This window comes from Calliphora vicina, chromosome 1, assembly GCF_958450345.1.
Source record: "Calliphora vicina chromosome 1, idCalVici1.1, whole genome shotgun sequence".
Classification (NCBI taxonomy): Eukaryota; Metazoa; Arthropoda; class Insecta; order Diptera; family Calliphoridae; genus Calliphora; species Calliphora vicina.
Window position 1 is genome coordinate 167,516,032 of NC_088780.1, and position 144,179 is coordinate 167,660,210.

At 29.7% G+C, this 144,179-nt stretch overlaps 5 protein-coding genes across 10 annotated transcripts; 3 read left to right on the top strand and 2 right to left on the bottom strand.

Annotated features, from left to right (window-relative positions):
- The first annotated feature begins 11,039 nt into the window (after positions 1-11,039).
- On the top strand, positions 11,040-60,640 carry Elovl7 (ELOVL fatty acid elongase 7). The gene is made up of 6 exons (XM_065498103.1): positions 11,040-11,677; positions 49,259-49,396; positions 52,945-53,052; positions 53,139-53,219; positions 58,751-59,209; positions 59,286-60,640. Exons 1-6 carry the CDS (start codon positions 11,675-11,677, stop codon positions 59,490-59,492), a joined length of 996 nt encoding a protein of 331 aa, XP_065354175.1. The 5' UTR covers positions 11,040-11,674; the 3' UTR covers positions 59,493-60,640.
- Positions 60,641-62,902: 2,262 nt separating this feature from the next.
- Rnb (R and B) lies at positions 62,903-67,282 on the top strand. Of its 2 annotated transcripts, none has more exons than XM_065498104.1 (8): positions 62,903-63,247; positions 63,351-64,292; positions 64,347-64,550; positions 64,606-64,741; positions 64,805-65,035; positions 65,106-65,307; positions 65,993-66,068; positions 66,156-67,282. In XM_065498104.1, the coding sequence occupies exons 1-8, from the start codon at positions 62,999-63,001 to the stop codon at positions 67,095-67,097; spliced, it is 2,982 nt and encodes a 993-aa protein (XP_065354176.1). In that variant the 5' UTR covers positions 62,903-62,998; the 3' UTR covers positions 67,098-67,282. The 2 variants fall into 2 exon arrangements, with proteins under 2 accessions (XP_065354176.1, XP_065354177.1); XM_065498105.1 differs by having other exon boundaries at positions 64,615-64,741.
- Positions 67,283-71,458: 4,176 nt separating this feature from the next.
- On the top strand, positions 71,459-76,675 carry FipoQ (F-box/LRR-repeat protein FipoQ). Of its 2 annotated transcripts, none has more exons than XM_065498112.1 (7): positions 71,459-71,771; positions 73,986-74,310; positions 74,372-74,990; positions 75,052-75,219; positions 75,290-75,397; positions 76,193-76,288; positions 76,362-76,675. In XM_065498112.1, exons 1-7 carry the CDS (start codon positions 71,685-71,687, stop codon positions 76,495-76,497), a joined length of 1,539 nt encoding a protein of 512 aa, XP_065354184.1. In that variant the 5' UTR covers positions 71,459-71,684; the 3' UTR covers positions 76,498-76,675. The 2 variants fall into 2 exon arrangements, with proteins under 2 accessions (XP_065354184.1, XP_065354183.1); XM_065498111.1 differs by lacking the exon at positions 71,459-71,771 and adding an exon at positions 72,190-72,367.
- Trc8 (TRC8 ring finger protein) lies at positions 76,555-86,786 on the bottom strand. 4 transcript variants are annotated; one of them, XM_065498108.1, is made up of 8 exons: positions 86,526-86,786; positions 85,560-86,336; positions 81,920-82,490; positions 81,310-81,850; positions 81,066-81,240; positions 78,236-78,432; positions 77,979-78,173; positions 76,555-77,865 (listed from the first exon to the last, which is right to left on the bottom strand). In XM_065498108.1, the coding sequence occupies exons 2-8, from the start codon at positions 85,999-86,001 to the stop codon at positions 77,578-77,580; spliced, it is 2,409 nt and encodes an 802-aa protein (XP_065354180.1). In that variant the 5' UTR covers positions 86,002-86,336; positions 86,526-86,786; the 3' UTR covers positions 76,555-77,577. The 4 variants fall into 4 exon arrangements, with proteins under 4 accessions (XP_065354180.1, XP_065354179.1, XP_065354178.1 ...); XM_065498107.1 differs by having other exon boundaries at positions 86,513-86,786; XM_065498106.1 differs by having other exon boundaries at positions 86,483-86,786.
- Positions 86,787-95,688: 8,902 nt separating this feature from the next.
- On the bottom strand, positions 95,689-97,127 carry LOC135960519 (uncharacterized). The gene is made up of 2 exons (XM_065511827.1): positions 96,867-97,127; positions 95,689-96,806 (listed from the first exon to the last, which is right to left on the bottom strand). Exons 1-2 carry the CDS (start codon positions 97,002-97,004, stop codon positions 95,784-95,786), a joined length of 1,161 nt encoding a protein of 386 aa, XP_065367899.1. The 5' UTR covers positions 97,005-97,127; the 3' UTR covers positions 95,689-95,783.
- Positions 97,128-144,179: the final 47,052 nt, after the last annotated feature.

The window sequence follows — 144,179 nt, forward strand, 5'->3', positions numbered from 1 at the left end:
AGAGAAAATTTAATTCATTTAGTTTTGTATACGATGTTTGGGGGGTGAAAAAGGAAAAATGTTGTATCTTCACTTTGTAGTACTTCCAAAAGACCTGTTTACACACTCGAAAAGATGCAATAATTATTCCACTCTGCACGCAGAGAAAAAATATAGTTGGGCATGGTTACCATTTCAATAAGTTACAAGTTATGATTTACAGTAAACAAATATATGTTTGTGACAACCATTCATATGATGAAAGACTTATCATATTATGTTGCTCTCGGCTTAAGGCTTATCATAATCTGAGAACAACATATTATGATACAATTATTCATCATAAATATGGTTGCCACAAACATATATTTCTTTACAATCATGTGAATCATAAATTAACCATATTATGCTTACCACAATCATGTAAATAATTACTGTGACTATAATATTGTTAAAAATCTTGTAACACTATTTAAATGGTTACAGTAACCATGTCCAATTATATTTTTTCTCTGCGTGTGCCATCTCGTAGAAGATGCACTAGAAGGGCTTTGCTTCTCCTTCTAAAAATTTCATACACATGCAAAATTATACTACAAATTAAGATCTAACTTCAATGTGAAGTATAATTTTACTCTCTTTACTATAAATCGTTACTTGAAAGTATAACATCTTAAATCTTTCTTTAATCTCTAAAAAAGTTGGTCTAATAAAAGCGAGCATGTTAGGCCTTGCCTCCCAATGACGCCCTATATAATGAAAACAATTTTGCAATGCGACTGGATGTCCTTGTGTCTGCAAAATAAGGCCTCCTTACTGCATTTTTTCCAGCTGGAAAATAAAACTTTGTTTTCTGATATATATTTTATATTTTTATACCCTACAAATATGTTACAGCTCCCATCTAATGGCCAGTTTCGATAGTAGCTTGAACGAGTATAAATCTTTTGTTAAATAAATCGTAATATAAGTTCCGAGATGTAATTCAAACTAAACAATTTGTTTATGAACAGAAATCATTCTTAAATATTTTAAGAGGATCGATCCATAATTAACCATAGTTTCCTTAAAAGGCCCACTCTGAGAAGTCAATCAATAGAACATAAATGTACCGTGAATATTGTTATTGATATAAATATAAGTTTGTAGTTTGTAATTTCTACATTTTTCATTTGCGACCCCACAAAGTATATATATTCTGGATCGTTATAGATAGCAAGTCCATCCGTCTGTCCATCTGTATGTTGAAACCAACTTTCTGTAGCCCCCAAATAACTTTGAAACATGATTGATATATCAATATTTCGGGAATTCTTCCGGCTCGGTTGCTATTTAAAATCGAGAAAATCGGCCCACAAATGGCTGAGATATAAGAAAAAACCAGGACAACCTCAATTTTTGGCCTATTTTTGATCTATATCTGGATTACTAAGTCAATATAATATAATAATATATACAATATGGATATCTAATGATAGATATTTCAAAGTTTGCAACAATGTATATAAGGTTATAGTAATTTGAATCTAGAATAGGTCCAAATCGGGAATAATATTTTTTAATCCGAATTTTTTTTTTTTAAACCAAACAATTTTTTTGTCATTTTTTTAATAATAAAATTAATTTTTTTTTTTTTAAAAATGAAAAAAAAATTTGGACTTAAATTAAAAAAAAAACATTTCGAAAAAAAATTAAAAATTTTTTTTTTAAATTTTCAAAAACAATTTTTTTTTAAATTTTGCGTTTTAAAGTATAATTTGGTGAAGGGTATATAAGATTCGGTACAGCCGAATATATCACTCTTACTTGTTTTAATATATATTTTTATTATTCGAATGAGATTACGAGATTTAAAATATCCAGGATTATTCGAACAAATAATGTGTACAAATTATTATTCGGATAATTTAATAAAATATATTTAAAAACAGATAATTTGCTATAATTTGTTTGTTAAAAATAATAAACAAATTATTAAATTTAAATTATACCACTGCTATTAAATATTTATTAAAATCATGATTGTTGATTAACATTTTTATTATTTAAATTTAGTTAATTTTTAACGCGTTCAAGTAGTTAAACGTTCTATTTTGAAAATAGATTATCAATTTTATCTAAATTAATATAATTATTTGCAAAACCATTCTAATTATCCATAGGGGAAGGCAACTAACATAAAAGGTTTAAATCATAAAAGGTTATGAAGGGGACTTCCCGGAATCAGGAAATAAGGAACCCTACACTAATCTCTTAGAACAATGTGTTATTGAAGCGATTCAAATAAAAAGGGACCGCCAATGGCGCATATTTCTCCATAATGCAAAAGATCGCGTTGTGTCTGCCAAATTGGACTTTCTTTTTTTTACTGCTCTCTCAGAAGATCCTCTTATTTGCTTCATATTATTCTTAAACGTCCAAAAATGTGTTCTGCTGACATTACCTTGTCTAGAGCTGTTCCAATTGTAATCAAGCTATTACATATTTCTGACATTGGTAATTGAATGGAAAATCACTACGAAATTAAGGTGAGAAGGGAATAACACCTGTATCTGAACAAGATATAAATGCGGATTATTAAATGGCTGGTGTTGACCTTCGTCAGAGTCATACAAAATTAATAACTTTGTCTTAAGAATACTATTTATCATTTATTAAAGAATTGTTTTATAACAATTTTTTTCAAACTAACTTAGGGTTCTTAATTTCATGGATTCATTCCGTTCACGGGAAATATTAGAAAAATCTCTTCATTCCCAGGAATTTTTTAATACTAAAATAAACCAAACACCAGTCAAATAATCGGTCAATCATTGAAAAATAATTTTAAACCAGTAATTCTTAATAATTACTTATTTCTTTTAAATATACATTTCTCTGTTCTTGATGCACAAAAAAAAATAGAACTTATTGTTAATTAAATGATTTTGTCTAAATGAACAACATTTTTCTGTTGTGGCGGAAAAGTTTTAGTTGGGATGAAAGAAAATTAAGTTATTTAAATCGTAATACTTCTATGTCAACTGATTTTCAGCTGCTAGTATCTAAAACTCTATGGATATAATCGAATTGTTCGAATGGCAACAAATCACAACGTATCTGTTTTATCTGTGCAGAAATAATACTGTAACTTTAAGGAGAAAACATATAAAATAACTAAGAATTCTTTACCGACTAGGAACCCTAATACTAAAGATTTTAACAGATAAAATCTTAAAATAAAATACAAAAATGGTTTACGTGATTTTTGCTAATTTTTGTTCAGTTTATTTTGATCTTTGAGATGAATTTAAAAAAATACAATTCCATTAATTCTAATCCACTTTACTTCCTATATAAAATGAAAACTACATTTCGAGATTTCGCTAAAACGTTTGCATTCAAAACGCAAAATATTAAAATTAGAAGTTTTTGTGTTCAGAATTTCAAATAATGATTGAATTTCTTTCGAGAGTAAGACAAAGATGGTGATAATGATGACGAAGATGAAAATCAAAGCCAACGTTTGGAAAAAAAATAAAAACAAATCTAAAGAGTGAAAGAAACCTGTTTTGAATAAAAACATTTATTTCATCAACTATTAATTCTGTGTCTACGATTTTGCTAAAACAAAACATAAAGAAATACCGCTTTATTTGGGATTCATCATTTTAAAGTTGAAAGAACTTTTTTGCAAAACTCTCGACACACTCAAGGATGACAACATGATTTTGAGATGAAAACAAAACTAGTTAAACAAAACTATAACTCTTCTTTTTTCCTAGCTGCAGTTTCCTGTAAAAAAAAACTAAATATGAAAGGAAAGGAAATTTATAAAAACCCAACTAGCTACTTTTTTAACTGTTTCACCTTTTTTTGCTTTTAATTTATATAAAAAAAATGTTTTAAAAACAGTAATGATCGCATTGCATATTTTTAATTTTAATCGGAAATGAAAATAAAACAACAACAGCAGCAACAGCAACATAAACAAACCGTTTGTTTAGGAAGATGTTGGTTTGTTTGTTTTTTATTTTAGTTTTTGGGTGGGTGTTTTTAGGCCAAGTTTGGTACAACACGTTTTATGACCAGTTACCATTTTGTAAAAAAAGACGTCTTGTTATATTTGGCATTTTTTGTCTGAAGTTGAAGTTCAATGTCGTTTATGTTGACCAGTTGAGAAGAAACTGTAAGAAAACAACTAAAGCTATGCCCGTATGTAGGTATCTAAAATAAGTATTTGGAATTCAATATTTTGTTGATCTTGAATTTAATAATCGTAAAGAACAAAAGAAACTTAAATGTCTTTAAACCATAAAAATAATGTGGTGCATAATTTGTTCAAAAAATAAAAAAAAATATGTCGGGCAGGAAAACAAAAAACTAATAATGGATTATTAATTGTCTTAAATCAAAACTGAGAGTGAACCATTTTTGGCTAGACACAATTTCGTCTATAACATTAATTTTTAATGGTTTTTATTTGCAATATGTTTTTTTGTGTTTGTTAATAAAACATAGTTCTGTAAGAAGGTCACTACTATTGGCCGGTTATTCCCTTTAAAATTTATTATAATGATTCCACATTTTTAAATTTATTTTAATTAGATATTGAGCTTTATTATTATTATGGCTATATATGTTTTGGGAAGTCATTTGTATTAAATGGAATTGTGTGTGAAAATATCATTAACAAGCGTCACATGTTGTTAATTGCCCTAGTACAAATATGTTGAAAATAAATCAGTTTTTTGAATTTGTAAGCAAGATCTCATAAATTTTGATTTTTGATGTGGTGACTACTACATACTGTCTGCATTACTTGGAAGTAGTTTAGTAATGCCATGCTTAAAATCAGATATATATGTATGTAAGTAATTATTTATTAGATTACACCCTGAAAAGTATGAAGTGGATGTTCTTGCATCTCTCGGAAATTTTGATGATTGCACCATCTCCTTTTCGCTCTCGGAACTTCACAATGTTTCACAAACAGCTGCGAAACGTTAAAATTTTATCTACATAAAGGCTCGTTGGGCTGAGCTCAACGATTTCTTTCGGCATTTTAGTTGGAAACTTTCTTCCCTAGACAATAACGTCAATGTCATGGCGAAAATGGTTGAGAAAATAATAACTTTGGGAATGAAGAGCTAAATCTTCGATTAGACTTAAACAAAAATGTTTGTTTAATAAGACGTGCAAAATAGCAATCAGATCCAGAGAGGAAGCATTCAGAACTTGGCACAATAATCAAAACACAGAAACTGATTTGCTATGGAAAAAGCTCTATACGATCAACGTCTTCGTATTAAACTTCTTACTGCTCCCCGGTAGTAAAAGCTTTTGGTCATTCGTTAAAAGTATATTGCTAGTTCCTCAATTCCGACCCTTTTAATGGATAACCAATAGGGTGATCGATTTTTCGACATTTTTTAGAAATCGGTTTTCGGTTTCTTCGAAAAATTGCAATTTAATATAAACCGGTTTCGGTTTTTTAATAATAACCGGTTAACCGGTTTTTTGCAAAATATTAAAACTCCTAGAAATAAGAAGGAAATAAGTTTTATTTTATATTAAAGACCTCATACTTATGATAAATAATATACATTACAAAAAATAAGCCTTTTTAAAACGCTTAAGTACTTTTTAATTCTAATTTTGATTACTTCTTTTAATGTTCACAAGGTCTTCGGATCAAATTCGACCCATTTTGATATAAAAATTTAATTTTTTCTAAAACTGAGTGGTTGATATTTTTGATATTTTATGAGCTTTGGTAGCACTAACATATATCCGTCTCTTTTCATCATAGGACTTATATGTAGATAACAAAGCATTGAGTAAATTTTCAAGCTTTCAAGATCGCTTGTGACATTTTTCTAAATATAAAAAGTCTTCTAAAATAGTTGGAGTAGTTTTTTTAAACAAGTTTTTTGGATTTTTTAAGTTTTTAATACACTATAACTCATAAAAACACACTTTTAGAAAAATCCGGTTATTCGCGGAGAAAAACCCGGTTTCTTCGATATTCGAAATGTGAGCTTTTCAGAAAAACCGAAGCCGACTTAGCCAAAAAAACCGGTTATTAAAAACCGGGCCGATCACCATAATAACCAAACGTTCACTGACCCGATCGATAATACTAACCTTTTAGCTAAATTAATCGCAATTAATTGTTACTTGCCGGAAAGTGATCAACCACTACCCGAACTCGAAAGAGTATTAGTGACTATGCCAAATATATTCTTTCGAGCTCGTGCTGTAAAAAGGGTTTTATCGGATCTCAACGTAAATAAGTCTCCTGGACCAGATGCCAAACCAGCGCTGGTATTGAATCAGTGCTCTTCGACGTTAGCTCGTACATTAGCTAACCGTTTCAGCACATACTGTGTCGATATATTTCCTGTATGTTGGAAAGTTGCTAATGCCACGCCAATTCCTAAAAAGGGAGAGGCTAAAACCTTGAAAATTACCGTCCAATTTGTTCTGCACTTACCAAAGTTATGGGAAGTATTGTAAAGTACCATTTGATTAAATATTTGGAGTCAAACAATTTACTTAACGAGGACGCTTTACGGAAGACTTGCTAGCCTTCCTATCGCAAAAATGGTGTCGTTCCATTCAACATTTTGGAGAAAGTAAAGTGGTGGCTCTAGACATTTCCAAGGCGTTCGATAGAGTGTGGCATGGTGCACTTTTATCAAAACTTATTGGTTTTGGTGTCGGTATTAACTTCTCTCGATTTATATCGAGCTTCCTCAGAGATCGCATTGTTATAGATGGGATCTCATCAAACGAGTTCAAGATAAAAGCTCCGCTCTTTCTCCTACTTTATTTCTTATTTCTCTAAATGACCTTCTACGTTAAACTTCCAACCCTATTTATTCTTTTGCAGTTGACAGCAACATTTGCCATACATATTCATTCAGTTACAGACCAAGCATGTTTGAGATTGGGGCAATGAGGTTAAACAAGAAGATTCCCTTAATCGAGACCTTCTGAAAATCTCTGAATAGGGTTATGCGAAGTGCTGCATGTTGATATAAACACGAACGACAGACGATGTTGCTTCATCTGTATTTATATTGTGGAATAAAATGTGATGTCCGCTGGTCGAAAGAAGCATTCAAGTGTCTCGGATTTCTGAAACGGTTTTGGAATTACTTTACTCCATCTGATCTCCTCACTATTTACACCACCTATATCCGACCGTAAATGGAATACAACTCCTATGTGCTTCAAAGTCTATTTTGGAGCCTCTCGAACGGCGAAGGTTATTATTGGTGACCAACTCTATTGATTAGCTGGAGCACCGTCGTAAAGTGGGCTGCGTTTCACTGTTCGATCGGTACTGCAATGGAATGTGTTCTGATGAAATTAGGTAACTCGTTTCTGATTTACGTAATACACTTTTTTCATCCAGAACACATACCTTTGTGGTCGATTGGCCAGCGGACCTCAAAGGGAAAATTCGTTCTTTAGCCGTACTGTACGTATGTGAAATTTCCCCATAAAGTGTTTCCTGTCATTTTCAATGTAGGAAAGTTCAAATCGAATGTCAACAAACCCTACTCCCTCTTTCCTCCCTCCCATAACCTATTTTTCTAGTTCCAACACAATGCTTTGCATGAGTAGGAGTATCCCCTGAGTGCTGGTACAAAAAGAAAAAAAAATCATGAAGACTAATTCACTTATGAATATTTTACGGATTGGTAGTGCTCTTAAATACGGGAAAGGAGTCGATCGGATAAAAGTGTAGTATTCTAAACAACTAACTGATTCCATATTACACGTCGGGTTATTGTAATTAAACTATCTGTACAAAAATGATTTTCTTTAATAAACTATAAATAATTCCTCAGTTTAGTTGTTACTCATGGTTATTTTTCGAGAAAATCAAGCGTAATTGATTTCTGATGTAATCACTATCACACGTGATACCCTTATGATCCATAGGTGGTGTTATTTAAACCCATCAAATGCATTTCTTATACAGTATATCTTTAAATGAAAACAAACTTAAAGCATTTAAAATTTTCCAGACATTTAATTTGCTTTCCAAATTTGCCTATCAGAAGTTTTCATTATAATAAATTATTGTACAATACAAAACAAAAGCAGTTTTGTTGAATGAATTTTGTATAATTCTGCAAAAATATTTAAAATAATTTGCGAATGTTGTATTTTACGATAATAATTATTAAAAATTGTTTTGTTAAAAGTCAAAAGTCATCAATATCATTGGATTGACGTGAAAAGAAAATAGATTTGAACAATGTTCAAATTATTTGTTAATTATTTCAAGCTTAAAACGTATTAAATATGTAATTTGCTAAATTTAAATACATATAATATAAAAAATGCATATTAAATAATTTATTGTATATGTTTATTAGGTATTATTATTATTAATATTTGTAAATAAGTGATAAACAGGGCTGAGATTTTCATGCATTATAAAAATGTAAATTAACATGCACTAAAATTAGAAAAATATGCTGAAATATGCACTAAACATATTGTTTATGTCCAATTTCATAACGATATTAATTATAATAAGGCAATTAGGAATGTTCAACAAATTTTCTGAGGGGAACCTTGTATGGGGACTAGCAACAAATGTTGATCGATTTTAGTATAATTTTAGAGTACTTAGAACTAATTTGTGCAAAGTTTAATCAGGATTGCCGCATAATCAACATATTTATGACTGCTCAGACAGAATTCCGGGATGATAGAAACTATTTGTGAAAAATTTCAGGGAGCTACTTTCGTTTGGGCATGTAATAAATTTGAACTTCTATTATGAATAACACTGTGGGTAATTTTTTGAGCCATGGAAATATAACCGTATACCAAACGTGATAAAAGACCGAAGTCATGCACTTTTTATGGGCCCCCAACGATTTGGGGCCATTTTTGTGATCATTTTCTCAAACTCATATCTTGCAAACAATTCGGAATTTTGATTTACTCTCTGAGGCGTAGTTGTAGCCCTTGTCATAAAGAACAAAATTGTGAACATATAAAATCAAAAAAATTTCATCTTCAAGATCAAAATCGCAAAAAACTTTAAAAAATTCGAAATCAATTTTTTTAAAGCTGCCTAAAAGTATGCTTTAGTTTATAGGAAGGTGCTAGGAAGTTCATATGTTCTACATAGTTGTTGAGATCTTAGGTACATGTTTGTAGTTGATTGGTTCCTTGAATTTTGAACGGTTTGCTACCTATGGACCTGAACAGTTGAAAAAAGGTAAAAAAAACTGGAATTTTTTTTTGCGATTTTGATCTTGCACTGTATAACGCAATTAGTTTGGGTTTCTCCAACCCATTTGCAAATAAATAAGAACTGGAATTTTTTTTCCCAACGATTTGGGCCCATTTTTGTGATCATTTTCTCAGACTCATATCTTGCAAATAATTCGGAATTTTGATTTCCTCTCTGAGGCAAAGTTGTAGCCCTTGTCATAAAGAACAAAAATTGTGAACATATAAAATCAAAACAACTTTATCTTCAAGATCAAAATCGCAAAAAATTCGAAATAAATTGAGAAATAATTTTTTTAAAGCTGCCTAAAAGTATGCTTTAGTTTATAGTTTTTAAGAATAATACCTAGGAAGTTCATATATTGTAGAAAGTTGTTTATTTAGATCTTAGGCACATTTTTATAGTTGATTGTTTCCTTGAATTTTGAACGGTTTGCTACCTATGGACCTGAACCAGGGAAAAAGGTAAAAAAAATGGAATTTTTTTTGCAATTTTGATCTTGCACTGTATAACGCAATTAGTTTTTATTAAATTATTAGTTGACCACTCCGGCTTCGCCCGGTAGCTATTTACTAATGTTAGTTCTTCAAGTTTCTCCAACTCACATACACCTGCCTGTTCTTATTTATTTGCAAATAAAATATCTAAATGTGCATACTTTAGGGGGCTTTTTTTTATTATAGTTGACTGGGCTCAAAAAAAAATGTCCGAGTTTTTCCCGGAATTTTTGAATTTTTTTTCATTACAAACCATCTCCTGAAAATTTGGATTACTGATTACAAAAATGCATTTGCATACAAATCGCAGCCCTGGTGATAAACAATTTGAAACGTATGTAAATATTTTTTTAAGGTGCATACGAAAGTCAATAATTAGTAAAAGCTAATTATATGTTGACAACAAAAAATCTTAATAATATTAAGTCGATTCTAATTTAATCAATATTTAATTTCCTTTAGATCAACACCAACAACATCTCTATCACTGTAAGTAACAGCAGAAATTCTCAATTGATATTTTCAAGAGAATTTCAGAAAAAGAGTTGAATGAATTAATGTAAGTAAAGTGTTGTAGAGTATTCAACAAAATGGTATTTCAACACTTATTAGCAAAACATAAACTTTCCATTATACACTTAACCAAATCACCACCACCACAACAACAACAAATATAAACTCAACACCTGTTGTTGTAAGATTGACAATAACAACAACAACTTGAAAATCTCTACAAAAGAAAACTGTTATATATGAGTAAATACTAGAGAGATGTTAAGAAGAGATTTCCTTTAAACTCAATTCTTGTAAAACAACAGTAGTGCTATAAATTTTTAATGATTTTTAATTATAATTATAAAAAAAAATACAACAACAATTAAAAAACATGTGTAAATTGACATAAAGAGCCAGAGTTGGGACACCAATGAACTATAAACACAATTTGAAATTAAAATTAGTTTTAAAGTCCTAAAGCTAAACTAAACATAAATAAATAAATAAATTTATATTAGTAAATAAATAAATAAAATATCCACCAACACTACGGCACAGGTGAAACACAACAATTGATCGCGCTCCCCACTAAAAACTACAGCAACAAAACCAACACCAGCAGCATTAACAACAAACACTTTAACTGAAAAAAGAAAAAATAAGAAAAAAAGCGCTCACAAACACTCACAACCACACATACGAACTTGTACTCTCACACATGCCCACAGTCTCCAATAGTTTTGAAAAACACACTCAGAATTTTGAAAAACTTGACTCAAGTTTAAGCTGAGACTTTTGGGGCCGTATAAAAGTAAAGCAACAAAGCAAAATGAAACTTATTACAGTGATTTTGATTTGAACGAAAACGTTGTTGGACGACCACTTCTTCTTCAGAGCCACAAAACAGTTTTTTTTTCAATAATTTTTCTATATTTTATTTAAGTTAAAGCTTTAAAAAATATTATAAAAAACCCCACAAAAAGCGCAAAATTAAATTGATTTAAAAATGTTTTTCAAAAAATTAAAATAAAACAAAAGTGAAAAGAATCAAGCAATAAAAGAATTTTTGAAGAAATAATTTAAGCTGTTCTACAAAATAAAACAAAAATTAATTAAAATTTAAGAAAAACAACCAGCAATTCAAAGTTTAAACAAATTGTGGAATAAAACACAAAATTTTGTTAAAAAAAAAATTTGAATAAAAATAAAACAAACATTCAAACCTAATTTACAAACAAAAAAAAAACAACAAGTGTTTAAAATTTATAAACAAGTGTTTGCAGTTTTCATTGATTTGAAACATTTCGTGTGAAGAGTTTGAACGAATTTATTTCACTTTAAAACAAAGGATTAACAGTTTAGCAAATTATTTTTTGCTAAAAAGGATAATAAATAAAAGAATTAAAATTTTAACAACGTTTTCAACAGATTTGTCTCAAATTAACAAAAAGTCAAAATGGTGAGTTTCCATAATAAAAATAAATGTCCTTTTTGATATGAAACAAGGATAATGAAACAATTTTACAAACTTTAAATTAAAAATTAAATAATTTATAACAATTACTAAGAAAATATATTTTGAAAAAAATTGTTGAAATTAAATAATATTTTATATATGAGAAAAAATATTTGTAATTAAAAATTGTGTGATAATTTAAAAAAATGGAAAATTCCGTAATTAGAACTAAAATGTTTTGTGTTTCCTCCCTCAATTTTTGTTGGCAAATATTTAAATATGTGTTTAAAATAAATTTGTGATTATAAGATTAAGAAAAAAAGAAATAACTTTAAAGTTTCTTTTGTCTAAAGATATTTTAATTCATAAATAGAATTACTACTTCCTTTCATAAGCATAATTATCACTTTTTTTTAAATAATTGTTTTAATTCGCTCTGATAGGATTTCTTTATACATTTTATTTTGTTAGCACGACTAAATTGTGGATAATGACTTTGAGAGCAGCTGAGAGAGTAAATTTTGTCTTGCTCTAAAAAAGCTCTTATTTTTACCAAAATTTTTAATGCTAAAACCAGAAATTCCCAACATAAATATGCATTTTATGGTCTAAGTTTTACAACTTTAATTCTTTTACAAATTCATTTTTTTTGGTAATATTTGCACATTTTTGCTTTTTAATAGATATTTGAATTTTAATATCAATTCCGACAAAAATTTAAAAATTTTAAAAATATGTATTTAAAACTAGAAAAAATTTATTTCGTAAACTGTTTCAATTGAAATTAACTGTTTTCATTTATGTAATAATTAAATCAAGTATTCATGTTCTCAAAAACAAAATTTTCTAATATTTTCTACTGAATTTTGAGTTCTGAATTTGATAATTTTGATAATTGAATACATAATTTTTGTTATACAGTGAGCCTTAAAAGTTAGTATACACCAAAAGTTATATGATTTTTTTTAAGATAATGAAAATCCTAAAATTTATTCATCGATTCAAATTTTAATGTTTAGGTTTGTTGGAGATTGAGTTGAATAATAGATTCGGTTGTGAAGAAAAAGATTTAAGTCGGACTATAATGATTTTCATGATCCTAAAAAAATCAAAAAATTCGCGGGTATTTACTAACTTTTGAGGCTGTGTGTAGGTTGAACCATAGAGAATTATACATAGAGACGAGACACTCCGATTTGTCAAACAAAATTACAACAAATCAAATAAACAACAAAATATATTGTATAGCATGTATTTTGTTGTTGCAAGAGATATGTTTTTGACAACAGACTTAGGTTTTTGACATTTACGTCTCGTCTCTATGTTACCCTATGGGTTGAACTTTAATAAACAAAGTTATTGGAAATATGTACATTTTTCGTAATTGAAAACATAAAACTAAAATGTGATTTCAACTACGAAAACTGTATTTTCAAACTTTTTTAATTAAAGTTTAACCAGAAACGAAAATTGTATTTTCAATTATCAAAATTATTAAATTCAGAACTCAAAATTCAGTAGAAAATATTAGAAAATTTCGTTTTTTTGTGCACATTGATACATGAATCAATTATTAATTAATTGATAGAAGTTCTAAATGTGATAAATATTTGAATTGAAACTGTTTAGGAAATAGCTTATTCTGTGTACTGCATCTAAGTATAACTGACATTACATGGAAATGAGAGTTTTTTGCTTTGAATTTAACATTCAAATCGTAAAAAAATTATAAATTTGAATAAATAGAATAAATAGAAACAGGCACTTCTAAATTTTGATATAAATTTTAAAAATTTCGGTTGTGGTACCAAAATTTTTAATTGGCAACGAATCCTCTTGTCACAGCACAACTATTTCTTCAGTAGTGTTGTTTATTGTGTTTTTTTTATTTAAATCAAGCATGATTGTTCTTTGATTTAGTCATTATTACACGTGATATCCTCATGATCATGAAATACATTTCTTGTATGACTTTAAATGAAAACAAACATAAACAATTCAAATTATTCAGACATTTAAATTACTTAGAAATTCGTTTATTTAATGATTTTTAGAATTTAAAGTTTTCGATTTAATTTTAAAATGATCGTATTCTGATAAACGAAACAAATTAATACATAGCTTCATTTATTGGGTATTTAATAATTCAAATATGTACAACTTTTCACTGCAACTAACGTTGTTCAGTCTTTAACAAATGTTATTATCAAAAAGTATAATTTTGCAGGCAGGATATGAACTTAGAACCCTTTTACTATAGAAATATTCCCAAAAATTTCAATTTCATTTGTAATAAATTTAACTAAAAATAACATGATTTAATTTACAAATTCGCAATTTTTGTTTAGAAATGAATTAGCTGTTTTTGCATTTAAAATTAATTTGTGTTAACAATTGACGTAATATTAAAAAAGCAATTTGTTATTTTAGGTATTAAAAATATCCAAAAATAAATATTTGCATTTTGTATATTAAATATCTAATCATATTCGGTATTATCACATTATTGTAAAGATAATTTTAAAGCAAAATTGTTTTAAATTTTATTATGATTTTGTTTCGGAAATTAATTCGAATTTTATAACCTAAAATTTAGCTAAAACAGCAGGATATTTAATTTAATTAGCAAAGTACTTGAAGCATATAATTTTACAACAAACATTAATGTCGATCTTCACCTATGAACTGGAAACGGAACAGTTGATGGTGTAGTATCATAACTCGTAAACACTGATCGCCTTTGACATAAAACATAACTACTGTAGTTATGCGTAAGATATTCTTAACTAAATGAGAATCATATTGATTCTAACTAAAAACATTTTATAAAATTTTGTGTAAACATATCAAAAAAACTAACATTGTTTACCCTTATGTGTTGTTTTTCATACATATTTTGCACTAAAATAGACCAGTTGGAAAAATCGTGGTAGATGACATTGTCTTTGACGATTTATATAAGACATGTATTATATCAAACACAATTTTGAAGACAAGATCAGCGACAATGTCTTGAATGTTGAGCGACATTGTCTTCAATGTGGTATTCAGTTAACTAACAGCCGAGCCGAGTATTCAGTTATTGTGTAAACTGAGCGACATTATCGCACTTGTAGTCGTCCACGATTTTCGCGACATGAAGACGTGACCAACTGGATATGTTCCTAGTATAAAATACATAGAACTGACATATGTGTGGAAAACCACACACTAACATAAATATATCATTCAATCAATTAATGGGGTTTTCTGTGCTAAATGCAGCAGGAAATGTTATGAACTAACATTTGTTTAAAATGTATAAAAATTATGCCTTTTGTGTGGTTTCCCACACAAAGTTAAGATGAGGGTTAAGTGTTTTAGATTAATGTGAGTTTGGAATCGTATAAATAAGTACTTATATGTATATAGCCAATACTAAACCACTTCTAAGTAATATATATAGTTATTACAAAGAATGATAATCAGTAATAGCTCGTTGTTTACCCTTGTGTGGAAAACAACACAAATGTTTTTACTGTAAAATTCATAGAAATGACATATGTGTGAAAAACCACACACTAACGTAAATATATCATTGAATCAATTTATGAGTTTTACTCTGTTAAAGGAAATGATTCCTTTTGTGTGGTTTCCCACACAAGGATAAGATGAGGTTTAAGTGTTCTGCATCATTGTGGGTTGGAAATCGCCAATATTAAAACACTTCCAAGTATTCTAGATGATATGTAGTGTGGTAATCAGTAATAGGATGTCTTTAACAAGTTTCAGCTTTAAGAGTTTCTAATCTATGTGCCCAGACAAAATTTGATCAGATATATGAGAAAATGATCAATTTTGTCATCATATTTTTTTATAACAGCCAGCAAAGCGGTGAAATTTCCAACTATCAGTATTAATTAATCGTTTTTTTATTTTTAAAACGTATAATTAAGAACATTTAGCTGACAACATTCACTCATATTTTGCATGACTTGGAGTTTTTTTCCAAACAAAAAAACAAAAAAATATCAATAAACAACAAAACTTAAAACATTCGAACAACGTTTAACCAAATCTAACCGTTATTTTTTTCTATAGCAGATTTATGAATAATTTATATACAAATTTCATTTATTTAAATCAGCAGCAACAACATGTTGGTGTGAAATTTTCATTAGCATCAATAAAATTTAAAAAAAAAAATCATTTTAACTGTATTTTGTCTACATCAGCAAAACAATTTTGGCTTCAACAAACAGAAAAAAAAACTCGAGAAGAAAATAACCTCAACAACAGCAGACTTCGTTAAAATAAAAACAAAACAATGTTATTTAAATAATATTTAGTTAATGTTTTCATTACTAATGCTAAAGTGTAGCACCTTGAATAAACTGTTGCACTTTAATAAACAATATTTACAGTGCTGACTGGCTTACAATGAAAGAATTTCTTTTGAACATGACATTGCCAAAAATATATATATAGTAGATGTAAATGCAAGTACAAATATATATAACGCGCCAGTTTTCTTGGGTTTTTTTCTTTGTTTTGAATTGAAAATGAACTTGACACCACTTTCTATTGAAAAAGAAGCCATGAAAGCAAAAAGCGCACATTTTCAAGTTTGGGTTTTTTGCAATTGTTGTCGTTGATGTTTTTGTTGTTGTTGTTTCGTTGTTGCAATAAACTGCACTGCTCATATTACCAGTAATATTGTTGCTGTTGCTGCTGCTGTTTCTTGTTGCTAAATATTATGAAGGCATGTTGTAACCAGGTGACCTTGACAGCGTATCCCTCAAAACAAGTTTTTTTTTTAACTTTTTACCAACTTTAACAGAGAGAAAATAATTGTTTTAAAGATTTTAACCTAAAAATTCAGAAAAATATTTAATAAAAAATTTTCAGGGTTAATTATTTAAATTAATACCAAGTATTAATTAATTATTGGATTCAGCCATTTAAGCCAAGATAAATGAAACACACACAAATATTTACAAATTTTGTAATAAAAATTTTTATTTTATTTTTACTTAAAACTTGTTTCTTATTGACGTTTTTTTTAATGTTGCAACGCAGTTTTATTTTTATTTTTGATTTAAGTTATTTTTGTCTTGCCTGTTTTCTATTTTTAGTAAGCTATTTATATATTTGCTTAAGAAAAAAATATAAGTTTTGAATTCATTATAAAAACGCAACATGTGCAACAATCTAAACTTGCGTTTTTTTTCAAACACTCTCAGGCTGCCTGTCTGTCTGTCAGTCAGTCTGTCTTTTATTGTTAAAATATTTAATCATTTTATATCATATTTGAAAAACTCTCTTCTTATTTACATTTTAAATTAAAATTTTGTATTTCTGTGCTGTGTGTTTTTGTTTATTTTTCTTTTAATATTCATTTTATTCTTTCAAATTATGTCAAATGCAAATTTTTCTTTTATAGAAACTTTTTTTTTGTTAAATTTTGAAAAAAATCGTTATGTTTGTGGATATAAATATTTAAATTGTATGAGTTAAACGATTTCTAAACAAAAATTCATGTTAGTTTTTTGTTTTGTTATATGAAGTGCGGCATTTTGATTTCGAAATGGTTAAACTAGTGTATTGTTAAATTATGCAAATGTTTTAAGTAATTTGCAAGTTTGCAATATTGAGTTAAAATTCTATTAAAAACGGACTTAGACGTGGCAGTAAAAGTGGGTTCAATGAAATTCGAGTAAATAAAATCGATAAATATTGCAAAAATTTGCTATCCCACCAGAGATCTGCGCAGACTAAATTTCACGGCGGCGGTAGCTCAAAGCCTGACAGTCAACTAAAGAGTAACTACTCAAATTATAAATAAACTATCTAAAACCATATAAAGTGAATTTCCGAAAATTTAATGAAATTACTACTAATTTACTTTATCGGCGGCTCGGCTCAGTCGACTTACAGCCGTTTGGCACAGGTCTCTGTATCCGACTTAGCCAATTCCGCTGGGCGGCTTCATACTAAAAAACCTTAAACTTCACTAGTTTCTCAAAACAGCGGACTTTTGTAAAAAATTCAAATTTTGTAACTTTTCTCATAAATAAAGCTTTTAATTTAATTAAAAATACCTGCTACTTTTTGTCCATTTCAATATTATTATGATTCTTTCATCGTAGATATAACATTTTTATTGCCACCTATTAATTTCTAGCTTCTTTTGCTTTTGCTTTTAAAATATCACAGTGGAAAACTTATTGAAACAAGATCTCTTTGATCTAAACATAACAATTTTAATTGCTCCTAAAATATTTATTTGCAAATATAATGAGTTTGTTTTATTTACTAAAATCGTGTCGGGAATACAAATCGAAATTCTACATTAACACGTTTAACAACAAGTGTACGTACATTAGACATCAGTCAAAGATTTATGGCATTAAATTGAAGCAATCTCTATTATGGTAATAGAAAAACTTAAATAATTAATTTTTGCTCTCTTAGAAAATCAAGTTTAAAAAAGTACACTGAGGGAAATTTGTATGCCCCCTAATGAGGGCATAGGAAAGAGGACTTTAATCATTTAAACACTGTTCTAAATATGTTAACATGTTGACATTTTATCATTGAATTTTAAATTAGTTTGGTTAAAAAAAACATATCGATTAACTTAATTTTCTGATCAGTGATCACTATTATAAATTCTTAAATGCTAACCGTTTCTTTAGGTTATCTCTGTATAACATAGTGCCGCAAAACCACACCTAGGTTAATGTCTAATTAAATTGACAGATCGCTTTAATATACAGTTTTAGCTCTTCGATACACATCATTTATTAAGAAGAAAGAAAATGGTTTTGTAACGACTCTAATTTCCATACCCAGTAAATTAAATTTGTAATACTTAACCTACCGATATTTTGGGTATTATAGAAATACTTTTAAGAATTTGTACTATATATGGGGGATTTCATGTCAAGAGAACCAACTTTTGAAATCAATGTCTTCCGATCAGAATGACATCCCACTAAGCGGGCCCATTTTGATAAAAGTGAAAAAAGTTTTTGATTTTGGGAAAAAAAATGTCAAACATTTTGTATTTTTTTAAAAAGATAGAAAAAATATCTATCTAAATTATTTGGGACACGTTTTGCTAAGAACAATAGGTAATAAGTTACATTGATGAGAAAAAACACCTGCTTGTCCAAAATGTCAAATTTTGACATGAAATTTATTTTGGATAGATAGTGGAGTCGACATAGCTATGTTTGTATGTCTGTTGAAATCAGCTTTCCGAAGCCCCCTATAATTAACAATTATGATTGATACATCAATATGCCTCGTATATTCCTTGTTCGGTTGCTGTTTAAAATAGAGAAAATTAGCCCATAAATGGTTGAGATATAAGAAAAAACGATTAATTTTTTTCACCAAAAATTTGTTTCTCTTTAAATTGGGATTCCTAGTCTAAAGAACTGCTCTTTTGAGGTCTTTTGAGGAAAATAACGAATCAAGCCAATATCGGATACTCTGTTTCAAAGTGAAGTATATCTCAGAGAGAGCGTTCTGCATCGATCGAAACAAATAGTATTCGGAGGGGGAAAGGTCTGGACTATAAGGCGGGTGAGGCAAAACTTCTCAACCACTTCTTTCTAAACAGTTTTTTTTTAACAGGTATTGCATAATGTGGCCAAGCTTTCACATGATGTAACATTACGGTTTCAAGTCTGTACCTCGTTTCTGTATTGTATGTGAGAAACTTTTCATTCGAAACATTTATAAACTTCTTGTTAAACATAGGGCGAGTATTCGTAAATCATTTACTGTGTCTGTACTTTTAATGTATTCAGTTTAAACATTACCTAAGTCATCCTGTTAAAAACAGAATTTTAAATTTTTTTTTGATGCGAAAACTTCTCACAAGTTACATAAACGGGGTACTGGCTTCATATTCTGAGCGTTTTCGGCAAATGCTCGCTTTAGACGAATCAGAAGCTCATAATAGATATTACTCTTTTGCTACCACCAATTACAGAGCATTACCTTAGCGCCTTGGATATTTGGCTTTGGGGTAGATTCAGCTGGTGGGCCGGGCATAACGTATTTTCATCACTAGTAATGATTCGGTGCAAAAATTACATGCAAAATAGTCTTTCAAGGTCTCTCGGCTTCAATTCTTATAGTACCCAATTACCCTGCATTTGCAAATTTTGCTGGCAAAATTTTTGAAATTTCTTCTTCAGTAGCTCACTATGATTTTAGAAGCTCTTTTTGAGTTTGGTCTGGCCATCATCACTTCTGAACCACACAAACCATATCTCGCACGTTGAAATTATTTGTACACATTCACCATAAGCTTCGGTGAGCCACTTTTTTTCAAATAAAAGAAGTAAAGCAAAACTTCCCGCATATGACGCTATGTTGGCACAAAATTCGAAAAAAACTTTGTTGGTTCAATAATTAAGTGAGAATAAATAACAGATAGACATATAAGTTATTAAAAACAAAAACCGCGTTCAAAAGATACGACATCTATTGTAAATCTCGCATTTTTAAGTCATAAATATATAATTAAAGATTTAAATGAAATCGTTTCCGTTTGGCTTCAAATTATGCCTCAAAGTTCTAATGTCGAATTATTTGAAACTCGTTTAACAAGAGATTAAAGAGTTTAACATGGAATAATTTAAACTGCAATTAATTTATACAATTAAATACTTGTTCTCCCCCAATTTTAATCGATTCCCTTTGGCTCCAAATTATGCCTGAATTAGTTTTAGAACAAAACTAGACAAGTACAATTTTTAATTAATAATTCCATGTTGAGCTAATTAAACTTAATTTGAAACAGTTTAAGGCGGAATGTTTTAAACTGCAATACATTATAATTAATCTAATTACGGACTAGTTCACACAATTAACTACACATAATAGTTTTTATAAACCTTAGATAACTTTTAATTAATTGTTGGTAAATTAAAGGCCGTTTAAAGCTAATAATTTAATTTTTCAAATAAATAATTCTCTAGAAATTTCTTGATAACAAACAATTTTCATTATTTACTGATTACCGCAAATTATAAACGTTGTTTAATTGATTCTCCTAAACCTTTAAACAATGTTTCTAGTTAAAGATCTCAAAGTTTAATTACACATTTAAAACTATGATTTCTAAACAGATTACAACGTATCAGCCTACAACGAATAATTAGCTATTTTTTTTAATTTTTATTATGACAAAGTCTATTTGAAGTTTTTAACTAGGAATTAAATAAATCTTCTTGGGTATTTAATACTTTGTTTATTTAGATATTTATCATTGAAATATTTGCAATGGTAAACTTGGCCCATAACATACATACGACTACATTGAAATATGGATTCTACCTTTAATATTTACTTCAAATGGAAACAAAAACAAACCAAAAAAAAAACAACAAAAAAACTATAATTTAACGTAATGTAATTAAAGAAAATAAAAGTTAATCAGTCAATTTGATTGCATGAACGACAACAATTTTGCCACACTATCAATAAATACAAAATAGAAACAACAATAGCCACAAAACAACCTAACACTAATAATAACAAAAGCAACTACAATTATACAGTAACTTAACAATAATATTGTACATAAAAACAATAACAACAACAAACCAAGTTAACAATCGTAATCTTCATCTAAAGCAGCCTTAGAGGGGTTAGGAGGTAGGAGGTGTTAGAGGCCTGTTTTAGCTGTTTGTTCTTATGAAATGATATGTGTAGCAGTGATAAAGTGGTCTAGCTTTTTTTTCCATACAACAGCAATAAAATTAAATAATAATAGTATCTAATATACAATTTTATTTAGTTTTTCACATGTTATCTAGCTTCTTATATGTACGAATAAATATAGATAGATACATACTACATGTACAAACAGGTAGGTGTAGTTGGAGATACATGTGTTAGAAAAAATAAATTGATATAAAAATAATTGTAGTTTTAGGCGAATTAGAATTGCTTTAATTTCTAATAAAGAATTTATTGATTTTAGTTATTACAAAGCAACATATTTACACAAAATTCTATACATTTCTGGCCTAAATTTCCTTATCGTATATGTCTGATGATCATGGTTAACATTGCTGAATATTGCATACATATGCATATTTCGCACTGTTTTCTTTAACTCTTTCACCCACAATTTTTTGTGTATAAGTTTATAATCAAATCAATTGCATTTTTACTTTTAAGACGGTTCATATATTATTATAGATAAGAAAAAATAGAAATAAAGCTAAAGGTGTTTATGAAATGAGATGGTTAGTTTATTAACCACCACGACGGTTGGCATTAAAAATAATTATAATACAAATTTTCGTAGCGTATAAATTTGTTTGAAAACTAATAATTTTGACTAAATTGTCTGAACAAAACAAACGAAATAATTGTATAGGTGAAACATTCTCCAATTCTTTTATTGGTATACCCCCTCTTTAGTGTAAACAACCGGTTCTTCCAATCGACAATTTTATATATATCACCGACCACCATCATCAGATCGCCACTGTAGACACATTCCCTTCCGAATGTATAGTCTCGCACAACATATCTTCAATTTAACATTCATTGATTACTTGCGGGATCCTTACCAAATAATATAATACTATGTAGAGAAACGCTTTATATATAACTTATTTCAGTCACAATGGTTAGTAATCTAACCACCTTATTACTTACGTTATTTATCAAAGAATATAGTATAAAATATTACTTTGTTAGCCCAAGCCAATCAAACAAACACTAGATAACAAAGTAACACTGAATTTGATGAACTCTGATCTTTTTTTATTGAATGCGGTAAAAACTCTTAGAAAAACTGCGGTTTACAATATTTTAAAGTTAATATATTAATCTAATCAGAGCAACCTGACGGTAAAGTTTAGCCAAAAGACTTAAACGATAACTTAAAAAGATTTAATTGTTTAACAAAATGCCAATAGATATCACTAAAACTTTTTTAAAGACTCCAGAAAAGGTGGTTAGTAAAGTAACCACTAAACTGGAAAGAGTCAAAGAAAATGTTACATATATCGAATATTGAATATTTAATACCTTATGACGGGATTTGATCAAATTGTTAGCTTTTATTTTAAACATTTGTACAATATAAATAAATTCAAAGTATTGGCCATTACTTGCTATGACCTTTTGCAATATTTCTGGCAACATATGGATCCTAGTCAAAAGAACGAATATATAAAGATATTATAGTATTTTGAGGCCAAGAACGAATCAAGCCAATATCCCAGGGAGAGCATTTTATATCGATCGAAATAAATAGTAGTCGGACGAGTCATGGTCTAGACTATAAAGCTACTTAATTCTAAATGCTGTTTAACAGGTATTGCCACATTGTCATGATGGAATATTACGGTTTCATGTCTGTCCGCATATTCTAGGAGTTTTTGTCCGATGCTCGCTTCAAAGGAATCAGTTGCATTCGGTACAGGTTCACTGTGATGGTCTGACCAGATTTCAGCAGCTCATAATAGATATGACCCTTTTGATCCTTCCAAATAGAGAACATTACCTTAGCGCCATGGATATTTGGCTTTGGTGTCAATTCGGCTGTTTGGCTTCGGATTATCGTAATGGATCCATTTTTCATCGCAAGTAATGATTTTCTTTTATAGCGTTCAAGCAACATTTCAGACAAGTAAAATTGTTTTTCAAGGTCTCTCATTATCAATTCCTATGGTACCCATTTTCCCTGCTATTAGATAAATCCTGATGTTTTGAAATTTCTGCTTGAGAAGTTCCCAATGATTTTGTAAGCTCTTGTTGAGTTTGATAGCAATCTTCATGGAGTAATGCGTGCAATTCTTGATCTTCAAACTTTTTTTGGCTGGCCTGAGCCATATTTGTCTTCCTTGTCAAAAGTAAAAAATAAAGCAAAACTTCCCGCATATGACGCTTTGTTGCCACAAAATTTTAAATGATTTGAAGTGAGAATAAATGACAGATATGTACCTTTCAAAATGGCTTATAAGTAATTGAAAACAAAAACCGCGTTCAAAAGATACGCCAGCTATTGTAAATCCCGCATTTTTTATGAAAAATTTTTTAATTTTCAAAACTGTAAACACTTTTTCACAATAAAGTATTCGCTTGTATTATAAAAACAGCACATAAAGCTTTAATTTATATTTTTTTCTACGCATTTCCATGCTTTTGTTTGCATATTTTTTTTAAGCTTTTTTGCTTGCTTATTTTCTAATTTGTTTGTGCATATTTAAACTTGTTCTGGTCATGAGAAACTCTAAAATTTTAAGTTGCTGGCGTTACCAAGACTTTGATTAAACACACATATCTCCCCACCCATTAGTGTCTACTATAAATAAATGGTAAATATTTTATCTAAACAGTTAAACATATTAATATTGTTTTGTGTTCGTCTATTTTTTTTTCATTTAATTTAATATTAAACAATTCAGTTTGCAAACGGTTGTTGCATTGTTTATTTATTTATTTTTCCTGCCATAGCACGTCTATAATTTTGCTGCAAAAAAAAAAAAATAAAAAAGACATTTAAAATTGATTGCAATTCTGAACTTTTTGTTGTTGCAATTACATATTCAACATATTGAATATTATTACAATATTTAAAGTAAAGGTTAATTCAAGTGTTTGTAAATTGTTTTAACTAATTGTTAACGTGTCAAGTTTAATTATAGAGGAATTAGGAAAAATAATAATTCTGATTAAAAAAAAATATTATTTATAAAAATAAAGTTTAAAAAGCCATAAATAAATTCTCGTGTTTTATATTGAAAGTTACAATAAAAATATAAATTATTAGAAATTACAACTGTGCTAATGTGAAAAAGATAACAGTTTCAATACAATTATTGAGTGAAATGGATTTAGAAGTAAGTAAAGTGTGAAATGTTTCTATCATACTGTTCAAATATTAGACTAAATGAAAATTAGTGTTAAGCTACATTTAACTAACAATTATTAAGCTAGCTTTTAATGTAGCAAATACATAGTTAATTAAACTTAATTATGTAATTGAACAGCAATCATAACTTCAATAACATACATACCAACTTGTTTAATAAAGTTCTGCAAATGTTGAATTGTTTAACACGATGACAACTGTCACATCAGATTCATGACATGCTAGGCATGACATGTGAAAGCAATGAAGCATACAAATCGAGTAAATTGTAGCACCTTTTTAACCATTATATGATAATGAAGAAAAGCGCATTGTCGCTGTTACAAATAAATCATGAAAAATTTACTTGCTAATCTAGTCTAAAATACATTGGTTACATTTTTAAACATTACTTTTTCGGATTTCGCCGAAACAACTTGCTTTTCATAGTCCACCATTGCCTAGCAAAATGACAAGTGTGACATGTATATGTTCTAAAGACTTATGTCTTGTATTGTTTATCGGATGTAGGTAATGAAAATGTATTTAAATGAATAAAGATATAAGAATTTGAAATAACTAAGGCAATGTAAACAGTCTCCTCATTTATGTCATCATAACACGACACAGCACGACATATTTGAATTGTATAGATGTTTTAATGTTTTTAACTGTAGAATTTGTGTGTAGAATTACAAAAATTGCAAAATTTACGATTTACCAAAAATCTAATAAAACGGTTATTTATGTTTTTTTAAAAAAGTAGTATTTCTACTCCTTTTTTTTAAAAAAGTAGCATTTCTATTCCTTTTTTTAATAAGTAGTATTTCTACTCCTTTTTTTGAAAAAAAGTACTTTTTCTACTCCTTTTTTAAAAAAGTAGTATTTTTACTCCTTTTTTTTAAAAAAAGTAGTATTTCTACTATTTTCTTTAAAAAAAGTAGTATATTTACTTATTTTTAAAAGTAGTATTCTACTCCTTTTTTAAAAAAGTAGTATTTCTACTCCTTTTTTTTAAAAGTAGTACTTCTACTCCTTTTTAAAAAACTGGTATTGTAGTATTATACTATTTTTAAGAAAAAGTAGTATATCTACTCCTTTTTAAGAAAAAGTAGTATTTCTACTCCTTTTTTAAAAAAAGTAGTATTTTTACTCCTTTTTTTAAAAAAAAGTAGTATTTCTACTATTATTTTTAAAAAAAAGTAGTATATTTACTCATTTTTTTTAAAAAAGTAGTATATTTACTCATTTTTAAAAGTAGTATTCTACTCCTTTTTTAAAAAACTAGTATTTCTACTCCTTTTTTTAAAAAAGTAGTACTTCAACTCCTTTTTAAAAACCTGGTATTTTTTAAAAAAAGTAATATTTCTAAAAAAGTAGTATTTCTACTACTTTTTTTTAAAAAGTAGTATTTCTACTCCTTTTTTAAAGTAGTATTTTTACTTCTTTTTTTAAAAAAGTAGTATATTTACTTATTTCTTTTAAAAAAGTAGTATTTTACTCCTTTTTTAAAAAAGTAGTATTCCACTCCTTTTTTAAAAAAAGTAGTATTTGTACTCCTTTTTTAGAAAAAGTGTTATTTCTATTTTAAAAAATAGTATTCTAATCCTTTTTTAAAAAAGTAGTATTCTACTCCTTTTTTTTAAAAGTAGTATTTCTACTCCTTTTTTTAAAAAAAAAGTAGTAGTAAAATCGGCTTTACGAATAGACCGCATGGACCTAATGTAGTGTTTTAGGTGTCTAAAACCATCTCCATTTTATTTCCAATGATGGAAATAATGGATGATTTCAGAGTCTATAATGGACATAGGTAGAAACATTTTTTGTGTTTCCACTTATTGTGAAGGCTATTAAAAATCATAGTTTTTAAAAATTTCTTGTACCAAATTAAAACAAAAAAAATATTTTTTTAAGTTTTCTCAATTTTAAACGACAATGACAATAGTTTTTTTAGAAACTTATTAAATATTAAAACCTAAATATGATTCTTCAAAAAAAAAAAAATTCTCAAATGACCTCATAAGGGTTAAGAAAATGTAATAGTTTCTGTTATTGTTTATTAATAAAACAAATATTACAACATTTTGTTTGTTTTTTTCTTTGTTAAATAATAATAATAATAAAAAAACCCTTTACTAGCATGATTTTTCAATATTTTATTTCCAAACAACAGACTTGAAAATCTTTTCAATAAATTTGAAATTTAAACAAAACAACAAAATAAAAAATCGTAAAAAATAAGATTTAATGTCAAGTCATTAAAAGTTTTCAAATGTTGTTTTTTCTTAAATGTGTGATTTGCGTAATTCGAACAATTATTATTTTGTTAAGTACATTACAACAACAACAACTACAAAATCTATAGACACAAAATAATACTCGTAATAATTGTAAGACGCCATCTTTGAGATAAAGAAAATTTATGCTTTGTCACTTAATTCAATGATTTTCATTGACTATTGATTTAATAAATTTTTGTTAACTCCAGCAACAACATACATAAGTATCTATGAGTAGTACATAGATAGATACTTACATATGTACTCGTACGTCGTACATAGGCAAATTACAAAATTATAATAAATTTCAGTTTTTTTCTTTAGGAAATCCACATAACAATCACTTTTTGTGTGCAAAAGGGCGTAACTGCGGAATTTTAAATATTTGTTTATTTAAAAAAAATTCAAATAAACTTGAAGTTCTAATTATATACTATGTGAAAAGAGGCACTCATAATGATTTTTTTATTTTAAACATAATTTTCATACAAGTTTTATAAAATACAAATTTTATTATTTGCGAATAAGGGGATTAGTTCATAAGTGAGTTAATGAAAAAAACATCGTTTCGCCTTCCTTTTAATTTAGAGGAACTGACAGCTGATTTTAGAAAACTATTGCTGTAACAAAAGTTATTCGCTTTTTCTCAAAATTAGGCCATCCTCAAATATTTGTATATTTATTTTATTTTTATTTCCAAACATGTTAAATATTTATTTATATTTTATTTAATTTTACTACAAGTAAATTGTTGCTTTTAAAGGCCAACGACACTTTAGAATCATGTTAATGTGGAGTAGGTCGGTAAAACAACACTTAAATTTTAATTTTTATATTGTTTATTTACACTGTGCTTGACACAGTCGTGTTCATTCATGTTTATAACTGACCTTACTTTATTTACACCCTTGACAGTAGTTGTATCATCAAGAAGATTTTTCTTTCCAAATCTTATTTGGAATATCTTGAATACATTTCGAATTCTTTGATGTGATTATAGTATGAGTTAGAAACGTGTATGGAATTTCTAAATCAGAGTTTTGTGTATTTTTCTCTTAAATTTTAAAACATTTCAAGATGTATCTACATATTAATATTGTAGCATGTGAGTAATGAAGTTGTATTTCAACCAGGAAAGAAACAAATGAAATTATAATTGAATATTATTATATTAAATATGAGTGTTTTAAGCATGATAATATTCAATGTTGTTTTCTATGTAATTTTGCTAAACAAATTTAATGACAGCATGCTAATTGTACAGTGGGGCTCGTTTGGAAAATGCAAAAGTTATTCTTCATGTATTTAATGTTTCTTTAACTTTCATCATTAGTCAGTATTATGGACATTGTTCTACCAACTTCCTAAGGCTACAAATGAATATTGTAGGAATTACATACAGAATAACAAACTTATAAATCGAAAGCTTAGTATGCAAATGTGCTAAGTCCCATTTGTTCAATATAAATTTATTCAATTGGTCATTTTAACTATAACCTTTTCCCATCTTTCTGGCAACATATGAATTCCGAGCCAAAAGAACGGCTCATCTTTTGAGGTCAAGAACGAATCAAGTCAATATCGGATACTCTGTTCCAAATTGAAGCATATCCCAGAAATAGCGTTCTGCATCGATCGAAACAAATAGTAGTCGGATGGGTCACTGTCTGGACTATAAGACGGGTGAGCAAAACTTCCCAACCACTTCATTCTTGTCATGATGGAATATTTCGGTTTCATGTCTGTCCGCATATTCTGGGAATTTTTCAAACGTATCATTTACATTCGTACAAGTTCCCTGTGATGATTTAGCCAGATTTGCTCCCACCAAATACAGAGAATTACCTTAGCGCCATGGATATTTGGCTTTGGTGTCGATTCGATTGGTTGGCCGGGCTTCACATACGATCTCTTACGCTTCGGGTTATTATAATGGATCAATTTTCCATCGCAAGTAATAATTCTGTGCAAAAGTGATTTTCTTTTACAGCGTTCAAGCATCATTTCGGACATATGAAATCGTATTTCATGTTTTCTCAGCTTCAATACGTATGGTATCCAATTTCCAAAGCATTTGAACGAATCCTTCTGCTTGCAAACGTTTTGAAATTGCTGATTGAGTAGCTCCCAATGATTTTACAAGCTCTTGTTGAGTTTGACAACAATTTCCATGGAGTAATGCCTCCAATTCTTCAAACTTTTTTCGCATCAAAATCAACACTTCTGAATCGCATAAACCATCTCTCGAACGTTGAAACCGATGGAATACATTCACCATAAGCTTTGGTGGAACCGGTGTGCTTAAGCAGCACATTTTTTCAAATTAAGTTTACTTTCCCTGTCTTCATCTATTTTTATTTAAAATTTTAATATAATTTTGACTTTAAATTGCTGTTTTAAAGAATTATCTATCTACACAGAATTCGATTACAATTATAAAATACAATAACATGCAACACAATAACTAATGCTAACAATTTTGTTACAATAAATTTTGTTTAAAAAAAAACCAACTTGTTGAAATCCAAGTTGAGTTGATTTACTCTTAGACAGCATGTAGAAGTTCGTGCTGGATGAATGAGTGGGCAAGTGCCATACAATTGTAGTTTAATGCTGGTTTTAGCCATCATTACCAATTTTGATTTGTGTTGTGTATTTTCTTGAGCATTTGATTACAATCAACCGGTTGTCTGAAGTCCAAAAATATAATTCAGTTGTAAAACAGCAAGAAAAGAAAAACAAAAAAGCTTTTAGGAGGAGAGGAATTAAAATACATGTTTGTTTTACTGCTGCAACTTCTATACTCTGAGTGATTGAGTGAGTGAGTGTTGCATGCCACTAACAATAACATTTACCTGCAGCAAAGTCATTCATTCATTTGTTCATTATGCCATCATCATCATTCACTCATGTTCATTCTCAAAAAGGAGAATGTATGTACAACGTTTGTACAAGTTTTTACTGCTTGCAAAGCTTTCGATTTGCACCAATTACTAAAGCATTTTTTTATATTTTTAGGCCTTTGCAATTAAAAGCGCGTTATTACTAAATATTTGTTACTATTTTGTTGTTTTCCAATTTTTTTTTCTTTAAAATGTTGTAACAATTTTGCTCTTGTTGTTGCACATTTTTTGCAGCTATTTTAAACAATAAGTGCATCATGCAGCAAGTGGAATCAAAGTCGTTTTCAGTGGTCTTCTTTATACTTATTTACTTACTTATCTGTATTTATGTTTGTAGCATGAGCAGTTTTATTTATTTAATTTTGTTTGAAATTCCCCTTTTTACGGTCAAGTGATTTCTGAAAACATTGTAATGTAATCAATACGACACGAGCTGTATATGTTTAACATTCTAACTTGACCTAAATGATGTAAACAGACCCATTTATTTTAACCCATTTGGGTTTTTAATGGAAAATATGTAAGTATGTGAGTGAAGTATTTATTGTTAGAAACCAAGGTTAAAATATTTTCTTAATTCTAAACTTTTACATCAACCCTTAACCAATGATCGGCAGAAAGAGATCATGGAACATGGTTTATATGGTTCACATTCTTTATCTGTTTTAATTTAACCAGCAATTGATTGTGAGTTTTTGTTCTATTTGATAAGTTTTATGAACTTTGTTGACATTCGCGTTATTTATATGCAAATTGACGATCGTGTTGGGCTATGAGTGCCGATCACTGCAATATTGGTCATATATTTGAAAATTTATGCAGATTTGTTTATAAACAAACCTCATTGTTGAACACAAGCGAATTGATGACTGACTTCCAAAGTCCAAATTTGGATAATTTGACAGATTGGTTCAAGTGTCAACTTATTCATCAAGTGAGCACTTTTAATTCAAAGTATTGGACATTTTTAGCTATGACCTTTTTCCATCTTTATGGCAACATATGGAATCCAAGCCAAAAGAAAAAGTCAATATCGGATACTCTGTTGCAAAGTGAAGCGTATCCCAGAGAGAACTTTGTGCTCAGATCGAAAGAATTAGTAGTCGGACGGGAATAGGCCTGGACTATAAAGCGGGTACTGCAAAACTTACCAACCATTTCATTCCAAATAGTTTTTAACAGATATTGCAACATGTGTCCGAGTGTTTTCATAGTGGAATATAACTGTTTCATGTCTGGCCGCATACTGTGGGCGTTTTTCGGGCACAGTTTTGATCAAACGAATCAGTTTTGTTCGGGTAAGGTTTCCTGTAAAGACCTGGCCAGAGTATTACCTGCTCAGAGTATTGGCCGATCTTTACGATTTATTACACTTCGGGTTATCGTAATGGATACGTTTATTTGGCAACAAAATGTAATGGATCCATTTTTTATTCCAAGTAATGATGCGGTGCAAAAATTATTTTCTTTAATAGCGTTCAAGCATCGTTTCGGACATGCCAAATTATCTTTCAAGGTCTCTTGGCATCAATTCGTATGGTACCCACTTTCCCTACTTTTGTATGAATCTAGCTGCTCACAAAAGTTTTGAAATTGCTGATTGAGTATCTCCCAATAATTTTGAATTGAGTTTTCCGTGTCAAAATCACAAATCACTTCTGAACCGAACTTACCATCTATTGCACATTGAAACCGAGGGATCGCATTAACCATAAGCATTGGTGAGCAATCGGTGTACTTAAGAGACAATTTTTTTCAAATTAAAGAAGTAAAGCAAAACTTCCCGCAAATGACGCTATGTGGGATCAAAATTCGACATTTTCAGAACAAAAAAAAAACGTTGTTGTTTAAGCTATAGAAAAAATATAAATAGAGCAAAAACTATCCTGTCAAAGACCTAACTCAGTTGTCAAAAACTTAATTGGTGAAAATGTATTAGTAAAAAAAACTATTTGAAAACAAAATCAAAATAATTTTGAGTAATTTTTTTGTTTCAGTTTTTTTTATAGTTTCGGCTTTATGAGTATTTTTCTCTTTGGTTTAAACCATAGAGAAACATAGAGCGGAAACTAGAAAAAAAAACTCAAACAAAAAATTACTCAAAATAATCACATGTACGAGTATTGTTTTTGTTTTCACATAGTTTTTTTACTAATAAATTGTCACCACTTAGGTTTTTGACAACTGAGTTAGGTCTTTAACAGGAGAGTTTCCGCTCTATGTATATTTTCTCTATGGTTTAAACTATAATGTTCAATAAATAACTGAGAATAAATGACAGATATGTTCCCTTCAAAATGCACCCAATTAACAAACTGTATAACTGTAACAAAAAACAGAAATTTTTCACATTTCTGTTTTTTGTTTATTATTCAAAATGTAAGATCCGATTATTTATTAACAAGCTGGCAGATAATTTCGATTAATAATCATCTATTTACAGTAAAAAATTGTGTCAACTTGCAAATAAGGAGGTATAATTAAATGCTTTGTTAATGTTATATATTTCCTAAAAAACTAAAAAAACACAAGGTTTAATTTATTCAAATTAAAAAATAAATCCATAATTTTAAATGAATTGGTTATATCTAGACAGGCCAAATATAGAAATGACATTAGAATTTTATTAAAATTCTTGTTTTCTTAATATTGTTTCAAAAAAGTATTGTGTTCCTGAAACTTTCCATTTCAATTATCTAACCGACTTTACCAAATACATGCATATAAACAAAAAAATTCTTAATAAGGATTGGTTTCTCATTATTTTTGGTAAATATTCAAAAACAAACGAAACTGTCACAAAAACTTCCACAGTTTTAATTAGCAGTTTTGCCTATTTAGTAATTTCCGAATTAAATATAGTAGTTTTCCACTTAAACAGAATAAAATATTCTAATTATTCTAAATAAATAGCAATTTTCTAATGGCGTGTTGTGTGTTGCGTTTTTTTTATATTTGGTTATTAAATTATGCATTGCGGAAGAATTAAGTCCAGCTCATCTCCATGATTTGCTTAAGGAATTAATAAAACAATACAATTTAAATAATTTGCGGAAATCAATTAGCTAAACACTCGTTCTAAAGATAAATTTAAATTATGATTTTTTTTGTCTTAAATTAATAATTATTTTTAGAAGATTAAAAGCAGGTTTATTAAATCAAATGCATTCCATAATAGAAAAAAATTAAGTCATTCATTCACTTTTACTCAAACCTGATAACGCGTGGAGGAATATAAAGTTTGAGATGAATATTTGTTTTAAATAAAACATACCATGAATATATTTCAGAAAAATAAAAAAAAAAAACAGAAATACAAACGTACACCACAGAAATTTAAATATTATGAAGGTTTGTTGCATAAGCAGCTTTTTAAGCGGTCAAAACTTGTACCACTGCCAAACACTACTCTTCAACTCTTTTACTATAAATTTACAATAAACGACCCCCTTTTAGAAATACATACCAAAATTAAAACAAAAATTGAGAAAATATTGAAAAAAATATCAAACAAAAATATCAAAAAAAAAAAAAAAAACTAGTAAAAGTGGTTTCATGTGCATAAAAACAAATCATCGTATTCAACAGAGGCAGAGGCAAAGACATCATCATTATCATCTTACAAGGCAACAGCAGACAGCTTATTGTTGTTCCTCATCTCAACAACATTAAGTATTCATAATGAAAATAAAAGTTTTTAAACTAATTTCAAAAAGTTGGAAACTGAATTTAACGTAAAGTGAAATAAAACCAGATACAATCATTGTAGACCAGTCGAGACAGACAGACAGACTGATGGACGGACATGTTTGAACAACATCCAGAGAGCCCGCCATCATTTGAAAATCAATTGAATTCAACTTGACCTATAAATGTGAATGTGTGTTGTTGTTGTTGCTGTTCATTTGTTGTTTTCGCTTTTAATTGTGTTACGGGTGTTTACTCGCCTCCTAGTGTCTTGTAGTTTTGATACTCGTGTCTTTAAATCTCAATGATTACAGCATCCATGAGGAGTTTCTATGGTGCGGCTGTATGATAAAATTTTTAGCCATTGTTTGTGTACAAAAAACTAAACACTATTATTCACAAAGATGTAATAAATGAAAAATTACTAAATCATCAGCAAATCATGGCTTACCATAGAAAATTATAAAACTTGTTCGTTTGTTCGAATTTTGATATTTTTTTTCTTTGTTTTCTTCTCCCCATTTCATTATTAGGTGTTGTACTTTTCAACAAATACCATAGCGAAATATACATAGAGCGGAAACTATAAAAAAAAACTCAATGAAAAAAATATTCAAAATAATCACACCTACGAGTGTTGGTTTTGTCTTCGCATTGCCTCTTTTTACTAATATATTTTCAGCACTTAGAGTTTTGACAACTGAGTTAGGTCTTTGATAGAAGAGTTTCTGATCTAAGTGTATTTATCTATGACAAGTACCAGCACCACCACAGTGGAGCAATCGCATGTGCCAAATTTGATTGAAATATCTTTAAAATTGCGACCTGTACTTTGCACAGCCAGACGGACGGACGGACGGACGGAATAGACAGAAGAGTTTCTCATCTATGTGTATTTATCTATAACAAGTACTACCAGTACCACAGTGGAGCAATCGCGTGTGCCAAATTTGATTGAAATATCTTCAAAAATGCGACCTGCACTTTGCGCAAAAGGTTTACATGGAAAGCCAGCCAGACGGACAGACAGACGGAGTTAGGTCTTTTAAAAGATGGACAGCCAGACGGACGGGCGGACGGAATAGACAGAAGAGTTTCTCATCTATGTGTATTTATCTATAACAAGTACTACTAGTACCACAGTGGAGCAATCGCGTGTGCCAAATTTGATTGAAATATCTTCAAAAATGCGACCTGCACTTTGCGCAAAAGGTTTACATGGAAAGCCAGCCAGACGGACAGACAGACGGAGTTAGGCCTTTTAAAGGAGAGTTTCTGATTTATGTGTATTTATCTATGACAAGAACTACCAGCACGACAGTGGAGCAAAAGGTTTACATGGACAGCCAACCATGACAAGTACTACCAGCACCACAGTGAAGCAATCGCATGTGCTAAATTTGATAGAAATATCTTCAAAATTGCGACCTGTACTTGTAGAAATATATTCAAAATTGCGACCTGTACTTTGTGAAAAAGTACAGACGGACGGAGTTAGGTCTTTGACAGGAGAGTTTCTGATCTATGTGTGTTTATTTATGGCAAGTAGGGCGAGCAAATTTTATTGAAATATCTTCAAAATGTTTCTGAGTAAATCGTTATATTGTACCCACTGTACAAGTTTATATAGTTGGTAATAGATTGCAGCATTTTTGTATTTTGTGTATTATTTATTACATGTTTCAACTATGATGTTTTAGTTTTTTATTTTCTCAATTCATTTTAAAAGGTGCTTAAGATTTGACATAAATATTCACAGTCATTTATAAATAAAATACTCGTACATATGTTTTGTTTATTTAAAAAAAAAAAAAACAATTTTTACAACCGTATTATTTTTATTTATTTATTTTTGGGCTTGTGAAGTTTTGCGGCTTTTTTAAGCAAATGAAAGTAAAAGTGTTGAAATTTCAATTATTTCTTTAGATTAATAGTAGCGTTAAATGTGTTTAAATGGACAAATGATGACTTTTTTATACTAAAAACAAAGAGTAACAAATAATAAAAAGCTGACAAAACAATTACAGATATAAGCTTCAAACTTTTTATGAGAAATAACAATTGAAGTGATGAAGTTCATAGAAGATGAGCCACAGACAGCAAATCATCTAATGTAAACATAAGAAGATTGAATAATCAACCCCTTAACAGAAATTTATAGACTTCCGTCTAAAAAGATGTTAAATAATGCCCCTTTTTTCAGTTGTTTAAAATGGTTAATAAATTTTGGTTTCGCTGTTCCTAATTTAGAAATAAATTTTAACATTCCCATGATTTATAGCAGCAACTTATAGCTAGAGGTGTGGTCTTAATTAAACAAAGGAAATAGCATTGCTAAATAAATGCACTTTAAATTCACAAGTATGTATATCAACATTATTTATCTTCTACATAAATTATGCATATATTTGAATAAAAACAGCAATCAACAAGTACATACTTATTTGTACTATTAATAAAGAAAAAAACATATGAACTTGAGTTAAGATTTAATAATTAATTACATTAAAATTAGAATGATGAGGGCCGACACAGAACTGATTTCATGATTGAGGGAGCGGTTTTAGTTCTACAACACTTTATATGAAAGAACACATGAGGTAACTAATCCAAAAAGCACTTGTTCCATTTGGATATTATCCCAATAAGCATTTTTCTAGGAATTCAAGTGTAAAACAAGTTGAATTCCAGTCATATATTCAAGGGTTGAAATTCAGTTGTATTACACTTGATTTCAATAGCATTCTCCAGTGAAAAGGAAACTTGAATTGAAGTCGAACATTACAGTGTTAATACAGTACAGAATTCCAGCCTTGAATTACAATGAAATTCAAGTAGGAATAATAATTGAATTCAAGCTTTGAAATACAGTTTAATTCAATTTATTAATTAATGTATAATTCAAGTCGTAAAAGTAATTAAATTTAAGATTTAATCTGTTATTATTTTTATTTTATAACTTGAAAAGTACTTGAAAAAGGGATTCAAGTTGAATTCCAATTAAATTTCCAACACTTGAATTTAAATTATTGGGATAATACTAGTTAGAAAATTTGATTCCAATTAATTGATTCTAGTTTTCACCAGATTTGTTTAAAACTCATTGATGAATTATCAACTATTTGCCAAAATTTTATTCTTATAACTGATGATTTTATTACAACTTGACATGATAATGGTAGTTGTAATTCATTTTTAGTTACGAAGTTCTTATGGTCATCGTCCAGAATATGTTTGTATTTTCCATTTAGAAGAGTTTTTACAAAATTCTCTCAAACATTTTTAACATTATTCTGTATTTTAAATCAGTGTTTTCTAACACTCTGTACTTTGTACCCAGCCTTGTCTATGACATTCAGCTTCTACATGTAATTGATTTGCAAATACAGTGACTGCTACTACAACTTCCCATTGAACTGTAAAAGTATTTGTCTATTTAAATATTTGAAAAATGACTGTCTTTCAGCATTACTTCAGTTATTTTTTTTAAATAAACAAAACAAATTACCAAGAAAAAAATAATAAAATAACATAACAAAAATTTAAGTAGTAGCTCCCAGCTTTAAAAGCAATACAATCGAATTTGTTAAGCTACTTGCAATGATGGCCTTGTGATTATACACTACTTTTATGTCTAAAAGAGAAATATAAATATTTCTTTTACTTTAAAGAGGTTTTTTAACGTTTTTTATCTTCTTTATTTATTGTCTGTACAATGTAGATTACAAAAACTAAAAAATATTGTTTACACCATACAAAACAGCTCCTCTTCAGCACATTCACAGCTCTGCTATTCATCAGCATCATCATCATCACAATCATCATTATTCATAATAATGGTGTGACTGACGGCAGACTGTAAAATTTTATGAATTTCTGAATTTATTGTTTCACTAGACTCTTGCATGTCCATTCATCTATTTGACAGGTGATTGTGTCACACGATAAACTAAAATAATTTTAAATTTATGAAAACAAATATTAAATACTTCTTTAATTTTTTACTTTTATTATTAGCAATTATTTTGTAACTCATTATAAAAATAATGTTTCGGTTTTAATAAGAAAATGACAAATTTTTGATTCACTACTGATTAATAAATATTAAATAATTTATAAGCACTGGTCAAATTAACAATTTTATCTATACATTGGTAACTTTAATACTTTTCAAATATTGACTCCATACTATTAATTTCCAAATTAATTTTTAATTCAATTTTCAAAATCAAATTAAATTGTATCAATCATTCTCTTAAAGAATTTTTAACGAATTAATTTACTTTGCGAATTATTTTAATATCTTTAATTAAAATCCATTACACAATGGCTTCGCCCGGTAGCATTTACTAATGTTAGTTCTTCAAGTTTTTCCAACCCGCATACTTCTGCCTGTTCTAATTTATTTGCAAATAAAATATCTAATTTGTACTGCATACATTAGGGAGATTTTTTATTACAATTGACTGGACTCCAAAAAAAAAATCCGAGTTTGCCCCGGAATTTTTGAATTTTTTTTCTTTACAAACCATCTCTTGAAAATTTCGAATCGAATAAAAATATCAGCCAAATCTCTCCAGCCGTTCTCACGTGATGCTATTACATACATGGACCATTTCATTTAAATATATATAGATAGGATTTTAATACCCATCACCATGAGTGGTAGGGGTAGGCGTCAACCATTTACATTTTTATTTTTATTAAAACTTTTCAGTTTTTGAAGAGTGAGGGAAATTTCATTTGTTCATTCCCCTGGATGGATGTAATTCCATTTGAAATTTTCACATTATATGTATATATTCTTTCCGTCTGTATGTTTAAATCCGCTTTACGTAGCTTCCAAATAACTCACTACATTATAATATGTTAATATTTAAAATCGAGAAAATAAGAATTGAACATTTTCATTTCATTTGGATTACATTTGAGTTAACAAAAAATTTAACAAAAAATTTAACCAATTTGAAAGAATTTTGTTATGTATAATTTCAACAATGAATGAATTCAATTCAAATAAAAACATGAAATTAAATGATTTTACGTAATTACGCTTAAATTGAATTAATTAATATTAAGCTTTGCTTAATCTTTTGATATTTTTGAATAATTGTAACAAAAATTAAACCATCAAAATATCTTCTTTTATGGAATTTACATTAAATATATTAATTCAAATGCATCTTATTATTCTAAGCATGTTGCACTAAGAATTATAACAAATACCTATTTGCAATAATATTACAGCAAAATGATATAAATAGAGAGTTAAATAAGTGGTTACTTTACTTAATTAAACAAAAAGCTTTTTCTCCAAAAAAAATCAAATTAAATAGTTTGTATTCCACCAAAAAAAAACAGTTTTCCATAAGAAACGTCTTTTTTTCCAAAACAAAATATTTGCTACCAAAAGTTTTATTTTTATTTTCCTATTTATTCGAATAATCGAGAAAAAATAAAATTTTTCAATTTAGAATTAAAAGTCATTCGATTAATCGAATACTCGAATAAATTTATTTTCAATGTAAAAATATGAATAATCGAGAAAAAATAAAATTTTTCAATTTATTTCCAATACTCGAATAAATTTATTTTCAAGATAAAACTAAACAAAAATTTGGAAAAAAAAATATCTCAAAGAAATATTATTCGAAATTAGTTCTTAAGAAATTTTACTAGAAAATGTGGGAATTCAATTTCCAATCGATTTTGGATTTACTTCCCACGAGTAGAACATTATGAAACTTAGTCATAAAAATGGTTAAAGAATCTGCAATAGAAAATTATTCGAATAATATTTTTAATCGAATAATCGAAAAAATTTTAAAAATTAATCGTTCACTCGAAAAATATAAAACTTAAAATTTTTTATTCCATTAAATTAAAACTCGAATGATTGACAGCCATAGTATATTTTATTTATTAGGGTATTCATTCGACTAATGATCGTTCGATTAATCGAATAATTATTCGAAAAATTTTATGTAGAATAATCGAATAATACGATATATATTTAAATTTATTAAAATTTTTCATACTTTCATACTTTCAAATTTAAATAATAATGACTCACAAAAATTGTATTGTTTCTGAAATTCGACAAATAACTAAAGACAAAGGGACTTTCGATCACTGTAGATGAGTGTTCCGATAGCTCCTTCTATAAATATATAAATATAACTGCAAGAAGTTATAATTCTAAAAACAAATCTATCAAAATTTTTAACTTAAGGCTTGAACCAATGAAAACAAAATATTTGTTATTTAGCTGGCGAAATATTAGAAGAATCGCAATTAATAATCAAGATTTTAACTTAGATTAATGTGGAGTTGAATGTGATGGAAAATGTTATTTTGAAACGGTCGTCGAAAGTGATATTGAGGATGACATTTATAATGATTACACTGAAATAGATGAAGGCCATGATCTTAAATGTTGCACAATTTTTAATAAATCGAATAATAAACAAAAATATTTCAAACAAACGTTTTGTTGCAAGAAAAGCATGGAGTTCGTCTTATACATGATTTTAAACATCGTTGAACATCATTGTCTAACATGGTAATAAACTTTTAGCGTATTTGTAAATGCGTCAATCATGCACTGCCTGACTTCAAATTACCCACGTTCACTGACAATGATATCAAACTTTGTAATTCCCCAATACCACTTTATTGAGCAAAGATTCGGCAACATTGATAGAGCTTGATGTATAATACAATTTGTTATAAATAATTTAGAAATAGTGAATAATTAATTTACTAAAGAATTAGTTACTCAATTTAAAACCCGAATTACTGAACGATATAAAAAAGTTCTTAATACGTTTATATTGGTATTTGAATTCAGGATCATGTCCAACTAGCTCAATTTTTATTTTTCTTTAACAATAAAATATTAAAAAACCGACATCAAAACATTATTCATTACTTTTTTTAAAAAAATTAAATTCTTCGAATAATTCGATTAATTTTAAACGTGTAATCGAATTATTCGAACAAGTTAAAATCTCTTAATCGAATTATTCGTTTTATTCGAACAAGAGAAAAATCGAATAATTCGAATACCCTAATATTTACTAAAAAATTAACTTTTACCAACACCAAATAAGCTTTATTCTCAAAACACCTTTCTTTTATGAAACTTTTTCTCAAAAAGAAGCCTTTTCAACTAAAACTGTACTGTGACCTCTATCAAGCTTACTGATTTTCCCTTTATATTTGGTTCAAAAGTCTCATGTTCAGCTTTAAATATAAACTTAATTTATTAAACTAATGCCTGAAATTAATGTTATGTAATTAGAGATACCGTAGAAACTAAAAAATGAATGTATTTAGTCATACTCATGTCTTAGTCTAATGTTTATTTTTTTGTTGCAAATTTTGCTCAAAATAAAGAAGCTTTTGCAACCAAAACTGTACTGTGCTCTATGTCAAGTTTTTTTTGATTATATTTGGTACAAAAACATCAAGTTCAATTTTCAATATAAAAACAACTGAAACGAAAATGTATTTCAAAATATAATTAAGCAAATATATATCATGGCTGAGTCTAAAGATCAGCCTATGAACTGTAAACTTTTAATAATGATAATGCACGATTATTGATACATTTGCAATGAAATCTTTTAACTAAATAAAATTTACTTTAAAGTTTTATAGAAAATGTTAATACATAATAAATATGTATGTATACCAAAAAAAAACTAAACTAGACATTGGAACATATATTTAATATATATTTTGCCGTTATTAGCAAGTTTAATGAACTTTTGAATGTTTTTTTAACACTTGAAACTATTTTTATATGTGAACTTTTATTGGGTTACTATTGGTTTTCTAAATAAGTATATTATAAATATTAATGACCAACAAACATTTGTTTATTCAACTAAAAACAAATTAAGCTCATGCATAATAAAAACATGTCAAAGTTTGTTGAATTTTGATAAAATTTGGTTTTATTTTTATTTTACTATCGAAATTTTTAGTATTTCTTTTCGTAAAAATATCCCTTTGACTTTTATTTAATGTAAAAAGCTTGTTTCAAAACGAGCAACTTGTTATTTTATTTTAATATCAAGATATATTGTTTGTTTGCTCTCTCCTACAAACGTGTCTTCTAAGTGTAAATACAGTAGAATATTTTTCCTTTTTTTTATTTACTTAGCATTAAGTAGAAATGTTTACTTTTACTTACATATTTCTATTTTATTTAAAACTGTCTACTTTTATTTATAAATTTGCTTAAAACAGAAATTTTTGCCAACAAATTTTAGATTTATTAACAATACAACACCACACAATATAATAAAATAAAGAAATTAGCAGTTTTGCGTCAATTTGAATAAACAACAAAATGCTAAATAAAAAAAATTAATTTAAAATCTCTAGAAAGAATTCATTAAGCCAAAAGTTCAAATTAAAGCAAAAAAAAAATGTTTTTTTAAGAAAGTACCAGAAAAAAATATTTGTTTATAATAAACATTTCAAAACCATAATTTATCTAAATAAACATCCCTCATACTTTTGAATAATACAAGAAATATTTGAAATAAATAAATAAAACCTGTGACGTGTATAAATCTTTGTTCTAAAGTCTAAAACTAGATGCAGAAACTTTGAATTAAGGCGACATGGTAACACAAGCAAAAATTTCAATAATCAATTAAAAAAAATTTAAATAAAAACAACAAAGAGTCTGATATTAAACACACCTATTATAGTTATTTATAAAATTTTATGAGTCTAACAAAAATTTCCAAGAATTATTTAAATAAAAAGAAGACAAAAACTTGCCAAATAGAAGTTTAGTTACTGGACATGATGGTGCAGTTTTTTTTTGTTTTTTTTAACACAGATCGTTTTATTAAAGTTTTGGTTGGAAATTCTTGTTGACTTAAATAAATTGTGTTTAACATTTAATAGTTATAAACATTATTATGAAATATTTTGTGTTATTAATGATTTTATTTACTGTGTTTATTTACTATGCTTTTGTGTAACTAATTTTAGTCATTTATTAACAATAACTAATTTAGTTTTTTTCTCTCTCTGTACCTTTCTCGCTGTGTCTATTTAATAACATGGTGACCCCCTTTTTCTTAAGTTGTTAAATTAGCGTTGATGAATTTGTAAAAACTAAATTCACACGCGTTTAAAATGAACAAAAATAAAACAGTCATCTTATATTTATGTAGGTACTATGTACAATATGAAATATTGTAACAAATAATGTTTTATTTTATTATACATATTTATATTGTTTAAACTGTTGGTATTTTGACAGTACAAATAGTTTTATACAATTTAAAATGTGCAAAAACTAAGTAATAACAACTACAGCAATAAAATCTGCTTGATTTCAACCAACCATAACAGTTTTATTATTATTATAGTTATAGTGTGAACTGTATAACGTTTTGTGTTTTATTTTTTTTTGACAGCTGTTATGATTTATTTGAAATATTTGTATTACTTGATATTTTCGGTTCTTTTTAATGATTTTTTTTACTTAAATCTAATTGAGCTTACCTAATAGACTGCTGGTTGAATTTAATTGTTATTAATTTTAAAACTGCCAAAATTATTTATTTATTTTGATGGTTTGTTCTTAAGAATTATTTGCTAGTTATTTAAAATTGGATTTTGTTTCATCAATTTAATTAATTTTTTATACAAAGTGTTATCTAAACTATTATTATGTATATTTTCCATATTTTTAATACAAAATTGTACATTTTTCTCTGCCTTAAAGTTATCTCTTAGCAGTTTGTTCCTTAACTCTCTTTAATATTCCGCCATATTGAATTTGCATTGATGTTTGTTTCCTAAATCTGTTCAAATGTTGTTGTTATTATTATCTGTAATCAAGTTTGTGTCTTAAGCCTTTTGTATTCCGCCATATTGAATTTAAAATAAAGTTTGTTTTCTAATTTTTTTGATTTGTTGTTGTTTAATTCAGGTTTAGAGCAAAATCCAAGTTTTTTGCTCAACTCTTTTGTTTTATTTTGATTCTTTGGTACAAATTGTAAACAATTTTGAATTTTTTGGAATAAATTCAAAACCTTTTAAGATATAAGATAAGATTTTGGTACACAACTAATTTCACGGACTTTTTGAAACATTTTTGAATTATAAATTTTAAATTGTCATTGTTTTAATCGGTATAAAATCAAGAAAGTCTATCATTTCACAGAGAAAACTAATTTTAATTTTTTTTTGCATCTCGGATACTGATATCTTAGATGTTGCTGCATTGCCATTGAAAGCAATTTTAGTGACAAAAGAGACTTTAAATAAAATTAAAAAAAAATGAGTAGATTTTATAAATTTGTGTAAACTTGAAATGTTTGTAAAAAATGGTTTACATTCAGGTATTTTTTTTGTTCTCCAGTAAATTTGTTTTTTTTTAATTGTTACAAATTATAGAAATAACAGACTTATTACAATAGAAAAATATTTAATTCTTTTAAGATATAATAAGATTTTGGTACACAAATGTCGAAAATCAGATAATATATTTCATTCTAATCTAAATATATATCTACCACTACTATTTTGTTTTACTATGAATTTGTTATATTTTTTAATTTATCGTTTAATTAGTTAAATTGATCTTATTTACTTTATATAACTAAAGTAGTTTTTAGCTACAGTTAATACTCGTTTTAGAACTGGCTACCAATTATAGCATCAATATATTGTATAGATAGAATTGCATGTTGTAGTTAAAACAAAAATACAAAGTTCAATGAAATGTTTGCAAACTAAAAAAATACTACGTCATAAAAATAAAACTACTGCTACTGTTTATAAAGTAAAATAACGATTATTTGATTGATATAAACATGATTAAAGAAACCACATTATCATAAAATGTTGTATCTTACACAATAATTTATAATTTATCAAAATTATTATAGTTTTTGTTAAACACTTTGAAATTATATTTATTCATTGCAACTAATTGTAAGTTTTTCCAGATGTTTTTTTGTTCATAAATATTTATTTCAATTATTATAACTGCTATAATTGTTAAGCAATTATAAAATTATTTGTATTTTCTTTATTTATTCTAATCATACAATCGTTATTCTACTGTTTAGCTAAACGTCAGTTGTATAAAAAAAATTATGTTCTAGAATATAGAATAATTTTATACGTATTTAACGGTTGAAATGCCGGCAGTAAATTGTAGTCACTGTTTTAGTAGTTACTTATTGTATTGTTCATAGTTATCAATTAATTTAATAAACAACTTTTTTCCACCACAGTAAAAACAATTGTAAAGGAATTTATACAAAAACAAGAAAACAAGTAATACTAGTATTTTATAATAACAAATGAAAAAAATTGTTAATAAAAATTAATACTGAATAATAAAAAAATAGCAAAAAATAATGTAATGAAAATAAAATAAATCAAAATAAAATTGGAAATTTAAATTTTAATCTTCAAGTTCTTCTTAATAAAAAATTTTCAAGAATATTGCATTTTAGTAATACGACGGTGGATCAATAACTTTTTGAATTTACCGGCTCTTAACTGATAGAACAACACTGTTCCTGTCAACAGTTGTCATTTGTCATTATTGACTCCTGTCAAAATTAGTTCCGAGGGTGACAATTTAAAACAAACATCATTGATTAGAGAACTGGTTCCAGAATCGTTCCATGAAACAGATAACTGCCTTCATAGCAATGCCAAAGAACTCGATTCGAAGGTGAACATTTCCAACAAAAATCATTAGTCGCAGCATCAAACTAGAATAGTTTAGGCTATATGCCTGCGTTTTAGAACTAGTTGAGCAACTAATACAGTTTTTCCTGCGTATAAACCTTTCATAAGTTTCTCTGACCAAACATTATTTGTATATTGTCAATTAAAGTTTTTGACCGTATTAATGACATTTAATTGAAAATATTATTTTCAAAAGGTCTACCTTTCTTTTAATTAAAAAATTTAAGTTTTAGTATAAATTGCTTCCGTTAAGAGAAACTTTTCTAATGAAATAATTTCCGGAAGTGTGGAAAAAAGTAAATTCAAAATTTTAGGTCGCTGATATTTTTTCATTATTTTTTAAAATTTGACAAAAATTTCTTATAGTTTCAAAACAAATAATTTATGGTCATGTCAGTACATTTCTTAAGATAAATTTACTGTTTTTTGTTTTTTGTCTCAAACATTCACATGACAAGCGTGTTTTATTTGTTTAGAGTTTGTTTATTTTATGTGACTCAAAATGTTTACTTTCAACACCAAACAAAAAACCAAAAAATTAAATAATTTTTATTTATTTTGGGTTAAAGAAACATTAGTCATAAAAGGGAAAAAACCAACGGATTTAACTATGCGACAATAATCACCAAATACACATGCGTGTTATAAATAGAATTTTAATTTTAATAGTTTCCACATAAAAGGGGAAAAAGATGCTGTAATTTAATATAAAAAATCTGTTTGTTTTTTTTTTCTCAGCTAACAAAAAGTGAAATTATTTTACAATTTATTTTTTAACAACTATTAAAGTAAAACTTTATACAACGTACCAGCTCAACAAAATTACAGTAATTACCTTGAAATTTGTTCATACATCTGTATGTTGGAGCTGTTTTTAGTTTAAAAAAATAAAAAGCAAAGCAAAGAATTATATGATTACTTCTTGCATATCAATTTAGTCGATCTACATACTGTATATTGTATAATAATAATTTTATAGAGATTTTAATTCAATATAATACTTAAGCAATCGTTAATGTTTTGCTGTTAAACTCAATTTGCAATAAATTTTTTTTATTGTTTTTACAAAAAAACAACATAATATTCTATTACAAAATGCGACTAAAAACCGGTACAAAAATCTAATATTTAACCAAAGAAATAAAGAAAATAAAAGTGAATTTAAACTGCAGGATTTGAAATTTATATAATACAAGTATTATGTAAACTATTTAAATGTTTTGGTTTTAAAATTGAACTTACAAGTCGCTGAACTCCTCACTACAGCAAATTTAATTACAATTTTAATTGTTTCATGCATATTTTAAGGAAATTAATAAAATGTATTATTCAAATGTGTTATTCAAAGTGTATAATTTGTTTTTTGTTTATATGTACATATTTTAAAATCGCCAAATGTTTATTTAATTATTTCAAGTAATAGAATTTCTTTATTTTACACATTTGGTGGCTTGCAACAAAAACATCTGGTATAAATTTAAAGTCCAAATAAAACTACTTTAGAATCACCCAAATATTTAACATAAGTATTACTTATAACAAAGTAATACAAATATATAAATTAATTAACACATCATTTGCCAGAAAACAGAGGGAGAAAATAACATAAACAATTATTGTAATTGTCATCAATCATACGCAGTGTTGGAAACATTTAAATATTCAGAATTTAGCTTGTTAACACCCACAATAACAACAACAACAACAAAAACACTCAATTTTATACCGTTAATAATTGATAAACAATCCAACATTAGCCGGAGTAAACATTGTACAATGTTAAACATTCTCTGTTATTAGTTCTCTGAGAAAGTATAAGAGAGTTTAACTGTTATACTTTGTGTACATTGGTTTGATGCATCTCAAAATCATTTCATTACTCATGTTAGTGAATCAAATTCATAGAATTTTTATCGGTTTTTGTTGTCTTTATAATTTTTAAACTATGTTTCTCACAATCTCATTTACAAACATTATTAATTAATGTTAATTACATATAAACAGGAAATTTACCAAATTCTATTGTGTCAGGTCTTTAAACGGAAATGGAATATAATTCATTAAAGCAGAATAATAGTGACAAGGGTAACTAACTCCCTTCTGCAATTATAAATACCGAAAAGTTTGACCTATTAAATTTAAAATTACCGGGATTTTTTCCCCGAGAATAGAACATATTAGGAACCCTACTTTTTGTTAATGTTAAACTTTTTTATTGTAATGAATTAATTTCTGATCATCTCTGATTTAGTCTTTGTTATTACAAAATAATAATAATGAAACAAGTCTTTTTTTTGTTATTTAATATTGTTTTTATTAAAAAAAAATATTCCACAACAATTATGGAAATTTATCAATGAAAAACAGCTATTACTAAATTAATAAATATTTACAATAAATTTAAAAAAGATAAAAACAAAGTTCAACAAATAAATTTATGGAATATTCTTTAGATATCTACAATTTGAAAAATAAACAAATAAATTTAATTATAAATAATTAATAACAATAATTTAGACATTATAAACCAAGAAAAAAAATATTTTTATAACAAAATATAACTATATCCATATACGGACACCACTACCTGATAAAAGACCAGTTTTGCCCAAAGTCATTCACTCTTTTTACGGGCCCCCAAAGATTTGGGCCCTCTGTGTCATTTTTGCAAAAAAGTGATCATTTTCTCAGGCTCTTATCTTGCAAACAGTTCGGAATTTAGATTTACTCTCTGAGGCAAAGCCCTTGTCATAAAGAACAAAAACAAAAATCAAGATCAAAATCCCAAAAAAACTTAAAAAATTCCAGTTTTTTTTACCTTTTTCCCCTGTTCAGGTCCATAGATAGCAAACCGTTCAAAATGCAAGGAAACAATCAACTACAAAAATGTACCTAAGATCACAACTTTCTAGAACATATGAACTTCCTAGGAATGATTCTTAATACCGTTTAGGTAGGTCAATATAAGTTAGTAGGAAAAAAACTAAAGGAATTAAGTGTTTAGAGCCATAAACTATTAAATTATTATGAACTAAAGCATACTTTTAGGCTGCGTTAGAAAAATTTATTTCTAAATTTATTTATTTTTTAAAGTTTTTGCGATTTTGATCTTGAAGATGAACAATTTTTGTTCTTTGTGACAAGGGCTACAATTTTGCCTCAGAAAGTAAATGAAAATTCCGAATTGTTTGCAAGATATAAGCCTAAGAAAATTATCACTTTTTTGCAAAAATGACTCCGAGGCCCCAAATCATTGGGGGCCCATACAAAAAGTGCATGACTTATTATTAGATGCCCGATAATCAAAATACTTGGATACTGTCTATAGTCTGACAAAATGTGACTGTCGTGTTAAATATGTTACTCTGTACGTTAAAAGCTGTAATATAATTGCGTTTTTTCTTTGGAAGTACTTAAACTAAGACATTGTAAGATTTTACTTTGAATCGCAAATGCTTAATTATGCACTTAATTTGTAAAAAAACCCAACTCATTTAAAGTACTTATTACTTCATTGTCTTTGCTTAAAGCGTGAATTACCAGAAAAAGTGTAGACTGTAAACGTCACTAATTACACAAATTTAAAAAATATATATTTTTTTTGTTCATTTGTTCATATCATTTCTGAAATATAAATGGAAATTTCTGAAAAGCAATTGGAAAATTCTGAAATTCTTAAAAACCCTTTATGCAATATTCATTACCATTTCATTATTTTGAATTTGATTATTTTTCACGACTAGAGACGAATTGATATTTTTCTCATTAGTTTGGAGTTTACAAGATATAAACTAACATATAAACAACTATTTTCCATATAAAACTAACACTTCAAGATGGGATTTAGAAAATAAATAACTAAAAAGTTTGACATTCTGGATTTTTTTTTAAATTTTTTCCAATCTTAGACGTTTTAAAATAACAAACAGAGATATGTTTCACATCTTGAACAAAAACTTTGTTAACTAGTGTTATTTACTTAACATTAACTGACTTAAATGCTAGTCATTATAATTATAAGATTATAATATATTGAGCAACAATAAAATATTTATAAATTATTTACTTATGTATTATTTTGCATTTATTATATTTACAGAATTTTGCCACAGCAATTTATGATGGCTGGCGAGATCTTATGGACAATAAATCAGATCCCAGAACGAGAGATTTCCCGCTTATGAGTTCACCCTTTCCCACAATTGCCATCAGTTTAACATATGCCTACTTTGTAAAGGTAAGTTAATTCATTAATTAATGTAATTGCAAACACTATAATTACATACAAGTTGTAAAGAAAATTGAATTATTAGACACTACGGGATATTAAAATAATAATAATAAACAACAAACATTAATATAATTATTTATTTATAATTCAACTATTCCATATTACAAAGCGTTATTTAAATATTCGTGAGTGTAGATGAATAATATTGTAAAACTTGTGTCTTGTTATGGCAAAAAGGAATCCCCTAAAATGCATCATTTACTCTTGATACTAGAAAAATAATCATTATAGCTTGAGATAAATATAAAGATGCATTAACAAACTATAAACTCATACAATACACACAATATTTAATAGCTCTAGCCTATACTAGCCAAGTTTGTTTACAGCTCACTAAACATTAGTTGTTTAGTTGGTTTGTTTTCTTATTATTTTCTTTATTTTGTGGTCAATTACAATAAAGATAATAAAAATTCCTTTCAACTTTTAAAGTGGCTTGTTGGCTGTTATACCCAGACTCCTTTCTTTGTTCTAAAGCAAAAACTTGTTTCCAAATCATCATTTATTCTAGATGCAGAATTTTTTTTATAAAGCTAATAAAGGGCTTTTGGTTTTCTTGTAATCGACCAAAATCAGGAAACAAGTTTTGTTGAGAATTAATTTTTCAGGGTCACTACATGACAGAACATTCTTAGTAATACTAGGAATACATAAAAATCAAAAGAAGTTTTAGGTTTTTTTTGGTTTGTAATATAAAGATGAGCAAAATTATATAGTTTGCAGTAAAGAATGCCATATATTATAAGCATAAATGTCATTTTTATAGAATATGAATAATAAATAGCTTATATTAATTAATATTACTCGTCTAAAGCAGACTGACAAAAATAAATATAGTTTAGTAACAAAAACCTTTACAAATTTATTAAAATTAATAATTAAGAACAACCATGATCAAAAGTTAGCCTACGCACAGTTGGGTGATCGAAAAAAGTGGTAATAATTTATATCTGTTATACGACTCGGCTTTGCGATAAATTAATAAACCTGAACAAGTTCGCCGTTTTCGAATTTTCATGAGTTTTTTAAAATACAAAAATTTGCTATTTTCACGTAAAAAACATATTTCTTGCTTCAATTTGTTATTATAACTTCAAAACTACTGAGTCGATTAAAACGCAATATATAACCGGATTAAAGGCTATGTAAATTTGAACTTTTTTAAGTTTACTTCAATAATATCGAACTAACCGTTTTTGAGTTATCATAAATTATGTGGAGAAACCTTTAAAAAAAATTCACAATTTTAGAAAAAAAAAATTTAAAAAAAAAATCTATCCATAGAATTTAAAAATTTTACCATTTTTGTACTACTGGAACCACAATACATCAAAATTGTGTAGTGGTTTAAAAAGCCTACAAAATTTTATCGATTTTGTTGCCCTCTGTTATCGTTGAGATTTTTGAAACCTAAAAATATTATTATTTTTTAAAAAAAGCGGGAGTTTTTAAAATTTTTAGCTTTTTTAAAAAACATTTGTACAATATAAATTTATTTGAACTATTGGCCATTGTTAGCTATGACATTTTCCCCATATTTTTTGCAACATATTGATTCCGCGCCAAGAACGAATCAATCCAATTTCGGATAACCTGTTCCGAAGTGAATCATATCACAGAGAGAGCGTTCTGCATCGATTGAAACAAATAGTAGTCAGACGGGGCATGGTCTGGCCTATAAGCGAGTGAGGCTAAACTTCACTATCACTTCTTTCTAAATAGTTTTCAACAGGTATTGCAAGATGTGGCCGCATATTCTGTGTGGTGTCGATTCGGCTGGATGACCGGGCTTCACATACTATCTCTTATACTGCGGGTTATTGTAATGGGTCCATTTTCCATCCATCACAAGTAATGATTCGGTGCAAAAATAATTTTATTTTATAGCGATCAAGCATCATTTCGAACATAAAAACGCGTCTTTCAAGGTCTCTCGGCATCAGTTCGTGTGGCACCCAATTTCCCTGCTTTTGGATGAATCCTGCTGCTCGCAAACATTTTGAAATTGTGTCTTGAGTAGCTTCTAATGATTTTGTTGAGTTTCAAAACAATCTTTATGGAATAATGCCTCCAAAAAACCAAAACAAATTTTTAAGCAAATTTTTGTGATAAATAATATGTTTTTCGACTTTTTCGGTTTTTTAAACTACCGTATCTCAGCAATTTTCCAACCAATTTTTACAAATATTGTTCGATTTTAAAATGCTAAACTCTTCTATCTGTCAAATAAAATGTTTATGATGTTTTGAAGTTATAACGTTATTTCACTATATAGACTTTGATTATTTTATATTTGGCGATAGTTTCGTGTAGTGTTCCTAATTTCCCTGAAATCATAAACCAATATTGCCCATTTTCAATACCAAACCAAAGGCTATTTGTGGAAAATTACAGCCAGCTTCAACAGACATGACCTAAAATATATATATTAATAATGTGGGTCTGCGACAAATATTTTGATGTGTTACAAACGGAATGATAAAATCAATATACAGCCCATCTTTTTTGATGTTGGGTATAAAAACAAATTGAATGAAGAATTGCTTGTATTTGAATGTAAAATTATGAATGATTTTATTGTGAATTAAATACTCTACAAATTAATTCAATAATGAATAATTTATATTAAAATAAAAACCTTTGAATGCAGCTAAATAATTTGTTTTGTTGGCAATGGTTTTACGCAATCAATTGATGACAATATTTCAATTCTGAAATACTTATGATTTCAGTTAATTAATTAAATCGAAGCTCCGTTCAAGAGTTAACCCTTTAATGCATATTGTTGGCAATTGTCTACATTCCAGTTCCAATTAATTTTAGACGAATATAACCTTGATACTAATTCAGATTCTAATTCAGAAAAATCAAATGGATTACGAAAAGTTTCAGTTAAAGAAATTCTAAATCAAACAAAAGCTAAACTAAATATAATAATTTAAAATCAACTAAATTTTTGATAATTTATAGAAAAATAAAAGTAAAAATCAAGCATTTAAGGGTTAATCATATACTACATATTGGTTTATAGACCGGCCGTAAATTATTTTTTATAGTTCAAACTTGAGCACTCACTTGTCATTTATTATTTAATAAAAATTTAATTGATAAAATTAACTTCTTAAATAAAGTACAACGAATGGAATCATGTCAAGTTCAGGTTAATAAAAATGTGTACAATAAATTGGCACAAAATATATTTCTTTAATTTAATAATCACCATCTCTAAATATGGTAAATGGATAAATAAAATCTTAAAACAGGGCTTGTAGATGAATAATGGACTATAAATTAAATTAAACATAACAAAGAGCAAAAAATTCAAACAAAAACTCAAAGTTACCTTTTAATTATAGAGCGGTTATAAAGGAAACTAAAAAGAAATATTTTGCACATTGTTAAAAAAAAATGATGCAAGAGGCATAAATAATAATTAATTAATAATAAAATAATGTTGCAAACTAATAAATTAATTTTTTATTTATTTTTTTTAGGTACTTGGTCCCAAATTAATGGAAAACAGAAAACCTTTCGCATTACGCAAAGTTTTAATTGTTTACAATTTCGCACAAGTTATATTTAGTGCCTGGTTATTTTATGAGGTAATAACAACAAAATAAAATAATATTTGAAATTAAAATTTTATATTTAAATTAATAATAAATAATGTTAATGTTTTTGTTTTCAGTCCTGTATTGGTGGTTGGTTGAATGGTTACAATTTAAGATGCGAACCCGTAGATTATTCATATTCACCCAAAGCTTTAAGAGTAAGTACATATTTTACACTCAGAAAAATAATATATTATTTAGAACCCAAACAAACTGGTTTTTCATCTTTCTATGTGGTTTTGGATTTAATTGACGATAACAACAAATTTCCATTTTATTTATGCAAATTTCTTTAATAGTCATTTTAAGCAATTTATGAAATTCAATATTTAATTTTGTATTTTGTTGTAGTTTTGATTTCTTGTTTGTTAATAAATACCTACCTATTACCAATTTTTTGAGAGACATGACGTCTACTTAAGCGGGACGGCGGACCGTTGATAACAGCTCAAGGCATAAACAATATGGCTGACTGTTTTGAACTTTAATTAAATAAAGTTTATGACAAATGCCTGTTTAAGATTAACTCGTGTTTATAGCCCACAGGCTCCTCAATAAAGAGAATATCACGTGTCATTCATTAGGCTTATGGTGCCCCTTTTTTGCTATGAACTTAATTTATTCAGTTTTTTGGCTTCTAGAACCACACACGAGTTTAAATTTTATGAATTTTTCTTTTAAATTTGATCCGCTATTTTGCACTTTATATTTATTGTTTAACGATTTTATTTTTTTGGTTTTTTTTTTAATAAAAACTATTGTGTAAAAATTTACATACTCATAGAAAATTTTGCAAACAAAAAAAGTGGAGATATAAATGTTATGCATAAATTATGGATGGTTATTTTTTTTTGTAGTCTACGAAATTAGAAATGAACAAGAAGAGTAGTAGTATAAAAGATTAAATATTTCATGAATATTTATTAATCAAATCTTGGCTGTACCAGCCAGTGAGGTGATTTAATTATTCAGTTTGTCCATAGAGTTTTAAAAATCTCTTTTACTTTCTAAAGAATGTATACAATAAACATGTGTAATATTTGAAATGTAATAAACATTTCATAGATCTACTTTCCTTTTTATAAAGCTACATATTAGGGTTCTCCCCCCGACTAGACTAGCAATAAAAATATGTCGGCAATAAAGCAATAACGCCGGCAAAATAACGGAACAATTTTGCTTATCACTAGGGGGCGGATTTTCATGCATTTATAAATAAAATTGTGAGCCTAAGAATATGCATTATTAAAAAATAATTATTAAAGCATGAAAACAAACAAACAGAGCGTGTATTGCTCTATTTTGTTTTTGTTGTTTTTCATTGTAATAACTATTTCGTTTAACAGATTTCTAGCCTATCTTTAGACGCATAAATTTATTTATAAATGCATGAATATCCGCCCCCTACTTATCACTTTAAGACTAGGTTAGCCGAAAGTAATGTAATGTATCCTTAACGGAACAGAACAGCTGATGGAATGTAACAGTTCGAAATTTTGATTTACTCTCTGAGGCAAAGTTGTAGCCCTTGTCATAAAGAACAAATATTGTAAGCAAAAAACTTCATCTTCATAATCAAAATCGCAAAAAAACTTAAAAAAATGAATTTAGAAATAAATTTTTAAAGCTGCCTAAAAGTATGCTTTAGTTTATAATAATTTTATAGTGTGTAGCCCAAAACAATTAATTCCTTAATTTTTTTCCTACTAACTTATATTGCCCTACCTAAACGGTGTTAAGAATCATTCCTAGGAAGTTCATATGTTCTAGAAAGTTGTTTATTGAGATCTTAGGTTCATTTTTGTAGTTGATTGTTTCCTTTAGTTTTAAACGGTTTGCTACCTATAGGCCTGAACAGCAGAGTAAAAAAAAACATTTTTAAAAGTTTTTTGAATTAAGAATTTAAAACAAATTCGGAAACCGAAGCCGATTAAAAAATATTGTTTAAAATTCACAGCCGATACCAAAATACCGAAATTAAAAAAAAGTTGTCTCATAGATCTCTCTTTTTGGATCATGGCTCATTATACTGAACAGTTGTCGTTGGTGATTTTCAATCCGAAGCTGCTATTGTTTGTAAAAATAATTTATTTCAACGCATTCCACTGACAGACCGTCATGGGTTAAATGGACTTAGAATTTCATAGAAAATTAATAATGCATATGTGCATAGTAAGGTATTTATTCACGGAATTGCGGAATTGCGAACTTTAGCACAGACACAACAACAATTAGTATTATGGTATTTTAATTGTTTTTGCGCAAAAGTTCACAAGGGTTAATTAAACGTGGTGACGTGAATAGCTTCAGCATATTATATGATGGGTCTTAGTTGCAAAACAAAAATGTTGATGCAGGTTGTAAATAATATTTTCATTGACAAATCAAAACAAATTTCTAAATTCCGAAAACACCTGAAAATTTGGTTTGTTGTCTAAATGTTCATGTAAACTTTATTAGAAATTATACATGTACTACAAATTATATGTAATTGTAATTGCTTCAATTAAATCGTTAATTCTCACACTATGTCTTTTTCTAACTAATAATTTATCTGTTTTAATTAATATTAATTTAATTAATACCTTTCCTTGGAAAGCAAAGTGTTAATTTACTTTACAACGCTGTTAAGTAACACAAAATACATACACGTTTTTGTTTTTGTTTTGCAAATACTATCTATCTATCTTTTGTTTTTATTTTACTTAAAATTTTAGGAATCATCATGATTTAAAAAAAACAAAAAACAATATTTGATTGTTGTGTGGTTGTCTAATTTACAATATTTAATATTATTATTTGTTTAAATTTATTATTTCGCAAGTTTTAAAATTGTTTAAAAAAAACACAACTCAAAAGATCGCAATTGTTTTTATTACATCATGTTTTTTATAAAAAAATTTAACTTTGTTGCTAATTGTGGCTGTTTTTAATAATATGCAATTTTATACATGTGTTTAATAAGAAGAAAGAGTGGATATATGAATTCCCAGTAATATTCTTAATTGGGGGGTATAGAAGCAAATTCTGCAATCTCGATTTTTTTCGAGAACTTGTTTAATAATGACATCGAGTTACAGTCAATATACCAATACCAAATACGCTTTTATCCAATATAAATCAATGGCCAAAAACTATCGATTAAAGCAAAGACATCTCCAAAATTTCTTATTTTATTTTCCTGAAAACCTCAACATGAATTTCGTTCAAACTTGCTTTATTGTTCATTATAGTCTACATCACCATAACGGGAAGTGTTTGTTTGAAACACCCCAAATATTACAATAAACACCACCATAAGGTATACTTTCTGAGTCGATTAATAATTGTATGATGATCGGTATACGATTAGTCTTCCGAAAATTACTAACGAAAAAAAGTTATAGACATTTATACACATGATTTTGATCATATACTCAGCGTATACTTTTTTTAACAAAACAAACTGCAAAGCGTTTTGCATGTTTGCAGATACACCAAGATTTTCTGGCGGGAATCGAACTCGCAACCCTCGGATTGATAGTCCAAGCCCGACCATCGTCTATTTTATGGGTGCCCCGATAGACTAGACGATGGTCGGGCTTAACCGACTATTCTTTCTTACTTGTTTAATTCTAAAATATTGAGTAACAAAACATATATTTAATAACAAGTTAGAGAGCTATATTCTGCTGTGCCGAATCTTATATACCTTCACAAAATTATACTTCAAAATACATTTTGAAAAAAAAATTTCGAATTGTTTTTTTTAAATTTAAATTTTTTTTTAATATTTAGCGAAAAAAAATTCGGGATAAAAAATATTTTTTCCGATTTTGACCCATTGTAGGTCCAACTTACAAAGGTTGCAAAGGTCTTTGAAATATCTATCATTCGATATCCATATTGTCTATATTAATGACTTTGTAATCCAGATATAGGTAAAAAATCGAGGTTGTCCTGGTTTTTTCCTCAGCCATTTGTGAACAGGTTTTCTCGATTTTAAATAGCAACCGATCCGGAAGAATTCCGGAGATATTGATGTATGAATCGTGTATGTAAGTTATTTGGGGGTTTCGGAAAGTTGATTTCAACAGACAGACGGGCGGATATGGCTTAATCGACTACGCTATCTATAAGGATCAATTTCAAATTTATGGTTTATTCCATAAAGAAATATACATATGTATGTAGAGCGGAAGGAGAGAGAAATATTTTTGGAAAAAAATTCTCTGTAATTACACGACAACACATTCTCATCCATTAGGTTTTTGACTCTTAGTTACTCAGGCCTATTCCTCAATACCGAAAGAAAAGCAAAGTCAATTCAAATCAGATTCCTATAAATCGAAAACATTTTTTCGAAGAATCGATAATAGAGAAACCGAATATTGTATAAAATCCTTTAAGTTTTAATTCCACTTGTCGGTCGATCCATAGTTCGTAAAGAAGTTGGGTTGATGAAACCCAAATCAGCTTTCTTTCGCTTAGAAATCGAAGTTGATAACCATTTCTTTATACTTTATAATTAAAATATTAATTAAACAAATAAATTTGTGAAAATAAAACAAACAAAAAATTGTTGTCTATGGATTTTTTCTCAAAATTTTACGATTTTAGACCCAAATAAATCTTTTGCTTAAAAAATGCTTATTAAAAATTATTGTAATGAGTGTATAAACTTGGGTTCAGAATGATCCTGTATGGAATGGAATATCTAATCGGTTTGAACTATCACAACCTGTATTAAATACCTTCATTAGTTTTTAAACTTAAACCTTTGTACAATTTTCTTCATAGTACTTCATACAATAGAGAAAATATACATAGAGCGGAAACTACAAAAAATCTCAAACTAAATAATTACTCAAAAAAGTTACACATACTAGTGTTGGCACATTGTTTTTTTACTAATACATTCTGATCACTTAGGTTTTTGACAACTGCGTTAGCTCTTTGACAGGAGAGTTTCCGCTCTATGTACATTTATCTATGCTTCATAGACAGATTATTACAGATACGTAACAAATGATATTTGTCCATCTATCCAAACCACAACCATTTTTGACATTTTCTTTTGTTTGTTTACTATTGCCATATTACTGGAACCTGCGGATTCATGGCAGTGTAATCTGTCACTTCATGGCTGTGACAAAATTATTGATTTGTTAGGTTAGAATTCAAGCAACTATTATTAAAAATTATTTATTTCAAACAAATATCCGCATTTTTAAACTTATGTAACTTATGTCAATAACAACAACTCACTCACCTTTGATTTAAAATTTCAGTTTGGAATTTGATCACTATTTAAACATATGTAAATATAACTGCTATTTTTTCTTTTAATTAAACAGTCTTAGCTTACACAATCAATTCTAGAAAATTTTAGTGATAAAAACATATTCTAAGCTTATTGATTATTATTGTTAGTACTTATTACATATTAATATTTACTCAAAACAAATATTTAAAAATGGGGGAAAAAAACCTGCTAATACAAAATACAAACAAAACAGTACCTAGCCAGTAGTATAATAATTACTTTATATGAGTGTGGAATTTGCATTTAAAAATTCACATAGAGTTCAGTAGATCATTTATTGTGTCAACACCTTAATAGTTTAATAATGAAAAACAAGCAATTATTCTGCATAATATTTTATTCACATGACAATTATTACATTAACATTTTGTTTACTTATTGCAGACGGCGCGTGGTTGTTGGTGGTATTTCTTTTCAAAGTTCACTGAATTCTTCGATACGTTCTTCTTTGTGATGCGCAAACGCTATGATCAAGTGTCGACATTGCATGTGATACATCATGGCATTATGCCTATGTCAGTATGGTGGGGCGTTAAGTTCACACCCGGTGGCCACTCCACCTTCTTTGGCTTCCTCAACACATTTGTGCACATCATCATGTATACGTACTATATGTTGGCGGCTATGGGTCCCAAGGTTCAAAAGTACTTGTGGTGGAAGAAGTACTTGACTGTCTTGCAAATGATTCAATTCGTATTGGTAATGGTGCACTCCTTCCAATTGTTCTTCAAAAACGACTGCAATTATCCCATTGGTTTTGCTTACTTCATTGGAGCTCATGCTGTTATGTTCTACTTCTTGTTCTCAGATTTCTACAAACAAGCCTACTTGAAGAGAGAGAAGGTAAGAATTCTCTAAATCTATTTATAATAATTAAAATAAATTATAATTAATGATGTTTGTGGTTCAATTTAAATAGGACAAAGCTGCATTGAAGGCTGCCCAAGCAAACAGCAATGGTGCCATCAAATCCCATCAGAATGGTTCTGCTTTCAGTAAAGAAGTCAATGGTAATACAAAATTTGCCGATACCATGTCACAAATAAACGATTATTGTAATGCCACAATTACATCACCAACTGCCAAAACGACGAGACAAAGAGTATTTGCTGCTGGCAATAATTAATTTATTAATTAAATGTTTAATTAAGAATTCAAATTCAATGAATTTTTATTTGTTCGTATTAATTAATTAGGGCGTGCCGGCTGCATGCGTAATATATAATATGTATGTGTTTTATATAATTAATTTATTAATTTTTTAATAAACATAATTTGTATTTAGTTTTTAAAATATTATCTAGTAATTGTAAGTTTATTATAATATTAATAATAATTGAATTACAATTAGCTATAAAACAAAATAAACAAACAAGAAAATTAAAGAAATCAAATGTCTAATACAAGCACCTCTATCTACACAACAGATCTATGTGTATCTAAATTAAGCAAAAATGGTTCAAATATGGTTTAGTGGTTGAACACCACATATATAGCCTCTATTTTTGTATGTAAAGGCTAATAAATCTGTAGTAAAAAATTTGATTGCTTTTCTGCTTTTTACAATTTGCTAATCGAAGTATGGACCAATAAAACTTTGTTGCTTAAAATCAAAAAAATACCTCTTGCAAAAAAGTATTCAAATCACTGTAATATTTAATTCTTATCTTTGAAAACTGTTGTGTGCGTGGATTTGTGTTTTGTATTGGATTTACTATTATAATCAGTTTTGCAATATAAATTTTTTACGGTTTTACAAAAATATATATTTTTTTCTAATTTAATTTAACTGTGGCAAGCAAAATAAAAAAACATTTTATGCTTAAAACTTTTTTTTATTACAAATAATAATTTACCAATAATTATAATTAAGAACTAGTTAGTAGTACTTTATAATAATAATTATAATTAAAACAAGAAACTTAAAAAATAGGTGTGATATTCTGAAATTTTAATATTTAAACAACATAAATCTCAGAAAATTCTCCTACATTTAAACAAAAATAACAAAAGATTACAAAAAAAAAATAACAATATACTCGTTCGCTTTATTTACTCACAAAATTTTTTGTTAATTTCTTTTGTATTTTTTTCTATTTAATTTCTTTTTTTCTGGGAGTAGTATTGATTTTTCTAGAAAATGTATTTTTGTAAAATTATAAAAAACACACAAATTATTTAAGAAATGTTTGTAAATTTTTAATTATTGGATGATTGTGTACAAGGAGTTGATGTGAATAAAGAATTTTTTGTAAAAACAAAAATATAAACAAATATCTATTTCTTTTTTAATGATGGGGGTGGGGTAATGAATACCAGCGAAATATGTGTTCGGAAAATTTAGCTGCTGATAAAATAATTTCCATTAGATTCATAGATTTTTCGCAGCAAAACAAAAAATTTGCATTAAGAATAAATATTCGATTTGCAAAAAATTCAGTGATCACAATAAAATCATTTTTCTCAGCATGAAAAAAAAACGAAAATTTATTTAAAACAAGAAAATTATTAAGAAAACACAGAAAAAAATATTTCATAAACAGTTTCAGTTCATATATTTATCACATATTGAACTGATTTCGTAATTGAATCAAGTATTCATGTGATCAAAAACAAAGTTTTCTAATATTTTGTACTAAATTAAACCAGAAGTAATTATGTAATTAATAATTAGAGAGTTGTCGAATGAAGGTTTGTTTACAAGCAATCGGTCATTGGACTGTCTATGAAATGTTTTTTAATTGACTATTTGAGTTCACTCTCTCACTCTATGTAACCGGTATGTGAATCCAATGCGTTAACCTACTTTAGACTAACTATCAGTAATCAGAAAGTGGTAAAATTTAAAAAAAAGCTATGTCGGAATTCTTAATTAAACATTTTAATATATATAACTAAAGACTTCTTTATTGATTTAATATACCACTAAAATGACAAGACAGGTCCAGTATTATATTTTAAATCTTTATAAAATGTTGGACCAACAACATTATGGACATCCGAAAATACTTATTTAGAAGAAAGTGATTTTCGAAAGCGGGTCTTAGTTAGGGTATTCAATCGATTAACCATTAATCGGTTAACCGATTAATTTTTTGAACTGTAAAAAACAAATTAACCGATTAATTTGTGTCGATTAACCGAAATTTCTTTTTTTTTCACTTTAACATATTTTTTTGTATTTGTTTTTTTCCATTTCAATTGAAATATAAATTTCAAATTAAAATTATTTCCAACATCCAAGAAAAATGTTTAGTGAGAATAATAACTGACATATTTAATTTACATGTATTTGAAACTTTATTTACATTTACATATACAGAACATAACGAAACTATCAAAAGTATTCAATATCTAAAACAATCCAAAAAGGACACAAATGAAAAACTGAGATATTGGATATTCTTTATCAAGCTTTTGATTTCTCCAACATCTACAATCAGCGAGAGAGTTTTTTCCAAGTCAAGTTTTATTAAATCTAAAGAAATTTAATTAAAAGGGAAAAAAAATTAAATTATATTATTTTTTTAAAAGATCTCACTAAAATCCTAAAAAAAAACACTCAAATGTGTATACAAAAAGGATCTCTATGTACCGATCATAATAAAATTCGGTGACACGAATTCTGATTATACAAAACTTATCATATTCGCACAATGGCAGACAAACTAAAAAAAATATATTTTCATATGTAAACGCTAGGTAAAAAGATGAGTTCCACAAAAGTTTTCACACGCTGCAACAACATACTTACTATAATGACTTTATAATTCAATAACCACCGTAAAAAACTGTAAAAAAAATATTATTGCCTACTTTTAGGACGACAAAATGGCAATGACCTTGAAAAATTTTACATAACGGTATTTATGGTGAATTTCTAACAAATTTTATTCAGCACGATTTTTTTCACCACAAAAAAAGCTAAAACTAATTTTCTAAAAATTCACCACGATTTTTTTCACCACAAAAAAAGCAAAAACAAAATTTCTAAAAATCGTGGTGAATTTTTAGAAATTTTGTTTTTATATTCACCATGATTTTTATTCACCACGATTTTTTCACCACAAAAAAAAAGCGAACAAAAATCCAGCCCCCATCACTCATATTTGACATAACGGCGTCCGTCCCCACTCCTTTTCTTCCCCTCTCCACTCTCTCTCTCCCTCACACAATATCTCTCTGCCGCTGCGCTTTTTTTATGTCGTTGTTGCAGCGCTGCGTGGCCTGCTTATTTTGCTGCTTTCCGTGGCAGCTTTTCTAGAAAACCGTTCCTGTAGTTTTTATGCAAACTTTAAAAAAAAGAACATGGAAATTTTTTGAACAAATTTTGTCATCACTAAAAAAGTGCTACCAAATTTAGTTTCACAAACAGAGCTGTATTTCGTGCTCTATTGGCAGCACTGTAAAAAAAACAATAAAATCGTTAATTTTACGAATATCGATACAAAGCAAACATAAAAAAACATTCGCTAACGAAACAGTGCACAAAGAGCAACTGTCAAACAAATTACAAAAACATTTAATTTTTTTGCATAAAACAAAGTAATTTTTTCGCTAGAGATTTGTTTTCTTATTGTAAATATTGTGCGTTGGAAAATTAAATGAGTTGAATTAAAAGTTGCTGGAAAAATGAATCGCCAATTGGTGGAAAATATTTTAACCGTAATAAAGACATCGACCGATAAATCAGTGATTGTTAAGGGTCTGGTAAAACTTCGTACAGATGTGGTCAAAGATAAAGATGGAATTTTATTGTTTAGGGAAGCAGGGGGAGTTTCACCAATGGTACGGTTTCTCAGTAAACCACATGAGCAAATATTGGAAGTGGCGTTAAGTATTATGGGCAATTGTTGTACCGATGATATCAGTTGCAAAGAGGTGAGTGCGAAAATTGAATTAAATTACATACATGACATCAACAATAAAACTGTGCATATGTGTGTATTTGTAATAATGGTGTAAAATTTATGTAATTTTATAGGCATTGGAAAGTAAAATTGCTATACCTTTGGCTACAATTTTAAAATCCATACCGAATCCGGTGATACAATGTCGTGCTTGTCGTTTATTGGGTAATTTGGCCAAAGTAGATGCAAATCAATTGGTGGCCAATCATTGTCCCATAATTGCACAATCATTGTGTCGCATCATTGAGGATACCTCTGATGTGCAAACACGTATGATGGCATTTCGAGCATGTCGTTTTCTATTGACTAATTCTCAATTCGTAAAGAATTTCCTTCAGGCTGCCGGTTTAGCTACACTTTTACGCATATTGGCATCTGTGATGAAGAACAACGATTATGTGGTCGAAGAAAAACTACTAAATGACGCCCAAGCCCCTTTAAAGATGGGCTTGAAACGTAACCAGCATCGCGAGAAATATTTCGAGGAAGTTGCTCGTAATTTGGAAGGTGTTCGCAGTGATATATTTGATCATGAAGTTCTTAAAAATACCACACGCAATGCGAATACTTATGCCATGCCCACGGAAAGAGTAGCCTTAGATCTTATATGTGAAATATTAAAGTGTTTACTGTCCATCTCTGAGCTGCAAATCGGTGTACCCATTTGGGACTCCTTAAATAGGGCCAATTGCACATTTGCTCCTATTGTTTATTTTGTTACCGACGAAAAGAATAAACACAGAAGTGCAGCCTTAAAGATTTTATCGAATCTTTCCAAAAATAATGGAGCTTTCTATATACTTAGTTCAGCTGATGCAATTTTGGCTGCATGCGAACTTTTAGTAGCCGGCGATGAGGAGGGGGCACCAAATGAAAGTGAAAGTCGACATTGTATCAATATCATAAGTATACTATCGACAGATGCTTGTAATCGTTCGAAAATAAGACGGTCTGGTGCCTTAAGGAAACTAATTGCAATGTGCAAGGAATCAAATTCTCAGCCAGAGAAATCAGCGGTGAGTTTTTAAGAAAACAAATTAAATTTCAGTATAATTAAAACGGTTTCCCAGATTTTAAATGTTTTAATAAATTTCCAATATGACAACATGAGTATGGATCTAATGTTACGTGAAGGCTTAATCACAGTTCTAGTTAAAGAACTGGATCAATATGTAACTAGCGATGATGAATGCTACAAAAAGAAACGTGAGGAAAAATTACAAACGTCTAAAAAACGTAAACTACCGGAAATTGTAAAAGAACCTAAATGCAAGGTAAATATACAGGGTGATTTAGATTAAAAATTTATTGAATTTAATTTATAAATAGTTCCCTAAGGTGAAAGAAGAAATATATTTGGATTGTGATTCACCCAGCAGTTCACCAAGATCATACAATGCGCCATCTAGCCCTTCCAGTTCACGAAGCATGTCACCTGTGGGAGGGAATGTATATGAGACAAATGGTAATTATGCATTTCGAATATTGTTCTAATAGGAATGATTCATTAACTTTTATATTGGTTTAGATTCCGATGAAGAATCCTATTCTCCTGTTTGTAGTGATGATGAAGAGGAGGAAGAAGAGAAAAATGAGGATGATACTAAAACAGATACTAGTAGCTACTTATACAGTAATCCAAATATCAATTGTAATGATCATACTATAATAATGAATCTACTGGATGTTGCGGCCAGGTCAGATCCAATTGAAGATCATATTTTACTGGACAAAGAAGATGATGAAGAAATAAGTCAAGGTCTGTGGGTGATTTTTACATATTTTAAAAAGAATATCTATTATTATTTATTTTTTGTCATTGTTTTAAGATGCTGCTTTGAAATTGCCGCCAACGAGTAACTTGCCTCATAATACCATAGATATAATAGATAATTTAATATTTCGCGTAACCTGCTTGGTGAAGAAATGTTTAGACTTGGGCAAACCTGAAACCATGAACACCCTTATCAAGGCCATAAATATGTTTGGCATCAATTTAGATTTTGCTGGATCTCTTACCAATATTTTATTGTAAGTACTTCTTTTAACCTGATGAAAATACAACAATTATGGACATTCATGTACCTATCCAATAAACAAAAAGCATTGAAATTTAATAACCTATTAGATTTCCAAACACTAGGAACATTTGCAAAACATGTTCTAAAATAAATTTCAGAAATTTCCAATTATATTTCAGAAATTTTCATTTGTATTTCAGTATTTTCTATTTGTATTTCAGAATTTTTAATTTATACTTAAACATTTTCAAATTGTATTTCAGAATTTTCCAATTTTTTTTCAGAAATTTCCTTTAGTATTGCTATTAGAACTTTCTGAAATACAAATGGAAAATTTCGAAATACAAATGGAAGTTTCTGAAAATCAATTGTATAATTCTGAAATACAATTAGAAACGTTTTAAGTATGAATTAAAAAGTCTGAAATACAATTAGAAATTTCTGAAATTAAATTTTCTCAATTTTTATTATAATAGGTTATTCATTTCAAAAAAATGGAAAATTACACTGTGATTTTTTTATACTTTTACACAACAAAAACTTGAACATAATTCCACAAAAAAATACAATTTTTTTTGATTTTTTTTTCTTGTTTTTGTTTTTAAAAGTGTAAAAAAATCAGAGTGTAATTTTCCATTTTTTTGAAATGAATACCCTAAATATCAATTTTTTATAATAATATACCATCTTTTCAGAGAAAGTCAATTTTTTGGACAGGTCATTAAACAGGGAATATGCCATCAATTGTTTCAATTAACAAAAATAAAAGAGGTATGTTTTTTTTGTGTTTCTACAAAAGTCTCAGTAAATGTAAATAAATATACATAAATTCTTAACGAATTTAAATTTTCTTTCTAGATGGCTAAAGATGGTTTTGGTTTCCTAGACACCTTAACATCTGTGGGCGAATGTAATTATGGCAAGGAAGAATTGGCACGTCTATTGCGTTGCGAGGATACTGTAGCACAAAAGAGGGCCGCCATTACTGTAGCATACATAATCAGAAGTAAACCTCTGCTATATCAATTCCTTAATGATGGCAATGCGCTCTCCGTTTTACTAAACATAATATTAAGTGCCAAACAGGATGAATTTACAGCCGAAGCAGTTGATTCGCTAACTTGCATGTCACGCTTCACCTTGGGCATTGATATACCACAGACGGCGGCTGACAAACGTCTAGATGAGTATGAGATATTCATAGAAAAGGATGCTGACCAAGCTTTACATGAGACATGTGATATGCGTTTTTTGTTACACGATCCAAATGACACCGAAGATAGCAGCACATCCGTTACAGCGGTGGCTTTTAATAAGGCTTTACTCTGCTCCACCAGCGAAGTATTCAATACAATGTTAAATAGTGATTTTCGTGAAGGCCACGAAGGTGAAATACACTTGCGCACTTACACCGTCAGCGGTCTGCTCTATTTCCTCAATCTCATTGTGCGCCAATCGAAGGATTTAAAAATGAATATACCACCAGCCGACAAATACCATGCTCTGTTGGAGGCTTTTGAAATGTCACGCATTTATATCATACCCGAAATGGAACAATTCGTTTTGCAAGTTTTGATATCTCAACTGGATGAATCGAATTGTTTGAGCGTGTTGGAATGGTCGATGAAAAACTATCATGTGGAGCTGACTGAAATGTCGATTAACTATTATTTGTGTTCATCCTTGACTACCGAAGCCAAAGTAAATTTATTTAGAATCGCCGATTATTCGACATATTCGGCGGAATGGTTTCAAATGATTATAGAAGCTGTTTTGGCTAGATGTCGTAATGGTTTTTAAACATATTCATTTCTCTTTTAAGTTATATGTATGTGATTTTCTTTTCTAAGATATAAATTATATTTTTTTTTTAAATTTACTATTATTTTCTAAAACTTGACTGTATTTATTTTTTTAAACTCCCATTTAAGTTGTAATTAAGCTGAATAACATGTTTTACTAATGTGCGTATGATTATGAAGGAAGTTTTTTTTAATTTTTTTTTCATAGGCTATAAAAATTAGCTTCGTTTAAGTCTGATTATTTGCTAATTGATACATTTTGAGATCATGGTCTTTCAGGCATATTAAAGCATTGCCAGTTAGTAATTCGAACCAAATGTTAGTTGTACGTTAATATATAATTGACTTGTTTTTTGAATTATAAATTTTCAATTAGAATTACATATATTAACATAATGAAAATGACCGATAAATTAAAAGTTGACTAAAATGTCCTTCCGACTTTAAAAGTTGACTAAAATTTTCTTTCGACTTGTATTAAAAACGAAAAATAGTTAAACTTTATTAAATTAAAGAGTACAAAGCTATTTTCTGTCCCCATAATGATCAAAGAGCATGCAAAGTTGAGATCCTGTTTTGGTCCAGTTTTTTTTTTAAAATGTTTAATAAATATTCGCTTCCTTAAGGCGATGATGGAAGTGCGCTCTCTTAAAACAATATATAAGCTACAACTTAAAAAATTCAAATATAGTAAATAAAGATCATTAAACGTTGAACTTTTGATTTGATTCAATGACAATGTAATGTCACGTTCATGACCTTAGATTCTGGTAGCAATACTTTCAATTTAAATCAAGTTTAGTGTGACCAATTTTATCTAACAGATAACTAATATAAAGCAGAGTTAATTTTTATTAAATTTCAAATTTTCACGTAAGGTATTGTGAAATTAGATATTTTTGTCCATAGATGGAAGACGATAAGAGGAAGGGCAGCAAAAGTTAAGTCTTCCCCAATTTGTTTTAACTCATTAAAGTGTCCGACAATCACGCATGTGGCCATAGAAATTCCCATATTAAGATGCAAACATTCATTTGTATCTAAACTTTTCACATCGTTGTCTTAGAGTAGGACCATTTGTGCACATTTTTGTGGTAGAGAAAAAAATCATTCTGAAATCTTTTTTAAAATCTGTTATTGCAGTTTTCCCTTACCGACATAAACTGAGTATATGTCGTCATTAAAAAGAAATTATAACTCATTTATAAAGTCTAGCATATTTTCAATTTCTTATTATTTGAATTCATTAGTTTTTTTTACACCATTTTCATAGTCACCATTAAAAAAAGGGTATATCGATTTTGTCATTCTGTTTGTAACACATACAAATATTCATCGCATATATATTCTGGGTCTTTATGAAATTCTAAGACAATCTAGATATGTCCGTCAGTTTGTCTGTGAAAACACGATAGGACCCAAACGAAAGGAGCTAGTTGGCTGAAATTTTCCAGAAATACTCTCTATTGATTAGATTTGTTTGGTTAAAATCTGAAAAATCATTGACCACTGTTTTCCAAATGTTTGATGTCTCACCATATTGAAATGATAATATCATATTCGTCAAAATAAATGCCGAACACTAATTATTGGACATTTGTAAATTATTATCATATTCCGAATAAAAGTATAATAAAGTAAAAAGTATTTTGTCCCTGCTAAATTCACAATCCACTTTTATTTATAAAAATTATAACTTCAAAGCTTTAATAGCATAGAGCTTCTTTTTTCTGCAGAAACCTTCCACCAAAAGACGGCAAGAATAGTTGACATATAATTTTAAGTTGTTAACTATTCCTAAATTTCAAAATACTATTTATTTTAACCCAAATTATTTCAAATAAGTAAGTAACTAAAACAAAGAGTTATCTCACTTGAAAACTCAAAAAATTTAATTCATTTCAATATAATGTTTGAATAGATTTTGAAAATAGTGCTCTTTTTCTAGTGTTTATTTATTTTTTTTGTTCATGACGATGTTGCTGTCTACAGTTTGTACATGAGGTTGTTTGTAGACGGATGATGATGATGTTAATGAAATGAAACTATGCATAAGTACATGATGTACTTATAATGCTTTACAACGGAAATATTTATTTTGTTTTGCCAAAAATGAAATGAACTCAGTTGTGCGGGAATTGCAGTGAGGTTCACATCATCACCTACCTCCATCATAAGAAAAGAAAATAAAGTCAAATAAAACAAGAAAACGTCCGGCTACATAAAATATTCAAATACAAGAGCAAAAAATATATAAGAAAATAACTTATGCAAGGCCTAAAAACCATTGAAATAAATTTAAGATTTATATGAAAAATAAAACAAGTTTTGAAATAAAAACTAAATAAACTTATAACAATAAACTATTTAATTCAAATAAAATTAAATACCTATTTATTATTTAAAAAACAAGGTAGATAAGAATTTCAAAAAATAAAAAATTAATGAAATTGTTCTTTCTTTTAAGACAAAGAAAGAGACCCTTGAAAAATATATTTTTAGTAACAAAAAAAGACAAAAAAAAAATGCAAATTACTTGAAAGAAAAACTAAATAAATATTGTTAATAACTTACAAATATTAATACATATTATTAATTTAAAATGAAAATTAAATAAAAAAATTACTCTAAAGCTGATAATAATACATATTAATCTCAATATTTAGTATTTGAATTAATTAAAAACTGTGCTTAAAACAAATTATACTATCAAAACAATAAATTTCTATATGACAACTAACTAATATTTCTATAACAAATTCTAATAATTTTATTGTAAATTAACCAATAATGGGTAAATATTAAAAAAATAACTAATTTTCTTCTTAAATCTTAAACCCCTTGATGCCAAAATTATGACTTGCACTTTTTATATTCTTTTCGTTTTTTTTTCTGTTTGCAACAGCATGTGTATAATGAATGAAAGAACGCTTTTTATGTTTGAATACCTTTCACTATTAGAATGAATATATTATTCAGATACATATATATTTTGAAATTCAAAATTACGTGTGAGCTAGCTATCTTAAAGATTTTGAAGATAAAGAACTATTGAAAATCGTTCTTTTAACTGTAGCTTCTTTCAAAGGGACAAATATTGTTTAATTTTCAATATATGTTTTTTATAAATAATAAAATAAAATATAAAAAAAATTTCAAAAATTTGTTTTTGTTTTCAATGCAAATAAAAAATGAAATCTACGCCAACATTTTCATGAAAACAAAAACAAATTTTTGAAATTTTATTTTTGTTTTCCATATAAAACTATAACTTGGGCCTTATTACTAATTATGGACTTGGGAGGTATTACTAATTATGGACTGATCGGCACAAAAAGAGTTCGGCTTATATACAACTTATTTGTGCTTAATTTGCTTTGGATATCTATATAATTGAGATATTTATTAGAGCTTAACTACTTTAAGATAAGGCAGTTGTATTGGGAATAGGAGAAATAATGCACTGATTCTAACCAAATTCAATAGGCTTCGTTCTTACGGTAATAAAAAACTTGTGCGAAATTTTGTCGAATTATATTTCAAATTGCGGCCTGTAATTTGATTACAAGGACATCGCTTAACCGACTCAGAAAGTGATCGTGAGCAAGTGTGGGTATAAATATGTTTTGCACGAGGAGCCCTTTTTGGCAGTCGAATAGTGTTTTAAAAAAGAAAATTGCTTAAAATCATACATATGTGTGTTTTGTTGTACCTTACACTACGATAGTGAAGAAGATATAATTCGCTTGTGCTGATGTTTGTAACGCCGAAAAATATTAGTCCAATATCCGATTTCCTGAATAACTAAACTAGAATTCGCAACAAAATTAGGGCAAGGTTTCAATCGGTCCATATTTCACTCAATTCAAATGTATGTATTCCCGAATTAGGACTTTATTTTCTAAAACAATCTACTCCGTCTGTCTGTTGAATTCCCGATAGGGCCCAAACGAAAGGAGCTTAATGAATGAACATAAAAAAATTTGTTTGATATAATAGTGAAAGGTATACATAATTCGGTCCACACCTATTACAAAAAAAACTATCAATTGTTCTGTATTTATTATATATAGTAGTGTATGATGTTTCGTTGTACTAAAGAAAAGTTTATTAACAAAACAAATTGTGTATATTCTAAGAGAATTTAGTGCAATATAAAATGAGAATTATTTTCAAAGTTTTTAAACAAATGGGAAAACACAAAAAGAAAGCAAAAACAAGGTAACTTTGAAATTAATTCAAACAATCTGAAATTGTACTCTCAATATTATTCTTATAAGAATTTATCAATTGAAATCCAATCAATACAATTTTTATGAGAATAAAATCTAATAGACTTTTCTTCAATCCCTTTTATAGGTTGTTATCCAAAAAAAAAAAAAACACTTTGCTTTACGAAAAAAAAGCCATTTCAAAACCAACATCTGTTACTGTCAATGTACAGCACCTAAACCACCAGTATTTAGAGAACGTAAATGTTTGCAGTATCTGTCTTGGCCTAAAATATTTAAAAATTCTTTATCAATAAAAAAATCTGCAACAAAATTTTATTTATTTAATTGATTTCTATAAAATAAAAAAAAACATGGATAATTGGAATGTTTTAGCAGCACAGACCTCATCATCGGCCATTGGAAGAGATGACATTAATATACAATCCAAAGAGAAACTAGTGAGTATCCATCCGTATATAATTAAGTATCTACTTGTAAACAATTTTTATAAATTATTTAACATTCTTTACCTCTCTCTTTCTAAAGTGTTTTTTTTTATTATTTATTGTTCTACTGTATGTAATATTCTAAACAAAACAATTTTTAAAGTCAATACGAAATTTTGAAAAATAACAATACACAACAGCACAGCTGATTGTAATTAACAGATACAAGATACATAAAATCTTCTCTTCTTCGCTCTGGTTTTCAATACTTATGCTCATTATGTCGTCCAACTAAATTTAGAAAATGTATGCTCACAGTTAGTCAAAGTATTTTGGAGATTCCTTATAGTAATAGTGCCTTAGTATTAAATGCGTTCGGTTCGGTTGAATACTCATTGAGACAATAATACGTTTTACATAAGAATTTTAAACGAACCCAAATAAAAATAATAAATATTGAAATTTATTGTATAAAATTTTAATTGTTTAAAATTTAAATAAACAGCAACGTAATGGATTTATCCACAGATATTTGGGGTCAATTGGCTGTAGAAGCTTCACAGGTGTATCTATCGGATGGTACACTTCGTAGCCCCTTCGCCGATACGGTATGTTCTTTTTTTTTTATCAAGAAAAAAGATAAATGTGTCAAGTTCAATATTAAAAAATTGAGTTGTAATATTAAAATTTACAATAATATGAAATCAATTTAAAACATTTCGAAAGTGGAGTGCAATTATTTGTGAAAATGCTGCAGCAATTGTGAATTTTACTTTAAACATTTTTATTATAACTTATAGTATATTATTTTATAAATTGTCACTTCGGAAGTCTATATTTAGAATAAAGCAAAAAATGTTTATGGAGCATACATTTCGAATAACACCCGCCCGCATGTATAAATATTAGAAATAAAAGAAAACAAGAAAAAAAAAACATTTCTTTAGATTCAGAAACAAAAAATGTTGTTAAAAATATTTAAAAAAAAATTATAAAAAATAATAAAAAAAAATATTTAAATTTATGAAATCACTTTCAGTTTTCAAAGTGGAAATGATATTTCTTTGTAATTATTTGTTTTTCTAAATTTTTTTTAATTAATAAATTACACGGAATCTGAAGAACATAAAAAGAAATCTATCGGAATAAAAACCATTGCGAACAAAATGTGTGACAGGCCTCTATATGTAGAATTTAGTAACGGCCTTAAAATTATATTGTAAATAAATTCTTTATATCCTTGTGAATTACATTATAAAACGGTTTACTTCTCTAATTAATTGCTTTCCTAAAATCTTAAGTTTTCTTAGATAGACGATTTTGATAAGATCCGTAAAATGTATACGATTTTTTAAAGTATTTATGTTTACCGGGCCGGGCCACCTAATGTTTCCGTCAGATTGGGCATATAAAATGTTCATAAAGGAATCCGATGAATGTTTTCGTTTTTTTTTTTTAAAAACGAATTCACATATTTTGCAATTTGCAGGACATTAATTTGTCAATTATTCGATTTTGAAAATTGCTCATTAGATTTCTGGAATTCTATCTGGATTAATCACCGACTTGTACAAACACGACAGACATTTTTGTTTACATTGGTGTTGCTGAAAAAATATACTATTTATTGCCTAATTTGGACCTGGTATGAAATTTACAGGGATTTTTATTCGTTCACTATATTTTGTATCGCTTCGCCGACAGTTTCCGATAAATTGTGATATATCCCTTTTTTCCAAGGGATCCGAAAACATAAAACTTGGATCAAATAAACTTCATAAGTTTGTAAAAGCAAACTCTGCGTGTTCTCCGAACTTTTACTAGAAATTGTTTACTACTTAACTGGTATCATTCAGCATTGATTGATTCAGATTAGGCATGCAACGCTACAATATATTTTTGGACCATTAATTATTTGTTGCTAGGTGGTTTCCTGATTATAATAAAATCCCTAACATTGCTCCTCTACAAAAGTATGAACTTATAATAAACGGTCTCCGGGGCAGTTGACGATTTGGAATATCATTTTAACACCAAGGGATATATTAAAGATTGCACAAAATACTACAGGCAAAATAATTTGTGGAATTTACTTTTTATCCACATTTACCATGTCAGATTTCTGATTTACATAATATGTATACCCAGCCAATTGAAGGAATTTTGTTTAAACAAGCTTAATAAAAATTACAATTAACATAAACATTACTTTTATCAACATTGCAGACAATTGAGAAATTGCCGGATAAAGTTATACTGCAAATCTTTTCGTATCTCTCACACCGTGAAATATGCCGTTTGGCAAGAGTGTGTCGTCGCTGGCGCAAAATTGCCTACGATACTCAACTATGGAAGAATGTATCGTTAAGACCTGAAATATCTGGATTGCATGTGGGTTCATTGGATTCCTTACTATCCTTGATTTCGGTACGTTTTGGCCCTACACTACGCTATATCGAACTGCCAATTGAATTGATTACCCACACAGTGCTGCATGAACTATCTGCCAAATGTCCCAACTTGACACATATGCTGTTGGATTTCTCCACTGGTTAGTAATGTAAATTATTATATTAAATATACATTTAAATTAAAACTTACCTGTCTTGCAGCCATGCAACTTCATGATTTCAGTGAAATGCAAGCTTTTCCCACCAAGTTGCGTTACATGTGCATTTGCTTATCGGAAGTCATCTTTATGGAAGGTTTTATGCGTAAAATTTACAATTTCATCAATGGCCTAGAAGTGCTGCATTTGATTGGTACTTATGAAAAGTGCGAAGAGGAGGAGGAAGAAATTTACGAAGTCATCAATGTTCACAAGTTGAAATCGGCCACTCCCAATTTACGTGTCATCAATTTGTACGGCATTAATTTCATTGATGATTCTCATATTGATGCCTTCAGTTCCAATTGTATACAACTGGAATGTTTGGCTGTTAATTTCTGCAACAAAGTTACTGGTTCCACTTTGAAAACCTTGATACAACGTTCAAAACGTTTGACTTGTTTGTTGATGAATGGCACCAGTTTGAAATCTGAGTTCGTTATGCAGGCCGATTGGGATAAATGCGCTTTACAGGAATTGGATATCACTGCCACAGATTTGTCCACTGAGTGTTTGGTGGACATGCTAACACGTATACCAAATTTGAAGTTTTTATCAGCTGGTCAAATTAATGGTTTCAATGATACAGTTTTAAAACAATGGATGGAATCTGGCATGACTAGGTGAAAATTAATTATGGCAAATAAGCTCTATTGAAATTAACATTTAAATTTCGTTTGGTAGATCTTTAATTTCTCTGGATTTGGATTCCTCAGATAATATAACGGACGATGCTTTGCAAAAGTTTTTAACACGTCATGGCCAACAATTGGCGGCCTGTTGCCTTTCCGGTATGCCTCACATTACCGATCAATTGTGGATGAGTGTTTTGCCGGTTTTAACAAATGCCAAGTATGTTTGTTGTGCTATTTCAATTGTAGGAGTTCATTTGAAATATTTAACGTATATTTATTTGAAACAGGATCATTGTCATGGGCACTGCTGAAAAGTTGGGTGTAAATATTCATGTTGATCAACTCATGGATACTATTGCCTCCAGTTGCGGTAATTTGGAACGTTTGGAATTGAGGTAAATAAAGTGATGTGTAAAATTTAATTTAAATTTTTACTCTTTTTTACGAAGATATTAATGAATTAAGATTTTTTGAGGTATTCATATAAAAAACAAAAAAATGAGTAATCACAGATAGAGCTTCATTTAAAGCTTATTTACAAGATTATAAATGATTTAAAATGTATCGGGTTTTTCTTAAAAAAACCCGATTTTTGCTAAGAAAAATGAGTGATCACAGATCGAACTCCTTTTCTCGATCTTAAGCTTATTTATATTAAAAATAAATTTTTGGTTATTAAAGCTTATTTACAATGTTATTAAGGATTTAAGATATTTTGATTTTTTTTCTTCAAATATTTAAGGCCGTATTCATAACCAATTTTTAAATTTAAACAACATTTTAAAATCAAATTTTGTATGTAAATTTTGCTTTAAAACATTGTTTAAATTTAAAATATTTTTACGAATACGGGGGTCAATATTTATTTTAAACCAATAAAATATCATATTTTAGTTTTATTATTCGAGTGATCGAATAATTTTTAAAATTTCCTCGATTAAACGAATAACGAGTAAAAAGTATTTCATAAAAGATCGTGCAATTTGGAGATTTTGAAATCACTCGATTTACAGAAAAGGGTCGTATATTTATATTGTTTATTATTAATTGGAAAATTATTCTAACTCTACTGCAGATACATTAACCTTTCCTAAATCTTTAGTAGTCATAAAGTTTTCGTTTTTAAGTTAAATTTCAAAAAGTTGGAAATTTGTATATGAGTAAATTACTAAATGTTCTTTTTATTGCAGATGGGATCCTGATAATTTACGTTTTTCGGACAAAAGTCAAAAGGCCATTGATTTATTGCGTGTGAAATGTTTGAAATTACGTTGCATGGTGTTGAGGTGAGCATTGAATTTTGTAGCTATAAAAAGCATTTGATATAAATAATATTCATTATCCTTATTTCGTTAACAGTGATGGTCGTTATTATGAAACAGTTAAGGCGAATTTTGAACGTGCTGATCGTGTGACTGTTGTGCGCACCACCACCTGTTGTCGTGTTTCGCCCTATCATTTGCTCAGTAATTATAATGATTTGATTTTCAATTAAACAGCCGTAACGAACTTAACTAGAAGGGAAACATTGTTACCTAATGACAATTACATATATAGTGAAATTAAACGAATTTATTGTTGATTTTTTTCCGTTTTTAATAATAATTCATGATTTTTTTAATATTTCCATCCTTATATAATTTACAATAATATGAATTTACTTGTTTCCGTTAGTGTTTTTTTTTCGTTTCTGTTCTGAGAGGAGGGAGAGGGAGTAATGTAGAGTTTTAATGTTAGAGTAATTAATGTACGGGATGATGTCTATTCGTGTTTATTTTATTCGTTTTATAAAATTAATCTAAAACATTTACGCTGTTTCGATTTCATCTCTTCTCAATTTTCTTTGTTTAAGTTTAGCTTTTAATTCTATATTTATTTTGTTTGTTTGTTTTTGTGTTATCATTTGAAAAATATACATTGCTAATATTGTTTGTTTATGTTCTGCTAAAGATTTCATTATGATCAGACTTCACAAATATTTTTTTTTTTTTTTTTCATTATTATTTTATTTATATTTTAGTTTATTATTTTAATTAATTATATTTGAAATCATATAACACAATTACAGTAGAAGTAGAAGCGGGTTTTGAGGAGGAAATCATTGTGGAGAGATGAAAATACATACAATACAATTTTTATTTATTTATTTTAAAAATATGTTTTCTAAAAATCCAGCTGCCATGAGTGTAATTAATTTAAAAATGTGTCTTTTGAAGAACGAATGCTGTTTAGAAACTCTTTATGTTTTAATAAAATTTACTTATTTCACAAATAAAAAAGCACAATAGTATTTTTTAATTCTCTAGAAAGTACATAGTTGGTTTAAATACTATTTTAAATTTCCCTTTATTATTAATGATGAGGGGGGAATAGGTAGAAAGGGGAGTGATGCAATAATAATAATAGTTTCTATGTAGTAATAAAAATTATAAACCAATATTTATAAAATTGTGGCTAATAGCACAAAAACAAAATATTATAATAAATCTTAAAAATATAATTTTTTTAATGGTTAAATTTGTTGTGTTTTTTGTTTCAATTTATACATAAGTACACTAGAGTGTTTAAATTATAGTTAATCCTGTACATCAAGATCGGGTGAAAATCGAAAACTATGAGTTGTATTACTAGCCGCAGCCGTAGCGGTAGCAACAGCGGCTGCCGTTGTTGAAGTCGTAGATGTAGTGGTGGCATTTGATGAAGTGGCAGCCACATTGGCTGCATTAAAATTACTGCTGGCAAGACCAGAACTATTGTTATTACTACTACTACTGCTGCTACCAGCATTGGCAGTTAATAAAGAAGCTGTTGATGAAGAACTAGTATCGTCGGAGGCACGACTTCGATTTTCAATGGCATTGTCCTGCAATAAGAGAAAAAAATTATCAAAATAACTTCGAAATAAAATAATTTCACAAGATGACGATTTTATGAAGAGATTGCAAAATTTTAAAAACAAGCCATTTGAATACATACCTCTCTATTACGGTTAGGTAAGGGAACATTTTGTTCTTGTTGTTGGCGCACCTCATCTTCAGCTTCATCAGTTTTATCGGTATACATCATAATTTCATGACATAGAGGACATCTGTCTTGCACATACAACCATTTACGAAGACAAACTCCATGGAAATAATGTCGACATCTTGTAATTTTCGCTGAATACATTTCCTGCAAACCATTAATAATTTCACTATAGAGTTCCAAGTATTATATATCAATATCTAATTTACCTGATAGCAAATAGCGCACACATCATCGAAAACCTGTAGTTGGGCCGTTGTTGCTTCGGGCAGGGAGGATATTTTATGCACGGCTGATCTTCTCTTCATAAAGACCGACCATCCAGAACGGGCCTCACACCAGATATTAAAGTACGCATGGATGCACATCATTACGGCTCGTATGGCGCCTCCTGTAGCATTTTTTGCTATCAAGTTATATTATACGGTACCAATCAACCAAATAAAAATTTTACACGCACACGCAATTTGATTTTTGTTTTGTTTGTATATTGGTATCAAATAAAATAAGAGAAATTTGTGTAGGGAATGTTGAGGTGGGAAGGAGGAAAACAGTTTTGTAGATAGAACGGTGCTCAGTGGGGGAAATACAAAAAAAGTGGAAATAAATCTGTAACTTCTAAACCGATAGTCCGATTTATACACAATTTCCCACGACTATATAGGTGGTGTAGCTGAATTTAAGGAATTTATAATCCGCATTTATTGAGAATGCCAAAATTTCCAACAAACTTTAAAAAATTAGATTTTTTACTCTATTGGTGGTACCGAGGTCCGCTATACATATAAATTCCCTTTGCAAGACATTTAATAATATGTTTTAATTTTTTTAAAGCACTACGAAAAAACTAAATTTTTTTTATTTAAATGCACATAATTTGACTCAGTATTGATTTTGAAAAAATTCTGTTTTGAGCATACTTATAAATTTGTTGCTAATAAAAAAAATAATTTTTTATATTTATAGCATCTATTACCTAAAATTCAGACTAAGGTTGGTAAAAAAAAAATAAAATTTTAAATTGCGAATATCTCGTATACTATAAGAGATTAAATATAGCTACTAAAACAGATCCTTCAAATAGAATCGAGACAAAAAAATTGGCTCCACCCCATTAGTGCTTAAAGTCCAAATTCAAAACTTAAACTCAGCAACACCATCTCTATAGTCGTGGGAATTAATATTAAAATCGAACTATCGGTTTAGAAGATACTGATTTATTTCCACTTTTTTTTCATTCCCCTACTGTGTGACCAATGGTGTTAGAAATAATAATGAAATTACATAAAATTCGAAAGAGATTTAGGAACATGACAACAAAATAATGGTAATGAAGAATGAATTGGTATCGGTTGGATTGGGGGGACGATTACACTTGATAGGGATGATTTAATAATTTATAGTACGCTTCACATGATGTTGTTTGTTATTACAGTTGATTGATAATGATTAGTTCTGACAAAAACCTGGATATCTGTTAAATGGTAGTATAATCATAAACTACTAATCCGTTCTGTATATAACATGGATAATCAGTGGTTATTAATCATCTATTTGAACTTTTATAATACTGTCAAAAAAGAATGATTCATTTACAGCTCTGTTCAGCACGTACGCATATTTCATTACATCAAGAAATATGTGTATTTTTTTTATTATTGTTTTGAATTACCAATATTAATCGGACTTGTTATTATTACGAGAGTCGTAGTCGAAAACTAGTCGTTCTATTGAGTCGAAAACACATATATGGTTAAATCCCAGATAATTGTCACATCAATGAAACTAGCCAATAATTTTTAAAGTTATGTAGTGGTAAAGTCGTAAATACGATTTTTTTGTTTAACAAAATGTTTACACATTTCTTGCCAGGAAATTCACGTTTTAAACAGTATTATACCATAACTGAAGTAGATACGCGTCTTGTGGGCTAGGTCACAACAAAGTAAGAGCACCTCAAAAATGTATAAAAAAAAGTTGATAGTTTTAAAAACACTATCAAGTTTTTGGAGGCACATTCATATTGTATTACAGTTAGCGGTCTATTTTAGATCATATTATAGAAATAAATCGCTGGCGTGTGTTATAATTTTCCTTTGCAAAAAATCTCCAAATCTTCATTCATTTTTTTTTTTAATATTTCGTAATTTATAGAAAGCAAATTAAAAATAGTCATTTATACATTTAATGACTCCAGCTACGATTTCCATTACATTGCTCATATGCGAAAATCGCCGGATTCTTTACACAATCTTTAACTGCTCTCACTTAGTCAAAAAACGAAAACTAAATAAAAAGTTACTTATTTATTGTATTTTATGATTTGTATGGCGCAGTTATAATTATAAATGTAAATAAATTTAAACTAATTGATTAACACTAAATAATGCACAGTATTGTTAAATAATCTACTAAAAATAGATATCGTTTTTTAAAATTTAACCATATTTCCCACGCTAAATTTCCAAACATACACATGAAACGTACTGTAAATAAATTAAAATTTCAACTACCATTTATACCTTCTAAAGTGATGAAATATGATTGTCTTATACATACTTTTGTTTTATGCAACATGATTGTCTGAAACTAATTAGTTTTCAAGAATAGATTATAATACTTGTTGATATTAAAGTTCAAAATGAAATCAACTTATCTCTATACTCAGATGATACTTCAATTTCTTTTTCAATGGAATTCAAAATAAAAAAAGTTAAGTATTTTATAAAGAAAACTCAAATAAAATGGGAGTAGGAATATAGTAAGAAAGTAGAGTTGTGAGCCAATTTGTAACGAAATTAACACATTCATACATAGTAGCATTCATACACGCCAGACACACTCTCTTAAATAAATATTTACAATTTGAACTACAATGAGGTAGCCAACAAATATATACATACATTACAATATGATGAAATAATGAACATTATAGCCATAATAACAATTATAATACAATCAATTGCGATAACATGAAATTTTTATAACTACAAAATGAAAATAAAATTTAAAAAAAGAGCAATTAAAAAGTGAACTTACCTGATTCAAAAACTAAAATCCAAGCACCATTGAAGAAGAGCAAAATACCAAAACAGAATTCAACGGAATTGCCAAAAGCACGCACATAATACAAGTAGTCGTCTAATTTTTCCCAGAATGTTTGACGGCGAGCATCCAATAAGAATAAAGTGTAAGTTGCCAAAGAAACCAAAACCTTAAAAAGAAAATAAATAACAATGTTACAATTTAGATGAAGTAATAGAAAAGTGTTACAATGATTTACCTTTACCACAACCTCTACGGAAAATGCCGTAACGGCCAACAACCATGTTGAGGGCGAATGTCTACTCCACAGTGTTTTCAACAAACACAAGGGCGCAATGACTAGAAAAGCGCACACAGTCAAGGCACGAAAATGTCGTTTGCGCGATGGATTTCGGGCCGCACTCAATGACATGAGTATGGGTGAAACAATATTGTGCAAAAAGTGTAGCAAAGCAGTTGTTAAAAGGCACAGATTGCGACACAAACGCAAGAAACGTTTATCGGGTGACAAGGATGTTAGACCGGTCTGCAATGCCAGTATATAGAATAAAACAGCCGAAACGGTGCCCAAAGACTTTTCCTCATCGTTATCATAATTCAAAAGGTACCATTGAAAGACCTTTCCTATATAGTGGCATATAACCGAAATCACCGAAGTCATGCCCAACACTGACGTTAATGTTTCACAACCATCGACCAGTAACTTCTGAATGGTGGGCAATAAGTTTAGAGTACCAACGCTATCATTCAACAGCATGGAGATAAATTCTTGAGAGAGTCTACAAATAAATAAGTATTAGAAATGGATATTTTAAACAAATATATTTTATTTATATATTAATTAATACCTTACGGTCCAGAAAACTCTTAAAACACTGGGCACATTCAGTCGCTGCCACTCGTTCTCGATGAGGGCAGATAAACCAAAATTACTTACGAAATTCATGGCGTACTGATAACCGTTGTACACGGTTTTACCCGCATCCACGCCACAACTCATCACAGTGATTTTTGTCAGCACCAATGGCACAGCGTCGGCGAGGATGGGTAAATATTGGATCATTTCTGTTTTCAATGGCAACATGGCCAACACAATGGGACTGGCGAATATTAAAGGCATCGATTTCTGCAGCAACTCATAACGGGGACCCAAGTGTATGTAGGCGAACAGCATACCCATAAACCATTGTGCTACCAAGTGCGGCAGCAACGACATTGCCACACCACTCGTATCCATCAGTCGCGTCGAGTTCATAGACATTATATCTTCCAGTATGCACGGACTCTTCTCGAGTAACGCCAGCGCCGAAACATTTGACCAGTGAGAGAGGAAAGTTAGACCAAGCGATATCACAAACATATAAACCATAACCAAATGTCTTGTCCAGAGCAAAAATATACAAGCCGAACATAAAATACCTACAGTAAACAAGGAAATTAGACAATTATTAAATACAAATTATATAATACTCTTTAGTTTTTAAATTAAGCTCAAGTGATTTACAAAATAACTCCCATACTATTTAAAAAAAAAAAATTTTGTGGAAATTGTTATTGATTTATGTATATAACATCCTTTTCCTTAACTCTTATAACTTCGATAATCATATAATGTAAATTTTCTTTTGAGGACAATTTTATTTAGTTTTAGTATAAAGAATGGCAAAAATTGTTTTCATTAAAGGCAGTTTAGAATGACTTAGCAAACTTCTTGGTACATTAGGGACAATCAACATATTGTTATTAAAATATATTCTACGGAATATTAGGTTGAATGTTCTGCATTGTCCTTTAAAATGTATTTCCAAAGAAAATAATTTAAAAATTAAGATTTGTAAACAAGAAAAACTTATCGTTAAAATTTTCTTTATTTTGTTTCACTTCAAATACGGGATTTACACGTTGAGTAAAAGCAAATTCAAAAGAGAATTGCGAAAAGATCATGAGTGAAAAGTCATCGTGAATATCCCGTGAAAGGCGAACGAATGTCGCGTTCGGTAAAACCAGGGTGCCAACTTTTATCGAAGTATGTTTTTCAAAATTACAAAGAGTACTATCAAAACAAGACGGCTCATGGGAAAATGAATCTGAGTCAGTGAGAGTAAATATAGCTGAATTCGTAATGCATTTGGGACAGAAGGCAAACAACATAATAATAGAATTTTGAGTACGGAAACGATTTCCAATAATGCTAAATACTTTTAGAACGCAGCTATATTACTATTAATCGAAAGTTTATTTCCTTTAAATTTTATTATTTATTGCAATTACGTACTTCTAAAAAGAAAAGTACAAATATAAACAATAATGTGCATACTGAATTTATAGCATATTATTATTTAGTAAAGAAGTATCGCATAAAACAATAATAATAATAAATACTGTTGAATCATCATTAGTTTTAAGTAGTTGAATGAATTAATAACAAACTGACCAAACAATACGTGTTTATTTTTATTTAGTAGCTGAAACAGAGAAATATAATTTAAAACGACTACAACAAAAACAACTAAGAAATGGAAGAAGATTGGGGCAAAAATTAAACAAAACAAAATAAAAATATGAATAAAATCACAATTATTTTGCAAAAACAAAAACAGACACAAACTGTTAGAATAAACTTGGCGTAATATTTATTTATGTTAGAAAAAAAATAAGATAAACAATAAACACATATTAACATATGATAAGTGCAATGAAAAGGGGACAACAAATATTACTACTAGTGCAATAAAACTAATTTGCATGTAGTTCTTCAGGTCTATTAAAGTAATAGTTTACAATACTTTTAATGAAAATCATAAATCTTGTAAGTCAAAAAAAAAATAACTCTACAAATGATTTTTTGGGCACCAGCTTTAAGAAATGTATTGAAATCATTGAACTGTTTAAAAACATGACTGCTTTCTTTTCAGTTATCAACCTCACACAAGGAACCAGCATGATTTTAAAAAATAAATAACAATGCAAAAATTTAAATTATATAATTATTAAATGCACATTATGAACTTATTGATTGATAAGTAATAATGATTTCAATTTATTGAATTTACAAAAATGTGTCGTTACCTCCAAAGAAGTTAAAGGAATTAATGTAATTAAACATTCATTCAAGATTGGCTACCGTTACTAAAGCTGTTATTATCGTTAATAACGATACGGAAAGAATCGAAAATCTTATATGTAAATAGGCCAAACGTTTTTTTGTGGTACACTTTTAAGTATGTTATTGTCCACCAATATTGATGAAACTTATATGGTTTAAGAGGTTATTTTCTCTAGATGTTCACAATAATTTTTTTTTTTTTTAAATTCTTTCCATAAAAGTAGTAAAAAGCGTTTTAAATTTGCTTGAAAAACAACATCTAAACACACATCTAAATACATACACATGCATTTGTACACACACGTGAAAAATATTTTTGCATATATGTACTCAAAAGTAACTGTATAACATCGTTATTAGTGGTCGAATTTTGACCACCAGTCGGTCCTAGTAAATATAAAATAATGAAAATATAGTTTTGTTTTCTACAATTCATTTCCACTCAAAGTACTCGCTTGTATTATAAAACAGCACATAAATAAAGTTAATATCTTATACAAACTTATAACATATTAATTTTATTTAAATTTTTGTAAATTTTGTTGATAATTTAAGTCAGACCGAAATTACGGATATTATTATCAAAATATGTACCAGCAAAGGCCATTACGGATTTGAAATACATTCATAGAGACGCAATTAATTCTTTGGTAGCAGGATACCATATGAATATCGTACTTATAGGTCGACCACCACCGATACCAGACGCCGAGAGAATTATATCAACTCATTTTAGCCCAGCTAACATCTTTTGGTGTATCATCTAAAAGAGTATTTTATGATTGATGTACATTTTGTTGTTGTTTTTCAAATAAATCACTTTTTAACCATTAATGGGCATCATTTTCGAATCATTTTTTAAACGTACAACTATTAATCAGTACTCAAAAAAGACTCGGTTTGGTGGTTCTTGAAAAAAAAAAAACAATCTTCCAAATTCTATTTGGGTTTAGACTAATCATTTAATTAACAATTCGGTTATCACAACCAAAACATATTTTCTCTGTGCGACAATAACAGGCAAGCACCTAGGTCGACTTAATACAAATTGAAAATTTTAAGTTCTTAAGAAATTATCGAGATTTCTTACAATCACAACAACCATACGTATTATGTATATGTGGTTTATTGTGATTGTGTGAAAGCTTGAATTTGTGCAAGGGTAAAAAACGTGACGTGAATTACCTTGTTAAGAATATATATTTTCTGTTTCTTCCCATATCTTTTATCTAATACAAAAAAACCTACTGGGTAAAACAATTCACACATTTAAGTTCTGTATACAAAGGTTTTTTTTTTGTTTTTTATTTTATGTAAATTTCTTTTGTTTTTGTTATTTTCATTTGTTTTTGATTCGTCCGTCGTTCACTTTCTTTACTTACCCAATATACAAATAATAATTTTAACTGATAGTGTTGAGAATGGATCCAACATATAAATATCTGTAAGTATATCTTCCATGATAGCGCCGAAGATACCACTTAGAATGCTAACCGCAGTGCCAGTAACCGTGGCATTTTCCGATGTGGCATTTGCGATATTTGTGACGTTATTCATAATATTATAGGCAACATTTGACGCTGCAGACGATGATGAGGCATCGGTGCTGTTGTTGAGCAGGTTATCGTGTGATGAACTAATGATGTCGGTTTCAGGTATGCCAATAACATTTAAACCTCCACCACCGGCATCTACACTATTGTTCGTTTGGTATGATCTACTGGGTAGCCCCATGCCAATCTTCAGTATTTCATCAATCACCAATATGGGTGGCACACGCATAATGACATCCACCATGCCTAGAACTTTGGTACGTATTGACATTTTATTTTTTATGCTGTGCTGGTGGTTGTCGTCACTATTTAATAAAATGGTTTTTCTTTCGATTATAGATTTACTTATTGTATTTTCTTCCTTTGTGTAGCAACACGTCAGTAACTTCTAGAGTCTAATCACATTAACAAAAAATATATATTTTTTTTGGGTTTTTATTAATTTTTGATTTCGCAAGGTCTCTTTATTTACTAGGTTTATGTGAATATATTAATGCGCGATAAAAGTTCAGAAATTCTGTTTATAAAGTCTTAAAGAAGGAGGAATGAAAATTGCAGCAAATTATTCGTAATAGGTTGAATTTGTTTTAGGAATTCCGAGTATGCCTATATTTAAATTACTTTAACACAAATAACAACAACTGCAAAGAACAAAGTTGCAAAAGTGGGAATAAACGCTCTTTTCAAGTGTTTTTTTTTTCTTTCACTTGTTTGTGCTGACAAAAATCACAAATAAAAAAAATTAAAAACACCTTGCCAGCGCAACCTTCAGCGAACTTTACACTTTTTATTTGCCTTTTTTCGTCTCGTTGTCGACAGTTTCGTTCGCCTTATTTTTGGGGTTTTGCAATTATTTTATTTGTTTTAACACTGATAATCGAGTAATTTCCAATGATTATGAATTTAATTAAGCCGTATTTTAAGAGTATTAAACAAACAAATTTAATGCTGCTAATTGAAATGATTTCGTTTCGTACTGTTTGTCTATGCTTATTTTCATTTCTTTTGACAAAAATTGCTAAAAGTAAAATTTTCTCTATTCTTCCTCTTGAATTTGCAATTCCAAAAACATTTATCGAAGAATGTCAAGCATAGGGAATAAGTAATGAATGACGTACATAAAGGAATGTCCAATTAGAATAGAGTTGTATTTTCTGTTATCTTTACATTGGAAGAGGAACAATACGGCAACCATGCTGGTTTCTGTATTTACTTAGTGTGGAGTTGCCAATCAAATATACTTCCCATTCATGATAAAGCAGTTTCAATATAAGGTTAACAATTAATTAGGTTGGTAATGCCATGAAATTTTTCGTGGAATGGGGTGAGAAAATTCACCGATTTTTTTTAAATTAGTTTGAAAATAAATTTTTTTAATTTTAAATTTATTTTTCAAAAAAAACATTTTTATTAATTAGGTTCCCCAGTTGAAGTTTTAAAAAAATTTACATATTTACATATTGGAAAACTTTAATTTTAAATTTTAACCTTATATATTATATGGCAGAGCTACAAGGCCCAAATTAAGGTCCCAGTTGATAATTTTAAAAAAATTAAATTTTCAGTTAGAAATGTAATAAATATTTCACAGTCGCTTTAGAAATATAATATTGTTACGAAATTGTACTTGAATTCAAATATAACGATTTTAACGGCTGATTTAAAAGTAGCATTATGCTTTCAAGTAACAGTGCTGTAAAACTGTAACATATCTGTGGGCATTGTTAAATAAAAGCTTTCAGTTGATTTGATTGTAAGTTGGCAACGCTGTATTCGAGTTCGAATAATCAGTTAAAGAACATTGTATAAAGTACACCACAGATGGCGTATGATCTAGAATATTCGAACTTTGACAGTTAAAGAGCTTTCTAGATGGTAATGCAGTGTTATAAATAGTGGCAGAGGTTGCAGTCGTGAGTGAGTTGATCAGAGACGCTTTTCGAAGAAACATCATCTAAGTGCCTTAAAGTGTGGTGTGTTTTTCAAGTAAATTCGTGTACATTATAAATTGTGTCTTTAATTCTGAGAATTTATAAACGTGTATAAAAAACATTGAGTGGCTATTTAATTCTGTTGTTGTTGTACATTTTAAAGAAATAAAGAGTTGTTACAATTTTCAAACTACTAAACGGCTTTTATTTGCAATAAAAAGTATCCGGTTTATTTAAAGGAAATAAACCAGCGTTTTGAAAAGGTTAAAACGTAACAATATATTTAGTACTGCAATAGTCGGCAATGCAGTGCAAAAAATATTGTTACTTTGTCCTTTAAATAAACCGGAAACTTTTGATTGCAAATAAAAGCAGTTAAGTAGTTTAAAATTGTAACAACTCTTTATTTATTCAAAAGTACAACAATAACACTATGTGTCTTTAATACACGTAAACTTACTTAAATTACACTTTATAACGTACTAGACAGTTGATGTTACCTCTAACAGCGCTTATAATAAACTCATTCAACTGCAACTGTAGTCACTATTTATTAGGGTATTCAATTAATCGGGTTTCTGATTTAATCGGTTAATCGAGCAAATAATTAACCGAGGCTTAGATTTATTCGGTTAATAATCGGTTAATTTAAAATTATTCGATTAACCGAATAATTTCTATTTTCATTTTAAATTGAAAATACAACAACGAATTTTGTGTACAAAAACATAAAAAAACAGCAAATAAGGTATTTGAGATAATTTTTGTAAACTTATCGACTATTTGCTGCAACAACGTCATAACTCAAAATCCGTATTTTATGAACTGAATAATACAAAATATGCGCTGTTTTATAATAGTTTCATCAGTTTTCAAAAAAGTCAATTTTCTTTTGTGTGAGAGTGTTTTTTTTGTTGTAAACATCAAAATTAAAATTCATGTTTTCTCGTATATTTAATAAGTAAAAATTTGGGTTATTTTCTGAAATCGCATGATTTGTTGAAATTTTTTTTAAGAAATAGTAAAATGTCACAAAATATTCAAAAGACGAAACGACTTTTTTTAATTATAACGTTATTGCAGCAAATGAGCGATGTGTGAGTTTTTTATATAATTTAAACGATTTTTTTCTTTAGATTTAATAAAACTTTTCTTGGAAAAAAAATGTTGGAGAAATCAAAAGCATGATAAAGAATATTCCTTTTTGGATTGTTTTAGATTTTGATTAATTTTTTTGAAATGAGTCCTTTATCATAATTAAACGAAGTTATGATAAAGGACTCATTTCAAAAAAAGTTTCGTCTATACATGTATGTAAATACAAACAAAGTTTGAAATACATGTAAATTAAATATGTCAGTTGTTATACATACTCACTAATCATGTTTATTGGATGTTCAAAAAATATCTAATTTTAATTTGAAATTTGTATTTGAATTGAAACGTAAAAATAAATACAAAAAAATGTTTAAAGTGTAAAAAAAGGAATTTCGGTTAATCGACACAAATTAATCGGTTTATTTGTTATTTGAAAATCGGCAATTTCAAATTATTCGAACAGTTAACCGTCTAAAATTAATCGGTTAACCGATTAACGGTTAATCGATTGAATACCCTACTATTTATACACACAGTCATCTTCATTGGAGTAGCCTAGATTATTTTTAACGGTCAAAACTCGTATATTCGAATTCTAGAGCTTTCGATGTTAATGTTAGCAGCTTAAATATTTAGTGTTGCCACACTTAAAAAAAGTGGTAAGTCCCGGTCCACATTGTGAAACATTTGCTGAAAAACATTTTTAAATTCTCTTTTGAAACTGCATTCGTGTCCACACCGTGAAGTTTTTGACATTTCTGTACAGAACGAATACGAACGAATAAATGTGGATGACATACTCAACAAAAACATCATGTTTTGTAAATCAATACCAGAAAATACTATCCAAAATCCTGGTACGACAGGTTTCGCGATGAAACATACTACCAACATGTTAATTGAAATAAATATTGGTTCAATAAAATGGTAATTATCGACTTGTTAGTAGTTACGAATTTCTCGTCAAATATTTGATAAATGTGAACGTACCTTTAGGCATAGAGAACATAGAGCGGAAACTCGAAAAAAACTCAAACAAAAAAATTACTCAAAAAAGTTACACATACGAGTTAGGTTTTTGACAACTGAGTTAGGTCTTTGACAGGAGAGTTTCCGCTCTATGTGTCTTCTCTATGCCTTTAGGCGTTGACCTAAGACAATAAATAATAATGTATATTTTAAAGTTTTTCTGTATTTGTTTGACTCATATTTTTTATAAGAACATATGTATATGTAAATGAGTATAAGTATATTTTTCTATTGAAATAGGTATATATATATGTATGTATGTATGTATGTACATTGTATCTATCTGTTATTGTAATTTAATCCACCATTTGATCATTTTATAACAACAACTTCGACTATGATGACAAACACAACCACAACAATAAACATTCAGTAACAACAATTAAGCATTTACATTAATTCAAAAACACATCAAATCATTCATCTCTTCAACGAAATTGTCTACAACATTTAATGTGTTTAATCAGTCGTAGTAGTTTTTGTTTCTCGTACAACTAAACTAAACGTCCTTACAAATCTTTAGATATAACAACAACAACAGTATGTATTTTATGTATTTCAAATGAAAATTTAACCAAGTCAATGCCCAACCAAATACAATATAAATGGAACGAACTACTACTTACTACATCCGTACAAAAAAAACAGAAGAAACAAACAATCCACTAAATATAAAATGTGCATCTGCGTTCCGTACATTTGTCTGTTTGTTCAGTCAGCCCTCAGTGCATTCATTGCCAGAGCATTAATGTTTTTGTATCATCATCAAGTAGTCAAGTTAACAGTCGAAGAGAAGTTCGATTCAAAATAGATTTCTACTTACTATCAGGGATGTCAGATGTGACGATTTTTTGCCAAACATTGCGATTTTTAAACTTTCTTGGTGGCCTTTGAGGCCAAGAACGAATCATGCTAAATCTGTTCCAAAGTAACGCGTATCTCAGAGAGAGCATTCTCCATTGATGGAAGCAAATAGTAGTCGGATGGGGCACGGTATGGATTATACAGCGGATGAGGCAAAACTTCCCAACCACGTCATTCTAAATAGTTTCTGACAGGTATTGCACAATGTGCTCGAGCGTTGTCATGATGGAATATTACGATTTCATGTCTGGCCGCATATTCTGGTTATTTGTCGGCAAATGCTAGCTTTAAACGAATCACTTGTGTTCGGTACAGGTTTCCATTGATGACCTGGTGAAATCTCAGCAGCTCATAATATATAGGACCCTTTTGCTGCCACCAAAAACAGAGAATCACCTTAGCGCAACGGATATTTGGGTTTTGCTTGTTCCCCGGGTTTCATGATTTTCTTTTATAGCTTTCAAGGTCTCTCGGCTTCAATTCGAACGGTACCCAATTTCCGTATTTTTAGATGAATCCTGCTGCTCGCAAGTTTGCAAGTTCTTGTTGAGTTTGACAACAATCTCCATGGAGTAATGCCTCCAATTCTTGGTCTTCAAACTTTTTTGGCTAGCCTGAGCGATATTTGTCTTCCGTGTCTAAATCACTACTTATGAACCGCACAAATCACCTCTCGCACTTTGAAACCAATGGAACACAGTCAGTAATCGGTTTGCTTCAGCGGCACTTTTTATAACCTTCACCTTTGTGAGAAGGGTATATATAAGTTTGTCATTCCGTTTGTTATTTCCACAATATAATTTTCCGATCCTATAAAGTATATATATTCTGGATCCTAATAGATAGCGGAGTCGATTAAGCCATGTCCGTCTGTCTGTTGAAATCAACTTTCGAAGACCGCAAATAACGTACATACACGATTCATACATGAATATCTCCGGAATTCATCCGACTCGGTTGCTATTTAAAATCGAGAAAATCGGTCCACAAATGGCTGAGATATAAGGAAAAACCAGGACAACCTCGATTTATGACCTATATCTGGATTACTAAGTCATTAATATGACAATATTAATATCTAATAATATATATTTCAAAGACATTTAAAACGACGTATATAAAACCATAGTAAGTTGGACCTAAATGGGTCAAAATCGAAAAAATATTTATTAATCCGAATTTTTTTTTTAACAAAAATTTTTTTTCGCTAAATATTAAAAAAAGAAATTTAAAAAACAAAATTTTTTTTTTAAATTTAAACCCTTGTGGACCAAGGCTTTAAATCGTTGAAAAAGTTTTATTTTTTTGTTTAAATTTTATTAATATATTGATTAGTTTTGTAACTTTTATAACATTTTCAAGTCAATTTATGGTATTTTACGAAACAGTTGTTTTTGTCATTACAACACTAATAAACAGCACAATGAGAACGTGAAATAATTCACCGTTATTCTGGGTAATCGAGTTTGCCAATAGGCAAAACAATTATATTATTCCAAAGATGATAGAGTACTTCAAAGATTCAAAATATGTTTTGTTTTCATATTGTAGGTTATTATTGTTATGGTACTTATAAGTACCGTCGGTCAACAAAGGGTTAAAAAAAAAATTCAAATTTAAAAATTTAAAAAAAAAAAATTCTAATTTAAAAAATACCAATTTGAAAAAAAAACTTAAAAAAACTGGAAAAAATATCGCGTTCAAAAAATAAACCATATACATATTGTAAATCCCACATTTTAAAGTCGTACACCTTGATTCCTACCTAAGAGTAGGGTTTAGAAGATGAGATATTATCGAAGCCAAAACTTATGTTGAGCTAAAAATTTTAAGAAATTAAAAATTGGAAACTTTTGGCGATTTCATACATACAATACAATTTGGCGATGAAGTTAAAAAAAAAATCTGACAACTCTGTTGGCAGGCTGTGCAGTAAGGAACAACTCGCAGCCTGGTTGCTTTTATTGTAATGGTGATGATGTTCGTATTAGTAGTTGTGATGACGATGGTGATGTTTGGGGAAACTTAAAATGCCAGCAAAAGAAGTGTAGGAATTTTTATGACCATACAAAGCGCACAACAATTGCCAATTAAAATTTTTCCACAAAGACCAACTGCAAAAAACCAAAAAAAAAAATAAAAGAGAAAAACCAAAAAAATACAAACCAACGAGAAACAGAAAAAAAGGGTTTTGTGTACGACTAATTAATTGCTTTGCTCACGTTTTTCGCGCAAAATGTTTACCGGAAAGAATCAATCCAACCAAACCCATCCAGTTAGTCAGCCAGCCAGCCAGCTAAGTTAAGAAGATCATTTAGGTTTGTAAGAAAGCGAGCGAGCGAGCAAGTATGAAAAAAAATTGACTTGAATGGTTTGTAGCCTCTCGATAGTTTGTTAAGCTTATGGTTAATAGTGAAACTATTAGAATGGAAATAAACTAAACATACTACTTGTGTAGTACTCCCTTGGCTAACTAAATAGCAGTCAAGTATTGCAAGTTGCCAGGCTGGCAGAGTTCGGTATACAGGTATACAGTTTGGCTGACTGGCTAGATGATGCTTGCTTCATGTTGCTGGAGCATGGCTGAATAAATAGTTGGTTGGCGGCACTTCGTTGTCGTCATTGTCATTGTCTGGTGTGGTGTTGGCGATGAAGTTGTTTGTAATTCCAGAAGGCCATACGAATTGATGTTAAGTAATAGTTTTAAAGTTAAATCAACTACAACGAAAAAACATTTTTAAACGTTTTTTGTTTGGATTGTTTGTTCTCTCTATTGGCAAGGACTTCAACAACTTGCACTTCTTCATTTTACTACGATTACACAACTACAACAACGACCAACTAAACTTAAATAAACTAAACTGTGTGATCAGTGATTTTCAGATTTTCATTTAATGTTTAAGCTTAAAGTAGACATGCTCTACAACATTTTTAGATGGCCTTTTAAGTTTTATTTTCTTAGGTTCTTTTATTTTTCTCCTCTTTATTTTTACGAGATGCATTTAGTCTACTATTTCGTTGTTGCTCTTACCGCTCTGCCCCACCGACTCAGAGGAAATAAAGTTTTTAGTGTAACTGTTTGTTTGTGTATGTGGTATTCATTTGTGTGTGGAATTGTTTGAAGATTCTTGTAGATTACATTTTTTTTCTCTCTTTAGCTTTGAGATTTATTACCATCGTCTGGGAGTTTATTTGTTTAAAAGGTCAATTGTAATTTCTGAGACATGATAAAATGATCGAATTAGCAGGAAATGACGTACAATTACTAAATGAAGGTGTTTAGATAGTGACACCAATAGAACAATGGATGTTAGTTATTCGATTCAAAATTGTTAAGAAATTTTCTTAATTTTAGCATTTATAATGGAATTTTTCTAATTAATATTATTTTGGTCACCATTATTAACTAATCATATTGCCAAATTTTTGCGTATTCCATGAAATTTTGCAATATCACCTATTCGGTAAAATTTGGTCTTTGAATATTCGTGATTACGTGTCAAAATTTGCGGAATCTAATCCCCTGAAAACGTCATAAGGATATAAACTGACGTCTCTAAAAGGGGTAATAGGGTCGCTGGAGGTTTCTATATTGAGCATTAAGGGACAAAATCCTACTTCAGGCTACCTTACCTCTGCACTGCTCTTCAGGCGGAAATTACTGCTATAAAACGTGTGTCCAATTGACTGAGGAATTATCGAATATCTGGTAATATGTGTATATTTACTGATAGCAAGGCTGACGTTAACGGAATAGCGGGTGTCTTCACGACATCTAGGTTAACCGAGGAATGCCAGGTATCCCTAAATGAGATAGCAAGATATTCTAAGATAATTTTGATGATGATGAGGAGGTATCTCCCTTGCAAAATGTAAGATGGTTGTACAGCATGAGACTAAGGCCAGATGGACTAATTAATGAATTCACCAATGTTATCGCGAGGTCGACTTGGCCCATATATGATACTGGCAGGACGAACCTACTTATGGAATTAGCAAATAAGGTTAATTGTTTCCTTTATTACAGAACACTGTTTAATTTCGACACCTGCTAGAAGACTGCTCCTTACAATGATTACTGTAGAAGCTGTCGAAACGAAGAAGAGAAAGAGACTGTGTCACACCTATTCTGCCAATGCCCGGTTCAGACAAACTTGATGAGCTATCAAGGAAGAATCTAGGACGCATCCACTCCTTCATCAGAGAATCTGGTTGGTTCACCTTGGAAACAACGGGCGTATTATAAATACTCTGCTCTTTACATCTTGGGTATCACAATGGGATCAGTTTTTGAATGGACCCAAAGGACGAGTGGCTGCTCATGAAACCTAACCTAGGTCGTCCAGAGTTTGAGAAAATACCCTTAACATTTTTGAAATTCGACCAACCTAATCCGGAAACTTGTGGTCCCAGTGAGAACGAAGTCATACAATGTACAGTAAGTATACATTTAAGAAGTCTAATCAAGTACAAGGCCCAGTAGAGTCCTGGCTCTTTCGCATAAGAAACAGACAGCGAATTTTTGTTATTCAAGTGGTAATCTTAAACCACCTGAGTTCCGATTCATCGATATCTCAACCAAGAGGATTATGAATGTTTCTTTGCCCAAGAGAGTTAACTGAGTTGAATCTTGATTGATGCTGTCCACTTATATATCAATGGTTGATGTCCATCTGGAATGCTGCAATTTGAGAGAAACCAATAAGACAAATTCATCAGAGAAAATTCGCAAGCCAGTGCCCGTTTCCGTCTTTGAACCGCAGATTACAAGACTAAGATCAAGTCCACCCTGGAGGACAAATAGTTTTCTGATTGTTCAGATCAAACATATGTGTGAAAAGAGAACAATTTTGTTTTCTCCCTCCTTCCGTTCTATGTATTTATTCTATGGTTCAGGGCAGGCGCGGATCCAGAGGGGGTGAAATAGGAAATTCCCCCCCCAAAACCGAAAAATTTTCAGAGGAATGAAGGGCCTAGATCCCAGATACTCTCTAAAACCACTAAAAAAACGTATACTATTTTCAAACATATTCAATCAAAAAAATATAATTTGTACAAAAATTTGCAACAACTAAAATGATGTTAAGACTTCCAATGTTGTATTCTGTTGTTATTTTTATAAATCAGATTTTCAAATTGTAACTGAATTAGTTACATCCTCTGAGAGCAAGCTATGTTCTTCATCGGGATATTGTTGTTCCAAGTCTTCTTCATCTTCACCATGAAATTCTCCGCAAAATATTTCATCATCTGATTTACAAGTACAATCCTCACAAGTACATTGACATTCTGTATCACATTCCTCATCTAAATCACATGGAGGACATGGAAATTCCTCTGGTAGTTTAAGAATTACATCGGCTTCATCAGCATCAAACTCTTCCTTGCTAATTGAGATCCAACGACAGTCAAAGGGACCTTGACTGGAACCAGTATAGGTAGATTCTGCCGTTTCTCGGTAAGCATAATCCTTTTCCGTTATATTTAGAGATGGACATGAGCAATGTCTTTTTCTTTCATTTTCCACTATTCCAAAGGATTCTGTGAAATTTTCATTCACTTGCTTTGCCATTTCTTCTTGCTGCTCTTTAATAAACATCTCTTCATAAGGATCTTCCATATCATGCATTCCGGTAGTAACTTTAACAGACTTTAGACTTTCCTTGGCAATTCTTTTCAGACATTTCATGCAAGTACATTCAAGTTCATCATCCGGCTGAGTCCGATTAGTTATACGATCATACAATTGTTTATAAATTAATTTGATTTTACATTCCAAATCCTTTTGACAGGCATAAAATAAGCCCTCATATGAGGCATAAATCTGAGCTGTGCGCTGTGCCGCATGCACCCATAGACATTCTGAAGTGTGTGTCAATTTATCACTTAACAGACTATTGGGCACACCACCCACATCGGTGCCATGATATAAAGCTTTGAATGCTCTCTTTATAATGGAATATGCCATTTGAGCTTCTGTGCGATTCATGGAACATTTACGACTTAAATCATGCATGAGATCTTCTTTGCATAGACGTTTTCTGGGTATGGAATCAATGCGATGTACTATTTCATCAAAATGCAGAAAATAATAAATGATGACATCTATGGAGGCTTTTGCTTTCACCAAATAAATCCCACAAAGATTCATTACCTTTATTTTCAGAGAAAAATTACATTTATGTTGGTAATTGGAGTTGATTGAGTTTCTTACCTCGACCAACGATTCAGCAATATCGGTTACATTTTCCAACAATATGTCACCAGAGATAATTTTATGCGAACAATTGCAATAATTATATGGTTGAAAGCAATCGCATTTGTAACTTTGTATGAATTTTTGGGGTTTCATTTTAGTTTTTAATGGTGGTTGTTCACAAATTTTTAGTTTAGCTAAATGTTTGATGAATTTTAATCAAGGCGTTTTAAAAATAAGGTGACAAAAATATATAATTATTTAGTTTCTTTTAAATGGAGTTTTTTGACATTTGCACGAATAATACATTATTTGTTTAGTTGAGGCCACCTTGTATAAATCAAACTAATTTACCCCACAGACAACTGATCGTACATAGTTGAGATACAAATGGGCGGGATCAGACTAGTGGGTGTGACATATCACATACAAAGAAATATTAATTACCGAATATCTAGAGAACTATTATCATCGTACATAGCTTAAATAAACATGAGCGAGATAAGTAGGAATAGTGGGCGTGGCCCCTTCCATACAAGTAAATATTTATTATCGAAGAACTTTATTTTGTGCAATCTTATTTGCTATTATTGAAAGTAACTCGGATAAAACTGTAACATTCTCAAAAAATTGTAAGAAATATTTTTTTTAATATTGTACGTAGTTAACATAAAAAGTATCTTTTTCGAATACAAAGAAAATATTAAATATAGAGCCACTAAATTTTGATTTCAATTAAAATGTTTAGCAAATTTATTAGAACGTTCTCGGAGTTCTGATAACAAATCAAATGATAAATTCACCGTTAATCGGTCTCTATTTATTTTTGTAAAGAAACAACATTTCTTAGAAAGATTTTATAATATGTTAAAAACAATAAATACTAAAGAGAAAATGTCACAAAACATTTCTTGCTTAAGAGCAAGAAAAAAATATATTTTTAGTCAAGGTGTATTAATACACCTTGTTTGTAGTTAAATTTTCTCATGACAACAATTAAGATTACCTAAAAATACATTACAAATTATAATTTTTTTCTTAATATAATGTTAGCATATAGCTGCGACAATGCCCATATGCTAATCTATAGACTCTGAAACAATCCAATTTGGAGCTAATGGTCCAAATCGGTTTCATTGGAAAGAAAATTTTGTGGAAATGGTTTTAGATACCTAAAGCACTATGTTCACACGGTGAACAAAAATGTACCAAAATGTACCAACACTGGCTGCATCGATGCCCCCCAACATTATCACTGATGACAACTGCAGCTAACTTCAAATTAAAGTTGAAAAGAGAGTAGAAGAAAACAAAACATTCTAAGAATGTCCAAGCAACAGCAGCAGATATCACCCTTCAAGTGTTTTAAATATTAATATAAAAACTAAAGTTTTATCACAGATTATATTTAAAGAATTTAAAAAATCATAAACAATTTAAATTAAACTTAATCCTAATTAAAAACTTAATGCTAATTACAATCATAAAAGTTTATTAAAAACTATATAACACAGTACAACATTTTTCAGTTAATTGCTTTGGGACTCAATTCTGAAATTGCACGTGAAAGTAGACCCAAAAATAAGAACTTCTGCTTCAATTGTCAGAATTGAGTCCCAAAATCATGTGTTGTACTGTGTAATTAAAGCTAAAAAATTACTTAAAAATGATAAATATAAAACTAAAGATATTTAAAATCTCAATAAATATCTTATCCTAAAGTTCAAAACAATTAAAAGCTATTCCACCAAATCTAAACCCTAAATAATTAAAAGGATTATACCCTAAAATTTATAAATAAACCCTTTACCTAAAAACTTTATATATAACTATTATATACTTAAAAGAAAAGGTTAATAAATACATACGAATTATAACGTTGTTCAAAAAATATGCATGTGTTATTATTTCATTGGATCCCCTCAAAACATTTACCTCTAAACCCGTTTAAACACACTACATTAGGTCCAATTGCAATTTTTCACAATTTTGAACATTTAAAATGTGTATGCCATACAATTTTGTATGTAGGAACCTCCCCCGATGTGTAGATCCACTTTTTTTTTTTTTTTTTTTTTTTTTAACGTTTTATTGATTTATTGAATCTGTCTATTTTGACCTTACAATAAGTATTTAAATCTTATAACTAAAATTAAAACTATTTGCTCTTCAGCAAGAGAGCCATTATGGTAAACTGTCACTCATCTTAGCGGGGTGGTAGATCTGCTCTACGGAGCCTGGATCCGGTTTGGGTCTGCACAAGTTGTCTTGCAAGGGAATTGGGATGGTTTCGCAGCTTCACAATATATTTCTCACGGACTTTCTCGAACTCTTCCTTTACCAATGTCACTTCTAAGTCTCTGTGGATGTTTTCATTTCTTATGTACCATGGTGCTCCCGTCATGGTCCTAAGAATTTTAGATTGGGCCCTCTGTATAAGATCAATACTGGTGTTGCTAGCCATTCCCCATAATTGAATTCCATATGTCCAAATTGGTTTTAAAACGGTCTTATACAGGATGACTTTATATTCAAGGCTTAATTTTGATTGGTCACTGATTAACCAATGAAAGCTAGAGGCTTTTAACTTCATGTGAAGTCTCTTGGTTTCTATGTGTCGGCGCCAAGTAAGCCGTCTATCTAGATGAATACCAAGGTAGGTGACATAATCAGACTGCGGTATATTAACGTTGTTGAGTGTGACAGGTGGGCAATTTCCTCTCCTTAGAGCGAACGTAACATGTTTACTTTTCAGCTCATTTACCTTTATTCGCCAGTTTTTCAACCATGACTCCACACGTACGAGGTAATTCTGTAGTTGACTAGATGCCATGAGTGGGTTTTCGTCTGAGCTAATAATGGCGGTATCATCAGCAAATGTTGAAATTGTTAGTTTATCGCACGTAGGGAGGTCGGAGGTGTAAATCAAATATAGCGTAGGTCCTAGTACACTTCCCTGTGGAACGCCAGCTCCAATCTTGCATTCTCTCGTCACATAATCATTGTACTTAACTCTGAAAAGTCTATTCGATAAATAAGACTCCAGCAATTTATGAGTACATAGTGGTAGTAAACATTTGATTTTATGTATTAGACCCTTATGCCATACCTTGTCAAAAGCCTGAGCAACGTCTAAAAAGATGGCAGAACAATATTTCTTTAATTCAAAAGATTTTCGAATCTCTCCAGTTAAACGATTGACCTGTTCAATGGTGCCATGATGTTCACGGAAACCAAATTGGTGTACTGGGATAATGTTTCCATCATTCAAAAAAGGTATTATCTTTTCCTGGAATATTTTTTCGAATAACTTCGACAAACAAGGGAGTAGGCTAATAGGTCTATAAGAAGATGGCAGGGTTAAATCTTTACCCGGTTTAGGTATCATTATTATTTGAGAAATTTTCCAATTTTTTGGATAAATTCCTAGTTTCAAGATCGCATTAAACAATATAGATAGCACAATTATTGCCACATTTGGTAGGTTCTTAATCATTGATGGCGTTATTAAATCATATCCCGGTGATTTTTTCAAGTCTAATTTATTTTTAATTACTCTATTAACATCCTCAGGACTAATATCGAATTGGGCTGCATTAGACATTGTTGAAGCTGGCAGTTCTTCTAGTTCAAACTCATTTGCCGTGGAGTTGGGCTGAAATACTTCACTTAAATGTTCAGCAAATACTGAGGCTTTTTCTATAGCACTTCGTGCCCAGGTTCCGTCAGCTTTTCTTAAAGCGCTTTGTGCCTCTACCGGTGGCTTAATGTTCCTCGTTGCCTTCCAAAGAGAGAAATTTGTGTATTTTGTACTCGTCAAACTTTTAATATATTTTTCGTTTATGCGATCCTCCTCTAAATGAAGGGCTCTTTTCAGTTTTCGTACTGCTGCGGACAGCCTCTGCTTTGCAGCAGGTGATCTATTATGTTGCCATTCTCTTCTGAGTCTTCTCTTTTCGAGAAGAAGTCTTTCAATATCCGAACTTGAAATAGGCGTATTAGTTTTTGGAGGGATCTGGCACCTAGAGTGTTCCAGAGCCGAAACAATCAGTGACGTGAAGTCATTAACGGTCCTATCTATGTCTTCCTCACACTGTAAATTAGGATTTGTGTGGATATGACTGCTGATATATTTCCTACATTTTAGCCAATTTGTCTTAAAATACAAAGAGTCCTTAGGAAATCTTGGGGTGTTGGGTCTCTCACAATAATTAATAATTACAGGAGAGTGGTCAGAAGATAGATCATAGGATATTTCTGTGGATATTGCATTCCGAATAATATTTCTGCATATGGCGAAGTCTATTAGATCAGGAATTTTTCTAGGATCAGTTGGCCAATAAGTTGGGTGTCCAGGAGACACAAAATCTAAGCAATTTTTGCGATCAACTAGAGCTTTATACAGCTGTCTACCTCTGGGATTTACCAATCGCGAACCCCAATATGTATGTTTGGCATTGTAGTCTCCACATGCCAGAAACCGATCTCCTAGTGTTATAAAGAATTCTTCAAATTTTTCCTTGGTCATCGAAAAACGTGGTGGGCAATATATAGAGCTCAGAGTTAGGTCTCCAGCTGGGTATTCAAGGCGAATAGATGTTGCTTGCATATAATCCTTTGAAAACGCTTCTAGGGCATAGTGTCTCAATCGGTTTCTAATTATGATACCGGTACCGGAAATTTCCGATTTGTGCTGGTTTAAACCATTTGCATTCCAGAAACATATCTTCAAAAAATTCATTTTCTTGTTAATAGAATTTGAATCATTTGGTTCTGTGCTCTCAGAAGCTCTTGTATTGTGTTTTGCATGGATGACATGAAGTTAGTCATATTTTGATTAAGAGAGGAAATATTCTCAGTAAGTGTTTGCATAAGGTTTTCCAACCCTCCCATATTTTGGGGGACTTTTGGCTTTTGATAACCCGTTTTTAAAATACTGGCGTATGAGCTGGCTCCAGCATTAATTGTAGCTCCCTGGCCATTTTCCTGTGATACTGGATGAGCCGCATTTATTTTATCATTTGAAAAATCTACTCCAGAGCTTAGTGGTCTAGATGTAGATACCGAATTTGTAGGTGTTGATTCAACTATTTCACCTCTCAACAGCTTTTGCCTCTCTCTTAATCTTTTTAGTAACTCCTTGTAGACCGGGCATCCGCGATAATTAGCGGAATGATCTCCACCGCAGTTACCACATTTCCTACTGAGACCATTCTCAACTATATCACATTGTGACGAAGAGTGCAGGCCTCCGCATGCAACACATACTGTGCGTAGGGTACAATAATTACGTGTATGTCCAAATTCCTGACAATTACTACACTGAACTGGACGATTACGCTTAAGAGGTTCCTCTATATTTACTCTACGATTCAACAAATATCTTAGAGTGTATATAGGGTGAGTTTCATTATTTTTTAATTTCCTATCATCAGGCTCTAACTCAACCCTAAACATTGGCTGAGGAACCTTGTCTCTATTAAAGATATTGACTACATTCTTTGTCTGATAGCCCAATTCTTCCAGGGCCTCCTTGATTTCGTTTGTATCTACACTGGACTCTATACCTTTTATGACCACTATCAAGCCCTTGCAACTCTTAAGTTGATATGTATAAAAGTTTTTCTTACTGTCATTTAGGTGTTGAGAAATTTTTCTATAACAATCCTCAGTGTATACAACTATTTTTGTCTCTTGCACACCTCCTTTTCTTATTGGAACAATATGAAAATTATTTTTTCCAATGAGTTCAATAAATGATTTCACTAAGCTATTAGAGCTAGTTTCACGAAGGAATATTGGTGGTGGTTTTAACGGTTTACGGATGGATTTATCATCATTTTTTTGACGATTAGAATCTTCCTCACTCAAGAGAGCAAAACGGTTACTTTTCAAGGGGTTATCAGTAATTTTTTGCTTCTTCTCAGAAGGCAGACTTTTCTGGGGACTTAAATTTCGCTTATTAATTCTTATATATCTAAGCATACCTGTTTGAACTGGAGATTTAGTTTTACTTATCTTATTTCCAACCTTAGGTATAGCACCACTTGATGTTCCATTATCTTCCATCACGGTATTTTCAGTGTTAAATACATTAAAACTCTCACTAGGTGTTGTTAGTGGATTATCATAAGCTTGTGTATTTATCATTGTCGACTCTGTTATATCTACTGCAGTATTTGTTGTTGTACCAGAACACTTTTTATTTTCTTTTATGCTTTGTTCTAAACAAGCATTACTAGGTGATGATGTGTGTGCAATATTGTTCTCATGTATTTGTATCACGGGGGAACAAGAGCGCGCTCTCTCAATCGGTTTGGCGGTTAAATAATTTTTGTTAAAGTCTGGATCTCTTATATTTTTGTTAGCACTTCTATTTTCACCCTCCCCGTTCAAAAATATGTAGGCATTTCTACCGTTTAAACCAAGGCGAATCTATAGAAGGTGACGACAGAAGAACAGCTGATTATTTTTTTTATTCAGTTGTTTAGACAAGTGAACTGTCAATTCACTTGTGTTTGTTGTGGCGAAAAATACAACAAACCCAAAAGCAAAAACAACCACAGGCAACTTTGACAGTTCACTTATCTTTTTACAAAAACAAAGTACCTGTTGTTTTTGTATATGTTGTATTTGTTGTAGTTCTGTCGTCACCTTCTATAAATTCGCCTTGGTTTAAACTGAGTCTACTCTCATTATGAGAGTTCATATGCTCACAGTAATTTAACGAAATTTGAAAAAAGAAAATAAACAAAGCACTTTTAAACAAATTTCTATTTTTTTTGTTATATTGTATATTTTTTTTGTTTGTTTATATTAAACACTTAGAGAAATATAATTTTTTTTTTTTTGCGTCCAATCGCTAAATTTTTCCTTTTTATTTAAATTTTCACTGAAACCACTTAAATCGCGTAGCGAATAAAAAACACGTCTGCTTCTCATAAGAATTGCAGATGTAATGTAGATCCACTTAAATAGGATTTTTGGCAGTTCGAATTTTAAGGAGATACAAATGGATAAAAACAGGTAAAATCGGTCTTTACATCTCCGCAACTAATAAAGCTAGCACCAAAAATCAAAAAAAAAAAAATAAGTGGGCAAAAAAATATTAATATTACTGCAATTTTTTTAAAAAAAGGAGTAGAAATACTACTTTTTTTTAAAAAAAAGAAGAAAAAAACTACTTTTTTATAAAAGCGAAGTAGAAATACTACTTTTTTTATAAAAGGAGTAGAATACCACTTTTTTAAAAAAGGAGTAGAAATACAACTTTTTTAAAAAAAGGAGTAGAAATACACCTTTTCTTAAAAAAGGAGTAGAAATCTACTTTTTTTAAAAAAAGAAGTAAAAATACTACTTTTTTATAAAAGGAGTAGAAATACTACTTTTTTTAAAAAAAAAGGAGTAGAATACTACTTTTTTAAAAAAAGGAGTTGAAATACTACTTCTTTAAAAAAGGAGTAGAAATACAACTTTTTTTAAAAAAGGAGTAGAAATACTACTTTTTTAAAAAAAGGAGTAGAAATACTACTTTTTTTTTAAAAAAAAGAAGTAGAAATACTACTTTTTTAAAAAAAGGAGTAGAAATACTACTTTTTTACATATTTTTTATAAAAGGATTAGAAATACTATTTTTTTAAACACTAGTAGAAATACTACTTTTTTAAAAAGTAGTATAAATACTACTATTTTAGAACAGTGAAGATCACGCACCTCCCATACATAGCTAATGTTGAACATGACCTTTCTTACAATTGTAACAACTTCAGAAGCTTCAGAAAGTTTTACCTGTTTCGTTAACATGTACAATCAATGAATAGTGATCATTTAAACTTTTGGATCATTTGATCATGATCAATGATCATTTTAGAAAAACAACAACAAACAACATATTTTTCTTCGAGAAAATATTATACATAAATTGCTGCTCTCTCAATTCAAAATTGTCTTTAACGATGAGTCTATTTCTGATGGATGGAATGTTATCAGAAAAAAATAAGATTGTAATATCAAAGCAATGTGATGTTTCCATAAACAACATTTCATTATTAACTATTTAACGATATTAAATTTATTGATTTTTCTATGGATAATATATTTATAAAATGCATCTTAGATGTTTCTATTATGTAGGTTACTCTAGGGGAAAACATTTTCCTTTTTCCAGAATCCCGTAATATGTCCCTGACTCTAATTGTAGATAACAGTAGTAACTAATAATGATTTGTAAATCATTTCAGTGTCTTTATTCCCACAACTTCTTATTGCATGTTCTTTTCTTTTAAATTATTCATTTTGTAAAGAATATCCAGTTTTTTTGTAGTTGTGGTTTTCGTTAAATGCTAAACTTTTGACCAGATATGGCAAGAACAGCTAATTTTAACCACTTGTAATTGTCACAAAGTGGCAACACTTTATCAAGAAAGCTTGTTAAAATTCCATTTTATTGCTGGCCCGTCTTTAGAGGACTGCAAATGTAGTGGTGTTTGTTAGTATGCATGTTTATGTATACATCCCAGCAGTTCTAGGAGACTGTACCGAACTAGTGATTTTACCTATCAATTAGGGTGACAACTAGGTACATGACTAGCTACGTGACTAGTAATTTTAACAGGTACATGTCCTAAGTAGAGGGTCAATTGACCTATTCATTTTCAAATAGTCAGTACAAATTAAACCTTTAAACTGACTACACTCTAGATTACTTGGAGTCACTTAAGTGGTAATAATTCACGCTAGATTACATGGGATGTATAAAGTAACCAATTGACTTCTCTCCGCACTACAAAGAGCACATATTTGTCAAATTACTGTCTATAAGGGATACATTGACTACTTGCTTAACTGCTGGGATCTGTTTGAGTGTGTAAGTGTTTGTGTAATTAATTCCATATGATTTTATAGAGATATTGTCTCTAGGGAACAATTTAATTAGTCAATGTTTGATTTAATAAAATATCTTGAAATAAAAAGAACTTTTCAATAAGGCTGACATAAAAATTAAATAAATTAAAAAAAGCTGTTGCTGCAACAGGCTGTTGAACTTGAAGGTGTAAAAAAAATAACCAAGCAGTTCAGCTTTTAAATTTAACCGGAATTGGAAAAAATAGTTGCAATTAAAATTGCACATTTTCTTATTTGCAATGCGAGAGGAATGAATATTCTCGGTAAAATAACCATATTTTCATTTCGATTGTTCTTGTAAAATGCTTTTAAACTAATCGTTAACTAATTTAAAAGGCAAAAAAAAAAAATGGTAGAATTTTTTCAAGACACTCCTTACATTCCCATTCATTACATTCAAGTTGAAATCTTTGTTGCTGCCACCACTACCATCATCATTATCATCATCGGCACCATTTTCTTGCACTATCAATTGACAATTCATTTTATCAAGTGTAAGTAGTGTATGTTAACTTGGTCGACATGTGAATGCGTTTGTGGACACAACATTTGCCACAAGTTTTTCTGTTGCACATTAAGGAACTTTAGTGATTACTACTAATAGATAAAGTCTTTATTAATCGCACAGTGGCAAAAAACAGCAGCAACAGCATCTTAAACACCACAATCCGCCACATCTACGAAGTCTACTAGACACAGCAACATGAAACTGTTGCACTCAGCCACAACATTAACCCATATTACTTAAACTGTGTGCCTGCCTGCCTGCTTGTTGGCTGCTTGCACACACTCACCGGAGTGTTAGCCATGATCAATTCCTGGTAACTGTTAAGTCTTACAGATCAATAACAAATTTTTCCTTTAAAATGTAATAATACGAATAAAAAAAAAGAGTGACTAAAAGTAGTACCACATACTATAGAAATTATGTTGCAACAACATGAGTTTTATTTTAAACACTACACTCTACCGTTTAGAGTGTCCAAAAAAACCGGCAACTTCAAAAAATCGGTCTCCGGTTTAATCGATAAAGTGTGTTTTTGAAAAAACCCCGTTTGGGTTTTCGTCATTCTATTAAGGATTTAAAATAGATGACGTATCATTTTAAATCCCGATTTTTTAAGTTAAAACCGGTTAACCATATTGAAAAGAGCGGTTTGTCAAAGTTGAAGTAAACCGATCGAGAAAAAAACGGCTGACTGGATACTTTTGGTTTTGGATACTCTATAAGCAGTTTACTAAACTACAAGTGCCGCTCGCTGCCACTGCTGCTGCGGCTATTGCACATTTACTTAGTTTGAAACTAAAACTTTGACATTGGCTTTTATGGAGTTAATTGGATTTTTTTTCCTTGATTGTTGATTTTATGTGTGTAAATATTGATTGAAATAATTGTATCCCGCTGAGGATTTATGTGCAAACATTTAGTAATCGATTTATGTTCAGATGAAAACGAAGAATGACGAGAGAGTTTCATTTTATTAGCTGAATGTTTCAATAGAAAACATTTTGTTAAATGTTTGACTATACAAGTGGGGTATTTAAAAGTGGAGCTTAGTAAACATGCCGCACTCTTTCCAAACAATTGAGATTAAACATTTTTATTTAAATTCCCCAGAGTTTGGGAATAAAATTTACATTTATATTTGTTATCATTTAGTAGCAGCAGAAAGAGAAAAACTTGGGAATATGGAGAATAGAATGTACAATTCTTAAGTAGTCAATCATAATCAAGGTGAAGATGCCGGGTTTGCCGAATTTGCCGCATGTGTGGTAGAATGATTATTTTGATATCTAAATTAAATTAAAATGTACTAAATTTATTGCTCCTTATCGAATGCCATAATCTTAAATCAATAAATTAGGTACCGTGAAATAACTCCCAAATGAAATAACTCCCCACGAAAAAATGAAAAACACCCAACAAATTTTCCATACAACTTAGGACATATTTCATTATGAAACAACTCCTAACGCATAGGGAGTTATTTCATAATTTTTTGTTGGGAGTTATTTTATAATGCAATAACTCGCAATGAAATTTTTGTTGGTTTTTATTTCATTTCATTTTAGGAATTAGACGTTATTTCATTTTTGTTGGGTTCTACTTTGCAAAAGCAGAACCCAAAAATATCAAAAACTGGCTTCACTCAGAAAAGTTTTTTGAATTGCCGGCCTTTGGTCGCGCGCTAAGGTTTTATCCTCTGGGGTGTATCAAAAACTGGCTTCGCTCAGAAGAGATTCTTTTTACATCGTCGGCCTTTGTCTGCAACGTAAGAAATCTTTTCTGAGCGTAGCCAAATTTTGATACACCCCGGAGGAGAAAATCTTAGCGCTTGGGAGTTATTTCTTTGGGTGTTATTTCATTTGGGAGCTATTTCACGGTACCAATAAATTATGATACATATTACTCGATATCGTATGCCGTAATTAGTAATTTGCTGCATGGAAAACTTGAGTTTTCGGATAGCGTGTTCCATTTTATTTAGTCTACTTTTGTAAGGTGACCATACGTCCTATTTTTTAGGACAATCATCCATTTTAACTGGCTGTCATCTATAAAATTTGTGTCCTCTTTCTGTCATCTTTTTCAATAATTTGCCAATTTTTGTCATCTTAATTTTTAAAAGCATGATCAATATTTATTTTTATAAATTAAAAAAAAATTTATTACACGCCGGTCATTTAATAGAGTGAAAATTAGTTGTATGGAAAAAATGTTTGTTTGAATTTTGAATGGTGCCGGCCGGAATATTGTGACACTAGGTCTAAAAGTTAAGTGCTGAAAATTTGAGCCAAATCGGACAATTATTTCGGGACATTTGTGGAATTCCTTAACTTTCTGCATTATTTTACAGTAATACGTAGATTTATTTATTTTAATGAAAATTACAGTAAAAAATCTTTTGGGGATTAACCCTATATCTCCAGATGAACATAAATTTTTCTGTAAAATATGTAAAAAATGTTTAATTCAAATTAATTTTTGTCATCTATTTTCATTTTCAAAATCTGGTCACCTTAACTTTAGTCAAACCAAGAAGCCTAGAACCCTACTTAAGTTTCCATAGACAATATGGTATTGGTACTCGATTTCGGAAGTACATCTCCAATAATGTTCCCAGAAAATGTTACGACTTTCTATTTGAAGACTATTTGAAGAGTGTGGAGTATTCACAGACGGATTTATTATGGTGATAGGCAGAGAAGCTTGATATTTTAATGAGATCTATGAAAGATCCTGGAATGGATCCAGTCTGAAATCTTCTTATATCAACAGTCAATAGGCGCTAATGGCTTTGAATGATTGTGTGAATAAGGAAATACATATGTTGAGCCAATCGGGTAATGTATGGGTTTTTACCTTTTAAAAACAGTGGTTTATTTTCTTTAAATAAACCACCGTAGTTTAAAATTTTAACAACTCTTTATTTATTCAAATTAACACAATTTAGTTTGTAAACATGATGAATGTTGCAAGCAGTCGTTACAGACCGTTAAATTCAAATTGATGGTGCAATTTCGTAGCTACATATTAATTTTATAAAAGGTTTATAAAACAAAATTTCCATACAAAATTCGTTTTATAAACCTGTAGTAAATTTAAAAATTTGATTATGAATAAGGCCTTAATCTTAGAGAATTATACATAGAGACGAGACACTCCGATTTGTCAAATAAAAATACAACAAATCATATGTTTCATACAAAAACAAAATACTGCTAGCATGTATTTTGTTGTTGAAAGAGTTAGGTTTTTGATAACAGACTTATGTTTTTGACAGTTACCCTATGGCCTTAAGTATATAAATTGTTAAATATCATATGTTACTCTTATTAAATAAGAACCAACCAGAGACCGAAAATAACGGGTTCACTTTCATTTCAATGGTAAATTCTCATTCGCAGCCATTTAAAAAAAAAATTGTGATATATCACTGAGAGAGTGATTTATTCGAGAACATTTTAGGTTTGGGATTGAGAGAAACAGAAAAGAAACAAACACAAATAATCTGGATGAGTGATTTATAATTTGTTTTTCGTAAAGATCAGCTTGTGACTTTTATTTGCGAACATGAAAAATAAATCGCAAAAATTTATTTGATGCAAATCAACGCTTAAATATATAAAATTTATCAAAAGATTAATAACAAATTAAAAAAAAAATTCTCATTTCTGTTAGTCAGACTTCATTACTCCATACTTATCATATTATTTCCATAATTTGTTAAAAATTACTAATAATATGTTACTGTATGTAAATAAAAGAGAAAGTAACAGTTATTAAGAACAAGAACAAATGAATTGTTTATCTCACACCAAACCATTAAAAAACAACAAAAACACATAAAGATCATACCAAACCATTTAAATAAAAATCATTTTATAACTGTTATTTTCAGCGATTTATTTTTATCACAAAAATATAAATCACAATTTGGGTTTTTTGGTATATGGACGAGTTATTTTCGATCTCTGGAACCAACCCATCAGTTAAGCAAGTAGTCAATTTATCCCTTATATACAGTTATTGTCACTAATGTCTTATTACTTGGCTGACTCCACTTTGGGTCATTTGACTCTTTGCAGTGCAGAGAGAAGACAATTGGTTACATTATACATTCCAGTTAATCTAGCGAGAAGACAATCTAAGTAATCTAGATTGTAGTCACTTTAAACGTTTTGTGAGTAATTCGTACAAACTGGTTTTATACAAATTGTGTTGATATAATTCTCATACAGTTTATTTTTATTTTTGCTTAAGTATAATGATATCCCATGTAACTTAACGTGAAGTCAATAGTCACATTAGTATCTCTTAGTAACCTATAGTGAAGTCACTTTAAACGTTTATTTTGCACTGTACTTTAGAAGCAATCTATTGGAGAGTTGTCAGAAGATAGATTGATTAAAAGCAATCGGTTATTGGACCGTCTATGATATGTCCCTTTAGATGACTATTTGTGGTCAATTATGTCCCGTACATGTTAAAATAATCATGTTACCAGTTAGGTAGCTGGTAAAGGAACTGACGCTATGTAACCGTGAATCCAATACGTTGACTACTTTGGACCAGCTATCGGAGAGTCTCATTGTAATCAAAAAAGGTCAATGCTTAGGACATGCACGTGTTAAAATAACTAATCATGTAGCTATTGAAGTATCTAAATGATGGGTAAAATACTTAGTTCGGGACTGTCTCCTAGAACTGCTGGGAACATGGTTTCGCTCCAAATAAATTTTGTTTCGCTCCAAATAAGTTTTATATATATAGAAATAATGCCGCGTAATTTTATGATTTTCGGTCCATAATTAATCATAGCTCCTATATAAGGCCCGCTTCCGAAAATCACTTTAACGAGCAAAAATCTTTACAAAATGTTGGTATACACTTACAATTCAACACGAATAACTTTAATGGCGATCGGCCCATAATTAGTCATAGATCCCACTCTTCCGAAAAGCATTCACGAAATTAAATTATTGAAATTTTAAAAGAAAAATTATTTTGCTCAATTACTTAGTGTAGGGTACTTTCTTATTTGAAACAAATCGTGAAAATTTCCAATCCTTATTTCGGCAATTTTCACGTTTTATTTTCATATTAACAATGTCCCTCAAGTTCTCAATAGGTTGGAGATTGGGAGATTGAGGAGTCGAATGAAAAACTTAAATTTTATTGCTCTGTAGCCAAGTCTTACAAACTTTGGAGGTGTGCTTAGGATCGTTATCCTTTTGAAACCTCCCAATAAGTGGCATCTCTTCACTGGCATAAGGCAACATTACATCTTTCAATATATCACGGTACATGAACCGATCCAAAATCTCATCAGTTTTATGTATTTGCCCAATTCCTTGACCAGAAAAGCTACCCCAGACCATTACATTGCCTCCTCCATGTTTAATTGTTCATTTGTAATACTTATGATTTAGTCTTTCTCCTTTTTGTCTGCTTACACGCCTTATTCAAATTGTGTTTATAGTAGAACATTTTAAATCCATCACTTCCATCTCGACTTATAACTGTCAAAGTTTCATTTGATCATATTTATAGAATAAATTTTAATATTTTTGACTTTTATACATAAGATCGAAAATTGGATTCACAATGTAATGAAAAAATGATTTTGTGGATGTTCTTTTTAAGTTTCTATGCTATGTTTTCAAAAGTCGCTTGCTAGAATTGTATATAATAAATAAAAAAACAATACCATTCCAGTTTCTACATTCCAATCCAATGAAATACGTTATTCTTTAAAAATAAAACGAAATTAATATAAGTAATTAATTGGGAATTAATGATGTTCCGAAACAATTGCATTAACATCAATCTTTAAGAGGTGGTTTAGTTGTTTTCTTTTATATTCTCATCCCATCACAGCTTACAAATAAATTATCGCAATAGTATTTGGGTAATGGAACCCACCTTTGCAATATTTTAAATGTGTAAATTAGTGTATCGCTTCCTTTTTCGAAAACCATTTACTTGTGGCGTATTTGTGTTACTGCTGGTACGACTTAAAACAACATTGATCGCAATTCGCAACGATCGGAACGAGTACAAGGAACATTTGTATTCATTTGTTAATTCCCGCCATTTATTCGCTGTTAATCATCATCGTTTGTTGGCTTTAATAATCACAACTCAATTTTCTTTCAATTTATAATTGAGCAATTTTTCATTTAAATGAATTGGCAATTTAGCGAGCAACGCCTATGCTTAAGCCAACTTGAGCAGGAGCAATTCCCAGACACTCGGCCACTCGGGGAGCGCCAGAAAATGCAATTATAATTATAACACACATAGCCTTTGGCCAACAAACATACATACATAGCAACCAATATCATTCGAATAAATAATGTACAACAATCGTATAAAAGCCACCAACTCAACTCAATTGGCCTGCTTATAAAGAAAAGAAATGAAAAAAAACAAGAACGGAAAACAGCAGAAAAAACAGGCGTTACACGCGTAATCGAAACGCAAATTGAAGTTACTTAATAAATCGAACAACCATGTTAATGCGGGCCATTTACAAACGAAATGAACTCCAAGTAAAAGCAGCAGCGGCATCAGCAGAAGAAATAAACGAAATAAAACAGAATCGATTGCAATCGTTTGCTGGCTGGCTGGCCCGTTGTTGGTTGCATTGCATACAAAACAGTAGGCATTCAAATATCAAAAGGTGCGAGCTTGAGGAGTTTATGAGCTGAGAAGATGCCTTAGGAATTGTGAATGCAATGCTGAAAAACAAAAAAACAGCGATCGTTCTCGTGTACACACCGTCTTATACAGTAGTCGTATTCGTACTATTTTTCATATATAAAGATTCTGAACAACATTCACGTATTGTGCAAAAAATGTTCGTTCAATCGATTGTACTGAGTTGGTATTTTTCTGTTCTGCAGGCAAATATTATTGCACTTGCAACCAACCATCAGCAAATGTGGTGTGGCAAAACTTGAGATTACGATAAGCTTCTGGTGTTTGGTCGCATAATCCACACAAAAACAAACCAGACACTCTCACTCACTTGTTTCGATACAGGACGTATCTGTGAGTGTACGTTACGTATTTACTACATACGTAGTTATCGCGGAACACCTAATTATTATAAATAAACCAATCGTATAATAAAGATCTGCCAAAAAAAAGGACTTCCAAGAATTACAGTCTCAGTTACTCAGTCATATACATACAGAATTACTTTGTATATTGCAGCAGTTGGCAATATATTTATTTATTTGATATGTATAAACTCCGCTTTCTATATATGTATTTAAAAGCCAAACAAACAAACAGTCAGTTAGTTAAGTTGAGCAGATAGTCAGTCAGTTAGTCAGGTAATATGTCCATGGATTCAGTCAATTTTATTCATTGAAATAAGAACTTAATCGGCCAGACACATCAGTCTTCTGCTTCTTCGTCTTCGTCCAAACAAACCGATCAACACACTACATTCATACATACACACATACATATTCCTTTATTCATTTTACATTCGAAATGATCTCAGCAATTTATTTATTTATGTATGAATGTGTGTATGGATGGATGTATTTGACTAACAGCCTGGTTGGTTGGTTGGCTGGTTGATTGTATGTTCTGTAGCCGTTGTTGGTTATAAAAACATGCTGGGTTAAGGATGATCCACCATTATCGTCACATAGCAAATAAATAAAAGTGGCTCCAGGGCACAACGCCATCGATAACACAATCGCTTACAATGCTCTCTCGCAATTGCCCGTTAATTCGGCATTTCGCACACAATTACCCTCATATACCAAATGATCTTCGCATACACATGTACTTATTACGTATAAAAAAAATACTTTCGTTTATAAAATTATACACCAATTCCTTACAGATACCCAAGACATCAAAAGACTCATTTGTATGTTTTGGGATTGCAAGCATTGATAGTTTCAATGTTCCAACTGAATTTTAAATGTTAGAATATAGCAATATTGCGAAACATCAATCGGAAGTCAGAGCTAATCTGGTTCGAAATTACATTTATTTACCTTCAAATTCTTGTTTTGAATATAGCTTTGACCCTAATAGCAGACGGCATTTAGCAGCCGATCTTCAGCGAAATGATCATATCCTAGCTGACTCGGATATATTTGACATGCTTTGGATAGTCATACATAAGTACCTATACCAGTTGCCTTCATTCGTGAGAGGATCTCACACTATACCGAAAGACATTGATGCCATCAATCTTTCCTCGTGAATTAACATGAAAATCATAATTGGCAGGAAAATTAGAGACTGCACTGCACTACATTTACTCGTGTGGACGCTAATGGACGTATCTATTAGTCGCCTTTCTGGACATTAAATTGGTATTTCTTTTTGGACCATCAGTCAGGGGATGACCCCTACTCCTACAAAGCATTGTGTTTGTAGGAGTAGTTTGTGGACATTCGATTTGAACTTTCTTACGTTGAAAATAACAGGAAATACTTCAGCAGGAAGTTTGTTCCACATACGTACAGTAGGGCTAAAGAACGAATTTTCTCTGTAGTAAGTTGTACGGTCCACTGGCCAATCGATCAGAAAGGGATGTGTTCTTCATGAAAAACGTAACGTAAGAATCTGCGGCTATCAGGAACGAGTTCCCGAAATTCATCAGAACCCATTCCATTACAGTACCGATAGAACAGTAAAAAGCAGCCCACATTACGACTGTGCTCCAGAGAATCAATAGAGTTGGATACCCTACTGTCACCAATAATCACCTTCGCCCGTTCCAGTAAGTGGTCGAGAAGCTCCAAAATAGACTTTGAAGCACCGGCCCATACATGGGAGTTGTATTTCATTTTCGCTCGGATATAGGTGGTGTAAATGATAAGGAGATCAGATGTAGTGAAGTAATTCTTACTCCGTTTCAGAAATCCGAGACAATTGAATGCTACTTTCGACACTTGAAAAATGTGTTTAGACCAGCGGACATCACTCTGTGTTCTCATGGCCAGAATATCAAGGGCCACAATATTAACACCAACCATAAATACAGATGAATGGACATAGTCTGTAGTTCGTTTTAGTGTCAACATGCAACACTGAGTCTTGAGAGCGTTGAAAGCGACCCCATTCCGAGATTGTCGGAAGGTCCCGATTAAGGGAATCGTTCATGTTTAGCCTCCGACAAGCTTCGTCTGTAACTGAATGAATTTGAATGACAAATATTGCTGTCATCTGAAACAGAATAGATAGGGTTGGAAATTTGACATTCAGAGATTGTCAGCAGATCCCGATTAAGGGAATCATTCATGTTTTGCTTCATTTCGCAAATCTAAGACAAGCTTGGTCTGTAACTGAATGAATATGAATGGTAAATTTTACAGTCATCATGCAAAATAATAGATATGGTTGGAAGTTTGATGTTGAAGGTCATTTAGAAAAATAAGAAATAGAGTAGGAGAAAGAACGGAGCATTGCGGTACACCTGAATTTATCTTGAACTCATTTGATGGGATCCCAGCTATAACAACTCGTATAGTGCGATTTTTGAGGAAGCTCAATATAAATTGAGAGAAGTTAATACCGACACCACCGGTCTATCATAAAGACTCTAGATGGACTGGATATTAACTGGAGACTGTTAGTGTTTATGGACTTGAAACTGTCCTAGAACCTAAACACCCATGCGAGAGAATCAAAGGCAGCTATTACCATATTAGCATGTATAATGAATGGTTGTAGAGTGGAGCTGAGGTATTAATTCAAGGAACGCAAAACTGGTATTCTACATGGTGATGAACACTGGGTGGTGCATTGATTTGGTGGATGACACTTGGTAAATTCAGGGTTGCAGGATTATAGAAAATACTGATGAACACAGAGAACCGCATTGCATTCTATGTTTTTAGCAATGTTCTCTAATCTGTTTAAAAGATCCTTCTCGGATCTGATGTCCCAACACATAAGGAGATCCAGACAATAAATAACTGTTGTCGGTGAAACTTGACTTGGGTATGTTAATCATAGATGCTGAGCTTAATTCAATAAAAATAGGAGTAACACTCCTAGGTTTTAACAAGTATGTGCCTCTAACAATTCTTGGCGGTAGAAATTGTTTAATAAAAGTTTTCATAGTTTACATAAAAATAAAATTCAATGTCTGTTAATAGTTAATTCTTGAATATCAGCAGCTCTATGTTAACAAACAGGAAACAGTGTATTTTGATCCTGCTGACTCCTGCTGTTTGTTATTGCTTTATACATATATAGTGGTAGTTGAACACAAGTGACGATGGGCAGCTTAAAGAATTAATCGTTGACATGCGCAATGGCTGCGAAAAAGAACCTAAAGATACTTCTGGCAACAATCCCCCCAACAGTTGGATGTCCGCTGTTCATCGTTGTGTGTTTAAGCCTTATTTGCTGTAGAAGAACAATAAAACGAGTAATAATAAGATATCGCTGTGCTTAGCATTAAACATATTGTAATTGCTCTTCACGAGTTGAACTGATGTGTTGTGATATTGGATGTGATACCTTTGTGCAAAAACAAAAATACAGGCGTTTTGCAGTTGCTGTTCGAAATAAGTATGTTTGCTGATTATTCGGCACAAAAGGAAGAAAATTTAACAACAAAACAAAACGAAACTAGTTTTTGCACCCCAAATAATGATGGGCCGTTTTGTTTTGTTTTGTATTGTCGTCATTGTCTTGATCTGAAATCAGATGAAGAGAATAAAAAGAATTTAAAGGAGCAAAAATAAAATACGAAATACCCATTGAACCAATATTATCTGACTTAACATCAGATTACTGCAATAAAGCAACAACTACAATCATATATGTATGTAGTTTAGTTGCGGCAGCACTACAATCTTAAAATTGGCAGAAACTTTTCTACAACGACTGCAGCAACAGCAACAGCAGCAGCATCGCCTGCAATATCAACAACAATATCAGCAACATTTAATACACAGAAATCTCATAAACTCGTGGATCATCGTTATTTTATATATATTTCGTTGTTTTGGGCTGTTATTTTGACTTTGTCTTCTCCATTATCCATTAGAGAGGAGATAAGCGTCCTTTTAACAATGTCGCAGCTAAAGTCTTTGCATTGCTGCTGCTTAGTTTTATACTCGTTTGTGTTTTTGTGTTTCTGTCCCAGTACCACTGCCTCTGGCTGTTTCTGTGCCTGTTACAGTAGCCGTTCGATAATTTGCTACGGCATTCCAAGTGTATGTCGTCTTATCCCACATGTCAATCATGAACCTAATTATTCTTTCGGGCAAAGTAAAATGCAAACGATAATTGGGTTGCAGATTGAAAGGATATCAATTTCAATAAAATCAAAATGAAAAATAAATAAAACATAATACGATTATCATTGCACACAATACAACTACATCAATATAGTATATTGTATGCGATATTTATGTTGTATATGGATATCCCAGCAGTTCGAGGAGAATGTAGCGAACTAGTGATTTAGCTATGATTTAAGATGACAACTAGTTACATAACGTGACTAGTTGTTTTAACACATGCATGTCCTAAGCAGGCTGTAAATTGACCCTTTCGGATTACAATGCGACTGTCTAATAGCTGGTCCAAAGTAGTCAACGCATTGGATTCACATACCGGTTACATAGAGCCAGTAACCTTACTAGTTACTTGATCAGCTACATAACTAGTTATTTTAACATACATGGATGATGTAATCAAACCTTCCTCCGACAACTCTCCAAGTGATTACTTCTGGAGCTTAAAATAATTATTTTTTAAAGTGTAGTACAAAATAAACGTTCAAAGTGACTACACTCTAGTTTACTTAGATACACTAAAGTGACAATTGACTTCACTATAGGTTACATGGGATGTATAAGGACATGCCAATGTTAAAATAACTAGTTACCCAGTAGCTAGTTGTCACCCTAAGTGATAGGTAAATTCACTAGTTCGGGACAGTCTCCTAGAACTGCTGATATATTCGGTTTAGATGTGTTAGTATGAGAGTATGAATGTATGTCTATGAATAATATGAGGTTAAAAGTTAATTATATTTATGGATGGATAAAATACAAACGTTAAGATTATTTTTGTAAATTTTAGAAATTTCGAAGAGGAAACTTGACTATGACAAAAATTGGTATGCAAGGAATCATGAGAGAATGCAGAAGTTGCAATAATTAAGTTTTACTTCACGATTTTATACAGCTTAATTACATTTTGTTCTTGTATATATTTAGAAAAAGCTAATTTTAATTTTGATCAGTACAATTTTAACTTTAGTAAATTAATTAATAAAAATCCACTAATGACGAACTGACTTTAACAGGCTTCTATAGAACCTTCCTCCAAGGAGTGATTGTGTCGATCACCGTAAGTATAAAATGGTACCAAAAATCTCCCATATGGGTAAAAGTAGACGGAGTAATGCCATCAAAATTATCACGAAAAAGAAGATATAAGGACTGAGATCCAAAAAATTCTTAACATACATGTATGTTAACAAAAATTAAACCACAAAACTTTAAGTTTTGATATTTTTTTTTATTTGACTGAAATTATTTTTACAGCAAAAACAAAAAATTATTATTATTGATGATGCAATTTTGAACTTTTTTCGGAAACCCCTCCATTAAGTTTTTTATCGAGCTTTCTTTCACTTTGTTCGAACAGGTTGTCCATCTCCTTTTAAAATCTACCACACTTTTGGACACCTTTTTTGTGCTCTTCCATTCTCTTTTATCAAGAGCCCAATACCTGTCTCCTGGCGTTTGCTCTAGGCAGTTTGGTGGATTAGCCCCTCTTGGTACAAATACCACATTATTGTTCTTTTACCACTCAAAACCTTTCTTGCCATAGTGACAGGATGCCAAGTCTTATGAATGGAGGCATCCTTTTTTGTAAACATTCCTTGATGTAAATTTTGGTATTTAAAGAGTCCTTTGTAAGACATGTTTGGCTTTTTTGCCGCAACTGCATATTGCTTGCCATACCAAGAACTTTTTGGGAAATTTTGTCTGCTTTTGGGTCCTCAACATTCCCTCGAGCATCAGCAATATAAAAATTTTGACCCGAAAGCTGCAAAAAATATATTTTGTATAAAATTTGACTTCAATTTCCGTGCTCTGTCTTTGTCCTTTAAATTTTTAGCACCGTTCCTGTCAGGAACTTTTTGAGACTTGTATGTGTTTAAACCTGCATTGGCTTTAACTTTTCGTACAAAATAGTCCGAGCACTGAGCTAACCGGGCTTCTTTCCTATCGAATGTATTGGGAGCTATTTTGAAAATGCTTTCTATTTCTTTGGCTTAAGAACCATCATATGGACCATTCCTACTACCTGAACCATGTTTTCTATCAACGGACAAGTTCCTCCGGTACAAAGGCAGACCTTTGATTGTTTGGCCTACTTTGTGTAGAACCAAGTTGGGTTTTGTTGAAAATATTTAATAATTTTAGTACGCACTTTTTTCTGGTCACTCATTTTAATCAGATTAACAAAAAAATGAATACAATTGACATTAAACATAATAACTGACATACTTTTCAAAGGTAACTTGATCAAAAAAAAAATCAAATAATACTTGGATTGAAAGTTTTAATGAAAAACGTATGTTAAGAATTTTTCGATCTCAATCCTTACATACATTCTCTGGTATAGGAGAACTATTGTAATAATTTGGCTCCCAAAACTAAATTCGCATCAGAAACTAAATTCGCATTAGACTCGTTTGAGAATCTCTGCTGACCATTATGTACAGCTTTTTCTTTGACAAATCAAATGCATAAAATAGGGTTTTTATGAAATGTTTTATAGAAGAGATAACAGTCTCTTAATATCTCAGTATTTACTGAAGCGGAATACTTTAACTAAACATCGACTGGTCCAAATAAATGCTTAAAATCATAAGATATCAATGTTTCAATGCACTTCTTTAGAGCTTAAAGTTGAAGAATTCTCGATTTGTACTTCGAAATAATATGCTCTGTTTCTTCAAAACCCCGACTATGTTACCCATTAAAAACGTATTTTTTAGCAGAATACTTTGGAGAAATGACGATCCAAAGTTAATTATTTTATGTTTCTGTTCTTTTTTATTATTTTCCAATAATAAATGCAAGAAAATCCGAGTTCTAGTCTGACAGTCTGAACAACCAGTAAGAACTATCGAAATATTTTTTGGTTTATATTCGATTAATTACTAAAACTATGAAATGTATTGTTACGTTTTAACCTTTTTAAAACGCTAGTTTATTTCCTTTAAATAAACCGGATACTTTTGATTGCAAATAAAAGCCGTTCAGTAGTTTGAAAATTGTAACAACTCTTTATTTATTCAAAATGTACAACAACCACAGAATTAAATAGCCACTCAATGTTTTTTATACACGTTTATAAATTCTCAGAAATACAGACACAATTTATAATGTACACGAATTTACTTGAAAAACACAACACACTTTAAGGCACTTAGTTGATGTTTATTCGAAAAGCGTCTCTGATAAACTCACTCACGACTGCAACCTCTGCCACTATTTATAACACTGCCATCTGCATTCTAGATTGCTCTTTAACTGTCAAAATTCGAATATTCTAGATCTTACTAATACATACGCCATCTGTGGTGGACTTTCTACAATGTTCTTTAACTGAATATTCGAATTCGAATACAGCGTTGCCAACTTACGATCAAATCAACTGAAAGCTTTTATTTAATAATGACCACAGATATGTTACAGTCTGCCACCACAGCACTGCTACTTGAAAGCATTATGCTACTTTTAAATCAGCCCTTAAAATTGTTACGAAATTATATTTGAATTCGAGTACAATTTCGTAACAGTATTTTCATTTCTTGAATAGTTTGACTATCGTTATTGTAAATTTATTAAAGAAAGATTATTGTCACAGTTTCTTGGGAACTTCTTATAAATTCATATTAATCATTATTTCTAGAAAGTATAAAAATTATTCAATCAAACTAAACGTTTTAATAAGCTGCTCAATATAGACACTTTTACAAATCCATGTCAATTGAAATGTAGCAAGTTAGTTATAATAAATATAAATTATAACTTACTCTATACAAGGACTTTCTTGAAATTGTTTTTTTTTTTAAATCCAATCATTTATTTATGTTCACAGCATAAATATTTGCGAACAGAAAATTCCCAGATGTGGGTAATAAATCATGAAAACAAGTGGATTTTTTTTTCTTTAGCATTTTATGATTTTAAAAATTAATTTCTAAAACTAAAAATGATCGTTACAAATCACAGGAATTTTCCCACCTGTATATTTTACTACTGCGCCTCATATTTGACCATAAATTGTTGGCATCACTTAAAATTCAATAAAATACAAACAGATACAAACTCGCACAAGGAGAGGAAGAAGTTGGAAATGTTTGGACTGAGTGACTGCTTGGTTACCGCTATACATAGTTAATAATTTAATAAACAATATAGTTTGTTAACACATTATTAAGTGTACCAACAACAACAACCACATCTGCTTTAATAGAAGTTGCTTGCTGACAGTTGGTGAATAAATAAATTAAAAAAATACAAGTAAATAAATGTATAAATAAATAAGTATGACTATAACAGTACGTACACCAAAAACAAAACAATAAGAAGAAAAATCATTAGATATATTGTTGATTTATCACTTATTCGCTCTCTCTTTTACCTCCCCATGTCTCATACGCTCTCTATCTAACAGTGTTTAGCTTTTGTTTTGCCCTCATTTTGTATTGTTAACTCTTCTTTCCACCATCTTGGTTTTTTGTTCCCTCTTCATCGACTAACTGTGATCAGTGTGTGCGTATGTGTGTGTGTGGTTGTGTATGGGGTTAAAAGAAACATTAATCATTTGTTATTGTCGTCCATTCGACAGCTATCATTAACGTCAGATAACGTCATTATTATCAATTTAATTGAAAAATTACATACTTACCTACATACATACAACTTCAACTACACCAACAACAAATAGAAAAACAAATAAACTGCACTAAAACTGAATACATACATACATATGTATGTACGTAGCTTTGAGTTTAGGTGAACTGGAGCTAAAGAAAAGTAGTGAACTCTTTAAGAGGTGCATAAAATATGTATGTTGTATTTGACCAGCCATTACAAACAATAATATGTATTGACTATGGATCGATGGAAACACGACGGATTGTTCAATCGTTCGTTCGTTCGATCGATCGCTACATGAATGCCTGCTCATAAATGCGTGTACCTGTGGTGAAGTACATTTTAATGGCAGCGTTGAGTGATCACTTACCATCAACAACAATAACAAACAAAATATAATTTAAACTGTTTTTTTTGTTTCTCTTACATTTCATACATATTTTTATATAAATATTATTCAATTGTTGTTTAAATAATCAAAGCAAAAACAAACAAAAAATAGGATTCATATTAATCACTCATACTCAACTCAAACAAGATCTGTTTGCTGATTGAAAATTATGACTGTGTTTTGTATATATTTTTTTGTTCGTTGTTGTATTTCAAGCTCCATGTTATTTAGCTTTTTAACTCATACTAATAATGCCAAAGATTAAAGTAAATTGTTCGATTAATTGGATTATTGCTTTAACAAGCAACAACATACATTAGTATTGAAGCGTTGTTTTTTTTTTGTCTGGCTCTGTCTGTCTGTCCGTCCGTTTGTCTGCAACTTATGGCATCACTTGATCTGTGTGTTTCTTTTTTTTTTTGTTAAGTTGGTTGGTTGTTTGGTTACTACATGTCCATACCAAGTAAGGATACCAATATACTCGTAGTAGATACGAGTACATTCCCAACAAATTCATAAACACTGGCTGCTGTCAATGGACTCCAATTGCCTATCGCACAAAAAAACTAATGCAAGCAAACTGAGCAAAAAAAAAAAAGAAAACAAAAAAATGAATTACCAAGTTTACAGCTACAAATCGTTTGATCAGCTGCTGAACTTTTTCTCTACGAACCACTACAACAACCTGCTGCTATTGATTCTGTTGGCAATAGAGTTGCCAAGAGATTTCGTATTGCACTTTGATCTATGATCAGAAGTAGTTTTTGTGATTTGGTATTCTCAAAGATGACATCCAAAGCACTCTAAATAAGAACTCAAGCTCAACTCTACTATTTATTTGGAAATTTCTTTGTATTAATCTTATTTCTAAAGGCACAATGTTTTTAGAAACAGGTAGCTGATGATGCTGACATCAAGGGTTGACGTATCTGGAATATCGGAAAAGATAAAGGCGATCAAAATATTTTAGATATTTTGGAATTATCATTATAAAAATGGAATTTTAATGGTAAATATGAGTGATCACAGGTTTTCATTATTTTCGTTACAGGTCCTTTAGTTTACGAATTATAAGCAATTTTAGATATTTTGGAATTTTCGTTATAAAAATCTAATTTTGATGGGAAATATGAGTGATCACAGATTTTCTTTATTTTCGCTCTAGGCACTTTAATTTACGAATTATAAGCAATTTTAGATATTGTGGAATTTTCGTTATAAAAATCGAATTTTGATGGGAAATATGAGTGATCACAGATTTTCTTTATTTTCGCTCTAGGACCTTTAGTTTACGAATTATAAGCAATTTTAGATATTTTGGAATTTTCGTTATAAAAATCGAATTTTGATGGGAAATATGAGTGATCACAGATTTTCTTTATTTTCGCTCTAGGACGTTTAGTTTACGAATTATAAGCAATTTTATATATTTTGGAATTTTCGTTATAAAAAATCGAATTTTGAAGGAAAATATGAGTGATCACAGATTTTCTTTAGGGCCTTTAGTTTACGAATTATAAGCAATTTTAGATATTTTGGAATTTTCGTTATAAAAATCGAATTAAGATGGGAAATATGAGTGATCACAGATTTTCTTTATTTTCGCTCTAGGGCCTTTAGTTTACGAATTATAAGCAATTTTAGATATTTTGGAATTTTCGTTATAAAAATCGAATTTTGATGGGAAATATGAGTGATCACAGATTTTCTTTATTTTCGCTCTAGGACGTTTAGTTTACGAATTATAAGCAATTTTAGATATTTTGGAATTTTCGTTATAAAAATCGAATTTTGATGGGAAATATGAGTGATCACAGATTTTCTTTATTTTCGCTCTAGGACGATTAGTTTACGAATTATAAGCAATTTAATTCTTTATTTTCGCTCTAGGACCTTTAGTTTACGAATTATAAGCAATTTAATTCTTTATTTTCGCTCTAGTACCTTTAGTTTACGAATTATAAGCAATAAGATATTTTGGAATTTTCGTTATAAAAATCGAATTTTGATGGGAAATATGAGTGATCACAGATTTTCTTTATTTTCGCTCTAGGACGTTTAGTTTACGAATTATAAGCAATTTTAGACATTTTGGAATTTTCGTTATAAAAATCGAATTTTGATGGAAAATATGAGTGATCGCAGATTTTCTTTATTTTCGCTCTAGGACCTTTAGTTTACGAATTATAAGCAATTTTAGATATTTTGGAATTTTCGTTATAAAAATGAAATTTTGATGGGAAATATGAGTGATCACAGATTTTCTTTATTTTCGCTCTAAAATATGAGTGATCACAGATTTTCTTTATTTTCGCTCTAGGACGTTTAGTTTACGAATTATAAGCAATTTTAGATATTTTGGAATTTTCGTTATAAAAATCGAATTTTGATGGGAAATATGAGTGATCACAGATTTTCTTTATTTTCGCTCTAGGACGTTTAGTTTACGAATTATAAGCAATTTTAGACATTTTGGAATTTTCGTTATAAAAATCGAATTTTGATGGAAAATATGAGTGATCACAGATTTTCTTTATTTTCGCTCTAGGACCTTTAGTTTACGAATTATAAGCAATTTTATATATTTTGGAATTTTCGTTATAAAAATGAAATTTTGATGGGAAATATGAGTGATCACAGATTTTCTTTATTTTCGCTCTAAAATATGAGTGATCACAGATTTTCTTTATTTTCGCTCTAGGACGTTTAGTTTACGAATAATAAGCAATTTTAGATATTTTGGAATTTTCGTTATAAAAATTGAATTTTGATGGGAAATATGAGTGATCACAGATTTTCTTTGTTTTCGCTCTAGGGCCTTTAGTTTACGAATTATAAGCAATTTTAGATATTTTTGAATTTTCGTTATAAAAATTGAATTTTGTTGGGAAATATGAGTGATCACAGATTTTCTTTATTTTCGCTCTAGGGCCTTTAGTTTACGAATTATACGCAATTTTAGATATTTTGGAATTTTCGTTATAAAAATCGAATTTTGATGGGAAATATGAGTGATCACAGATTTTCTTTATTTTCGCTCTAGGACCTTTAGTTTACGAATTATACGCAATTTTAGAAATATGAAATGATCACAGATTTTCTTTATTTTCGCTCTAGGACCTTTAGTTTAAAAATTATAAGCAATTTTAGATATTTTGGAATTTTCGTTATAAAAATCGAATTTTGATGGGAAATATGAGTGATCACAGATTTTCTTTGTTTTCGCTCTAGGACCTTTAGTTTACGAATTATAAGCAATTTTAGATATTTTTGAATTTTCGTTATAAAAATTGAATTTTGTTGGGAAATATGAGTGATCACAGATTTTCTTTATTTTCGCTCTAGGGCCTTTAGTTTACGAATTATAAGCAATTTTAGATATTTCGGAATTTTCATTATAAAAATCGAATTTTGATGGGAAATATGCGTGATCACAGATTGTCTTTATTTTCGCTCTAGGGCCTTTAGTTTACGAATTATAAGCAATTTTAGATATTTTGGAATTTACGTTATAAAAATCGAATTTTGATGGGAAATATGCGTGATCACAGATTTTCTTTGTTTTCGCTCTAGGGCCTTTAGTTTACGAATTATAAGCAATTTTAGATATTTAGGAATTTTCCTTATAAAAATCAAATTTTGATGGGAAATTGAGTGATCACAGATTGTCTTTATTTTCGCTCTAGGACCTTTAGTTTACGAATTATAAGCAATTTTGGAATTTTCGTTATAAAAATCAAATTTTGATGGGAAATATGAGTGATCACAGATTTTCTTTATTTTCGCTCTAGGACGTTTAGTTTACGAATTATAAGCAATTTTAGATATTTTGGAATTTTCGTTATAAAAATCGAATTTTGATGGGAAATATGAGTGATCACAGATTTTCTTTATTTTCGCTCTAGGACGTTTAGTTTACGAATTATAAGCAATTTTAGACATTTTGGAATTTTCGTTATAAAAATCGAATTTTGATGGAAAATATGAGTGATCACAGATTTTCTTTATTTTCGCTCTAGGACCTTTAGTTTACGAATTATAAGCAATTTTAGATATTTTGGAATTTTCGTTATAAAAATCGAATTTTGATGGGAAATATGCGTGATCACAGATTGTCTTTATTTTCGCTCTAGGGCCTTTAGTTTACGAATTATAAGCAATTTTAGATATTTTGGAATTTTCGTTATAAAAATCGAATTTTGATGGGAAATTGAGTGATCACAGATTTTCTTTGTTTTCGCTCTAGGACCTTTAGTTTACGAATTATAAGCAATTTTAGATATTTTTGAATTTTCGTTATAAAAATTGAATTTTGTTGGGAAATATGAGTGATCACAGATTTTCTTTATTTTCGCTCTAGGGCCTTTAGTTTACGAATTATAAGCAATTTTAGATATTTCGGAATTTTCATTATAAAAATCGAATTTTGATGGGAAATATGCGTGATCACAGATTGTCTTTATTTTCGCTCTAGGGCCTTTAGTTTACGAATTATAAGCAATTTTAGATATTTTGGAATTTACGTTATAAAAATCGAATTTTGATGGGAAATATGCGTGATCACAGATTTTCTTTGTTTTCGCTCTAGGGCCTTTAGTTTACGAATTATAAGCAATTTTAGATATTTAGGAATTTTCCTTATAAAAATCAAATTTTGATGGGAAATTGAGTGATCACAGATTGTCTTTATTTTCGCTCTAGGACCTTTAGTTTACGAATTATAAGCAATTTTGGAATTTTCGTTATAAAAATCAAATTTTGATGGGAAATATGAGTGATCACAGATTTTCTTTATTTTCGCTCTAGGACGTTTAGTTTACGAATTATAAGCAATTTTAGATATTTTGGAATTTTCGTTATAAAAATCGAATTTTGATGGGAAATATGAGTGATCACAGATTTTCTTTATTTTCGCTCTAGGACGTTTAGTTTACGAATTATAAGCAATTTTAGACATTTTGGAATTTTCGTTATAAAAATCGAATTTTGATGGAAAATATGAGTGATCACAGATTTTCTTTATTTTCGCTCTAGGACCTTTAGTTTACGAATTATAAGCAATTTTAGATATTTTGGAATTTTCGTTATAAAAATCGAATTTTGATGGGAAATATGCGTGATCACAGATTGTCTTTATTTTCGCTCTAGGGCCTTTAGTTTACGAATTATAAGCAATTTTAGATATTTTGGAATTTTCGTTATAAAAATCGAATTTTTATGGGAAATATGAGTGATCACAGATTTTCTTTGTTTTCGCTCTAGGGCCTTTAGTTTACGAATTATAAGCAATTTTAGATATTTTGGAATTTTCGTTAAAAAAATCGAATTTTGATGGGAAATATGACTGATCACAGATTTTCTTTATTTTCGCTCTAGGACCTTTAGTTTACGAATTATAAGCAATTTTAGATATTTTGGAATTTTCGTTATAAAAATCGAATTTTGATGGGAAATTGAGTGATCATAGATTTTCTTTGTTTTCGCTCTAGGACCTTTAGTTTACGAATTATAAGCAATTTTAGATATTTTGGAATTTTCGTTATAAAAATCGAATTTTGATGGGAAATTGAGTGATCACAGATTTTCTTTATTTTCGCTCTAGGGCCTTTAGTTTACGAATTATAAGCAATTTTAGATATTTTGGAATTTTCGTTATAAAAATCGAATTTTGATGGGAAATTGAGTGATCATAGATTTTCTTTGTTTTCGCTCTAGGACCTTTAGTTTACGAATTATAAGCAATTTTAGATATTTTGGAATTTTCGTTATAAAAATCGAATTTTGATGGGAAATATGAGTGATCACAGATTTTCTTTATTTTCGCTCTAGGACCTTTAGGTTACGAATTATAAGCAATTTTAGATATTTTGGAATTTTCTTTATTTTCGCTCTAAAATATGAGTGATCACAGATTTTCTTTATTTTCGCTCTAGGACCTTTAGTTTACGAATTATAATCAATTTTAGATATTTTGGAATTTTCGTTATAAAAATCGAATTTTGATGGGAAATATGAGTGATCACAGATTTTCTTTATTTTCGCTCTAGGGCCTTTAGTTTACGAATTATAAGCAATTTTAGATATTTTGGAATTTTCGTTATAAAAATCGAATTTTGATCTGAAATATGAGTGATCACAGATTTTCTTTATTTTCGCTCTAGGACCTTTAGTTTACGAATTATAAGCAATTTTAGATATTTTGGAATTTTCGTTATAAAAATCGAATTTTGATGGGAAATTGAGTGATCATAGATTTTCTTTGTTTTCGCTCTAGGACCTTTAGTTTACGAATTATAAGCAATTTTAGATATTTTGGAATTTTCGTTATAAAAATCGAATTTTGATGGGAAATTGAGTGATCACAGATTTTCTTTATTTTCGCTCTAGGGCCTTTAGTTTACGAATTATAAGCAATTTTAGATATTTTGGAGTTTTCGTTATAAAAATCGAATTTTGATGGGAAATATGACTGATCACAGATTTTCTTTATTTTCGCTCTAGGACCTTTAGTTTAAAAATTATAAGCAATTTTAGATATTTTGGAATTTTCGTTATAAAAATCGAATTTTGATGGGAAATATGAGTGATCACAGATTTTCTTTATTTTCGCTCTAGGACCTTTAGTTTACGAATTATAAGCAATTTTAGATATTTTGGAATTTTCGTTATAAAAATTGAATTTTGAAGGAAAATATGAGTGATCACAGATTTTCTTTATTTTCGCTCTAGGACCTTTAGTTTACGAATTATAAGCAATTTTAGATATTTTGGAATTTTCGTTATAAAAATCGAATTTTAATGGGAAATTGAGTGATCACAGATTTTCTTTGTTTTCGCTCTAGGACCTTTAGTTTACGAATTATAAGCAATTTTATATATTTGGAATTTTCGTTATAAAAATCGAATTTTGATGGGAAATATGACTGATCACAGATTTTCTTTATTTTCGCTCTAGGACCTTTAGTTTAAAAATTATAAGCAATTTTAGATATTTTGGAATTTTCGTTATAAAAATCGAATTTTGAGTGATCACAGATTTTCTTTATTTTCGCTCTAGGACCTTTAGTTTACGAATTATACGCAATTTTAGATATTTTGGAATTTTCGTTATAAAAATCGAATTTTGATGGGAAATATGAGTGATCACAGATTTTCTTTATTTTCGCTCTAGGACCTTTAGTTTACGAATTATACGCAATTTTAGATATTTTGGAATTTTCGTTATAAAAATCGAATTTTGATGGGAAATATGAGTGATCACAGATTTTCTTTATTTTCGCTCTAGGACCTTTAGTTTACGAATTATACGCAATTTTAGAAATATGAAATGATCACAGATTTTCTTTATTTTCGCTCTAGGACCTTTAGTTTAAAAATTATAAGCAATTTTAGATATTTTGGAATTTTCGTTATAAAAATCGAATTTTGATGGGAAATTGAGTGATCATAGATTTTCTTTGTTTTCGCTCTAGGACCTTTAGTTTACGAATTATAAGCAATTTTAGATATTTTGGAATTTTCGTTATAAAAATCGAATTTTGAGTGATCACAGATTTTCTTTATTTTCGCTCTAGGACCTTTAGTTTACGAATTATACGCAATTTTAGATATTTTGGAATTTTCGTTATAAAAATCGAATTTTGATGGGAAATATGAGTGATCACAGATTTTCTTTATTTTCGCTCTAGGACCTTTAGTTTACGAATTATACGCAATTTTAGAAATATGAAATGATCACAGATTTTCTTTATTTTCGCTCTAGGACCTTTAGTTTAAAAATTATAAGCAATTTTAGATATTTTGGAATTTTCGTTATAAAAATCGAATTTTGATGGGAAATTGAGTGATCATAGATTTTCTTTGTTTTCGCTCTAGGACCTTTAGTTTACGAATTATAAGCAATTTTAGATATTTTGGAATTTTCGTTATAAAAATCGAATTTTGATGGGAAATTGAGTGATCACAGATTTTCTTTATTTTCGCTCTAGGGCCTTTAGTTTACGAATTATAAGCAATTTTAGATATTTTGGAATTTTCGTTATAAAAATCGAATTTTGATGGGAAATTGAGTGATCATAGATTTTCTTTGTTTTCGCTCTAGGACCTTTAGTTTACGAATTATAAGCAATTTTAGATATTTTGGAATTTTCGTTATAAAAATCGAATTTTGATGGGAAATATGAGTGATCACAGATTTTCTTTGTTTTCGCTCTAGGGCCTTTAGTTTACGAATTATAAGCAATTTTAGATATTTTGGAATTTTCGTTATAAAAATCGAATTTTGATGGGAAATTGAGTGATCATAGATTTTCTTTGTTTTCGCTCTAGGACCTTTAGTTTACGAATTATAAGCAATTTTAGATATTTTGGAATTTTCGTTATAAAAATCGAATTTTGATGGGAAATATGAGTGATCACAGATTTTCTTTATTTTCGCTCTAGGACCTTTAGTTTACGAATTATAAGCAATTTTAGATATTTTGGAATTTTCTTTATTTTCGCTCTAAAATATGAGTGATCACAGATTTTCTTTATTTTCGCTCTAGGACCTTTAGTTTACGAATTATAATCAATTTTAGATATTTTGGAATTTTCGTTATAAAAATCGAATTTTGATGGGAAATATGAGTGATCACAGATTTTCTTTATTTTCGCTCTAGGGCCTTTAGTTTACGAATTATAAGCAATTTTAGATATTTTGGAATTTTCGTTATAAAAATCGAATTTTGATCTGAAATATGAGTGATCACAGATTTTCTTTATTTTCGCTCTAGGACCTTTAGTTTACGAATTATAAGCAATTTTAGATATTTTGGAATTTTCGTTATAAAAATCGAATTTTGATGGGAAATTGAGTGATCATAGATTTTCTTTGTTTTCGCTCTAGGACCTTTAGTTTACGAATTATAAGCAATTTTAGATATTTTGGAATTTTCGTTATAAAAATCGAATTTTGATGGGAAATTGAGTGATCACAGATTTTCTTTATTTTCGCTCTAGGGCCTTTAGTTTACGAATTATAAGCAATTTTAGATATTTTGGAGTTTTCGTTATAAAAATCGAATTTTGATGGGAAATATGACTGATCACAGATTTTCTTTATTTTCGCTCTAGGACCTTTAGTTTAAAAATTATAAGCAATTTTAGATATTTTGGAATTTTCGTTATAAAAATCGAATTTTGATGGGAAATATGAGTGATCACAGATTTTCTTTATTTTCGCTCTAGGACCTTTAGTTTACGAATTATAAGCAATTTTAGATATTTTGGAATTTTCGTTATAAAAATTGAATTTTGAAGGAAAATATGAGTGATCACAGATTTTCTTTATTTTCGCTCTAGGACCTTTAGTTTACGAATTATAAGCAATTTTAGATATTTTGGAATTTTCGTTATAAAAATCGAATTTTAATGGGAAATTGAGTGATCACAGATTTTCTTTGTTTTCGCTCTAGGACCTTTAGTTTACGAATTATAAGCAATTTTATATATTTGGAATTTTCGTTATAAAAATCGAATTTTGATGGGAAATATGACTGATCACAGATTTTCTTTATTTTCGCTCTAGGACCTTTAGTTTAAAAATTATAAGCAATTTTAGATATTTTGGAATTTTCGTTATAAAAATCGAATTTTGAGTGATCACAGATTTTCTTTATTTTCGCTCTAGGACCTTTAGTTTACGAATTATACGCAATTTTAGATATTTTGGAATTTTCGTTATAAAAATCGAATTTTGATGGGAAATATGAGTGATCACAGATTTTCTTTATTTTCGCTCTAGGACCTTTAGTTTACGAATTATACGCAATTTTAGATATTTTGGAATTTTCGTTATAAAAATCGAATTTTGATGGGAAATATGAGTGATCACAGATTTTCTTTATTTTCGCTCTAGGACCTTTAGTTTACGAATTATACGCAATTTTAGAAATATGAAATGATCACAGATTTTCTTTATTTTCGCTCTAGGACCTTTAGTTTAAAAATTATAAGCAATTTTAGATATTTTGGAATTTTCGTTATAAAAATCGAATTTTGATGGGAAATTGAGTGATCATAGATTTTCTTTGTTTTCGCTCTAGGACCTTTAGTTTACGAATTATAAGCAATTTTAGATATTTTGGAATTTTCGTTATAAAAATCGAATTTTGAGTGATCACAGATTTTCTTTATTTTCGCTCTAGGACGTTTAGTTTACGAATTATAAGCAATTTTAGATATTTTGGAATTTTCGTTATAAAAATCGAATTTTGATGGGAAATATGAGTGATCACAGATTTTCTTTATTTTCGCTCTAGGACCTTTAGTTTACGAATTATAAGCAATTTTAGATATTTTGGAATTTTCTTTATTTTCGCTCTAAAATATGAGTGATCACAGATTTTCTTTATTTTCGCTCTAGGACCTTTAGTTTACGAATTATAATCAATTTTAGATATTTTGGAATTTTCGTTATAAAAATCGAATTTTGATGGGAAATATGAGTGATCACAGATTTTCTTTATTTTCGCTCTAGGGCCTTTAGTTTACGAATTATAAGCAATTTTAGATATTTTGGAATTTTCGTTATAAAAATCGAATTTTGATGGGAAATATGAGTGATCACAGATTTTCTTTATTTTCGCTCTAGGGCCTTTAGTTTACGAATTATAAGCAATTTTAGATATTTTGGAATTTTCGTTATAAAAATCGAATTAGTTTACGAATTATAAGCAATTTTAGATATTTTGGAATTTTCGTTATAAAAATCGAATTTTGATGGGAAATTGAGTGATCACAGATTTTCTTTATTTTCGCTCTAGGGCCTTTAGTTTACGAATTATAAGCAATTTTAGATATTTTGGAGTTTTCGTTATAAAAATCGAATTTTGATGGGAAATATGACTGATCACAGATTTTCTTTATTTTCGCTCTAGGACCTTTAGTTTACGAATTATAAGCAATTTTATATATTTTGGAATTTTCGTTATAAAAATCGAATTTTGATGGGAAATATGAGTGATCACTGATTTTCTTTATTTTCGCTCTAGGACGTTTAGTTTACGAATTATAAGCAATTTTAGATATTTTGGAATTTTCGTTATAAAAATTGAATTTTGAAGGAAAATATGAGTGATCACAGATTTTCTTTATTTTCGCTCTAGGACCTTTAGTTTACGAATTATAAGCAATTTTAGATATTTTGGAATTTTCGTTATAAAAATCGAATTTTGATGGGAAATTGAGTGATCACATATAAGCAATTTTATATATTTTGGAATTTTCGTTATAAAAATTTTCGTTATAAAAATCGAATTTTGAGTGATCACAGATTTTCTTTATTTTCGCTCTAGGACCTTTAGTTTACGAATTATAAGCAATTTTAGATATTTTGTAATTTTCGTTATAATAATCGAATTTTGATGGGAAATATGAGTGATCACAGATTTTCTTTATTTTCGCTCTAGGACATTTAGTTTACGAATTATACGCAATTTTAGATATTTTGGAATTTTCGTTATAACAATCGAATTTTGATGGGAAATTGAGTGATCACAGATTTTCTTTGTTTTCGCTCTAGGAAATTTAGTTTACGAATTATAAGCAATTTTAGATATTTGGGAATTATAAGTGATCACAGATTTACATTATTTTCACACCTTTCACATTTTTTATTTTACTACGATTGGGGTAGCGAAGCGCACCTGGTGAAGATAGTAATATAATTATCATAGCCATATCCACATATTTTTACGCTGACGATTTAGTTTTATCTACGACCTGATAAAATTTTGAGAGGAAATAGGACTTGATTCGATAAAGATTATCCTTGTGGTAATTTACAAATAATGAATTTGTGATATTTATAAAACCCTATACCGCATTGGTGTGCATAAAGCCGGAGACTTGGTTGTGAATATGCTTATTTTTACAATCTTTGAGAACGACTCTCTTTTCAGTATTCATCTCCTGTACTAAATTTTGTTAGAATCGTTATATGGTACAGAATATCTTTTAGACATCGAGGTTGAATATAATTCGTATAAATAAGTCTTAAGAAATAGCAGTAATATTATATACATACATTCACTGAATAATAAAATTCAACGACGACTAATTGTCATACAAATAAATCCATTTTTCCTCAACATTAATGTAACATGACAACTCTGTTTGCTACCTCGTCTATATTGAGGAACATTAAAAAGTGGTAGAGTAGAGTTGAGTTATATAATTGTCATTGTTTTGTAATGGCAACAAAAAGTTGAATTTTTATTGTTGTCACAGCAATTTCAATTGGTTCGATAAACATTCCGTACGTTTAATACATACAACACATCCAACACTAATACGAAAATCAAAAGAAAAAAAAATAAAATAACTAAACATTAGTAAACAAAGAATAAGATGAAAAAAAAGTCAGTCTAACAACATTATCATGTTGGCCATCATCTTCATTATGATCTTAACTAATGATCATGGCATGCATCCTTAAAATGTAGTAAAAGTACAAGTTGAGCTTATGCAGCAAAAGCAGCACAGGCAGTAGCAGTAACATATCATCACCAGGCACTAGCACCATCATCAACATCAACAACATCACCAACCATCTCCATCGATGGATGGATCGATCGATCGAATCATGGTTTTTGTGCTTGTTGTTGTTGTTAGTCTTCTCATCAATATTATGTCGAGACAAAACGATTGATGTGAAGATCCAAGGTGAAGATCTCATCGTATTTATAATGTTGCTGCTGGAGGTTTTTTCTTAACGTTTTGTTGTTGTTGTTGGGGTTTCTTACTTTGTCCCAATGATTCTTTTACTTCTCCTTTTTCTTAAAGTGTTTTTGTTGTTTTAGTTTTTCCTTTATTTTTTTTTGTTGCAACTTCAACATATTGCCACTGTGCGACACTTGGTATTTATGCCAATTAGTATTAAATTTCTTTCGTGCCTAAGACAGGCATGGCTTCCGTTTAAACTGGTCGAGCAGAGCATAGTAGAGTGGAGTTGTGTTGAGAAGAGTTTAATCGAAGCAACAGACGACAACGAAACCCCAATTGCCTAATGTGTGCCATTCTTGGTAATACCTGGCCACTTGATACTGCTATTATTTTAGTATTTGTCTTGATATTATGGTGTTGGTTGATTTCTTATAAAATTCTTTTTTCTACTGCCTCTAAATGCAGCTTCTGCTTTTGGTCAAGAGTTTATTTGTTAAACAACCTCTAGCGCCATTTTTTTCTCTTTCATTTGTTCCCTTATTTGCCCTAAACTTAATCACTCTGTGTGATGAGGTTTGAGTTTTTGCAGCTACTGCTCTGTATTAGTTTGTTCGGTAACATATTTTGTCCACGCTTCTAATCTTTTTGCATTTATTGGCCATTATCGCGAAATAACGAAATATTGAGTGTCTACGTTTTAGCACAAGTCAATTTCAAACGTGAAGAGTGCAAAAAGGAACCACAATAAAAGAACGTAAAATATCAATACAATTTTTAATTTTAATTTGCTGTGATACGTTTTGATATCAATATTCTTTGCGGTTTCCCACAAATTGTATTTATGCGAAACAAACATTTCGAAGAGTTTAATTTTTAGTTTCTCTGAAATGTGTTGAATTTAGCCGACAAACGTTAAATGTGTATTCCTTGTATTCCATTGAACTTGTTAACCGTTAACGAATTTGGCAAAGAATCTGAAAGGAAGTAGCACACAATTAAAATAGTTTAACTTAAATTTAATTATCGTTGACCTAAATAATAATGAGCGAAAAAAAAACTTCTGAGAAAATGTTGATTTCAAGTAGAAAGAATGGGGTCGCTAGTAACTGCTACATACGACTACTCCAAAAATTTTATTTTTGGAAACTTGACTGGTCCTTCCCTTGGAATTCTTCTTTTGATTGTAACGTCCTTAAAGTTAAGGAAATATGTAAGGTGTGTAGCTTCATATCATTATATGATCTAAATAAAGCATAATTTAATCCCTCTGCAAAATGTTCTTCTCTTAAACCCGACCTTACTTACCTCTGACATCAAAAACATAAAGTTAAAGTTATTAAAAAATCGCCAGGCTATTAACGTGTCTCAGGACACTAGAACAATAAATGTAGGAACAAAACTAACATATTTTGAGAAATATTAAAACAAAAGTTTATTCTTACTTAAAATATATCCATATTTACTTGTATATGAGTTTTTATCTTCATAGGATACAGTTAATCTAATCGCAGGTACAACCAAAACGAATATTTTTTTTAACGGCAGTTTCAAAACTCCAATTTAAAATTTTTAAAACTTTTGTTAAACAAATTTCAGAATTTTTTGATCATCACATGGGGATTTATTTACAACATAATAGGGAATTAAAATGTGAAAAAATATGTCAATACCTCCTAAGTTTTTCCGTACCTGGGATATAAATTTTGCGAAAAATTCACAGAATATGAGGCCAGACATGAAACCGTAATATTCCACAATGACAACGCTCGGCCACATTATATGCAATACCTGTTAAAAAGTATTTAGAATGAAGTGGTTGAGAAGTTTTGCCTCACCCGCCTTATAGTCCAGACCTTGCCCCGTCTGACTACTATTTGTTTCGATCGATGCAGAACGCTCTCTCTGAGCAGTTCTTTTGGCTTGGAATCCATATGCTGCCAGAAAGATGGGAAAAGATCATAGCTAACAGTGGCCAATAGTTTCAATACATTTATATTGTACAAATGTTTAAAAATAAAAATAATCAGGTGCCGTCAAACTGATTCCAATGTTATTAAACAGTATCGTTGATAGAAAACGAGGTACAGGTAGAAGAAATGGTCCACATGAAGTTTCTAAAGCCAATAATAGAAAGCATTTTCAAAAGAGCTCCCAACACATCCGGTTAGCTCAGTACTCGGACTATTTCATAAGACTTCTTAATGTGTCCACTTATGTTAGTCCTGATTTGGCATTCTGTCACTATGGTAAGCAAGGTTTTGAGTGGCACAAGAACAATAATGTGGTATTTCTACCAAGAGAGGCAAATCCTCCAAACTGCCTGGAGCTAAGGCCAGGGGTGCTAAGAATAGGGGTGAATATTTTTTGTAAATTGTAATAATAATTTGAATCAAATAAAAAAGAAATCAAAACTGTAAGCTTAGTGGTTAAGATTTTTTCGATCTCACTCCTTATTAAAGAAATCCTATTTAGTTTTTATTAAAAACTAGAAGACCGCCCCGGCATCGCCCGGTTGCTATTTACTAATGTTAGTTCTTCAAGTTTCTCCAAAAGATGTATCTTATTAAGAGAAGTGAGAAGTGAAAAGAAGGTAATATATTAAAAATTTAAATTTCCGAGTTTTGATTTTTTTTCTTTACAAACCATATCCTGAAAATTTCGAATCGAATAAAAAAAAATCTGTCAAATCGCTCCAGCCGTTCTCAAGTGATGACATTGCATACATGGACCATTTCCTTTTTATATATATTAATGTGCATAAAACACATTGTTTAGAGCATATTTCCGGTTTGTCTGGTAATCATAATATGGTACATAAGCAGGTTCAACGAACGATATTATGGTAGCACAATAATGACATTATTGTTTTCAACGATATTATGATTCGGCTTCAACCATAATACGGCTAGTATCATATTATGGTTGCAGCACAATCATATTATGATTGATTTCAACCATATTTTTCTAATTCTTGACTAGATGAGCTTAACTCTTAAGTGTGACACCTGAATATTACATTTTATTAAAAGATTGATTTATTTACCTATGATTTACTTCAGGGAATATCATTAATTTTAAGATATTTATTTAAGCATATCTCCACACCCCAATAACATTTCAGAACTTTTGAATTTTCTCATAATAATCATTATTTCCCTGAAGTAGAAACATTCTAAATGAGAAATGCTAACTAAATGCACTTAGTTAATAATTAATTTTGACTATTAAAGACTTTTATGGCGTCTCAAGATGTTTAAAATGAAAAACCAACACACACAGACCGATGGATGGAGGATGGACAGACTATCGGATGGATGGACGGACGGTTGGAAAACAAGATCATTTACATATAAAATTTTTAAAATGCTTTGAAGTTGAACAACTGTATCACCCAAAATGCTCATTTCATTTAAGAGTTTGATGTTGTTGTTGAGTGAGTGAATGAGTGAGTAGTGTTTTTGTTGTTGTTGCTTGCTGCTGCATTAAATAAAGTCAAACAAGAACAACAAACAAACAAACAAAACGAATCTCTTTAATTCTTTAAGTGACATTTTCATTTAGTATTAATTTATTTTTAAAGCGTTTTTTTCTTTTTTTTCTTTTTGGTTTTTGAGAGTGCTACTGATGATGGCTGGCTGCTATTTAGCGTTTCTTTTATTTTGTTGTTGTTGCAGCAGATTTTGTCTTCATTTGTGTCTCGAGCTCTTACGAGCTGAAATTAATGTGTTACACTTAAATGTTGAGGTATGTTGCTTGCTTGTTTCTTGTCATTGTTGTAATGATGCTGCTGCAACTCAATTTTAAAACATACATAAAGTGATGTAAAGTGAAGTGGCAATATGTAATTACAGTGTTTCATTAACAACATTTACATGTTACAATCTCTCACTCGCCAACAATTCAATGTCTTGTTGTTTTGTTTGCAGCAATGTTCCGTCCGTCTGTCCGTCCCTTTTATGCTGCTGTTATTATGGGCTTGAATACTCCAGTAGAGGTGCTTGATTTATTGTCATTTGTAAATTGTCATCTATGACTTTCATTACATTCTCGAAAAGGCAAACAGACATTAAATAACATGCCTACAAAACATTTGTGGGTGGTTCCCGTTTTAAATGAAAGGGGTTGTGTAAAAGGGCTCAAGCACCAACATTGATCATAATTAACATTTACGAGATGGTATTTAAGTAGTGAACGTCTGACTGTCACTAAAATATTTTTGTATGTGTATTTAAGAGATTATTATATGATGATGATAAAGATGAGTGTTGAATGATCACATTCCAAAAATATTCTTAAAATTCTAGTTCTGTTGATGGTGGCGTGGCAATTTTATGTGTGTCATTTGAAAATAAATCAGATATTAAAGGGAAGGAAGTATATTTGGGCAAGTCTGATCACAAAATACCCTACATCTTAGGACTATTACATATAAGAGAAATACTCTTTATTAATGAAATATAAAGATTTGTACGCAATCGAGAATTACTGCATCAAAATGGACAAACCATTTGATATATAGTTCATGGGACGTGACAAGGGCTCCATTCCATTAATACTAACAAGGGAAAACTTGCATTTCTTTGTAAATAAATTACTCGATATCTGAACGCAATGAGCTTGAGAAGCAAAATGACTACTTAAACAAGCATTGCACTTAATTTACTCCATTTAAACCTTTCAGTTCGCCTAAGTTTTTAAGAAAATCCAAATTGTAATAAGAAAAATTTATCTTTGACTTTGTTCGAGCATCTATTTTGTAGGTGTTCTCCAAAGGATTTATTACTGATACTAACATATCTTGCTTTACTGTCTCCATATGTCTGAATAAGTTGACTCAAAGTCTCAAAAGGAGTCAGGCGGATTGAAACATGAAAGTCCAGCAACCTCTATCATCCGATAAAAAGTAACCTAAGTCCACAGGGCTAAGAAAAGGAAAGTCTCTCGGTTGAACTTAGTCTGATATTGCCCGATCCTTCCACCGTTTTCAGGCTGTAATATTGGTGAGAGAGCTACCCAGCAAACATAACGTTAAACACTTAACATAAGAACAAAATAAAGAATGTTTAGATTTAGAATTTTTGCCAGATTAACCAATTTATTAAATGAATGTAATTTAAATTTTAAGGAAATAAAAGAATATACATTATACGGCCGAAATTCTCTCAAATTTTTTATTTATTTCTGACTTTGTTGTTTTGTGTTCAATTGTAATTGAAACGCGTGTGTTTGCTATGCTTCGTCCAAAAATCAACCAACAACAATGCTTAATGAATTTCTGAAAAAATGAGACATTTGTTATGCTCTTTTAAAGAGAATAAGAATATGTGTGTTGTTCGACTGCACAATTGTGCTAAGAAATGACAATCCCTGCTGTAATATATAACATCGATATTTATGGTCGTTAATTAAATGTACAGAAGTCGACCATTGATGTTTGGATCAATCAAGAAAGCACTCAACTCCAATTGCATTTATTCTCTCAGTCAGCTTGGACAATACATCGATGAGTTAGTGTGGGTTCCAGGACATGAAGGCTTCCGTAGAAATTATATTGATACAAAATGCTCTAAAACGGGTTATTCTTGGAGGAAACTGTGACGCAGAGGTATCCCCTTGTTTGAGGTATCGACTATGATTGATGAATGGGGGTTAAGAGAGACGGTACTTAACGTAGTCAAATGTCTTCTGTCGTTAAATCTATATAGAGAAGATGCTGCTTCCCTGGTGTATATATTTGTATTAGTTTTTGAACTTCATAAATATTTTAATACCTGGGCGAACAAAACCAAAAGACACTTAGATTCTTTCCATTTCGTATCGGGATTATGACTTAAAAATAATGACGTATCTTTTGAATGGGGTTTTTGTTTTTAACAACTTATCAAAATGACAGAACGGTACATATCTGTCATTTATTCTCACTTAGTTGTAAACAACAACATTTTTTTTGCTCCGAAAATATAGTTTGTGCCAACAAAGCGTAATATGCGGGAAGTTTTGATTTACTTCTAAAATTTGCAAAAAACAGTGCCGCTGAAGCTCAACGATTGCTCACAAAAGCTTATGGTTGATGTGTTCCATCGGTTTCAAAGTGCGATAGATGTATTGTTGAAAACCAAGAATTTCAGGCATTACTCCATGAAAATGTTTGTCAAACTTAACAAGAGCTGGTTAAATCATTAGTAGCAACTCAAGCAGCAATTTCAAAACGTTTGCTAGCAGCAGGATTCGTACAAAAGCAGGGAAATTGGGTACCATATAGGGTATTCATTCGACTAATGATCGTTCGATTAATCGAATAATTTCTTACGAATAATTATTCGAACAATTTAAAAATGGCCATTTTCGATTAACGAATAATTCGAACAATTTTATGTAGAATAATCGGATAAAACGAATAAATGTTCATATATATTTAAATTTATTAAATTGCTTAAAATTTTTCATAATTCCAAATTTAAATAAGTAATAATGACTCACAAAAATTGTATTGTTTCTGAAATTCGACAAATAACTAAAGACAAAGGGACTTTCGATCACTGTATATGAGAGTACCGATAGTTTCTTCTATAAATATATAAATATTACTGCAAGAAGTTATAATTCAAAAGACAAACCTTTAAAAATTTTTAACTTAGGACTTGAACCAATGAAAATAAAAGGTATGGAATAAAATATTTGTTATTTAGCTGGCGAAATATTAGAAGAATCGAAATTAATAATCATAATTTTAACTTAGATTAAAGTGGAGTTGAATATGATGAAGAACGTGATTTTGAAACTGTCGTCGAAAGTGATATTGAGGATGACATTTATAATGATTACATTGAAATAGATGAAGGCCGTGATCTTAAAATATATGTATATAAGTGATGTTATTAACCGCGTACGTAAGTGTTGCAAAATATTTAATAAATCGAATGATAAACACAAATATTGGATTCCCTTTATTAAGACCACTTTATTAAGCAAAGATTCGGCAACGTTGATAGAGCTGAGGGTATAATACAATTTGTTATAAATAATTTAGAAAAAGTGAATTTTCATTTACTAAAGAATTAGTTACTCAATTTAAAACCCGAATTAATTAACGACATAAAAAAGTTCTTAACACGTTTATATTGTATTTGAATTCAGGATCATGTCCAACTAGCTCAATTTTTTTAAAACATAACTCCAAAACGGAAACTAAGGGGTTTGTTAGTCAATTGTTTTGTAGATTGTTCGGGAGTTAATCTGATCAGAATATTTCTGTTGAAAATTTAATGATGGACTTTGATTTCGAATGTTTTTAACATTATCAATACTCGAATTGTTAACTTTAACGTTATTTTTTTGTTTTTCTTTAACAATAAAATATTAAAAAACCGACATTAAAACTTCATTCTTTACATTTTTAAAAGAACTTTAAATTATTCGAATAATTCGATTAATTTTAAACGTGTGATCGAATTATTCGAACAAGTTAAAATCGAATAATTCGAATATTATTCATTAAGAATTGAAGTCGAGAGATAAGACGATATTGCATGTCCGAAATGATGCTTGAACGTTATAAAAAAAGTAATGTTTGCATCGAATCATTATTTGTGATGAAAAATGGATCCATTACAATAACCCGAAGCGTAAGTGATCGTTTTCACACCTAAGTCAAGTATCTATGGCGCTAAAATAGTTATCTGTATTTGGTGCGACCAAAAGGGTCCTATCTATTATGTGCTGCTGAAATCTGAGCAGACCATATCATGGAACCTGTACCGAACGCAACTGAAAGAAGCCATAATATTCCACATTTTGCAATACCTGTTAAAAAGTATTTAGAATGAAGTGGCTTGGAAGTTTTGCTTCACCCGCTTTATAGTCCAGACCGTTCCCTATCCGACTAATATTTCTTTCGATCGATGCAGAACGCTCTCTCTGGGATACGCTTTACTTGGGATCAGAGTATCCGATATTGCCTTGATTCGTTCTTGGCCTCAAAAGATGAGCAATTCTTTTGGCTAGAAATCCATATGTTGCCAGAAAGATATTCTACAAATCATTCAAAATAAAATCTAAAAAATTTAAAAAATCCCGCATTTTTATGTCATGATTTATCCATGTTTCGACCAGAATCAATTCCAGATTACAATTAAACCTTTGCAAAACCAATGCCAAAGACACTGCATTCTATCTTCGGAAATTTAGGAAATTATATACATAGATTAGTAGTAAATTACAAATCAATGTTTTGCCATATTTGATTGAATGTTTGTTGCATACATTAAACTTGTAGCAGCTGGAGAATTCGATACTTCGGGGAAACTTATTTATCATAATTAAGTATTGAGCTTTAATAACAAAGGGCATCATTAGTTTAAAACCAAATTCGAAGACGTTACAAATCTAAATCCTGTTCTCCTTCATTGGTGTAGGGTATTAAAACTTATTTGCCCTTTAAAAAGTAGGGGGAACAAAAATGTTTAATGTCATTTATATACGTTTGTTCGTAATAAAGTTACACTTGAAAATTAATGTTTCGGCATTTAAAACATTTACGGAACAAGTTAAAGTGACAACGACTCTACAACTCTCTTCTGCATGAATGAATCAATGAACGAACAAACGAACGAACGAACGAGCGATCGAGTGACTGGATAAATGTTTCTATAGATGGATGCTAGTTTGTGGATACGTTTGGTATTAAATACTTACTGACAGTGTAAAGTATTTTGGTGGATGAAAAGACAAAGATGAAGATGTTTGCAGTGATTTAGAAGGTAATAAATTTTGTGGTTTAATGGGGCGGTGGGCTGCTGCTGCTTCTGTTTGTTTTCATTTACAAAAAAATAAAAACAAATGAAAAACAAAAATATATTTCCCTTTGATTTTTTCCGCCCATTAAGTAAATGTAACAAAACAAATCGTTTAAATAGCTTCACATT

Excerpts from the sequence above, each read along its gene's own strand:
- LOC135960519 (XM_065511827.1), bottom strand. The coding sequence starts at position 97,004 with ATGAAACCCCAAAAATTCATACAAAGTTACAAATGCGATTGCTTTCAA. Across the intron at positions 96,807-96,866 it reads TTGCTGAATCGTTGGTCGAG|GTAATGAATCTTTGTGGGAT; the intron begins GTAAGAAACTCA and ends CTGAAAATAAAG.
- Elovl7 (XM_065498103.1), top strand. Across the intron at positions 49,397-52,944 it reads CATATGCCTACTTTGTAAAG|GTACTTGGTCCCAAATTAAT; the intron begins GTAAGTTAATTC and ends TATTTTTTTTAG. Across the intron at positions 59,210-59,285 it reads CCTACTTGAAGAGAGAGAAG|GACAAAGCTGCATTGAAGGC; the intron begins GTAAGAATTCTC and ends CAATTTAAATAG.
- Rnb (XM_065498104.1), top strand. The coding sequence starts at position 62,999 with ATGAATCGCCAATTGGTGGAAAATATTTTAACCGTAATAAAGACATCG. Across the intron at positions 63,248-63,350 it reads ATGATATCAGTTGCAAAGAG|GCATTGGAAAGTAAAATTGC; the intron begins GTGAGTGCGAAA and ends GTAATTTTATAG. Across the intron at positions 64,293-64,346 it reads CTCAGCCAGAGAAATCAGCG|ATTTTAAATGTTTTAATAAA; the intron begins GTGAGTTTTTAA and ends ACGGTTTCCCAG.
- Trc8 (XM_065498108.1), bottom strand. The coding sequence starts at position 86,001 with ATGTCAATACGTACCAAAGTTCTAGGCATGGTGGATGTCATTATGCGT. Across the intron at positions 81,851-81,919 it reads AGAGTTTTCTGGACCGTAAG|ACTCTCTCAAGAATTTATCT; the intron begins GTATTAATTAAT and ends ATTTATTTGTAG. Across the intron at positions 78,174-78,235 it reads TGTGCGCTATTTGCTATCAG|GAAATGTATTCAGCGAAAAT; the intron begins GTAAATTAGATA and ends AATGGTTTGCAG.
- FipoQ (XM_065498111.1), top strand. The coding sequence starts at position 72,272 with ATGGATTTATCCACAGATATTTGGGGTCAATTGGCTGTAGAAGCTTCA. Across the intron at positions 74,991-75,051 it reads ATGGAATCTGGCATGACTAG|ATCTTTAATTTCTCTGGATT; the intron begins GTGAAAATTAAT and ends TTCGTTTGGTAG. Across the intron at positions 75,398-76,192 it reads TTGGAACGTTTGGAATTGAG|ATGGGATCCTGATAATTTAC; the intron begins GTAAATAAAGTG and ends TTTTTATTGCAG.